Source organism: Leuciscus leuciscus (genome assembly GCF_965113295.1).
Source record: "Leuciscus leuciscus genome assembly, chromosome: 5".
NCBI classification, from domain to species: Eukaryota; Metazoa; Chordata; class Actinopteri; order Cypriniformes; family Leuciscidae; genus Leuciscus; species Leuciscus leuciscus.
The window spans coordinates 44,382,933-44,491,735 of NC_138729.1; the positions used below are offsets into that span (position 1 = coordinate 44,382,933).

At 37.9% G+C, this 108,803-nt stretch overlaps 3 protein-coding genes across 7 annotated transcripts; all 3 read left to right on the plus strand.

The window, feature by feature from the left end:
- The first annotated feature begins 2,942 nt into the window (after window positions 1–2,942).
- On the plus strand, window positions 2,943–8,995 carry LOC309499209 (uncharacterized protein). The gene is made up of 6 exons (XM_082170379.1): window positions 2,943–3,073; window positions 3,174–3,244; window positions 3,332–3,869; window positions 5,342–5,488; window positions 5,573–5,626; window positions 7,992–8,995. The coding sequence occupies exons 3-6, from the start codon at window positions 3,434–3,436 to the stop codon at window positions 8,243–8,245; spliced, it is 891 nt and encodes a 296-aa protein (XP_082026505.1). The 5' UTR covers window positions 2,943–3,073; window positions 3,174–3,244; window positions 3,332–3,433; the 3' UTR covers window positions 8,246–8,995.
- Window positions 8,996–23,261: 14,266 nt separating this feature from the next.
- On the plus strand, window positions 23,262–82,109 carry sema4c (sema domain, immunoglobulin domain (Ig), transmembrane domain (TM) and short cytoplasmic domain, (semaphorin) 4C). Its single transcript, XM_082170234.1, has 16 exons — window positions 23,262–23,749; window positions 53,598–53,812; window positions 64,590–64,744; window positions 65,011–65,073; window positions 65,209–65,307; window positions 66,724–66,820; window positions 67,059–67,178; window positions 69,691–69,842; window positions 72,456–72,631; window positions 72,929–73,073; window positions 74,605–74,818; window positions 76,550–76,665; window positions 76,848–77,005; window positions 77,282–77,373; window positions 78,450–80,405; window positions 81,076–82,109. The coding sequence occupies exons 2-15, from the start codon at window positions 53,710–53,712 to the stop codon at window positions 79,349–79,351; spliced, it is 2,592 nt and encodes an 863-aa protein (XP_082026360.1). The 5' UTR covers window positions 23,262–23,749; window positions 53,598–53,709; the 3' UTR covers window positions 79,352–80,405; window positions 81,076–82,109.
- Window positions 82,110–93,080: 10,971 nt separating this feature from the next.
- Window positions 93,081–105,753, plus strand: cdca2 (cell division cycle associated 2). 5 transcript variants are annotated; one of them, XM_082171659.1, is made up of 13 exons: window positions 93,081–93,291; window positions 93,822–94,010; window positions 94,642–94,772; window positions 95,675–95,819; window positions 97,710–97,864; window positions 98,082–98,193; window positions 101,268–101,575; window positions 101,736–101,796; window positions 101,874–102,032; window positions 102,425–102,528; window positions 103,054–103,128; window positions 103,385–103,547; window positions 104,578–105,753. In XM_082171659.1, exons 2-13 carry the CDS (start codon window positions 93,851–93,853, stop codon window positions 105,507–105,509), a joined length of 2,505 nt encoding a protein of 834 aa, XP_082027785.1. In that variant the 5' UTR covers window positions 93,081–93,291; window positions 93,822–93,850; the 3' UTR covers window positions 105,510–105,753. The 5 variants fall into 5 exon arrangements, with proteins under 5 accessions (XP_082027785.1, XP_082027788.1, XP_082027787.1 ...); XM_082171662.1 differs by having other exon boundaries at window positions 103,388–103,547; XM_082171661.1 differs by having other exon boundaries at window positions 102,428–102,528.
- The last annotated feature ends 3,050 nt before the right edge of the window (window positions 105,754–108,803 follow it).

The window sequence follows — 108,803 nt, forward strand, 5'->3', positions numbered from 1 at the left end:
TAATGGAAAGGCACCCATTCAACAGCACTGACGAAAATTCATGACAAGATGTCATTTAAAAGAATCATAGCAAATCTAAGAACTATAAAAGGACTAACACCTCACTCCATGTAAAAGCTTAGTCAATTATTCTAGAAGTGCAATCATTCTACGAAGTTGGCTGACAATAGATAAACAACAAAGTAATCAAATGCTGTATTCATCAGTGTAGTTTTCATAGTCTACAGACTGTAGTCATGTGGCCTGTTCAGTGACTAAAGAACCGTTTCAGAGACTACATGTTTTCCACAAAACACTCACTGAAATACAGCCATGATATCTTTTCACTGAATGCTACACAGGGAACATCTTGTCTTCAAGATATTTATTATAATTGATCTTTTTTTGTTGTTTATTCTTTTTTACAGGGCCTTGATGATGAAATGTCTCCAAAGATGTGTTGTACCACAAATCCCCCTTCCACAACTGATGATACTGAAGAGGTATGTCCTCACAAAAGATAGATTTTTATTAATGTCTTGCACTTGATTGTTAATATCAAAGAAGTTGTCAGTGAGTTTTAAAGCAAGGTTTTCCTGTGTCTTTCTGTCAACACTAGAATGGTTTATTTTTTTTTATTCAGATGTCAAATGTCCTCTCTAGTGTCACGCTCCCAGGACTTTCTCTTTATTGTCCTTTGTCTCTGTTTGATCTTCTACAGCTGACCACTGAGAGCAAGTGCATCCATACAGCCGTCAGCCACCCGAATCAGACTAGTCCAGAGCTCAGCCCACTCACCAAGGTTGGAGAGGTAAATTAAATCTCATGTACAACTTATTTGTGGCAAAATGTTAAATCTGCCAACCTATTTCAATATATATGTGTATGTGTGTGTGTGTGTGTAGTCACCTGAGTAGAACATGCTTTATGTGGACAATGGAATGGAAGGACATTGTCTAAACATGCTTTTTCAAGCTTCAGTCAGTATAATATCTGAGTGTGTGTATCTAACACTGAACCCCACCCAAACATGACTTGGGAGGTCCATACAGTTTAGAGGGTCCCGTCCCCAGAGGCGTCACTTTGGTTTTTAAGACTGCCTGCATTGGATCTGTATGTTGGTTTAATGTGAATGCTAAGTTGTTTGGTTACATGTAATGGATAGGCACCCTATTAGTTATACTGGGCTACATGAAGTCAGCTCCAGGCACTGAGGCTAACCACAAATTCTCCATCTACAATTTAAAAATATGAAGAAGGTATATCTTCATATAGGATATGCTTTAAATAAGCTGCATTCAAACATTCAAAGGAAAAAACTAAAACTCAGATAATATCTACAAGGGCTAATTTCTGTACAAACCTTCAATTTCAATCTCATCCAGTGACTTCCCCTGCATGCTGGAAAGGTTTCCTTTCTCCATTGACAAAAGGAGTTTGGAAATCTTAGCCAGTTGTGTTGTGGGAACTGGTAATCTGTAGAAGTCGCGGTGAACACAAATGTGTTCATCAGTGTAGTTTTCATAGTCCACGGTCTACAATATTTTTTGTTTGTTTTTTCCTTTTTACAGGGCCTTGATGATGAAATGTCTCCAAAGATGTGTTGTACCACAAATCCCCCTTCCACAACTGATGATACTGAAGAGGTATGTCCTCACAAAAGATAGATTTTTATTAATATCTTGCACTTGATTGTTAATATCAGAAAAGTTGTCAGTGAGTTTTAAAGCAAGGTTTTCCTCTGTCTTTCTGTCAACACTAGAATGGTTTCTTTTTTTATTCAGATGTCAAATGTCCTCTCTAGTATCACGCTCCCAGGACTTTCTCTTTATTGTCCTTTGTCTCTGTTTGATCTTCTACAGCTGACCACTGAGAGCAAGTGCACCCATACAGCCGTCAGCCACCCGAATCAGACTAGTCCAGAGCTCGGCCCACTCACCAAGGTTGGAGAGGTAAATTAAATTTGATGTACAACTTATTTGTGGCAAAATGTTAAATCTGTCAACCTATTTCAATATATGTGTGTGTGTGTGTGTGTAGTCACCTGAGTAGAACATGCTTTATGTGGACAGTCGCCTGAGTAGAACATGCTTTATGTGGACAATGGAATGGAAGGACAGTCAGTATAATATCTGAGTGTATGTGTGTGTGTGTGTAGTCACCTGAGTAGAACATGCTTTATGTGGACAGTCGCCTGAGTAGAACATGCTTTATGTGGACAATGGAATGGAAGGACAGTCAGTATAATATCTGAGTGTGTGTGTGTGTGTGTAGTCACCTGAGTAGAACATGCTTTATGTGGACAGTCGCCTGAGTAGAACATGCTTTATGTGGACAATGGAATGGAAGGACAGTCAGTATAATATCTGAGTGTATGTGTGTGTGTGTGTGTAGTCACCTGAGTAGAACATGCTTTATGTGGACAATGGAATGGAAGGACAGTCAGTATAATATCTGAGTGTATGTGTATCTAACACTGAACCCCACCCAAATATGACTTGGGAGGTCCATACAGTTTAGAGGGTCCCGTCCCCAGAGGCGTCACTTTGGTTTTTAAGAACACTTGGACTGCCTGCATTGGATCTGTATGTTGGTTAAATGTGAATTCTAAGATGTTTGGTTACATGTAATGGATAGGCACCCTATTAGTTATACTGGGCTACAAGAAGTCAGCTCCTGGCACTGAGGCTAACTACATATTCCCCATCTACAATTTAAAAATATGAAGAAGGTATATCTTCATATAGGATATGCTTTAAATAAGCTGCATATAAATAAGATACGCTATAAATAACAAAATGCAATAAAAGGGTAATCATATGTATGAGGTAAATTAAATGTCACATTGGTATTGGATTTAAAATGATTGGATATCGACATGTAAATATGAAATATCTTTCTGTCCAAACTATGTGGCGTAAATATAAAATATCTTTGTCCAAACTATGTGGCATAAATAAATACTACAATTAAATTTTTCGCCAACAGTGTCAAAAACACCGCCTTGTGTGCGCAACAGTATCCTCCTTGGACAAGTGTGTTCGTTGTGTGGGACCCGTATCTTCCTTCAAGTGGCTTGGCTATCGATGCACAGGTTAGATATTTAGTGAATTAGTATAGAGTGTAATGTGTTGTGCTCTAACCACTTAAATAGACCTGCAGTGTTAACATTATTTTACTCAAATGTGTTCCAGTTTGTTCAGGGGTCTGGCATAAATCCTGCCTCAAGCAAATTAAAAGAGATGACTTTAACAGCACAGCACAGGTGAGTATCTACTAAGTGAGTGTTGAACTTGAACTGGCTATAAGATTCAATCACCATGTCAAATAATTTGCTTTCTCACCAATTCAGGCGCAGCAGTCTCCTAAGGCTTCTGAGGATGAACTGCTGTCAGATCAGGACAAAATTCCACATCCAGAATTGGACCAAATATCATCTGATGATGCTGAGGACATGTCTGACAAGGAATACATACCTGATTCAGAGTCAGAATATGCTTTGTCACTACTTGCCAGTAGAAGAACTGAATGTGGCATTTGTGCCATAAATGTCTTCCTGTTTGCAAGACCAACGTCAATGAGCCACTACAGAGGACATGATTGTTTGCATGTTCATGCAAGCCAGTGTGGAGCAAAGCACCCTGAGTACCTTAGGTCAACGCAACTCAGGAAACATGTTGCCACACTCTCACAAGTCCTTAATTTAAAACACAATGAACTTGATCAGGTTGCAGATTTCCTGGGTCACGACATCCGTGTTCACCGCGACTTCTACAGATTACCAGTTCCCACAACACAACTGGCTAAGATTTCCAAACTCCTTTTGTCAATGGAGAAAGGAAACCTTTCCAGCATGCAGGGGAAGTCACTGGATGAGATTGAAATTGAAGGTTTGTACAGAAATTAGCCCTTGTAGATATTATCTGAGTTTTTGTTTTTTCCTTTGAATGTTAATTTATAATCATCTAGACTTGGCGTAGTCAGCATCCCTTTCCAAGAAAAAAAAAATCACCTTTCATGTCCAAGTATGAGTCGAGGACTACTATTCAGAAATATAAACTTAAGTCTACAGTATGGCTGGACAGTAATTCAAAATTATGTTTGTGTAGGTGCAGTCGAATTACTTTAAATATGAACCTAATATCAGATTGTGTAATCATTTATCTTATGTGCTCATGGACCACATTAAACATAAACGCAGGTATAATAGCTCAAAACTACTCAAGTAAAAATAGTTACTTTGCAAAAAGTGGCAAGTACAAAACCAAGTACTATCTTTTCCTTATTTGATGTGGCTATTTCAACCACAGATTTTTATGTCCAGCTATTTATGAGAGTTTTACCAGAGCTGTAAACTATTTGAGTAAATGTAATTAGTAACAGTACAACTACAAAGTAGCCAAAAAGTTATGCAATTACAAATTACATTTTGCATGGCACCTAACTTTTTCTGCAGCAGTTTGTTTTTGCTATAAAGAAGTGATATTTCCATCTAAGTGGCATTGACTGAACTATATCTTGTGCGTTTTGCCCTTACTCACCCAAACTTGTCAACAAGTCTACTTTACATGAATGCGAGTGCATTAGTAGGTGCTAAATCGCAGACGTTTGATTTAGATGAAGTCAGGACTGCAGCCAGTGATGAGTCCAAAACCAGCACATCCAGTGCAAGTAGACTTTGACTATTTAATTTGACTTAACATAAATTTTTTTTATCCACCATATTGACAAGGCCTTTTTGAAGGATATTGGTTTACGTGTGGCCTTTTTGTGCACTTGAGCTTAACTGAGACTTGAGAGTTTGTAGACGTTTAAATAGATAGTTCACCCAAAAATGAAAATTGTCATAATTACTCACCCTCAGGTTGTTCCAAACTTGTCTTTGTTCTGCTGTACTAGTCAATGGCTGGCAAGATCTGCTTGGTTAAAAATATATAAAATATCTATCTATGTGTACAGCAGAACAAAGAAATACAGGTTTGGAACAACTTGAGGTTGACTACATGAAGACAGAATTTTCATTTTTGGGTGAACAATCCCTTTAAGAGGCTGTTGTGTCGACCCTGATTTATTAGACTATTGAGGTGTTCAGTTTTATTTAGATTTTAGAAAATAAACATGACTTCTCATTTTACAAATCAATTGTTTCTTATTTTCACCTGCCTGTCTCAGGTGTCAAGGACTAGTGCATCTTTGAGCCTAGATTTAGTAGAAGTAAAATACTAAAGTATTGTTAATCACTTTTACTCGTATTGGTAACTTGTAATAGAGTAATTTATGCTGCAAGGTATCTGTCTTTTTACTCAAGTATGGTTTTCAAGTACTCTTTACACCTCTGAGTTTTACTAATGCCATTTTCCAGATGAGATTGCGTTAAGTGATGCTGAAGACAGTGGGAGCGAATCTGATGACAGCAACACAGATCTCACCGCATCAGAGCTTGGAACTGTGGAGCCTATGGTTTCTGACTCTACAACCACAGAGCAAGACCATGACATGGGAGACTTTGGTATGTTAACTCAATTCATAGTCACTGCTGATAAAATGTATATTTTCCTGTGACAAAAGTAACTTGTTAAATTGTTTTCAACAGGATCAGTGTCATTTGTGTCGTCCACAGTAAGTGAGAGTGTACCTCCCTCTGAAGGTAAGATTCAGATTCAAGACGTTTATTGTCTATGCACAGAAGAAACACAGTGGTTTATACCCTACAATGAGATTCTTATTTTGCCCAACTCCCTTAAAGGGATACTTCACCATTTTTTCATATTAAACTGTTATTCCCTTAACTAAGATGAGTTGATGCATACCTCTCTCATCTCAGTGCGTGCACTCAATCGCTCTGGCGCGCGGCGACAGTTTGATAGCACTTAGCTTAGCCCAGATCATTCATTAGGGACCAAACAGAAATGAAGCTAGAAGCGACCAAACACCTCCACGTTTTCCCTATTTAAATACAGTTACACGACCAAGTATGGTGACACAAAATAAAACGTGGCGCTTTTCTAAGCGGGTAAAAAGGATAACTGTAGTGTATGGCGGAATAGCACTGGGAGCACTTCGACTAGGTGTAAAAAGCAGAGCCGGACAGTAACGGAGTACATTTACTTGAGTACAGTACTTAAGTACAATTTTGAGGGATCTGTACTTTACTCGAGTATCATTTTTGGGGAGTACTCATGACTTTACTCAAGTACATTTGAGAGGCAAATATTGTACTCTTTACTCCACTACATTTCTATCCATAACCGTGAGTACCCGTTACTTCTAAAAAAGAAAAAGAAAAATCTCGGAAACCCTCAATTTGTTGTTTCCCTCTCAAACGTGATTGGATTGTGCAGGCGCCACTGATTGGGACAGCCTATCAGCAATCACCTTCAGCTTTCCGCCAAAGGTCAACTCCATGGTCAGATTTAGATAAGAGACGAAACCATGGATGAAACAATGGATGAAGACGCAGCAGGTCCGTCCCGGGAATGTGCCAACCCGTGGCCCCACCTCGCCAGACTATTTCAATTTTTTGAACAAGTTAATGATAGTTTTCGCTTCAAGTGTTTGCTGTGTTTACCAATGTAAGCACTGTGGCAGTAGTAATGCAATATTTAGAAAATGTACTCTTGATACTCAAGTACTTTTAAAAACAAGTACTTCAGTACTTTTACTTAAGTAGACATCTGACTGTAGTACTTTTACTTGTACTTGAGTAAAATTTAGCAAGGTGTATCTGTACTTTTACTCAAGTAATGAAGCTGTGTACTCTGTCTGCCTCTGGTAAAAAGTCACGTTGGTTCTAATGACAGAAGTGAGAGGGAGAGGATTTTTCAAGCGTGACTTTTTACTGCGCCAAGTCGAAGTGCTCTTGAGTCCCAAGTGCTATTCCGCCATACATTATAGTTATCCTTTTTACCCGCTTAGAAAAGTGCCATGTTTTATTTTGTCACCATACTTGGTCATGTAACTACTTGTGTAACTGTATTTAAATAGGGAAAACGTGGAGGTGTTTGGTCGCTTCTAGCTTCATTTCTGTTTGGTCCCTAATGAATGAACTGGGCTAAGCTAAGTGCTATAAGTGTCGCCGCGCGCCAGAGCGATTAAGTGCACGTACTGAGACGAGAGAGGTATGCATCAACTCGTCTTAGTTAAGGGAATAACATAGTTTAATATGAAAAAACGGTGAAGTATCCCTTTAACATTATTATGCACGTCTTTGTGATGTATTCAACTATCAAAATGCAAGAGTAATCTTAAAGAAAGAGATATAAATGAATAGCCCTAAATTTAACTCTACTGCATTTGTACAAAACATCTTGTCTGCAAGGGAGCATATACACTTACTTTATTATCAGGAAATGTATACTGAATTTGAGGTAAAAGTAAAGTTACCTCCTCCTCTTCACATGTTCTCTTGATTGCCCATGAGTATGTTCTATTAATTCTCTTTTTAGCAAGTTGGTTAAAAGACTAAAAATGAATTGGTCTTGATGACTGAGTCACAACATGCCACAAAATCTGGAAGATTAAGAGGTTAAAAGTAGTATTAAGCTGATTGTTACGTACAGTTTCAATATCAAGACTAAACTTTCAGACCAAGTTCCAACACTATTTAGTTAACCTTATGAAATCAGATTTAAACTGAGAATCAGACCTTAAACCCCATAGTCTTGGTTTCAATTAAAATACGGTGTGTTAAAGTACAATGCCAAAATTACTTAAGACACGTTACTAATTATAGTATTACTTACTGCAATTAATTCAAATAGCAAAAGGTTTGGCCACATAAATAGATGAACAGCAGACATTCTAATAATACTCCATATTGTCCGCACTCTAATGTGGGCTAGTAAAGTTGGTGAAATCACATCGAGTGAGACACCAACTGATACCCAAAGTGAATTAAGAAAAGTAAACTGCAATTTCTTGTCAACTGTGGCATTAACTGACCTCATGTTTTGATGGCTTAAACTGGACAACACATTTAGTGATCTATTCATTTTTGTTTGCCTATCTTCCAGGGAAGTATGCTGATGAGGAACATGGATCCAGAAGAGTGGCAAAGAAAGTGTGGTCTAAGGCTGAGGTCGCTGCAGTAATGCGACACTTCAAAGGTCATATAAGCAGGGGAAAACTGGCCACCAAAACTGAATGCAGTCACTGCAAACTGGTGGAAGACCCCGTGTTGGCACAAAGAACAGTGCAAAATATAAGGGACTTTGTTCGAAATAGAGGAATAGCTGCAAAGAGGCAGTCAGAAAAAGAAAAGATTTAAATACACTAACAATTGTGGTGGTGTTTCTATGTTTGTGTTAAAGGAACACGCCGACCTTTTGGGACTTTAGCTTATTCGCCGTATCCCCCAGAGTTAGACAAGTCCACACACACCCTTCTCATCTCTGTGCATGCCGTAACTCTGTCTGACGCACCCACCGCTAGCCTAGCTTAGCACAAACACTGGAGGTAAACGGCTCCAGCTAGCATACTGCTCCCAATAAGTGACAGAATAACGCCAACATTCTCCTATTTACATTTTGTGATGTGTATAGTCACAGTGTGTATGAATAACAAGGTCACATGATACACAGCCATCTTCTAACCGTATACATACTGGGAACTATATTCTCATAGAATTAACTATATAGAAGACGAAGCACTGCTGGCTGGAGTGATTAGCACAACCCTCTGAGCGAACTCTCTGCTCCTCACCACGGGCTTCTCAGGTCCTGCGAGCAAATCCTTCCGCAGTAGCAGTGCTTCGCCTTCTGAGAATATAGTTCCCCGTATGTATACGGTTAGAAGATGCTGTGTCTCATGTGACCTTGTTATTTGTACACGCTGTGACTATACACATCACAACATGTAAATAGGAGAATGTTGGCGTTATTGTGTCACTTATTGGGAGCAGTATGCTAGCTGTAGCCGTTTACCTCCAGTCTTTGTGCTAAGCTAGGCTAGCGGTGGGTGCGTCAGACAGAGTTACGGCACGCACGGAGATGAGAAGGGGGTGTGTGGACTCATCTAACTCTGGGGGATACGACGAATAAGCTAAAGTCCAAAGTTCCTTTAATGTTTTAAATAGAGGCCGTCACAAAAGCAAACTGTAAAACAGCTTTTATTTTATTTTATATATTTTTTTATTTTTTGTTATGAGCAACCATGGGTCTTTTGAAGTTGGGTAAGAATGACTTATTTTACCTTTTTTGCTCCATTCTCATTGTCATGGCACTGGTGTTGTGTGACAATCTATTGTTTAGCTCTTACAGGCTGTTATCTGGCTGTTAGTCAGTGTCACCAACTAACAATGGTGATGTTAGAGTTGTGCAATAAAATAATAATTCAAGTCCCATTAATGCTTGGTGGTGTCAGGTTAATGTGTATTTATGATAATGTGTATTTATGTTAATGAGCAAGTGACGTCATTGTCCCTTTAAAGTCCCAATAATGTTTGTTTTGGTCCTTATAAGTCACATATTCTTCAAAAAGAGAACTGTCTCTATAAACCACAATAGTTTTAGGGTGGTGTGTATCACGCTCTGAAGGGTGTATCTGAAGTCTAAAGTGTCCTGAATTTTTTCCAAATTTTTTTGAGTGTTTTAATCTAACTCTCATAGCTCTAGGACCTCAGGAAAGGGTAGTCCATCTAAACCACCACCGGGCCTGTTTGGAGAAAAAGTCTGGCTAATCCACATAAACCAGTATGTGTGTGTGTGTGTGTGTGTGTGTGTGTGTGTGTGTGTGTGTGTGTGTGTGTGTGTGTGTGTGTGTGTGTGTGTGTGTGTGTGTGTGTGTGTGTGTGTGTGTGTGTGTGTGTGTGTGTGTGTGTGTGTGTGTGTGTGTGTGTGTGTGTGTGTGTGTGTGTGTTTTCAGTCAGCAGAACGGTATATGTGAATATATGAGTGGGGGGTCTTTTATGACCTGCTGGTGTTTGAATAACTTATTCACAGTTGATCTGGAGTTTCTGTTCGGATTTTTCAACAAATAATAAAAAATAATGTGGTTTAGCCAAGTAGGTCATGTTCATGGACCAACATCCGCATGGATCAACCAATCAGCTTTTAGGGTTAGGTTGGTACTTGGACAATCTGTTATTTTCTTCTAATTTTAATGGTGATTTATTTAATTTTTTTATGCAATTGATATTTTATTGAATAAATGTATTGGTTTGTTTTATTTGAATATATTGATATAATACGTTTAATATAATGATTTTATTTTAGTGCCTTAATTCATTGTACTTGATCATAATAAAATAATGAGATATTATAAATAACTGTATTTATTTATTTTCTTGGGTAAACCAATCAGATTTTAGGCTGCACATTTAACAACAGTTGTGTGAATTTATTATTATAGGCATAGTTATTGGTTATTTTATTTTATTTTGTACTAATAATATTTCATTTAATATTTTGTGCTAAATATAATACTTATAATTTATAATAATAATAATATAATTCTAATATAATCATTTTATTTTATATTTATTAATATGTTATTTTTTTATATTACATGTTTGCTCCTTTTTGGAGCCATCGGTTTAACGTGTTAATTTATTGTGATTGATCACAAGATAAAAATAATTATATTATTATACATTTTTATGGATTTTAGATTTTAGCATCAAGGTTAGGTTAAGTGCTTGAGCAACATTTGTATCATCCTATTGTTTCAACAATAGGTTTTCATGGGCTAATGTGAATAAATCTAGGCTTAAATTCAAAGAGACACGATAGTCTATGCATGACCTGATGTTTTATTCTTATTCAAAACGAGGCCATGGCGCTAAACACTCTCATGTAATGTATGTTCAGTTTCATTCATACTCGAAGCCGGAGGGAAAATCCAAGAAATCCCTTATATGGACAAAAGCATCCAGCTATAGTTGAAGCTGAATAAAAAGCAGAAAACTTTTGACTGATGAAACATGAAGTCAATAAACTCATGATTGCTACAATATAAGATTTTTTTTTTCAAGCCATCTCTGGTTATTTTTAACAATAAAGTTAATGAATAATGCAATTCTAATTGACAGCCTTAATTACAGTAATGAGGCTATTAAAAATATATTTATTTTTTTTACATAAAAATCCATGATGCACACATGTTTGCAGTACATAAACCTAATCATAAAATTGTCATTATGACAGTATAGGGAAAAAATATATAAAAACCTGTCAGTTAGACAAAGGAAAAAAAAAAACTGGTATTACACTTGACATTTCTGTCCCCCTCACTTCTGAAATCATGGCTACGCCTCTGACAATAAATAATAACTTCTTAGTATTGGTTTGCTAGGAATGTTGTTCCAGAAGAACCGAAAAAAAAATGTTGAGCCAGGATCATGTCTGGCTAAATACATCATTCAAGCACTCAAAATGCTCCAAGAGCAGCCAGGTTCTAATCCATCTAGTTAACCAGTGAGGTTTATTGCAAATAGCCTGGCTGATTTTGAAGATGGAGGTCCATTCCGCCATATGAATATCAATATCGCTTTTAATTCCAACAGGTCAGCAGAGATTCCTTTGACCTGCCGAGGTGGATATTTAAAGACCACACAAATCTGAAGCTAAAACACACACCGGGGAGGATTAATAAAATGAAAATGAATCTTTAAGAAGAACACCACATGATGAAATTAAAATAAATGTTTGCCTCCTTTCTCAGATGAAATGAAAGGCCCGCTGCAAAACCATTACCTCTCTGAGTGACGTTTGGAGGCCAGAAATGACACTCAGGCCAATGGGTATTTAGCAGACATAGATGAATTCTGGCTGAACTTTCCAGAAATTAATAATTTGCCCTTTAGGACTATGTGCATGCCAATGGATTCCAGTGGACCCTGAATGTGTGGTATTAATATGAAAGTGCAGTGATGGGCATTGACAATCCTGGACAGGGCTATGCCAACAACAAAAAATGCTCTTTCAAGAAGTGGCATGTCTGTTTTTGAACAACTGGTGCCATATGAACGCCTGGCATCTGCTGGCATCCTTTAAGCACATTTGCTTGCATATTGTGTTTGCTCTGAGCACATGATATCAGTTGCCTTAAAAGCCACAAGTGTGTCTGGGGCAACAGATATGAGGCGGGTAATTGATTAAATCACATTAAAGCAGATGCATTATGGGAATGAACATTAGATTAGCTGATTCTGAACACTGGGTGGGGTGGCAGTTTATTATGGTGCTTGTTGCAAGGTGATCACAGATGTCACAGGGCAATTGTGCAAAAACAGCCTAGTGAAATATATAATCCTCAAATGTACTTTAACTAAAGAAATTCTAGGATATAGAAAGCCCATTTCTAAATTTGCACCTAAAGAAATTCTAGGATATATAAAGCCCATTTCTAAATTTGCACCTCTGTTTCTGCAGATCAAGAGTGTTTGTTTTATCATCTCTAAAAATGTTCTGGAAAATGTCAGTTGCTTGGGCTTTTGCACCTACACAATATTTGCGTTTCTCAAATCTAACTTTAGAGATGAGAGTAATTGGTTCATATCAGCCTGGTTACTAAGCAATGTGCAATGAAGCCAGACCTCTGTACATTTCACAGTGGGGACCAGAGGCATAATATCAGCTTCAGAATAATTTGGATGTCTGACCAGGCCAGCGTTTGATCAGCTTAAGTAAAAAAACACACAAAAAAAAACACATGTACTGTTTAAGATTAGTTTACCCAAAAATGTAAACTTTGTCATCCCCCTTATGTTATATTCAAAACATGTGTGACTTTCTTTCTGAATTGAGCACAAATGCAGAAATGTTCAATAATATACTAGTCGCTCATTTCAATGGAATTATAATGAATGGTGCCTGGAGATTTCAAGCTAAAAAAAAATAAATAAAATAAAAGGTATCATAGAATCAGTCCAAATAACTTGTGCACTATATTCCAAGTCTGAAGATATAAAATAGCTTTGTATTATCAACAAACTGAAATTTAACATGCTATTGTTAATCTATCCATCCAGTGAGCTTTCGGATCATTGAATTAGTGAGTCCATTTTGATTCATGAATGAATCATTCAGACCAGTTTGATTCACTGAAAAGTTCTGACTCCAAAGAACAATTTGTTCGGTTTCACTTTATTTTGATGATCCCTTTAACACATTCTGTTGACTATAAGTAGCATTGAGTGTTAGTAGAGTATTAGATTGGTAGGTTATAGGGTTAGAATAAGTTGACGTACTTTCAGAGTTACTTATAGTCAGTGGAATGTCTGTTGAAGGAGCATCACAATAAAATGTTTGCAGATATTAAGTCTACTAATACTCTAATGAGAGTTATTTGACATATATAGCAAATTTACTTATAATCAGCAGAATGTTCAAAAGAGGCCATCAAAATAAAGTGTTATAATTTGTTCTCATTGAATCAGTGAGCTGAACTAGAGATCCAAAACATGTTGATTTATGAATGAATCATTCAGACCAGTTTAGTGAACTGGATAAATTGATTTATTTAAAAGATCTGACTCTAAAGAGCAATTCGTTCTCTCTGCTAAGGAAAACTAAGAACGATTTTTTTAATGAATATGTCAAAATAATTTCAGTCTGTTGTATGGTTTCAGAAGACTTAGAATATAATACACAACTCACATGGACTGCTTTTTCAGAACTCGACAGCCCCAGTCCTCATTTATGTGCATTTATATTGAAACAACTGACTGGGATATTGTTTAGAAAAATGTCCTTTTATATTCCAGGGTAAAGAGTAAATGATGAGTGAATTAGCATTTTCATTTCCTTTAACATTACCACCCAGGTTCGCAGGTGAAATTTCATCTGGCCTGACATCAATGGTCCCCTCTATCACGGGGAGAGTTCTGGAATTAGAACATTTTCTCTTTGAACTACCATTGAAGTTCTAATAGAACTTGTGGGCTTAGCTGAATTTTAATGGATTGTGCTATCATCAGAGTGCTCTGTGATGTGAAGCAACTGTTCGTGTGTGTGTGTGTGTGTGTGTCTGCTCATTAAAGTGAGCAGACAGCCAGAGACAGGCTGGCTAGGGAGGAACAGAGAGCCGGTATAGTCCCCTGAGTCTACCCTACATGCCTCCCTCAGCACTTTTCACTGTGCTGCACAATGGAGCAGCCAAAGGGGATTCAACCCTGTTAGTCTCGAACACAGTCCAAATGTGCTCGCAACTTTTCTAGTTACGTCCCACAAGACATTTGCATAGCACAACGTGGTACCATGACTTTAGCTGAGCATTGGCCTTGGTTGTAGTCAAAAACACGAATCCTCAGTTGCGAATCTGTGATACGTCTCATCATCTTCTGTGATGAGCGAATAATCCATCCCAGGCGACTCCATCCGAGCTGCTCCGAAGAATGAGAAATGGCACATGGTGCGGATTTATGTTTTTATCTGTGAATGACTGACTGCACCCTCGCACAATATTTAACTGCGTCTCTGCATATTCAAATCTAATTAAACATTATCAGATGGAATTAACATGCTGTCATCAATTTGTAATTGTGCAAATGAATTCTAAACACAATCTTCCCCTTTGAGCCTCATAATTCTAGGCTTACTTCTCAGAATCATCCCGGAGCGGCCACCCAGCTGAGTGTTTGTACGTTTATTTAAAAATTCTGCTGCGAAAATGGCTTTAAAGTTAAATGTGCCTTTAAAAAAATGGATGTGCCACTCACGAGAAATCGTGTAGCATGGGCATGTAATTTCCTGCTGGAGCCACAGAGAAGCGTGTAACTCATCTCCTTCCGACGTCTTTTAATGCCTTTCTCAGATGTTAATGAGTTTCGGTACTTTCTGCCAATATTGAAAAATACCACCCACATCTCAAATACATCAGGCCTCTTCCTGCGTACCCGCATGAAAAAATCACTATACACTTCAACCGGTTATGTAATGCCGAGTGACAGCTCGTCATTTTAGGAGACCTGGGTTCCTGTCAGACAGCCAATGTAGCGATAAAAACTCGCAGACGATCGGGGAGATGTATCTGTACACAGCTTCAAACTTCACAATTCCATTCCACTGCGCATAACTTCTTATATGGTTCATCGACGACGCTATAACTGTTAATTGTATAGTCGAAACTTACTGTAGATGGAACATTTCTCTTGTGTTTTATTAATTGCGAGCGCTGATGGAGTGCGAGTCTGGTGTTTTGGTGCATGAATGAGTGATGAACTAATCCAAAATGACACTTCAAAATGCTGCTGCAAAAACAGAGAGTAAATTGGGCACCTGTGAAACGCTACAGAGCCATTCATCAAGATGTCTCGCAGGGTTAATGAGAGAGGGCAGGAAGGAACAAAATAAATAAATAAACCGTTTATTTATCTCCTTGTTACATCTCTTCAAAGATTCGCCTCGTGTGGCAGATGACCTATTCACAGGTGCTGTATGTCAAGATGACAGGAGAGAGTTTCGGTCTGTTAGATCGGCTACACAAAACCATCACAAAGTCGGATGCGGTTCAATATTTCCCTAAAGACTTAAATAACCCTAAAACCTATGGGTGCCATGTGTGACCGACCTGACTAATTTTGTGGACTGACATGAATTGTGGTGTTTATTGACAGAATGCTGTTTTATTGCAGTTTGTACACAGAAAAACAAAAGCCAATTGGATATGTCAACGGAAATGTAATGTCAGCACTATGATTTCCAAAGAATGTGTATTTGGTAAAAGAAATGCGTATACATAAAATGAAGTGCTGACCGTACATTTTTGTTAACAAAATGCTACTGGCTTTTCTTTCTTTTTAATAATAATAAAATAAATTGAAATTATAACTGCATTTTGTTTTGAAATTATGCGTTTTGCACAATGTCGTTACAAAGTTTGGGATCATTTATTAATACTTTTATTCATCAAGGATACATTAAATTGATCAAAAGGGACATTAAAGTCATTTATATTGTTAAACAAAACATTTCTATTTCAAATAAATGCTGTTCTTTTGAACGTTCTATTCATCAAAGAATTCTTAAAAAATGTATCATGGTTTTCACAAAAATAATTAAGCAGCACAAATATTTTTAGCATTGATTATAATAAGGTTTTTTTCTTGAGCAGAAAATCAGCATATTAGAATGATTTCTGAAGTATCATGTAGTATGACTGGAGTAATGATGTCTTGCATCACAGGAATCAATTATTTTTTGAAAATAAATTCAAATACAAAACCATTATTTAAAATTGCAATAATATGATCAGATAAATGCAGCCTTGGTGAGTATAAGATACTTTTTTTCTGAAACAAAACCCAATGTTTTTTAATGGTAATGCATGTTTTGGGGTTTTTCTTTTTTATTTAGATTGGACTGTTCAAGAAGAGACAAGAAAATATTGAAGAGGAGAGAGGGCAATGGGATCAGGACAGAACCAGGAGATGGGATGCTGTTACATCATTTTGCTCAAGAATATGGCTCAGACTGGCCCTCAAAATGTGTAAGATCAAGCAAGTACCAAATACATAGTCTATATTGCTGTCTGATCGACTTAAAAGTTGATGTGTGCTTTTGGATGTTAAAATACTTTGTCCAGGAAACCTGTGTGAAAATAGTCACTATTTCTGCAATTCACTTTGCTGATGCGTATGCCAAAAAATGAGTCGTTTCACCTTTAAGAGCTAAGATTGAGTAGTTCGCCCTTACTTGATCCAAGGACCTCATTAAAGGGTTTCATTGCTCTGACATGATTAGATGCTGTTGGCCGGCGTCTCGCAACTGTAGATGCTTTGCAATCCATCATGTCATTTTTCTGCACTTCTAACATCACAGTGCACAAATACCAACTCACAGGGAAAGATAAAGAGAGGAAGAGAAGCAAGGAAAACCACATATCGGATGTTTTGACATGGCATCATGGGACATTGGTCCTTAGTTTCAGCTTTCACTGGAAAGGGCATCTGTTTCTTTTCAGGTGTTTATAAGGTGTTAACTCAAATGAGAACAAGCTGTTGTTGTGAAAGAGAATCCATCCTCTCACTTCTGTTGTCAATGTTTGAGGTTATTTGAACTCTCTGTTCTGTGAACGCTACAACGCCTTTAGCAAAGATGCTATCATGCTTAATTTTAAATTACCCTTCTGGTTGGCCGTATCTTTAGATGGGATGTGGAGGGAACAGATTTCACTTTCTTGGAAAGCCCTCACAGCACTCTCCGTTCCGAGATTATGGACGACATGGTGCCAGTGCAACTTTGTGCATGAATCTTCAAAAAGTTGGGCAGGGCTCCATATGTGATCTGAAAGATCTGAGCTAGTTTTTGGTGCAGGATGAAAAGTTGCCAGAACATCTCAGGCGGTTCTTTCATATCTGAACTTATTCAAGCATTCAATGAATTCATCACCGCTTTGGCAGCAAGTGCAGTGCCAGACAGAAGGAATTACCACAGCTGTCCAAAGTATCCGTATCCTGTGAAACCTCCCAGCTTTCAGATGATGCATTAGTGATAGCGAAATTCTCTTTGCAACACACTCTTTCTTGCATGCGAAATTAGTGGCTTGGTGATTTCAGCATCGGCCAAAGAGTTGTGTGAATAAGCAAGGCTTAATTAGGCCTGTACATGCTGTGCCAGATACTCGCTGTTTACCTAAACCCGATGACTAAAACAAGTTCTCATCAGCATTCATTCCGTTTGAAAGTGTGTCTCTGCATCAGTATGATGCCAAAAAATCTGCAGCAACCATTCAACATATTAAAGCCACGATAGGATTTTTTAGCTTCCTTATATCCTGCAGTGGTATGCAGTTCTTGATCTTCTTGTTTTCTTCCCAATTTCCATCTAATTCTGCAGCATCCCCCCACCCCAAAACCATATATTCAAGCTTTCTTGCGCTATTTTCTTGTTTTCATTTAATTGCTCTAGATTAGCTTATAGCAACGCTTGCAATAGCTCTGCTATCATCTTCCTGCTGTGCTCTAGTGCAAGTCAATTCCAGGCCTGTCATCCAGAACTGAGCGTGTTGGCTCTCTCCATGAACTGTAGCTGAACCTGGCAGCGTTTCTCTTTCGGCTGCAGGTAAATAGAGTTAGACTACAGACACGGCTAGCCTATCCACATCACTCCTGGGAGTCAGGCTGCAGTGGAAATGCTCTAGTCGCTCTAGATTTATTTAGCTGTTGGGACAAAGTTAAGACTTGAAGTTAAATCTACGCTTTTAAGATCATGTGCGCCCATGATAAATGAAGCATTTGATGAAATGCATGCATTTATGATGAATGCAGCCATATGGGATTTTGGTAGATGCCAATAGATGATAATTAATTGATTTTAGTGTTATGGTCGGGGGAAAAAAAACTATATGAGGTTTATATTATAAATTTAAATAGATTATATATATATATATATATATATATATATATATATATATATATATATATATATATATATATATATATATATATAAGCCTTTATATCGTCAAGAATCTGGAGTGTAATTTAAGTTTTTAGAGGGCAATTGTACACAATTTTGCCGCTTCTTATCTTTCTAGTATGCTGACATTTTATAATCCATCTAGATCTTTGAGATCCGAAAATCAAAATCTTCTCTGTGTTGTCAGAACAAAATACAAACATAAGGGTGACAGAGCGTTTTCCCGTGTCGGACCCAAACTTTGGAATTATCTCCCTCTTTCTGTAAGGTTAGTAAAGTCACTATACCGAAATTTAAGGCCATGTTAAAAGCAAATTTTTTAAAGACTTCCTGGGCATCTTCATGATTGGTGTTTGATCATTACCTTTTCTATATTTTATGCATTTGGGTTTTTTCTTTCTTTCTTTCTTTCTTTCTCTGTACTTCTCTTATTTTTAGTGATTGTGAAGGACTTTGGGCAACAGTTGTAGCATGAAATGTGCTATATAAATAAAAATAAAATGAAATGTACCAGTTTTTTTTTTTTTTTTTTTTTTTTTTTTATCTGAAAAAAAAAAAAAAAATTCTGTTTGTGTGAAGAACATTTTAATCATCTAAATAACCTTTTTTTTCACTTTAAAGAACTTGGAGAACACTATAAAGAACACTGTAAAGTTCAATAGAAAGGTTCCATGGAAGTTAAAGGTTCTTTATAGAACCATTGATGCCAATATAGAACCTTTATTTTTAAAAGTGTAATAATAATAATAATTTTAAGTGGGATGACATTATTTGAAAACATATTTTTACTAAATTATATTGATCAGCTGATGCATTAAACCCTTGATTAGATATATTGAATACTGTTCATTACAAAATTTTATTTAAGTTTAAATTAGGTTTAAATTGTTCTATTGTAATACAGTTTTTTTTTTTTTTTTTTTTTTTTTGATACAGTTACCCCCAACATGATAGCAAGATACAATTTGATCTGATTTGACCTAAAAAGAAAGAAATGTGTACAGAAATGCTTTTAAATGTATCTACAAATCTTTTTTATTTAACAATTTTAGAAAAAAAGCTGCTTTTCCACCGATGGGCCAAACGGTTTCTAACAACGGTGAGGAACGGGTCCAGTTGTCCACTTGAACCTGGTTTTGGCACGGCACGTTTATAAACCATTCTCGGCCCAGAATGCGTGTAGTGACGTCACAACTCTGTCACTTGTCTGTTGCCTGGCTACCAGTTTCTCTGTAGTTGGGAGCTCTGTAATCGAATGCTTATCAGTATATTAGATCTGTGCTTTTGTGTCTTAAAGTGACAACAGCCTAATAAACCTGATGCTGTCTAATAACATTTAATGTTAATCAAGCAACAAAATAAAAAGAGAGAATCGTTTACTGCTCTTCACTGAATAACTTTAGTAACTTAAAGAATCAATGTAATATATAATTTATTTAATTCATACAGTGAAGACTATACACAGTTTTATTTTTATTCAATTTCTGTATTTTATCTTTTTTTCTATTGTATTTATCCCATTGTTTGTCATTTTATTTTTTATGGTATTACTGACTATTTTAACTCACTGTTGGTTGACAATGAAACTGCTCTGAAAGAACATATTAAGGGGTTCAGGTCATTTTAGGGTTTTTATGAATGCATTGACAGGAGCCCCCTTACAAAGTTTTGCTTAGAGCCCCCAGGACCAGCACTGGGCCCGACGGTAGAAAAGCGGCTAAAGAAGCGATCATAATCTTTTTTTCTCTTTCTCTCTCTAAAGCAGAGAGAGAACTTTAATGTAGTGAGCATCACTCTATCTTATTTGTGATTAAAGACATTTAGTGCATTACTATTGCCCAAATGTCAACAATATACAGTATTGTGCATCGCAAGGTTCTTCACTGATTCACAGTTCTGAGTACTGTCTTCTCATATGTACATTTCTCTGCGTTCACCTAAAGAATGAGTAAATCTAACCTTGTTAGTGAAGTTGTGTGGTCATATACTGTATTTTCACTATCATGACTGTGCATGCTTTCAGCACTGTAGTTTGGGCTTAAATTAGAACATATGAGCAGTAGTAAGATATATATATATAGTTGTAGCTTTGGGGATGGGACCTCTGCACCCCGTCCTAATGAGTGTACACCTTACCTCTTTGTCCTGGCCTAGTTTCCACATTTGTCTGCTTCCTGTGCTATATTCCAAGCTGTGCTTGTTCCACATGACTAATACAACCTTGCTGAAGCAAGAACTGTGAATAGATACAAAGTCGGCTCTCACTCAAAAAGTGATTCTGCATTTCAGTAGAGTGCTGAAAGGTTTTTTTTTTTTTTTACTCAAAAGGCAGCATCTCCTCAAGATTCAGCTTGTATCAATAAGACTCACCCTTGTCCATATCTTGATCTGAATTGAGAATAACCCCTGATAATCCTTCCATCAAGGGCAGAACCTTCACAAAAATAAAGCCAGGTATAAGGTTTGCATGTAAATCCTTTGCAGTGATGCAAGCGACAGGGTTGTTTCACTATGTATTGATTAATGCTATTTATTTAATGATATTCCATAAGAAGCATTTAACATTGCAGCACTAAGAAGGCAAAGGGTAATTGCAATCAAACATCTGCGTTTTGCATTCAGTTTATTTACAATATCTAAGAAATGGCATTAATTGTGGTCAGAGGAACAACTTTATGGTCATAGCAGCAGTGTTTGTTACTGGTACGCCGTGTCTTATCAACATAAATATTCCCAGCAGATAATCTATTGAAACATCTCACGATGCAGAAATACAAATCAAAACCTTTTTCTCATATAAAATTAACCTTTATAGGTTCTCCACATACCGTGGCAATTGTACATTTCACCATGTGACTTGGCATTGATAGAGATTGTTTTTGTTATAATATGAAGGGTTTTTTCTGTGTGGTCTCCTGGGTCCCGCTGTGCCGGTGTCCATTATCCATTAGATTCGCCTCCCAGAGTAAATCCTCATCCAAACAGATTCTAAATGATATCTATGCCTCCTCCGTTCCCAGCACCTGCACTCAAGGCTTTTATTCGTGAATCTGAGGGGCCTCTGGGGCAGGACGCTTTTATTTAAGTAGACTCAGAACTCAGAAATATAATGAAGATTTCCATTATGATTACACTAGAGGAAGCACTGCCCATAATTGAGTGTCTCAACTGCAGTTATACACATTTAGTTTGTGAGGTATAAAAGGCTTCGTCTACTCATGTGAAGTCAGTCCAAATGTTCTAGAAAGACCCCTCCTCATTCAGATCTGCTGCAGTCCCTTGACTATCATGCAGGGTCCACTAGTACAGTTTTGGTTATGTGCTTTTCTAAAGAAATATAGAAAAGAGACACACAAGGCTGAGAGACATTTGAAACCGCTTTTCTTTCAGTGCGATGTCTAGATTCACATAATTTAGGTTAATCTTTTGGAGATATTTTCTTTGGCTTTGGCAAAGGCAAGATGCTTATCTCTAAGTATAGTGTATATTACGTGGGAGATTTATTAAAGTGTTAAAATGCAGGCCATAATCCATTGAATCTACTAAAATGAGAATATACTGGATTATCCTAGGGCTGTTGTTTTGCTTCCTGTTGCTGCATCTCTAATGTTTTAAACATAACCCCAGACATGCATATCTATCTATCTATCTATCTATCTATCTATCTATCTATCTATCTATCTATCTATCTATCTATCTATCTATCTATCTATCTATCTATCTATCTATCTATCTGTCTGTCTGTCTGTCTGTCTGTCTGTCTGTCTGTCTGTCTGTCTGTCTGTCGGTCTGTCTGTCTGTCTATCTATATCTGTCTGTCTATCTGTCTGTCTGTCTGTCTGTCTGTCTATCTATATCTGTCTGTCTGTCTGTCTATCTGTCTGTCTGTCTGTCTATCTATATCTGTCTGTCTGTCTGTCTATCTGTCTGTCTGTCTATCTATATCTGTCTATCTATCTGTCTGTCTATCTGTCTGTCTGTCTGTCTGTCTGTCTATCTATATCTGTCTATCTATCTGTCTGTCTGTCTGTCTGTCTATCTGTCTGTCTATCTATCTATATCTGTCTATCTATCTGTCTGTCTGTCTGTCTGTCTGTCTATCTATATCTGTCTATCTATCTGTCTGTCTGTCTGTCTGTCTGTCTATATCTGTCTGTCTGTCTGTCTGTCTGTCTATCTATCTACCTATCTATCTATCTATCTATCTATCTATCTATCTATCTATCTATCTATCTATCTATATGTCTGCCTGTCTATCTATCTATCTATCTATCTATCTATCTATCCGTCCATCCGTCCATATTTTAATTCATAACTGTATTTACATCAAACTATATATTGAACCATATAATTTAAACTGATATAAAAAAGAATAGCAAATTTAATATTATTATTATAGAATATTACCATTATGTGAAGCACAATTACATTTATGTAAATTTTTCCATAACTTTAAACATTGTATTGTAAGATTTCATGTTTTATCATGTTAAATCGAATATTTTCACTGTAATGGTAAGGTAACTTAAGTCAAGATTTTGCTGTAGCATTTAGAAATATATATTTATTTATTTAAAAAAAAAATTGTTAACATTTATAGCAGTTTTACTGTGCATCTCTGTTTCTGGTTAAAAGGAGTTTGTATTACAGTACTCATGTTACAATATAAATAAGTACTTATGTATAGGCCTACTTAATTCGTATTTTTTACATTTACTATATAACAGCTTGTATGATAGGTAACTGTAATGTGCTAGAAAAAGTCATTAAAATAATGTAGTAGGCAACAGCACAGAAGCCCATTAGAGAATGACAAATACTTCACTTCGCCTGATTATGATGATATTCCGGGCCCGTTCCCGTACAGGACAGGGCGATTGGGGCGGAGACCTGTTTGTACTGCTTTTGTGAGCCACCGGTCCGCCTCATCGCTTTCCCGATACCCATCAGGAGGCAGTATATCCTCCAGTGCAGTGTGCGTGTGTGTGTGTGTGTGAGTGTGTGTGTGGCGTATTGGAGCTGCGCTTCCCATCCGCTACCTTTGTCTCTCTCACAGAGCTTCACTTTAGCAGGGCGCGGGGTTTAAGTTGCTGAGACGGAGGGGAACCGCTTTGAAGAAGTGGATCTGGACGGGTTTAATACACCCTCCCTCTCTAGAACTACTACAAAGGGAGTGAACGGAGAGAGTTGCGCTGCGTAAACCGACACCGACCATCGCGCCGCTCGCTCGCTCCTCTAGACGTCAAGAAAGCAAGCATGCGGGAAAACACAAGGAGCTGAGTCTTTCTTTGGGAAATGTGGATTTTGTTGGGCTCGTTTTGAAATGCTGGTTCTCTGAGACCAAGCGCTGTGTGCGTTTTCATGCGTTTTTGGACGCGTTGACAGTCCGTGAGCGTTACGCACTGACTCGCCAGAGGTAAGTTTGACGCCTCCAATACAAATACAACTGGATTATTGCAGTGTTCTATTATTGCAGCGATCCGTTCTGTTATAAATTGACGTCACAACGTCACGTAATTAGTGCTTTTTGTAAATGTCGTTTATTGTTAAAAGTGATGGGGGTGGAAAGGATATTTGATACCGTCATTAAGTCAGCCAGTCGTTCAGTCGGCGGAGCTCCAACTGTTGCCATATTGTTTAGATAAGTTTTAAATCCTAACTAAAGATGATTGTAATACATGTAGATGTCAGTTTGTGTCACTTTGGCGAAAACGCAGTGCGGTTTTGATTGGACACGCATTTCAACGTAAAAACAACTAAGATACTAACATCTTTATGTGCCAGATTTAAGTGAGTGAACAAACGCTGATTGTTTTTTGCATATGTGATGGGATTGTATATATTTAAAGCCCAAAATCAGCACTTTTTTCTTAATGCAATTACAATGTTCCTGCCACGTTCACAGCACAATAAAACGCTTCTTTCTGAGGTTGATCATTATTTAGTGACAGGTTTAAGCGATGATGGTATTTTCTGGAAATTATATATAGCCTAAAAGTGTTGTTGGATATTGACCACCACCAGCTGTGACACATCTTACAAAGTGCGTTTTCCTTCATTTCAAATACTGGTCGTCTATAATGAAATAAGTGCGCGCTGCATACTGGAGATTACAGTAATTACATCATGAAGTGGACACTGGTGTTTTCATATGGCTGGGTGCTCATTCAGGCAAAGAAATGGTCAAAGAGTTAAACAAAAAATAAGAAATACTGTCATTATTTACTCATTTATGTCGCTCCAAGAACTTATGACTTTCTTTCCACTATGGAACACAAAGGAGACATTTTGGTGAAACACTGGTTTTCCATGCATTGGCAAATTTGGCAATAAAACGTGACTGAAGATGTCAAGTCTAAAATAAGATGTAAAATCGCCATAAAAGTTGTGCACATCCCAAGTCTTCCGAAGATTTACAGTAGCAGTCGTGTGAGTTGACGCAGAAATGTAAGTCATTATTCAGTGATCTTCCCCTCTATTGAGCTGTTAACAGCAAGTTGATCACTTGAACTCCAGAATCAGATCCGTCTGATTTGTAAACAAATCATTTAGATCAACTTTGTAAATGGAATTAAACATTTTTTCTGACTACAATAAATTATTTATTCATGAATCTGACATAGGTAGTTCCCTTGTGTACTCTTGATGGTGAGTTAATGATTACAGAATATTCTTTTTGTTTTTGGGTGAACAATACCTTTTCAATTATTTTTCAGGGAGAAGTGTGTTTGTGTGTGCGCAAATTTTGTGAGGGGTCCTCTTATGAGGTTCAAATGATCATGTCTTAAAGGAATAGTTCACCCAAAAATGTACTCACCCTCATGTTGTTCCAAACCAAACCTGTATGACATTTGTACCTGCAAAACACAAACAAAGATATTTTGAAGAATGTTGGTAACAAAACCGTTTTGACCAAAAAGTCATACAGGTTTGGAATGACATGAGGGTGAGTAAATGATAGAATTTTCATTTTTGGGTGGACCCCCCCCCCCCAAAAGATTTCAATGACAAAAGGTGTCTACAGGTTGAGAGCAATGGATGTCAATGGGATTTTATAGATTGTGGTTTTGTATATGTGAAATAGTGAGGTCAGTGTGTATCATCACATCCAAGAACAATTGATTGTTTATTATAATGATTCATACAGTGCAAGCAGAGGATACTGGAAGCCTCGAACAAAGCTCTTTATTATTGTGACGTAGGGCTGTCATACGCTCTCGTCATTGTCTGTTAATGAACAGTGGAAGCAGAGGAGAGCAGTAACTGTATAAATGTGCTCCATTCATGTTTGTTTCCAGCCTGTCCTGGACAGTGTTCCGGCATTAAATGCAACTGGCAGGGAATAGCTTGCTGGGGGCCCATACACTGTCACCCCTTCAGCCCAGATGTTCCTCAAATCCATTGAGAGTCAAATTGGGCTCCTGGAGGGAAGATCTTCTCATTGTTGTGCCACAATAGACTCGCATCCTTCCTTAGTCAATAGTACCTAAAACTGAATCACACACACACACACACACACACACACACACACACACACACACACACACACACACATTGACATGAGGGATTCACAAGGACAGGAAAAGCTATAGTATTCTGATCATCCAGTTTGGAATCTGGAATGTTGAATTCCAACTCCTAAAATTCAGACTTTGATCTCCGACTCTTTAAAGAAAGGTCAGTTAATGTAAAAATGTTCTTCATGGAGTAACATCTAAATTAACCGGTTTGATCCAGTTCAAAGAAATTATTTATAATGACTGAATAATAGCGGTTACTCAAATGTAAGAATTTTAAAGGCTCAGATCAGGTAGAAATAGTCTTATTTTTTTTTAGCTGCATGTTCACGTTTACAGTGTATTTAAAAAAAGAAAAAAGAAAGAAAAAAGTGCTATCCTTGAGCTTAAAAAGCTGTTTGACTAGATCCAAACCACAATTTGACCTTTTATGCAACTGTAAAGATGCATTCATGGTAAAATGCCAGGAATAAACCATCCATATTAATTGGATCATCACAAACGCGGTCACAACTCTCAGTTGAAGTGCATCAAAAACGCATTATAATGTCAACAACATGCAGATTGCACAGAGCCATCACAAGTACCTGTATGGAATTCAAAAGCCTCCTTTCTAAGTCGTCCTGTGTGCTTGCTATCTGCCCCTGCAGGAACTCATATCACATGAATGAATTATTGGATTACATCCCTGACATCATGAAACAAATGTTCTGGCCTTGGGTCTTGTTATAATAGTGTGGTTTTGCGGACACTGTTGTTCAATTAGCGCATGCAGCGCACCGTCATAACCAACGTGACTGTGTCCCTAAACCACCTCTACGCCGAATGAATAGAAATCAATTGGCAAGCACGAAACCTCGCCTTGCGTGACACCTTCCGTCCTCTGGCTTATTGTGAAGTGTGTTCCCTATATAAGCCCGTACAAGGGTCATTTGTCCCCCTCTCTCTGCTGGGAGTTCATGTGTGGTGGTCGTGCGTATTGACGGCGACCCCTTCGACTAGAACCCTCATTATTCTCAATCAGTGTGCGCTCCTATATGCCATTTCCTCTCTGCCTCTAGTTAGTCTCTCTGTTTTCTGGCCTTCACCTGTATTTGTAATGAGTGCAATGGTACTCTTGGAGTCTCAGGAGTGATGTGTAAAAGTGGAGAGAGGTCATGCATTCAAGGCGAGTCCGTGATCCTGAGTGGACGCAGGCGGATGGTGAGACGGGAGAGTGAAAACAGCAGGGGCTGGGGATGGACATGTGTGATGTTTAGATAAGAGGATGGGGAAGAGTGTTTTAAGAGCAGCACTGCAAATATAGAAGAAATTGCGTGTGTTTGGATGGAAGGGCCGCTTGTGTGCATTTGTGTTAAGGGTAGTGCATTTGTCCACCATCCCCCAGTGTGTTTACACATTGGAATGATGGTTGTGTGTGTGTGTGTGTGTGTGTGTGTGTGTGTGTGTGTGTGTGTGTGTGTGTGTGTGTGTGTGTGTGTGTGTGTGTGTGTGTGTGTGTGTGTGTGTGTGTGTGTGTGTGTGTGTGTGTGTGTGTGTGTGTGTGTGTGTGTGTGTGTGTGCGCAGCTGTGGGCCAGAGGTGGAGATACACATCCGCACAGAGCTGTGAAAGTGATTGACTGTTTTAGAAAAGTCAAGTTTCGATAGACAAACATTTGAACATTTGTCATCATTTACTCTCTTGTGTCATTCTATACCGCTGTAACTTTCTTTCTTCTGCAAGCCAGTGTTATTTTAGTATTATACCTCACCGGCCCGTGAATTCCGTTTTCGGTAGCGTTCCTTCACCTCGTTTTTCCTTCTTCCACCCATGGGCTCGTTTTCCTGGTGCTGAGATGGATCCATCAGGCCAGTTGTGCGTGTCTTTTATGAGCTGCATATGGAGGCCGCGCAGAGGGGAAAGGTGGAGAGCGTAGGCCCTCTCGTTTGCTAGCAAATGACCAGTATCGACCATCTGCTATTTTAGTGTCCTTCCCCACAGGCTCTTCTAGTGATTTTTTCAAGCTGTGCATTTGTTGTATATGCATGAGAGTGACTGTATGCGTTTGTGTTTGCAGGGCTTTTCTTCCAATCCATCCTAAAATTAGGGTCGTATTTTAGTTTTTCGCCATTCAAAGCCTGGCAGCCACAGGTAGGAGCTGAACTGCATTAAAACAACCGGTCAATGGTTTCCTTTAGTGTGAGCCAGTTCCAAATGTCCTTTTGGAAATTGTGTTTATAGAAATGTAATTTAGAGGCGCAATCACATGTCTGTGCTTTTGCTTTGAGCAAGTGCAGCTTTTCTCCTCCCTCGCTGCTCTTTTCTGTCTCTCGCTCTCTTCTACTCGTGCGTTCCTAACAGATGTTTGCCCTAATGCATCTAGGGCTCAGGTTGTTTACTGAGCTTACATCTGGTTTGGGTGCTTCATATCCCCCTTTGCCTGGAATTAATGGGTGTTTTTTCTCCCCAAAAGCCAAATGTATTTGCTTAAGTGTATTTTTGCACACAATGGAGTTGGAACGGTGAAATCTCTGGTCTCAGAGAGTATTTGGTACTCAGTTCAGTTCAGGTTGTAATGTGAAAATTGCAGTATTTTAAACACATCTGAACAAATAAGCAGTTGGAGGCTGTTCAGCCTTTACAGTTCATATTATTAGTGGTGCTAGAATTCAGACAACCCTTAAGCCTAGGCATTAAACTGAAGTACATGACGCGTCCCACACCATTTGTGTTTAGGGCTGCACGATTAATGATAATAAATCAGAAATTGCGCTATGACTTAGTGCGATTATCAAATTGCGAAGACTGATTTAATTACATAAATAAATGCACTTCGTGTTTCAGAGTGAAGCTTATTACCCGCCGGTGTTTGCAGCGTCTCAGAGCGGATCAGTTCACAGTAAATACTGCTGGACAAGAAGCTCTGCGTTTGCTCAGAAGCTAGTTATTTTAGTTTATAAAGCTTTAAATATGGATATTTTTCTTACAAAAACCCATTGCTTTGCTTCAGAAGGCCTTTATTAACCCCTTGAAGTCTACTTGGAGATAACTTTTATGATGGATGGATGCACTTTTGTGGACTTCAAAATCAGGAGTGCCATTCACTACCATTATAAAGCTTGGAAGAGCAACGATATTTTTTAATATAACTCTGATTGTGTTTGTCTGAAAGAAGATAGTCATATACTCATAGGATGGCTTGAGGGTGAGTGAATCATGGGATAATTTTCATTTTTGGGTGAACCATTCCTTTAAGGGCTCCCAGCAAGTTTTATGGTTTAACGTTTGAAAATTAAGACATTTGAAACAGCCTTAAATATTGATATATTATTATTATTATATTTTTATTATTATTATGTATTTTTTTTACAGTGAAATATATCTATGGTAATATTTATTTTGTTTTTATTTAGTAATAATGATATTGGTAATAATAATGCTAACATTAGTATTAGTATTATTTTATAGCCATATTGATATGTAAATTGTAATTATTATAAAACATTTAAAATAAATGATACAATTATAGACGTATTGTGCAGCCCTACAAACAAGCACAACAAAACTGGATTTTTTTTTATCGCATTTAAATCGCAATCACAATTTTTATCAGAAAAATCACAGTTTTATTTTTTTCTCTGAATTGTGCAGCCCTAACAGACATGAATGATGTGTCTTGTTGAGATGTGCAGTACTTTTTATTTAACCTTGTGTCATTCTGTTACATATCAGTGCTTTTTGTCCATAAAGTGAGTGGGATCCAATGTTGTTTCCAATGTTGTTTCGTTTTAAGTAGTTAGATTCTACATTGTTTTTTTGTTTGTTTTTTTGTTAGAAACCACTTAGCAACACCCTAGCAATCTTTGCAATTGCATAGCAATGCCCTTTCAACCATGCACAACAGTGCAGGCGTGTTGCAGTGTAACAACATGTTCCGATGTTCTTCAGAAAATGTAGCAATCTAACTCATTTTGGGTTTGTTTTGCCCTTTAACATAATTCTTTCCCGTGTGACTTGAAGATTGAACTGTTAGCAGCAGGAAACACCAGAGGAACAAACAGTCAAGCACACCAGCATTCACACACAATAAAAGTGGCTGTGTGTTGCCATTGGGGCAGAAACAGCTCCACAGCTGGGCTCGGCCCCCTTTCCTTAACCCTCCCCCCTTCCCTCGGGAAATACGTCCACAAAAATCTCCCCGCACAGGCCCGGACCACCCCAACACCTCTGCCTCCTGGTGTAAGGCGGGTTCCTCTTGCCCGTTTCTACAGCTTGATCCCCAAAGCAGATCTCCCCCCAGATGTGCAAGACCCACAGGATGGAGTAACAATAGCGAGGCTGTTGGACCATTAGACCCTGGTGAGGCAGTGTGTGCGAGCGCTTAGCCCTTCACCCTCCCCCATCTTCTGCAGGACGACCTTTAACCCTGGTTCGCTACATGCTGCACACCTCCTGCTGCGCCTCTCACACGCAGTCACACTAGCTCTGTCACTCAGAGAGAGAGACTAATGCAGATAGAGACAGCGTGCTGATATAAAATAGCAAGAAAGAGAGAGATCAAATGCAAATGCTACTGGGGGAGGATAGATAAGCATCTGCAATATTCATATTTGAGCTGCACACCCTCAGAAACCACTGTGATCATCATATTCAATGTTGTCTGTGCAATAGAGTATTCTTAAAGCAATAGTTCAGCCAGAAATTAACAAAATCTGTCATTATTTATTCACCCTCATGTTGTTCCAAACCTGTATGACTTTATTTCTTCCATGGAACGGGATACTTTTATGGTGCTTTTTGTCATTTCGATGTTTGACAGCCCCAGTCCTTATTCATAAAGTCATGTGTTTTGTTTGGAATGACATGAGGATGAGTAAATAATGACAGAATAAAAAATTTGGGATGAACTCTATTCCTTTATTCTTGTAATGTTCATTCTGTCTTTGTTCGATGCTTTTTTATTTTTATTTTTTTGTTTTATTTAAATTATATTTAAATTATATTTTATTTTTGTACTTTAAATGGAAACTGAGAAAGAGAGAGAATTTCTTTCCAGAAGAGGCGAAAGAGAGAGGAAGATAGAGGAGCAAAGCATGGGAGCGCCCATAAACTCAGGACCTGAGAAACAGAGATAACGGCAAACCAGCAGACAGCAAATACAGCATCAATCTCCTCAGTCACTCCTTCTCTTTCTGCTCCTCTCTCCATCTCTTTTCCCTCCAGTGAGTCTTTTTTCCCTTGGATCCTCATGCCGAGTGCTCCTGTGTGTTTGTAATAGACCCTTTCCACGTGCTGCCTGCTCCTTCTCTCTTTTCCTTTGCCTCTCTCTCTCTCTCTCTCTCTCTCTCACCTCTCCAGCACACATGGAACAGTTTATCTAGGAGCTTATTTTTTGCGCCTATTAAGCAAAGTTCCTTCTCAGACACACACAAAAAAGGCAGCCATAGAGAGAAAAACTTTTTGTATTATGATTGTATAGCAGCACTTCGAGAAAGGCGGAGAAAGAGAGAGAGAGAGAGAGAGAGAAAACACCCCCTGGTAAGCCATGGCTCTACCACGCATGAGAAAATCAATAAAGCATCTCTTAAAAAGAGGTTGACGGATAATGGAGAAAGACGGGTGGGAGAAACAGACCAGGTCCCCTGGATACCTTTCTGCCCTTTCTCTTTTCTCTTCATCCCACAAATACACCATCCACGCTGTGAAAGAGCAACACAGTTGTATCGCTGCCATAATTTTTTCACAAATGCGTGTTTGTGGCGTAGGCTGTCTTGTCAATTGCAATGGGACCAATATAGTTGTCGTGTCACATCATTACAAGCAGTGTCAAGAACATCTGTAATTTCTGGAGATAGCAGTCCGATAGCATTCCTATTCTTCTCAATGGCAGTTGCTCAGCTGGTATGTAGCCAAAGTCGTAAACTTGGCATATACATGCAGGATGTCTATATGATGCTGTCTACCAGATTTTGTTAGAATTGAACAGAGGGTGGTGCTCTAATGTGCAAATGTACATTTATTTGTATATGTTTCTGGAACTTATGGACCAGAATGTAGATCTTTCATCAGAATTCGTGAGCGTGTCTACATCTAGATTCAGTTTCACACTCCTTCTTGGCCATTTGACTGATTTTGACACTTGAAATTTGGTATAGAATCAGAATCAGAAAGAGCTTTATTGCCAAGTATGCTTGCGCATACGAGGAATTTGTCTTGGTGACAGTAGCTTCCAGTACACATACAATATGTGGCTACTGTCGGTAAACGAGGTAAACGAGGCTACGTCGACTACAAGCAGACCTGGTAAAATATGTATCAAAAGAATTTTGATTTGTTAAATCATTTCTATGAACCAGTACGTTTTTGGGGCATGACTATTTGACCAGGGCTGCATTTCCAAGAAGCATCGCAAACCTATTCTTAAGACTGTATCTGATTTTTTTGAGCATTCATTATTGCATTATTTAAGGTAGAGTAGGCAATTTTCGGTGCGGCTAGGAATAACAAGCTAGCTTTGAAAGCATGAGATCCTCCCTCCCTTCAGAGCGTCTCCAAAGCCACGCCTCCTTCAAAACACATGAACGCACACAGCAGAGTTTGCAAAGCGTCACTAGACGAGAGACGGCGTTAAACTACCGCATGTCTCAAAGCACATAACATCACAATAATGATGAACATAAACAACTTAAAGAGCACTTACCTGTATCACCTGACTGCTGCAGATTAGGCGTTGATAGTGTTGCCATTGAAACGCATAAAATTGAGTCACAAACCGAGTATATAGCGTCAAAGGTTTCCATCTATTTCAGATTGCATTTGGACCAAATGCAATGAGTGGACATTTTATGGTCCTATGCCTTCCACAGACAGTATATACTGTGTACAGTATACATATAAATACATGTAGCAATTGCTATCAGGATGTGAAGAGACTTTCACCCAGCATATAACAAAAAATGTTTCTGGAACAAATCCCCTAACTTGCTTTTAAGTATGCATGCTAATTTTCTCTATCTTTACATTTAGATACTTTTTCCGTCATCTAACATTATTGTTACATGTTGTCGAAATTTCCTTGTGGCATTTAAAAGGATTGATTTTAGTTTTTAGTGCTTTATTTTTTATTTCAACCAACCCTTGCTTGCTATATAGTCTACTTTGTTGATTATAAAAGGTGCGGTCTAGTTTTGTTGGATTGCACTGCTTGCTTGCAGTATGGACTGCATTGTTGATTATAATGCAATGTAGTTTAAACCACTCATTATGATTTGACTAATGTGATCAAGTTCTGTTGCATCGCATCGTGCGACAAGCTGAAAGAGAGCGCTACGGCAACACAGCGTGACATTACCACTCTCTCTCTCTCGCTCTCTCTCTCTCTCTCTCTCTACCCATCCAGCCTTCTGATGCTGTTATTGAATGTGTGTTGATTAAATTCACACAATCCACACACCCCCTCCTCTCCCTCAGGGAGCTTTTATTTAATTAATAACGCAGGCTTACCATTAAAACACTTGCTGTGTGTGTAGGTGTGTGTCTGACAGAGCGAGTCTCATGGCTGTTGTGCTTGTGATCGCCGTGTGACGCTGTGTGTGCACTTGTATTGTTGTGGTGGTGGGGTTCCCCACCCGGCGTTAACAAAGCAGTATTGTGTGTGTGGTTATTGTCGTGGGTTAAGCTGTGCTTAGGGCTGTCATGGGTAATCTGAAGCTCTTCACTCCATTAGTATGTACCTGGAGATGCAGGTATGACTTACATATTAGTGCTGGATTGTATATCACAGATATGATGTGCATTGACTGAATGCATCATGTGTCCTGGAGTATTGATGGAATGGAAGTGCCGGTGTTTTTGTAGGGGTGCTGCTATTTTTAGGAATGCACAATAAATTGGTTAACCTATTGATGTTGATAGATAGATCTGTCTGTCTGTCTGTCTATCTGTCTGTCTGTCTGTCTGTCTGTCTGTCTGTCTAGAGAGTGAGAGATACACTGCCTTTCACAACGTTGGGGTCAATTTTTGTTTTTGAAAGTATCCTATGCTCAACAAGGCTGCATTTATTTGATTACAAATATTGTAAAAACAGTTATATTGTGAAATATTATTTAAATTTAAAAAACATTTTTCTATTTTAATATATTTTAAAATTAAATGTATTGCTGTGATGGCAAAAGCTGAATTCTCAGCATCATTACTCCAGTCTTCAGTGTCACATGATCCTTCAGAAATCATTCTAATATGCTGATTTAGGGCTTAAGAAACATTTATTATTCGTATCAATGTTGAAAACAGTTGCTGCTTAATATTTTTGAAACCATGAAACATTTTTTCAGGATTGTTTGATTAATTGACAGTACAAAAGAGCAGCATTTGTTTCAAATAGAAATCTTTTGATTTTAATGCATCCTTTCTCAATGAAAGCAGTCATTTATTTAAAAATGTTCTATTACATTGCATCCTTAAGTGTTATGTCCTGTGTCATGCTGTCTAAAGGAGTTAATTTTGTGAATCCAGAATGATAATTGTAATAATATACATAAACATTCATAATACATATCAGTATCTCATTTGTATTGCTTCACCTGTTGCAAAGCTCACAGATTTTGTTTGGAGAATGACTTATTTGGATTTTTATCTCTATATTGGTTTGACTCCGTGTGTGTGTGTGTGTGTGTGTCTGGCTTCACGTTTTACAAGTGTAATCAAGGATGCTGCACAGGTGGCCTGCATCCTCTCAGGAGGAGACCTGAAGTGCTCTCCTCTTCTCTGCTGGTTTTTCACATTCTTTTGTTTTTCACTTCATGCCACTGACCCCAGGCCAGCCCGGTGGCGTACTTCTCCCCATCTTTCCCTTCTCTCTCATCTCGCTTTGTGTGTCTTCGTGCCTCTCTGAAATGTTATTTTCATTGCTCCCCTTAACGGAAAATATATTCTCATTTGTAAGTGCCGATTCGCCTGTAACCAAATCACTTTGCACCCTGAACGTATCAATTTAAAGATGCGTGCGAAGCGCGATGTGAGCTAGCTGCACTGAAAGATTTCACAGTCGTTGATTGCCTCTGGGTCCGTTGCGGATTTTAATAGCAGCTTTTAAACTTAGCAACATTTACCAGCAGTTTATTAGCTAGCCGTTGACCGAAAGTGGTTCTAAATGAATTTAGACCGAGGCCAGAGAGGGTTTGAGAGTGTCTGCACGGGTTCCGCTGAGTAGAACAGAAAAGGGGCCTTCGCTTCCTCTTCCTTAGCTCTTTACCTATTACAGATCCATTACCAGAAAGAAGTCAGGACTAGCAACCCTATAGAACATAGAGATAGAATTTCAATCCTTGTCTGCTAAGAGTCTCCTGAAAATAAAAAGAGTGAGAGAGTGATACACAGCCTTTAGTAGTAGGTTAGATTGATTTAGCGGTCATTCTGATGGCTTTGAGTAGCTAGACTTCATATGAACTTGCTGGAAATCTGATGTACTATTGGTTGTCATGATACCAAAATTTCAGTTATCAATACCAGGGGAAGAACACTTTGCATGGGCTGTTGAGTCTGAACCAGTGGTGGCATCGATGTGTGTTTTGCGTTCTCGTGGACTTCACAGACATCCTTCAGCAAAGGCCCCAAAAGTGCAAGTCAACAGCAAGGGCACCATAGTGGATAGTGCAATTAGCAAGCATTTTTAGAGCTATAATGTAAAAGCTATAATTGTAAGGCCATTTAGAAATTAATTGATAATAAAATAAAATAATTGAATAAAAAATAATAATAACTGGCAAAACATCTGCTATAATATAATTAAATATGTGTGTTTGATTTGTAGCTTGATTTTAAATGTGTGTGTGTGTGTATATTTTTTTTTTAAGTACATTTTGTAATATATATTTTGGTATATCTGCTGAATAAATATCTGCTGGTATTTGGTATATCTGCTGAAGTTCAAACTGAACATCAGAATGGGAAAGAAAGGTGATTTGAGAGACTTTGGCAAGGTTTGTGGGTTGATGCCAGATGGACTGGTCTAAGTATTTCAGAAACTGCTGATCTATTGGGATTTTTTCAGCACAACCATCTCTTGGGTTTACAGAGAATGGTCCTAAAAAGAAAGAATATCCAGTGAGCGGCAGTTCTGTGGGCGAAAATGCCTTGTTAGTGCCAGAGGTCCGAGGAGACTGGTTTGAGCTGATAGAAAGGCAACAGTAACTCAAATAACCACTTGTTACAACCGAGGTTTGCAGAAGAGCATCTCTGAACGCACAACACATCGAACCTTGAAGCAGAAGAGCAGCAGAAGATACACCAGTGACACTCCTGTCAGCGAAGAACAGCAAACTGACGTTATAATTCGCACAGGCTCACCAAAATTGGACAATAGAAGAAATGTTGCCTGGTCTGATGAATCTCGATTATATATTTTTTTATATATATATATATATATACATATACATATATATACATATTTAATGAGTTCACATGCAAGTGACTGTTTGAAGTCGTTATGTGGTACAACAGATACAGTAGAAAGACTAGTGTCTTGTTTTATTTTTGTGTCGACGTGGTACAGAAGTTACGTTACTTTTGACATTCCTAATCACAGCGGTAAAATGTGCAGTTGGCAGTAAGTCAGCAGTATATGAGTTACTCTCTCTCTCTCTCTCTCTCTGTCTCTCTCTCTCTGTTTCTGTTAGCTTTTGACAGATGTGCCTCTAATCCATCCAAGCTCCCAACCACCACCATGGCCCTGTGTAACCTCTATTTTTCTGACTCTCTTGGTCTTTCTTTCTTTCTCTTCTCTATGCAGTGTTCTCTGACAGATCTGCTCTGCTGAGATATATCAGGGGCAACGTGTCCTACTAAACAAACTTCTACACACACATACACAGGGGAACACAGGCACACACACATGCTTACATGTGCATATTGTCCCATTAAAATGATCTTTGTCTGTGCACACTCTGTGCCTGTTTGTATTAGTACGGGTGTTATTAATAAATATGACCTCATCTGTGTCCGCAGAGAACTTCCTCTCCCTTCCCAGCTCTCCCTCTATGGACTTCATTTGCTTTTCCCTTCTTTCTTCGCACTGGTCTCAACCCCCTTTCTATCTGTCTCTTGGTCTCTTTAAATGCAATACGTCTTTCTGCGTCTCCACTATGTCTTGCCCTCTGTCTCTCACCTTTTCTCTGTTCTTGTTCTGTTTCATCGGCTGTTTTTTTGTTTTTCAGTGTCATCCATCTGCCCACCCTCTGTCTCTATTTACTCTAGTAGTCTGTTTCTGCCCTTCATGTCTGCTCCTTGTCACTCTCTGGCTCTCACATGCTCAGCTGTACTCTCATATTCTGTGTGTGTGTGTATGAGAACACAGAGAGGCCACTTCTATTTACCAGGGTGAAGCCAACAAAAGTTTCACCCTAAAATCAAAAGAGAAAATACATATTTAAACTTTTATAAGGTAATTTTAATGACAATTCAGCACCCTTCCTCACTATGTTTTCATTATTTTAATCCATCTATATATTAGATTATAAATATAATAAATATGTAATATTTAATAAATATGTAATATATTTTAGCAATAGAAATGAGGTATATGTTCTATATTCTAATTATTTTATTCTGAATGAGTGTTGTGCTATTTGGTTAAATGCATAATTTACTGTAATGCATTGATTTAAATGTGTATATATTTATATTTATCAAAAAAAAAAAATTTGCATTGCAGTAATGATGTTACATTTAAGATTGTACCTGATAAAAATATTCCTTATCATCTTTCTGCGCACTTTGTGTGCAAGTAGTATCACATTGCAAAGCAATGAAAAAAAAATCTTTATGGACATATAGTTTATTATTTATTCCTTTTGATTTTGCCGTGAAATATGACATGGACATGTTCTTGACGTGTTTCATGAGATTCACTAATGCACATGAATGATTCACTCTGGTTGTTGTTCTGTTTTTTGAGAATTCCAGCTGCAAATCTGCATGAATGTTTCGGTTCAAGATGTATCATAATTAACCTTAAGATAGCGTGTAGCTCAATTATTTTTAACGATAAACAACTGCCAGCTGGTTTCCTTTAATTGAACAATCACAGAATGCATTAGCTAATTTACAGTGACAGACTGCCATCAAACTATTTACCTGATGTTTAAACAGAAACATTGATTCATTTTAGAGCACCGGCCATATGTGTGAATTATTGCAATTAGAACCAGCATGTGAGGCTTATCCCAAAGGCTTGATGTCATCACGTCGTAATTAGGGACAATGATGTTTCTTTTATGATGTGATGTTTTATACAGGGTGAAAAGATGTATTAGGATGCATCAGAGACTGCAGTAATCATCTGGATACCATAGTATTTCCTCATTAAAGCGTGTAGCAGCTCTACTATTTCCTTTGGGATGGAGTCTGAGGTAAACATATGAGCTCACCTCAACCTTACCTCACCTCTGTGTGTCTATGTGCTCAAAGGTGAGCCATCAAATTTTTAACGGTCAATAAAGCATGTCAGTATGCACTTATTTGAAATGGATATGTGCATTTTTCTATTATTCATATCTCATGAATAAAACTCTCCTAAAATATTCCGTTTTCTCCAGTCTCATCGAACACAGCTTGAGATATCAGTAACCTTTGGAAAACTGACCCACAAGCTCTCCTTTCTCACCCTGCGTGGACCTCTGTAGACCTCCGTAGGGCTCACAAACACTTGCTGTTGAAAACGGAAACGTCATTAAGAAAATATTATGTATTCAACTGTCAAAAACAGATAAATGAGAGAGCAGATTGTTTTATAGCGGAGCTGAACTAATGCGGAAAGCAAGACAAACTGATTTTTAAACAATTGAAAGTAAACCAAATTACTTAATGTTGTTTTTCATGCACCATACAAAGTCACCATCTGTCGCTTTCGCGCAATCTCTTTGCAGTATACAGCAAAATATAATTTCGGCCATTGTGAGAATGGTCCTTGAGAATAAGGTGGTAATTCTGGGTCATAAAGTTTACCCATATGAAATGTCATCTAACAAGACAACTAGTTTTGTATTGTAATAATGCAAGATTTTCTCTATCCTTAGCGCCCTCACAGCAGGACAATATAAACAGGAACACTTAATTATGTACCCATAAGAGAAAGAAAGTTTGTTTGGTGGGGCCAGGTTTGAATCCAGTGCTTCAGATCGGCTGTTTATATCAGTGGGCGTCTCCTAACATGGGATTTGTTTGGTTTGTACTTTTTTTATGAGAAAATTTTCAGATAAATCTGACATAGCCCTGGGGTTTGTTGTGAAAAGGCTTGAAATGAAGCCAGAGCATTACTTTGTGATCCTCCCACTTATATAAACACAAAACACTCACACACTGAGCAAAGGCACCCAAAATCTCTCTACCCACTCTCATTTAGCATACAGATCCTCTCACATACTTTATAATGAATATAAGCATGACTTAGAAAAACTCTCATCAGTGTGTATAAAACACACACCCAATATGGCAAAAATACATTTTCAGATATATTTTAATATATTTCAAAATATATGTCAAACAATACATTGCTAATATATTTACATTTTACACAATGATATTTTAAATTTCCTCATATATTTTTAAACACACACACACACATGTGGCATTTTGACATTATTTTGTGTGTATTGTTTCAGCTGTTTAAGGGCAATAAGCAGCAAAAAAAAAACCCCTCAATTTATTACTGAGCGGCGGCTTTATAATCTGCGGGAATGAGTAAAATGATGTACAATACTCGCAATCCCACGGCAAATTTCAAGCCCATTAACACCAACAATATTCATCCGGAGTAAATGAAACGAATAAGTGAGGGGAGGTGAGGGGAAAAACATTTTTAGCATTTGAACTATATTTTGGCCACAAAACAAAAAATGTTTTGCCAAATGGGAAACACACGTGCAGTTCAAAGCTCAAATAAAACACATTTGCACCAAACACTATGTGCTACAGTGAACTTTTTAAACATCACGATTTCTGGACAGAAGAGTTGCACAAGTTCTTTCAAGGTCACGGACCTCTTAAAAGGTGCCGTATGAGTGAAACTATTTTAGCACAGAAGATTCTCTAGACTGTTTCTCAACCGTCTCCGAAAGGCCGTCCTCCCACACACTGTCTAGTCATAGAGTGTGTGTGTGTGTGTGTGTGTGTGTGTGTGTGTGTGTGTGTGTGTGTGTGTGTGTGTGTGTGTGTGTGTGTGTGTGTGTGTGTGTGTGTGTGTGTGTGTGTGTGTGTGTGTGTCCATTAGGGATGGGCGATATCTTATCGTTTGCGATATACCGCTGAAAATTCTCCCCACGATAAAAATTTGTCTCCTCGCGATAATAACGATAAGTCTAGTTGATGACGTAGTTTTGTGCGTGCCCGATTCACTGTTCACGTGCGGAGTGAAGCATGGCGGAAGGCGGACGTGAGGCTGAGGAGAAGCTTGTTGTTAAGCAAGGAGCTACCTCCACAATTTGGAACTGGTTTGGTTACAGAAAATCAGAAAGCGGGAAGCGGCATATGAGGTGCCGGACTGGACAAAAGCGAAATGAACTGCGCGAGCGAGCGACAGTGCGCGAGAGAGACCGAGTGTGTCTGCACGCGCGAGCGACAGTGCGCGAGAGAGACCGAGTGTGTCTGCGCGCGCGAGCGAAAGTGCGCGAGAGAGACCGAGTGTGTCTGCGCGCGAGAGAGACCGAGTGTGTCTGCTCACCTCACGCGAGCAGGGCTTATATGCTCCGAGAACGGACACTGCACGGACACTGCACTAGTGATATAAAACACACACACACACACACACACACACACACACACACACACACACACACACACACACACACACACAGGTCTGTTAACTTAAGCAATACTTTTAAAAAGGTAGTCTAATATTTTTCTGACTAACAAATTACTGACACAGTAAAGGGTAGATTTAAATAAATAAAAACTAAATTTAAATAAATAAAAACTAAATTTAAAAAAATAAAAAAAAATAAATTTAAATAAATAAAAACGAAATTTAAATAAAGAAATTGAAAAAAATAAAGAGAAAAAAAATGTAATTAAACAAAACACAACTTAAACATAACAATCTGATATTTTACAGAAGAAAATAATTTATCGTCATGTGTATCGTTACCGCAATAAATACCTGAAATTATCGTGATAAATTTTTTAGGCCATATCGCCCATCCCTAGTGTCCATGCTAGCCTTGTTGGCGGGTTGCTAATTTCTTGCCAGGCCCAGCAGCAGGTGGAGGGTATTACATGGTTCTTTCCCCACACATTGGCATAGTTAAAGAAATAACAAAAGCAACCCACGGCATTTTCTCAGACAAGCTTTTATCGGCTCAAACACACCACAGCCAAAGCCCACTCTAATGAATGCGGCTCTAGCTGTGTGACTGTGCTAAATAGTCATATTTGTCACAACAACAATCATTGCTTCTTTCCTTCTTTTTATTCTCTTCTTTCTTTCTATTTTTAGTGGATGGAGGGTGAAGGTCAGCGTGACAACAGCTAATTTAAAGCAAGGGTTGGCCATCATGACCCTATGAATAATTGGCTTCTAGGGGTCGAAGGTCAATGCAAAAGTGCAGTCACTCAACAAAGGGGGCACACACACGGGCCGACACTTCTGCTTCACTGACCCACACTGGCCCTTTTATGTGTGGACAGACTTTTATGGCCTTACGAATGACCTTGCAAATGGCCACTGGTAGAATTAAAGGACACTTTGATCAATACTAGTGCTTACCAGCATGCTAATTTCCACATATGCTTTTACATACTAAGCTCGTTTAACTTCTTTTCACATACCATCAAGTATGCACTACTGTTGCATTTCCAAATTCATTACTACATTTTTTTTTTGCATTGCATCATTCTCAGTTTTGACTGTAGAGTGTCTCAGTTGTCATTTCATAATTATAAATGGTGCTTGTGAGCGCCCCCTTTGTAGTTGATATGCAATGCACACTTTGCTGAGCATTTGTGGGATCTCCTTTTCTATTCTGCAAAGGATTTTGGGTAATTTTATCAAACCATGCACAAATCAAAAATTACACCCTTCAGGCAAACAATTTTCAACTTGCTAGGATTTGGAATATGCTAATTAGGATGGGTAGTATGCAAATTGGGATACAGAGCAAGACTTTTTACACTTTGAAAAGTTCCAATGAAGTCGAAGCCAAAACCACAGTTGAACGAATGACGTCCGATATGAAACTCATGCAGTAAGCGCTACGCCAATCCTCTCATAATTATCACTGCTAGCACCAGCGTCTTCACCATACTCAAGCCAGAGCAGGCCTCAGATAAGCATCAGAGAGCATATGACTCAGCAGTGTCTCCCAAACGTTCTGCACGGCTGTGATTAGCGTTAGCGATGTCAGCTAATGAATCATCCGTATTATGCCGCTGTCACGCTTGATTTCAAGGTTTAATAAAGGGATGTTTTAATTTAGCTCTGACTTCTCTGTGCTCTTCTCCATAGGTGAAAAGGTGGTCAGATTGGTTTGAATTTATTCATGGCCGATGCTTTTATAACAGTACTGTTTCCGAAACTCATTACAGTTTCCCTTGGTCGATTTGCTATTAAACGAGAGGTTTTAAACAGCATGCATGGGCTACACATGTCTAATTCATGAGGCCGTTGAAAGGGTTTCTGAGTGAGACAGAAAGTTTGCTGAAACTTGTTACTACAAGTTATCTGAATTTGACTAACAGAGTATTTTTCAAGGGAAAAACTGGTTCATAAATAAACAGTGTTTTTTGGATTCAGTAAATTAAGATTTAGTAGATTACTGAGAAGCTTAAAATTCAGTTCAACTTTTAGTGCAATAGTTTTTTTTTTTTACTGTTTATTATAAATACTTTGATTGTCACATTTCAGTTGTAGATAAATTAGAGAAATGTTAGCTAGATTATGTTCACAACCTGAGCGATGTATGTTTATGCTCAAATATGATTATCAGTCATGATGTGCATTGTGCATTGATCATGATCACACAATTTATGTTTCATGCTTCAGAATTTATTTCAAGGCAACATAGTGAGCAACGATGGTCCCTGGTTTTCATGGTGCATTATGGGACTTTTTAGGGAGCAACTTTTCTATGCACAGTGATTTTGCGATTATGACAGTCCTTAAAATGGCCTATTCCCTGACTATTGAACTAGCGGGCTGATTAAGATGTACCCTAAGATTAGAATAAATAAGTAAAGTTTAGTTTCTAGTTATTACCTTTGTATCAAGCTAGCATTCAGTTACAGTATGTAAATATTTGTGTTTTGAGAAGCTAAATACTCAGATGATCAACTTTTAGTGCAATAGTTAATTAAATTCAGTAAGGTTAGTTTTAAGTAGTTATAATTAACTTTGAAAAGCTAGCATTTAGATAGCTACGGTATGCCAAAGATTATCCGTGTTCTGAGATGCAGGAGACACAGGAGTTCAACTTTATTATGTGCAGGTGTTTTTCAGATTCTACATTCTCCACCAGAAAAACATCCAGCCCCACCACTGGATCGGTTTGGAGTGTGTGTGTGTGTGTGTGTGTGTGTGTGTGTGTGTGTGTGTGTGTGTGTGTGTGTGTGTGTGTGTGTGTGTGTGTGTGTGTGTGTGTGTGTGTGTGTGTGTGTGTGTGTGTGTGTGTGTGTGTTGTAGCTCTTTCCACACAGGTGAAGATGCAATGGAAATGAGATTTTCTGATGGCCTGTTTCATTTTGGAAAATCAACACTGAGCACAGTAGCAAAACGTGCTGGCAGACATTTAAGTGTGTTTTTATGTGTGCCTCTGTGTATTTTCCATTAGTTACCATTAGTTAAGTTACATTTCCTTGCCTTAAGTAGTGTTCATTCATTTCCAATGCATCCTAGATTTTGCCAAACAGATTATAAAGCCATAGGGATTTTTTTTTTTTTTTTTTTTTTTTTGTGTGAATAGTTCGGAAGGTTCAACTCCAAGCAGAGGGACTCTCTGTTAGGGGTTAAACGTTTTAACAGCAGAAACACACACACAATAGTTCTCCCAGATGGGTTGTGCTTCTTATTATGGCCCAAATTGAGTTTGCAGGTCATCTGATTAAAGTAATCTGATATGAGATATTCGCAGAACTTAATTTTATGTGCGTGGGTGTGCAACTTTAACATAATCAAAGGGACAGCGTCCCTTTTTTCTTAGTGATTCAATGTGACTGTGCTTTATTATAGCATGTGTAACAATATCTTCTAATCGATCACAAGGTGAAAGGATGAACTCTTCAGAAACCTAATCTGTTTAAAAGTCCCCTCCTGTCTTATTCGTTACTCTCTCTTCTTTTTTTGTGCTATATTCTTGATATACAATGGATTCTTTCATCTATTATATGCATGTGTGTGACAGCTGACAGTCTGTTATATGAGGGAGTATTTCAGACACCCTGGCTTCATCTCTCCGTCCCCTTTCATGTGGATGCGTTTCTATCTCAGAGAGAATGAGAGAGAGAGAGAGATCACTCTCTAGAGAAGGACATTAACCTGATTGAAAGCGCCCACCCCTCACCCCCCGAGCTAGCGTGACCTTCAGTCACTTGTCTGTGTGTGTATCTTACACTCCCACAGGAACTTGAGTAAAAAAAAAAAGGTCCTCTGGTACTTTTAGAGTTAGAAGCAGAAGAAAGACTCAAGATAAGAAAGACCCAGAGAGAAGATGGCTGTATGTTTTGAGGCCAGTAGTTTCACAGACGGGCGCTTCATACAGCTTTGTTGATTATAAAGGGAGTGGTTTGGATTTTGATGCGTCTAGTCTTTTATGCATTTGGCAGATGCTTTTATCCAAAGTGTCTGGCACTGCATTTAAGGTATATATTTTTCATCAGCTCATGCACTGAACCCAGGATTTTGCTGTTGCTAGCATCATGCTCTACTGTTTGAGCTACAGGAATGCTAGCTTAATCGCTCACATCCAGTGTAGAGATGTGTTTATGATGCAGTGTCAACTTAGTGCATTAATATACCAACAGTCTTCACAAAATCTTATTTTGTGTTCCGCAGAAGAAAGTCATACAGGTTTAGAGCAACATGAGAGTAGGTAAATTATGCTAGAAATGTCATTTTTGATTAAAAACCCTTTAATATCAATAAACAACACCTAATATTTGTGTGTGCTGTGCATTTTTGTACTTATTAGAGTACACTCAAAAAAATGCTGTGATTTAAAAAAAATTGTAAACCAACGATTGGGTTTGTCCATATTTGACCATATCAACCCAGCATTTTTTAGAGTGTAGCGTCTCGTTAGCTTAGCAAACTGCTTACATCATAATCCATTGAAATCAATAGTCTCCTGTGCATTTCACAAGTCTGTTGAGCTGCTGCCTATGAAGAGCGTTACAAATCAGTCACTTTTGAGGATTCTTAGAGGCACTATTGTGTAGCTCACTAGGTCACCAAAGCAGCTCACTAGGAATACAATTTAAGCAATCTTCCATCCATGTTCTTGAAATCAAATCAGCTTAACTTGTTTTTATTTTTATTTTTTTTAAATGCAATTGGTTATAATGAACTGCATTATGTAGTTTTCTGAAATAAGAATCAAGAAAATAAAGATTTTATTCTGTCTAGAAATGTAGTTTTAGATACTTCTTGAGTAAAAAAAAGGATCTGAGCTAAACAGGGAGGGAGATGAAATGAGATGAAAATTACAGGTATTTGAGAAACTAGTCAAAGAGAAAAAGTGATTTATTCCACAGATAGCTTTCTCTCCCCTGACCGCAGCACGGCGGTGAAACAAATAGGTCCTAGGGCAAGGAACAAAACAGAGAGATAGAGATGGTGAACGAGAGATGGAGGGATGATTTGGGTTAGATTGGGGTAGTGGGGCGTGCGGGAGAAATCAGAGACAAATTATTGTTGTGTGAGGCAATTGTTGCGATAGAATAAGCAGCATTCAGTTAAATTGAAGACCTCAGACTTTTGCAAATTGCCTGAGATAACAGTGTGGCGAAAACAAGGCAAGTCGTTTGTATTCCCGCCGTCGCCGAATCTGCACACAAAAGAGGGACTCTCACTCAATCAAGAGAAAGAGTAAAAATAACCCACAGCGATCCCTTCTTCCAATCCCTCTATTTCTGCTTATCTCGCTTTATCTCTGAAGCTCTTATTTGCGTAGAGGAAGTGAATGGATTGAATCTGGCCATTGGTTGATGATCATAAATAGCTTTACGCCGCCTAAATCCCCCTCTCGCATTCTGGGAAGGAGGAGGCCGGGGGAAGGAAGATGATAAAAGCAGGGTGCGGGGAGGAGAGAAGAAAGGAAACAGGAAGATAAAGAGGGAAGTCTGAGGTGAAGTGTGCTGGGAGGGATTTGAAAAGAAGCAAAACTACATATCATGACAGTTAAAATGTACATTTCGAACACACAAACACTAAAGATATCCGGAGATGAGTGCAGGGACCGATGGATTCGTGTTTCGGAATAGACACCGCAGTGCCTTCTCAGCAAAAGAAAAGAAAAACAACACCAGCGATACGAAAAGCCAAATTTGTCCCAACATGACATGCGAGTGCATCGCAGATACTTGAGAATCAGCATAAATACAACCCAGTGTTCCTACAGATGTGCGCTGGATGTTGATTAAACTCGATCTGTCCTCCTTCCGTCACTGAGATCCTTCCTGTTTACATCCCACCAGATTTCATCATTGATCTCTCATCTTATCGTCTGCTAAAATGCTCTTCCTCTTTTGCTCTCTCTCTCTCTCTCCGTATTGAACTGTGGGATGTGAGTCGTGTGGAATGAAGGTGTCAGTTTCGTATCGTACAGCATCGCTAGACAATTGCAGAGCAGCACCGCATGACTCCCCATTAACTCCACTAACAGGAAACACTGGAGAGGTGCAGAGGTGCATCGTGGCCTTTTCTGCACCCCTTCTCTCTCTACTTTCACTTATTTCAGCGGGATGACATAGATGTCAATGAGAGAGGACACAAATAGCCTCTCCACCTCTGCCCACCTCTGGCCCCAGTACCTCCGGCTGTCAGGAACTGCAGGGCGGAGGGAGAACGATGAGGAAAAAAGTACAGCCTACAGGACAATTAACCCCCGAGGGAGCACAGTGGGCGTCCTGCACTTCCAGCCTATTAACATACAAAAGTACTCAACCTGAGTAAGACACAGCTATACAGATGGCCTAAGGGGGGTTTTACACACACACACACACGCACACACACACACGCACAGAAAGAGAGAGAGAGAGAGATGTACAGTCTATCTATCTATCTGTCTGTCTGTCTATCTATCTGTCTGTCTGTCTATCTATCTATCTATCTATCTATGTCTGTCTGTCTGTCTGTCTGTCTATGTCTGTCTGTCTGTCTATCTGTCTGTCTATCTGTCTGTCTGTCTATCTGTCTGTCTATCTATCTATGTCTGTCTGTCTGTCAATCTATCTATCTATCTATCTATCTATGTCTGTCTGTCTATCTGTCTGTCTGTCTATCTATCTATGTCTGTCTGTCTGTCTGTCTATCTATCTATCTGTCTGTCTGTCTGTCTATCTATCTATCTATCTATCTATGTCTGTCTGTCTGTCAATCTATCTATCTATCTATCTATCTATGTCTGTCTATCTATCTATCTGTCTGTCTGTCTATCTGTCTGTCTATCTATCTGTCTGTCTGTCTGTCTGTCTGTCTGTCTGTCTGTCTGTCTATCTGTCTGTCTGTCTATCTATCTATGTCTGTCTGTCTGTCTATCTGTCTGTCTGTCTGTCTATCTATCTGTCTGTCTGTCTGTCTGTCTGTCTATCTGTCTGTCTATCTATCTATCTATGTCTGTCTGTCTATCTATCTGTCTGTCTATCTGTCTGTCTATCTGTCTGTCTGTCTGTCTGTCTGTCTGTCTGTCTGTCTGTCTATCTGTCTGTCTGTCTATCTATCTATGTCTGTCTGTCTGTCTGTCTGTCTGTCTATCTGTTTATCTGATCTATCTATCTATATATCTATCTATCTGTCCATCTGTCTATCTGCTTGCTTATGTACCTATACCATAAAAAAAAAAAAGGAAAATATTTGTAGTAAAGTAAATTTGTATTTGGTATCTCTCAACATGCTCACTATTTGCTTTGAGTCATGTTTTGGTGGTTGTGTTGCAATGAATGTAGTGGCGTAGGATTTGTACGTATTTCAATATGTATAATATTATACCCCTGCACAATAACAGGAACTAATGCAACCGTGTCCCTGTAAGATATTGTACATAAAATACTGAATTTTGCTGCCAGGCTCCTAACCAGCTCTCCAAACATGCTACAGTTCTCTGCTGAAATGATTATGCGCTCCAGCAGTCATTGCTGAAATCATAAAAGTAGAACATAACCGTAATCGTTATTGCATTATGTTAAAGCCAATCCTGTCGCATAGCTATTTCCTTCGCTGATCGCTGGTGTCTTTAACAGAAACACAGCAGCCTATATGTCTCTCTTCTAAAGGCCCCTGTGGGACCGAATGCACACAATGTGGTTACCGTTGCATTGTCTGCTAAATGCTGTTGTTCTGTTGATCTGCTACCGTGCGCTAACTCAGCATTGATGTGAGGTCGGGAATCAACCTATGGATGTGCCACACGTGTGAAAGCAGCTGGGTAATGAGGTTGTCGCTGTTGTCGCAGTTGTCGTTAATGAAGCTGATTGAATTGGCAACACATGCAGGAATAATGACAGGTCACAGAGGGTATCCCAGCATCCCCTGCTCCTGAGGGCATGGGGCATAGCAGGGGAGGCATGGAAACACGTGAGAGTCTCTCTCATACACATGACCAACCAAACACACACTCACTCATCAGTTTTTGCTTAAAACTCATCATTAGAGTAACTGACAGAGCAAGGTCAGAGAGAGATGGATTATATTCAGAGAGAAAGGTTTATAGAGAGACGATGAAAGAGAGAGGGGGGGGGGGGAGAGATGTGGTTTTACCAACCATAGGCTCATTGGAAAAACTTGCCTGTGGCGACTTTTCTGCAAAATGACATTACATTGCATCTTGCACCGCACATTTCGCAAGACTTTCAAAGTGAAATGTCCAGTGAGTGGCATTAAAAGGTATATGCTCTATCTATTGAAAATAACACACCACCTACATCTGGTTTGGTAGGAAATTAATGTTTCTGCCACTATAGGCACTTTTGTCACTGCTGACTTTTCGATAGACACTCTCTTAAACACTTTTACACTTTAATTATTTAATTTAATATTTTTACTAACAATGTCCTAGGAAGTATACACATACATAAGAATTATGCCATTTTTATAAAAAAAAAAAAATCATTCTCATTTCCACCACAGATTATTTATTGTGTTTATTAGCATTATGTTCTGGAAATAGTGGTTATGGAAATAATATTTCACTTTATTATTATAACTGTGATCTTACTGTCATAACATGTGTGAAAAAAATTACATAAATAATTTTCACAGTAAATATTGAAGTCATTTTTTTTATTTCACTCTTTATTTAAACTTTTATGATGTAATTTAAGATTGAAAGCCTGGGTTTGGGACGAGGGTTAAACAGTATAGTTTTAGACATATAGTTTTATAGCTTTCTGAGATTGCTTTAAGACTTTTATATAACAAAAGTTATATGAAAAATTCATGAAAATGAACCCATGGGACATAAAAGTTAAAGTAGCACCCATCAATGAAAACAAGAGGTTAGATCTACATAATAGTAGACACAAAGTGAGAAAAAAGAGGGAACAGATGATCCCATCGTGGAGCTATTGCTCTATGGGCCGAGGGCCACTGGGAGGGGGGATCCCGGTGACAGGAAGGTTTTCCTGTGGAATAGGAAGTGGGACGCGCCTGCAGCTGATCAAACTCCATTTGATTATTAAGACTTTCATCTATTCTCATTCACTGATGAAACATCACACTGCCTGTTGATGTCATAGAACAGACACACACACAATCATTCAACACACACACAAGCTGTCAGCCTCCCACTCTTTCACACACTCCCACTTCTAACATCATCAGTCACACTTACAGCACACATGCAGTCCGACCACAACAACATTCACACTTTCTTCTACAAAAAAAAAACATACATAATACATGCATGCCAGCTGCAGGCGCAATCACAAAGGCATAAACAAAGAGCAAACAGCATTAAACCTTCAGCTCAACACTTTCATCAGCACAAGACTGCAGGCTTCACAGTCACTCTGAAGTCCTGAGACTCTTTCTGAAACTCTGAGGGCTGAGTTCACTAAACCATCACGCCACTTTTGTCTGTAGTATTTCAGTGCAAAATGCCTAATTTATTTCACAAACGCAATACGGTTTAACCAGGTGGAATGCAGCTGCTGTGCCGTGTTATTCAAATTAAATCATTGTCATTCTTTTCAGTGCTAAACACACCTCCTTTCTATGTAAATCAGGCTTATTATAGATTGTGCACAAATCTCTTTGCTTGGCGCAATTAACATTGTGCTATTATCACCTGCGGAAAGCAGGCGGTAAATGGAAGTTCATTTAATAGAGGTGTTTGTTTCAGGGTTGTGTGCCATTCAGAATTGAATGGAGAATGCATTTAAATTTGAATTCGAATGTAAGGAAATAAAATTTTAATAAATTAGTGTGTTCATAATTTTAACTAAAAAGCAAAGTTTGTCAAGACCAACTTTATATATTGCCTTGATAAAGAGCCTTCAAGGTTTATAGACTTAGATAGATAAGATCCATGGATTGATTGATTGATTGATTGATTGATGATTGATTGATTGATTGATTGATTATTTGATTGATTGATTGATTGATTGATTGGTTGATTTTTTATTTATTGATGGATGGATGGATGGATGGATGGATGGATGGATGGGTGGATGGATGGGTGGATGGATGGGTGGGTGGGTGGATGGATGGATGGATGGATGGGTGGGTGGGTGGGTGGATGGATGGATGGATGGATGGATGGATGGGTGGATGGATGGATGGGTGGGTGGGTGGATGGATGGATGGATGGATGGATGGGTGGGTGGGTGGATGGATGGATGGATGGATGGATGGATGGATGGATGGATGGATGGATGGATGGATGGATGGATGGGTGGATGGATGGATGGATTGATGGGTGGATGGATGGATGTTTTTTAATTTGGTATTTTTTTGAGTGAAAATTGAATCAAATTAAATCTTACCCCTTTTTTTTTCAATGCAGTAAAATGCCTTTTAAAGTAAATTGATTTCATCTGAATGATTTTAAATCTGAAAGTCGACATCTTAAGACTAAAATATTAACTTAGGTGCGTTGTTGTTTTGTCTGCTTCTTGTATATGACCAACTACCTTTACTTGAGTCGGATAAATATAAACTACTACTACTTACTGACACTTACTGCTGGTTCACCTGATATTTCCACTTCATGGTTGCCTGTCGTTTTGGAAAATAATCCAATGGAAAATATATAGAGTAAACAGCTCTCAGTGGCATTAAGATGTACATGTCTGCGGTGGTTCACGCCAGACTGAATGCGTCAAGCATAAACAAGACTTAAGGGCCAGTACAGAGACCTTGAGAGGGCTGGTGGCTCCTCTAACCACCTACTGCCCTGCATCTGTGGCTATAAAAGAACCCTGCCTGTTACTCTAGGGGATGAAAGCATGCCGTCCTGTTTTGATTAGTGCCATCTGATCTTATACTGAAATAAATAGATCATATGCTGAAGGCAGATTTCTTTTATTCTGATCATTCTGTTTATGCAGTGTACATTTCAAGAGAGTTTGGGTTTGACGTAGGTTCTTTTTTGAGGATTTGTTGAGCAGCTGGTGTTGAGTGGTCAGTTTCTGCAATCGTTGACATGGTGTAGAGATAGTGGCAGGATGTTGGGAAATTACCGGCCACTGACATGCGAAGGGGTTTGTTTAAGTTGCATTAAAGGAGGGATGATTGGGGAACGAGAGATGGAAGGAAGGAGGAAAGCTCTTGAGTGAGACACTGGAAAGATGTGTTTATGTTGAGGGGTGGAGTTGTTTCCTCTTGTGCATCCGTATGGTCACAGTCCACCATCATGCTGCTGCCTTGACATCTGCTGTCTCTTGGGGGTCAGTAGGTCATAGTTCAAAGGGTCTTATTTTAGTTTAGATGATGAACATGGGGATTGGCTGTTGGTTCTAGAGAAGAGCTTATTATTGACAGGAAGACAAGAGCAGATTGGAAGGAGATGGGAAACGCTCTAGACTCACAAAGCTGGTCATCACTCAACCTTCGACCTTTTTCCGGACGTGCATGAAAAAACGGCGGACATTTGTTTTCTTTAGGGAGGAGTTCATTTCAAAACACACTCTTTGAATATACGTCCATCTTCACACAGATCACGTCCTTTGGCAGAAGGACAATGTTTATCACATGACGGGTTTTTTTTTTATATAATATTTAATTATTCATTTATTCTTTTGGAATTTGTGTAACTGTAAACTGTAATTGTTTTGAAATTCCTTGTTCTTGCAATAAAAAAATATGCTGTAAATATGTATAATAATCTTTACAGAATTAATTAATATTAAAACATACCTAACAAATATCTTTACATTTTATATATTATATAGGTATATAACACATTTTAAAAATGAATAGTCATTTTAAAAACATATAGAGTTTATAAATCTTATATGATTTTTTTACATTTATTATATATGCAGGGAGAGAGCAACATAGCATATTTAGTTTGGAACTGCCGTTCAAGAAAAAGTGCAGAGAGAGCACAATCACCTGTTTTTAAAAGTCCAGTAGACAGCACCTGTCACAACAGTCAGTCCAGATATAACACAGATATAAGCAATGGCGCATCGATCCAATAAAAAAATGGCGTGCAAGTGGAGATGTGAGTCATCGAATTGCTATATTGCAACCCCTCTATAACGGACAACTCATTTGGAGTGAATCGCCACCATCTCTGACTTCTCTTATCTGACTCTCTCTCTCTTTCATGCTAATGAAAAAAGAAAAACAGAAATCAATGGCCGTGAGATTGCTACCGCACAGGTCCACGTCTCGATCCAATGATGGCAAGAGGCCACCCCTCCACACTTTCTTATCGTTGCGAACATTTAAATTCACACAACCTTTTCAGACTGAATAATAAAACACAGTGCAGGCAGAGAGAGAGAGAGCTTTACATTGTTATCTTCACCGCTAAACAGTATTTGACATTTGACGCACATTTAAAAGTCAATGGGTTTGCTCTCAAATCAGCAAATATTATCAAGGCCCTAATTTCCCTTTTTAATGGAGAGAAACAGGTGTGAGTTGATGATTAGAGCAAACGTGTGAAAACGGCTATTGCTGAACAGACTGAACCACTCAGGCCTTTTTTTCCCACTCTTTCCCTTGAAACCTTGCTTCGGGCATCATCATAATGCATTCAGGAGAACGCTGACTCCAATTATAATTACAAGCGCACGTCTCGTTTGTCCGTGACTGTCAAAAACAGGCCTTCTTAAATGTGCGACATGTTCTATTGGACACGATTGTGAGTTGTGTTGATGCAGCCTTGCTCTGACAAGCATCCTCAATTTGGCTGGTGGTCTGCCAAGATGCATTTATCGTTGTACCTTCTGAAAGAGTGTAAAATATGTCATTAAAATTGTCCTGACTGTGTTTTCTCACTCCATAAACAGTTCCTGCTCAATTGGGATAGCGACAAGAAGGCTCTAGGGATGTTGGCGTTCGTCTTGTAATCACTTTTGTTTATGTTTTTTTTGTTTTCTTTATCTCCCCTGACAGGAGCCGTTGTGCGCATCTGGAGCCTCCACATCTCGTCATCCAATCAGAGCCCTCGCTTCAGAATCTGAATCTGCATTCCGTGGAGCAGAATAAAAGGAGTGGGAGCGGAGAAATGGGGTGTGCGAAAGTTCTTCTCGTGATGTTCGTGATCGGGTTTGAAAAGGGGATTTGCGTCAACTGGAACCCCGTCCCACGCAAGACAGTTAAATATAATGGTGAGTATCTAATGACCAAACAAAACTGTGAGCAATTCCTCCCAGCGGTGACTGTGCAGCAAATGAGCCCACTGTCCTGTTCCCGTTTCTTTTCTCACAGTATTTTTATGGCACTTTCTTTATTTGTCCGTCTCTTTCTTCTTTTCTTCAGTCCACCCCTCCCTTCATTCTCTATGCAGATTTGAGATAAAAGGCGTGATTTCTGCTTTGAATTTACTGAGATATCACATTACTGCATGGTTTGTTAGGCTTTTATTGTAAAGAGCTTACATCCCTATTCATTTGCTCTCACTTCATTTGTGCCTGTTCTCCCTTTCTTACAGTTTTCTATTTCACCGCTCTCTACTTCTCTTTTTCTCGTACGCTTCCTCTGGAGGGAATTCAATGAGAATGAGTTGTGCCTGGTGAGAGTGCTGTTTAGAAAAAAAAAATAGTTTTCTTTATCAGTATTTTTGTCTATTCCTGGAAAAACTTCTAAGCATCCTTAAGACATCTAAGCATCCATAAAAATGCGTTTACTTGAGAAGCAAAATTGCATATTTTTTTCACTATTTGTTTTCAGATAATATCATTTGAATTATGTGTATTTTTCTTATCTCATTGGCAAAATATTTTTCTTTCATTTTTTTAAGCATACATCTGACAACATTTAATGAGGTCTATGCTTAAAGTAGGAGAAAAACTATTTGCCAGTGAGATTATAAAAATAATTTTGCCGGTCAGACTGAAAACACTCTGAAAGCTTATTTCCACAATTTTGTTTCTCAAGTTCCGTCCTGTTTTAGTCATTTGTAGATGTTTTTACAGCAATATGGAATAAAAACCTGACTAAGAGATTGATTATTGTGTTGTATTTGCGATAAAATCAGGTTAACGGCACAGACGCACCCTCAAAATTAGCACTGATTTCAATTTGTACGCTTTTTGCATGCCAGTCCTGAATAAAAGGTTGTGGAGGATGCAACAGACTAGCGTAATGTGGCATACTATGCTGAGACTGTAAAACTTCACTTCATTACTGCAGTCCAGACACCTGAATCGGCTCTTTAAAATGCAGAAAGTGCACTAGTCTACACCACGTGTCTGGATGCATGCCCTGTCATAATGCTCTTCTCCATCATTTGATGAATTACTTCTATAAAGATCAATAGAAAATGTACAAAAAAAAAATAAAACATAACAATTTAGCACAATATCACAGTCAGTTGTGCCAGGTAGCTCTGAAGTCAATTTTTATGGTCGGACGATTTTTAAAAATTATTTTGAAAGAAGTGTCCTATGCTCAGCAATGCTATATTTATTTGATTATTTTTGTAAAAAATTTTTTGATTATTATAATTTTTTTTTACAATTTAACTCTTTCCCCTCCATTGACAGAATTTTCCGGCTAACCGTGTTTTCACTGTTATATGGTAGGGGGCGCTATTACGCATCTTCTGAAGGAGTACAGAATATCCTGATCAAAACACAGACAAAAAAAAAAGCAGAAAAAAGCGATAGCATATGTAAGCAGGTGCATATGTAAAATAATGCGATCATCAACATAAAATAGCATATAAATCGAAACTGCCTTTTGTTACCGAATGAAATGTCGACCCAGGACGAGTTATAGGACTGTGAAGCTTTGGGGGTGTTGATGGACTCGATCTACTCCATCTGTGTTTTGTTCATTGTTCATGAATACGATCTGGATGTAGTTTTTGTCAAAAACGCCATTTTCTCCGCTTTTTGCTCAAAATGTTGCCTTTTTTATGAAACCCATATTCAAGTGTTGATAAAAAAGAATGCATGAAGCTAGAATAAAACTTTTTTGTAAACTTTTGTTTAAAAGCAGAGGGTCTTTCTGTTGATATATTGTATGTTCAGAGATATTCATACAACAAAATATTCTGGTGGCCATGAAAGTTTTGTGAAAATGATCAAAAATGCTGGCTGGCAAAAACAATGTCTGGGAATGGGCTAAAAAACTGTTTTTTATTTAAACGTATTCAAAATGTTCTGTGATGTCAAGGATTAATCAGGATTCTTTAACGAATAGAAAGTTCAAAAGAACAGCATTTATTTTAAATGAAAATATTTTGTAACATTACAAATGTTTTACAGTCACTTTTGAGAAAAAAAAAAAAAAAAAAAATACCGTAGTATACTTAGAAGGAGGCGTGTAACATGAATGATTTGGCTTAAATGAAATACTCTTGGCACCACAATATTATAGCTTAGAAACTTTCAACTAGATTGCTGAAATGCTGCGTGCAAAAGGGGCACAGCCTTTAGTTAATTTGCCCCTCAATCTTTTCCTGTTTTAATCTAAAACAGCTACAATAAACATTAAGCAGTACTCATGATTTTATGTACACCCATAAATTGATAGCATCTCCTTTTAAGCCCTCGGTAGAGATCGTAGCGGCTGGGAACGCAGCCTTAAATGGACAGGAAATGGATTTAGTTGAGCTACAGCAAGTGAGAGGGACGTCAAAGAAAGTCCAGAAAGAACAGAAAAGTACACAGTGTGTCTACAGTGTGTTTAACTACTGTTTCAGGTCATGTGTGACTTCGTTTGGGCCCTAAACCACATAAACAGTAGGCCTGCACAGCACACATGCGCTTTTCGGGGAGGATGAAAGCCAGAAAAACAGGCATAGCATCGAAGTGCACTTTAATGTTTGTGTGTGTGAGCGCGCAGAGTGCTTAGACTGGCAGTCTGAGGGATTTAGAGCTGCAGTAGTGTGTGTGTGTGTGTGTGTGTGTGTGTGTGGTTGGAGGTGGAGAGCTGGATCGCTGCAGAGATAATATTTACCCAGTACTTTCCACACCCACACCCCCTAAAGACCCCTCCTCCACAATTATCCCCGTCTTAAAGACAGAGAGGAGTCACAATCATTGCAAACACTTGTCTTTAGGCTGCAACTAAACGTCTTTTCATTCCCATTTTCCCCCTTTGTTCATTATCAAAGCACTGTACGTGTCTCTGTGTGAATGTCTGATGAGGTTTCATCAACTACACATAATCAAGCATCTGTGAGACTCGTGGAGTTTTCAGCATTTGCCGTCTCACTATATGAGGATGTGAAAACATGAACTTTGTCTCCAGAGCTGCTCTGATGCTGCGTTCACACCATGTCCAAATTACCGTAGTTTCATAGGGCCCTATTTTAACGATCTAAGCGCATGGTCTGAAGCGCACGGCGCAAGTGCACTTAGGGCGTGTCCGAATCCACTTTTGCTAGTTTAACGACGGGAGAAATGGTAGGCGCACCCAGCGCATGGTCTAAAGGGGTTGTCCCTATTCTCTAAATGAGTAATGGGTGTGTTTTGGGCGTAACGTGCAATAAACCAATCAGAGTCTCATCTTCCATTCCCTTTAAAAGCCAGATGCGCTTGCACCATGTTCGATTGCTATTTATTCATTTGCAAGCAGAAAAACTGAACGCTTCTCCATAGAGCAAACGGATCTGCTCGTGCTCGAGGTTAAAGCACGCTAGCAGACCATCTATGGGACAAGCTGGATTCCACCATATATTTATGTACACAATAAAAAATGTTTACATTGTAATCCTTTTATTTTTCATATTTGGCATGTTTGTGTGCTGCTGCGCGTCCCTGTGTGTGTAATAAACAGAGTGTATGTGCGTTGTGGACCCGCCTATAGGCGCACATTACTAATGCGCCCTTTAAATAACAAAACAAATCTTTTTTCGCCATTGACTTTAGACCAGGTTTTTGTAGGTCAATGGCGAAGCCTATTTCAGCTGCCTCAAAATAGCAACATGCCAACAATGCGCCTGAACACACCTCGTTTTCAGACCAGCACGCCCAATGGCGAACAGATGGGCGCATATGCATTTGCTATTTAAACAACATGGCACAGGACGCAAAAATGACAACTGCGTCGGGCTGAAACTAGCAAAAGACACTTGCGTCGTGTCTGGCGCTGCATTGCGCCAGGTGTATGATAGGGCCCAAAATGACAACACGAGACGTTCTATTCGGAGCTGTTCACATCCTCGGACTGGGAATGATGCATTTCTGTGGCATCACTATCAAAGCCTAAATTAATCTGCAGCGGTCAGGTGGTACAAGTAATTCTTACAAGCTGTAATTACATGCTCTACGAGGACGTGAATGCTTTTTACAAGTTGAAATCTCGTAATTACGGTAATTTAAACCTGGCGTGAACGTACCTTGAGAGTTCACTTCACCAGAAGTCTTCACAACAAACTGTCAAAATCAAGGTTCTATTTAACTTAAAGAAATTGTGAAAGAAGTATGTTATTATTGTGCAGCAGAATGTACTTCTCAAAGTAATAAAAAAAATTCCTCCATGTTTCCATTTTAACAGTAAACATCTGTTGTGCAGGACTTTGTTTGCCAAAAAATAAAAGGAATTGTTACATTTTCATTCAGTTACATAAAAAATAAATAAAAAAAATCATAAATTATAAATCCAGAAAAATAAAAAAAGACAACACAGAATTTCTGAAAAAGATAAAACATTTAATAGGGACCAATTATTGTAAAAAAAAAAAAAAAATTCATAAAAAAATGTATGAATTCTATAGATTTTAGACATGCATTTTGATTATTCAAATTGAATGACCACTAAATTGAATGTCCACTTAATGGAATCCAGAAATATTAAAATGGAAAAATAAATGAAATTTGAGAAATAAATAAATAAAACAGATTTCAATGGGCCCTAATTTTATTTAATACATTTTGTATAAGTTTCATTATTTAAAATAATTAGAAATTTGATTACTAAAATGTATTTAACCATTAAATGGGATCCATACATTTATATTTTTGGGCTTTTTGCCTTTATTTAGATAGTAGGAGGACAGACAGGAAATCACAGGAGAGGAGAAAGTGGAATTGGACTGGGAAAGGACCTTAAGCCGGGACTCGAACTCGGGTCGCCCGGAGTGCAAACACAACATACATCGGAGCACTTGCCCACTGGCTCCAATGGAATCCAGAAAAATGTTAACTAAAAAAACTAGGAATTCGGGAACAAACAAAAAACACAATATGAGAAAAAATAAAACTGATTTCATAGGGCCTTGCTTATTTTGCCAGCCGTTAAACTGTGGTCTTCATGCTGAAAAACAGCTCTGAGAGTTCAAAGGGGAGTCAGATGCTCCGCCCACCTCCACGCCCCACCCATAACTTTCCACAGCAGAGCTCCACAACTGCCGTCCTGGCACAACAGAGACCGAGAGCAGGTCAAACAGAAAATTAAAGACGAATTTCAATGGTGGCCAAAGGAAACTCCCGCTGACTTATAGAGGAATAGTATGAACGTCCAACGTGCTGAGGATGGCAAAGCTACAGAGAGAGAGAGAAAGGGACTGCCTGCCTAGCACATCTCTCTACCCTCCAATTACCATAATGACGGCCTCGGCTGAAGCGGACAGGCCCTCTGCGAGTGTATGTGTGCGTGTTTCCGTCTATCTGTGCCGAACTCCTCCCCACACACAGATATACAGAGACGTCTGTGATTTATCCTCTCCTGCACTTCTACTTCTCACTGTCTGTAAAAGTGTTTCTTTTTTCATTCAATAAATCTGTCTCCCATACCCTTTGTAGAACTGTTCACGCCAGAGTCTGTTTGTTAAAAGGGACAGAAAAAAAGAAAGTCTTTCTATTTTTTTGTGCGCTTGCCACTTTCATGAAAAGGTCAAACTTGGTACAAGCTGTGAGCTCAATTCTCGACTGCAATCCCCCCCCCCTGGTCTGTCAAACGACGGCCTATATTTCAACAACCTTTCACACATCTCTCCCTTTTACCGTCATCCAGTCTCTTCCACTCACTCTTTCATTTTCTTTCAGTCTTGCATTTCCTCCCCCCCCCATTTCTACCTTGCTCTTTTACTCCCATACTGTAATTTTTCAGCGCCCACACCTTTTTTGCTCTCTCTGCCATTCCTGCATGTTGGGCCCTGAGGACAGTTTCATTGCTCTGATGTTGCGTTTTCATAACTCAGGAGACTTAAAGTCACCATGAAATCAGAACTGCCCTTATTGACGTTCCTAATGCACGTTCCTGGATTTATTGTGCATGTTTTGGAAGTTTTGCCCAAAAAATCTTGCTCTGTCTATAAAATGACAGGCTTTGGTAACTTGTGATATTGTTGAGATCTCTTATGAAACTTTCCTGGTGTTTTGGAACATTGAAACTGGTTTCTGGCTGATCTAAGATAGTCATTAGTTAGTCCAAGATGGCCATTAGCTGGTGCAAGTGTTGGTTTAGCATTATTTAGACACTATAATAGTATTGATTCAGTATTTTTGTTTTCATTCATTTTGTTTGTTTTAGTCATTTTGTTATGTGCTTTTGTCATTTTTTTAATATATATATTTTTATATTTAGCTCGGTTTTATTCAACTTAAAAGTTTTACATCAAATTTTTATATTTTATTTCAGTTTTATTTTAACAACACTGTCAAACTGCTAAAATATTTTTAAACAGCTACAAGTTGATCTTTCCGACTTAAAGTAAGGTTAAGCTGGCTAACCAGCTAGTGCCATTATGACCAGCTGTTAACTAACAACTTTCCAAAACCCAGCAACTAGCATGAGATTTTACAGAGAATACTAAGGTTTTTTTCTCAGAAGAATAAAGTGACTCAAAAGTGCTGTAAGTAATTTCAGCTATAGCTATTTTGCTAACTCCCACCATTTTTCTAAATTCAACCACAAGTCCTCCTTTCAAATCCCATCTAAAACATGTTAGCAAACCAGATGTCAGCAATCATGAACATGCAAAATGGTTCACATGTAGAGAGCGTTTCTGATAGGCTAGTCTTCAGGCGTGGGCCGCTCCCCTGTCGCTCTTTTTGCTGTTTACACTCTAGCGCTGTCACTGAGACAAATATTCCAGTGACATCTGTCAGGAAGTTGGGATGTCTGTCACCATGATATCAAAAATTGACTTCTTTTTTTTTTTGGGAATACTGCAGTATTATAAATTATTTATCTGTGCACATCATATTTTTTTAATTCATATGCCCTTATAATCTTTAATCCAAAAAACTTCCCCTCCCTCTTGCAGTGACATCTCTTCACTGATGATGCACTGTATAAACACATTATTTTTCATATATTTTACATTATTGCTGCGCTTCTCTTCCCAGTCTGTCAGTAGCGCTCTGTTTAGTTCCGGTCTCTATGAAGCCCCTCCTTTGGAAAATCATAATGTGCTCTGATTGGTCGGCTGGATCAGTGTGTTGTGATTGGTCAATTGCTTCATGCGTGTTTCGGAAATGTCACGTCCCTTACAATAACCGCGAGTTTCAATGCACTACCAACCCAACTCAATCAGGTCTCTTCCTTATTTTTTGCGTATGCCTGGATGGGAATTATTTAAATGAGGGATATTGTGACGAGTACGTTCCCGGAAGAAAACGTAAGACTACAATCGAGGTGTTTCAGGGAGTTCAGAGTGACTCTGTGCTTTGTAACTTTGCAGACTTTTTTTAACGCTCAAACAGCATCATTACACAGTAAAGAAAGTTAAAAATGTAAAAACAAATCATAATAAATCTCTGTATGCTAAGCATTTCATTGCTAACCAGGAAAACCAGCTATTCTAAAGATATTTTTTCTTTCCTATGGAGATAGAAATATATGTATTCCCATATACTGTTTGTGTCGTTTTCTCCACAGCTCTTTCTGTCGACGTTCCCTCGCTCGCTCTCTGCTCTTTAGTGGCGTTTGTGAGTTTTTCAGGCTATTGTTGTGGTAATCCGTTCTGACCATTTCCTGTTGCTGAGTTGTGTTCTCCCTTTCTTCCCTTCCCAAAGCAACGACTGCCCCACCACTCCTTCATCTAATCTACTGCAATTACAGCACTTCCCCTCGTCCCCCCAAACGCCCACTCTCTCACGCTCTTAAGCGCACCGTTTGTGGTTGCGTGTCAGCGTAAACACGCCACCTGTGTCTTTCTTAATGTGTTTCTGTTCCCTTTCTTCTCTTTTTAATTGTACTGTTATGTGTCCGCATCAGACGGTGGCTCCTCTCGTCTTTGTCCTAGAGAACGTGGGTGTGTTTTTATAGCCTGTATATGAGTGTATACGCTTTTCTCTTCCTAATTAGTGTGTGTGTGTCCATTTTCTGTGTTTCCAAGTCATTTTTTGTATCCATGTCAAAGCTTCAAAGGCCTTAAAATAGGTCTTTAATAGCAGAGTGTGTGTTTGGAGTGCTGCGGTTATGAGCTATAAGCAGGGCAGGACTGTATTTATAGCAAAGCTGCTTTGTAAGGAGCCGTGGAGGAACATCAGAAGAAAACTGTAGCCTTCAACTTGACTCGCTTCAGTTCTGCGGCTCGGTTCCCTCAACCAGAGCTCACTGCTCTCTCATTCGGCCCAGCTCACAACTTATGAAGGACAAAGACACGCACACACAGAGTTCACCTCTGTTCCCTTTATGTTGCTCACATCTGGATTCCATTCAAAGTGGCATCTATTTTTAGATTGTTCCTTTTTTAGTCTGTTCACTTGTAGATAGAGAGACTCACTCCTTTCCCATTAGATATGCTGCTGTTGGCTTTGGTCAACTTGTTCTTTGTGTATTCCATGTTTTACATCAGCTTGGTCAGTTTGATTGGTTTGGCTTTTTTAATTAAACACTGCTAACCATATAAAACCAAGTTTAGCATCAGCAATCAGCCCCTAGTGGCGGATGCTATAACTGCACCATGTGGCATCTTTCTCCTTTGACGGTCATTCAAAAGTATACATCCACTTGTAATATATACACACACACACACATACAGACACACACAAATCAAAGCAAAATTATAATACATTATAGTACATGTTTTTCCAGTGCCCGATTTGTTTTTGGAGGGATCCTATTAATATTTTCCATGGTATGCACAATATTTATTTCATGAAGTCTTGTATAAGTTGGTATACATTTTTCAAAAAACTAATTTAATGACATTGTTAATTGTAAAATATCATAAATTTACATTATAATGTTGTGATGCCTTTTCCATGGGATGCACAATATTGTATATTGTATGCTTATTATGAATATAATATAAGACTTAAGTTTTGTATACATTTGTAAATTATTTTATTTGTTTTTAAATATCTATTTAGCTTTAATTTTTTTTATTTCAGTATTAGTTTTAGTAATTTTAGTACTTTGTCTTATGTAATATTTAAATGAAGCATACAAAATGATTGCTTTTATTTTTCATTAACTTAACACAATATTTTCAGACATAACATGTGATTAATTATCAGCATATCATATTGTCCTGAATTTTAACATTGACGCACCCCTAATTTTCCCTCTCAGCTGTCGTTCACATCACAACTCAGGATAGTTACTAGTGAATGGTTTGCCACTATGTATTTTTTTTGTGATACCATCAGCCAGAACACCTCCTTGTCGAAATCAGACAAAGAACCCCCTCAGTGGACAGTTTGCTCAACGTTGCCACTTTCTGGTTGGGATCTGTAAGTGCGTCCTCTCCCACTGTGTATAATTGCCATCTTCTCTGAATGATAATTAGAAATGACACTCTCTGCTCGCCTCAGCACAAAGCTCAAAAAACTTGTTCTGTGACTGGCTAAGAGGCATTTGAGTAATTATGCAGGTATTTAGAAGTGTGAGCATGTGTGTGTGTGCACGCGCTCTGTCACATCTCCCAGGCTGTTTGCATCCTAGCAGATGTTCTCCGTCCTCCCTGGGGGAAGTCTGTTTCTCCTCTTCTCTTGGATCATCCAGCCCTCTTATATGTTAACAAGCTGCCGCTCTCTCCAACTAATAACCACACACTCTCCTGACTTCCATCCTGGCAGAATCTTCATCACCACTTATGGTGTCTTTTCTCCCCTCCTAGAGCACTTGCTCATCATAACCCTCTCTCCACTCTGCACCCATCTGCCATGGTAACGGTAAATCTGATGAGGCACAATGATCTTGTGTGTTCAAGGGTGCATGGAGTACTGGTGTCCCCTCGTGGCTTCTTCACTGGCTTAAGCCGAGAAGGAAGATATCACCTTCTGTTTTAATTCTGCGACAAATAGCCACAGATCAAAGCTAACTTGCAGCTTATGCCATTTAGTAATGACTAATAGTGTCAGGAAGTTGAAGATGCTATCTATCTCTCAGAATAGTTTTAGCATGTTATTGAATATGTCAATGTTAATGTATTTGGTCTTGGCAGAGATCTGCTATGTAAGCATGTAAGATTATGCTGCTTCATAAATAGATATACATAAATCCCATAGAGGTGGAGGATGTCAGAGGACTAGCTTACAGCAAACAATGTCAGAACCAAAATATTTAAATGTTGAGCATGCAATCTCATTGGCTGCAGGATCAGCAGAAGCCAATCAGCTTGTGCCATGTGGTAATGATGTGATTGCTTGCAGATTTCATGTAAATGATAATTTATTGATAATTTTATAAATGATCATTTCATTTATTTTATTTATTGTTAATTAGTTTTTTCATCTTTATGCTAATTTATACAACTTGAAATGTTAAGACCACCATCAAACCTTCGCTAACCAACATGGATCATACTAGAAATTCATTTTAGCCCAAATTAATCTGTTTAACACATTGCCAGTTTAAGCAAAGGTTACGAGTATCCATGGAAATTCATGCTTGCCTAAGTTGGCATTTTCAGCTGGGCTGGAACGTTGGTGAAAATGATAAATGTGAGAGTTTTTTTTTTAAGCCCAAGAGTCATATTGGATCAGTGACATTTGGATCACATCTAATACCTCTAAAAAACCTTTTTTCCTCTCTTTTCAGATGTGCACGACAGTATGGCGAGGTTTCGCGCTGTTGGGGTGTGGAACTACACCATGTTGACCCTGGCAGAACATGAGAGGGTTTTGTACGTGGGCGCCAGAGAGCACATCTTCGCCCTGGATCCCAATGACATCAGCAGACAACTCCGACCACAGGTATTTTCTGCAAAGAAAAGGCTTTTTTTCAATTTCTTTCATTCAAAAAACTCCAAATGCACCCAATAAATACTAATCCACAAGTCATCAAGCAAAAAGGGCATTAGCATTTTATCATTCAAAAATATCAGCATTTAAAAATGACTCACTCTTTCAATGCCACTGCCATTTGTAGTAAATTGCCAGTTGCGGCTGTCAATAGCGAGTGCACATTTTAAATGCAGAGTGCTATTTGCTTGTAAAAGTCATGTCTCTTTCTCTCTTAGATTGAATGGTCGGCCCCTGTGGAAAAGAAAAGAGAGTGCGCAGCGAAGGGGAAGAATAACCAGGTACTGGCTAATGTTGCATCCTTTATGTTTTAACAGCTTTACTTTGTCTGGCCCCGCTGAAATACATTTACTCTCCCTCTCTCTCGCTTATTTTCTCTTTGTGTCTTTTTCTCTCTTTCTTCGCTGTCTTTTCAGACTGAGTGCTTCAACTACATTCGTTTCCTGCAGAGCTACAACCACACACACCTGTACACATGCGGGACATACGCCTTCCAGCCCAAATGCACCTATATTGTAAGTGTGCGCTTTTATCTTTGCCTGAGAAATCTGTCCGACCCACATGATCCAGTGGTGCGGGCTGCAATATGATGGAGAAACTGTGTGTGTGTGTGTGTGTGTGTGTGTGTGTGTGTGTGTGTGTGTGTGTGTGTGTGTGTGTGTGTGTGTGTGTGTGTGTGTGTGTGTGTGTGTGTGTGTGTCTCAGCGAGTGGCTTCTAGTGTGTCAAAGTGAAATATATCAAATGTAAATGAGGTTGTGTTCTCACGCTGTGCAGACGATGTGATAAGACAGGGTGACGTGGCTTGTGTATTGTTGTGTGTGTATGAATTTATTTATTTATTATTCATTTATAATTGATATTCTGTATATATAGGGTTATGTAATTTTTAACTATTTACATTTTTTACAGCATTTAAAAACATACTCTACTAGGTTCTTGGTAACACTTTATAGCAGCCTTTATATATAATGCATTATAGGTATTTTTAATGTATTAAATGCATTGTATGATTTCATGAATAATTGTAACCACATTTACAATACATTATAATATTATAATCTATTAATTGTAATATAATCTATTCATACTATAATCTATTCATACACCTTTAGAAAGTATAATGCATTAAAACACAGCTGCAAATATTACTATGCATTTTAAATTTGGTTACAGTTATTTATGAAAAGATATCATGCATTATAATGTACAAAATGAATACCTGAAAATGAATAAACCAAGTTTTTATGAAGCCTCTTATGCTCACCAAGGCTGCATTTATTTGATCAAAATACAGAAAATACAGATAAAACAGAAAAATTGTGAAATATTATTATAATTTAAAATAACTGTTTTCCATTTTAATTCATAATTGAATGAATTTCTTTTTAAATATTAATTATTCATATTAAATATTATTATTATATATTTTGAAATGTGATTTGTTCCTGTGATGCAAAGCTGAATTTTCAGCATCATTACTCCAGTCTTCAGTGTCACATGATCCTTCAGAAATCATTCTAATATGCTGATTTGGTGCTCAATTATGAATAATGGTTCTTATTATTATCAATATTGAAAACCGTTTTTGCTGCTTAATATATTTGTAGAAAATGATGACAAGACGACATGATGTGGCTTGTGTATTGTCATTGTGTGTGTGTGTGTGTGTGTGTGTGTGTGTGTGTGTGTGTGTGTGTGTGTGTGTGTGTGTGTGTGTGTGTGTGTGTGTGTGTGTGTGTGTGTGTGTGTGTGTGTGTGTGTGTGTGTGTGTGTGTGTGTGCTCTTATTTGTGTGTGGGCAGGAGGACGATGCAAGAGGGCTCAGCTGCTGCTTAAACTTCAGTTGGCAAACAGCCGGTGGCTCAGTGTGTGTGTCTGGTCATGTGTGTTTGCTTGATCCATATGTAACTGTTTCTGTCTTTCTCTAATAGAATGCAGATCATTTCACTCTGGATAGCGCTGCCCCGGAGGACGGTAAGGGAAAGTGCCCCTACGACCCCGCCAAGGGTCACACAGGCCTCATAGTGGGTGAGTCATCTGTATGCACACGTTTCTGACATGTAAAAACCTGCATTATTATTCTTGTATCTTGTGCGTGGGTGTCTGTTTGTGCTCGGCGCCGCCCGTGGATGCGTTTATGCCTCCTCTCTTCCCACACTTGGGAGAGAACGGAGTCCCTCTTTAATATCTCATAACTGTGAGGCTGTAGACAGGAGTGTGTGCATATGTGCCTTTTCCCGCTCTAAGCGTTCTTCTCCTTTCCTAGACAAAGAGTTGTACTCCGCCACCCTCAATAACTTCCTGGGCACAGAGCCCGTAATCCTGAGGAACCTGGGACAACAACATTACAGCATGAAGAGTGAATACCTACCGGCTTGGCTCAACGGTAAATCTGAAAACAAACATAACATATATTTCGTTCTCCTGCTGAAAAGACTATATTATGTTATACTGGTGCCCATGGTTGACCAGCTTTACCAGCATCAGGACAGAGAGTAAACCAGGCTGCTCCTTCGGACATGGATTACTGAGTTCTGGATTCAGTTGTTGGCACTTGGCAACTTGACACGATCCTGTAATTCTTATATTATACATATTACACGTAGTTATGTATTTAACGCTTCTTGGCTTTTATGAGTAGTAAATGTCCGGTTGCATTTAGGTATTTATAATTATATAAAAAAGAAATATATTTTTATATATAAAGCGAATACGATTTTTAATTGAATTAATTACATGACATGGCGATTAATTCATCGAATTAATCTGGCAAATTTGGCAATTATGTCATTATTGTGTAAAATGAGGAAAGCATCAAATAGACATTTAAAAAAAAATGTTTTGATTCAACATTGAATTTATTACATATAAACTTTTAGGCTTCAACAGCCATGAGGGTGACTAAATGATGACAGAATTTTCCTTTTTGGGTGATTTTTTTATTTATTAATATGGAAATATGGATAATATTTGTAATGAAATGATAGTGTAAATAAGAAACTAAAACTGCCAGTGGTTGGCGGTAAATATATATAATTTAATAATTACAATTTTTTACAGAATTTATTAGCGAACCATGTTGCTTCTTTGGACGTGGATTACTGAGTTATCTGGATTCAGTTGTAGCCGACTTGACACAATCCTGTATTGTTTCATTCTCCAAAGCTCATCTCTGAGTCGTTGTCATAGCAACAGGTCCATAAGCTCAAACCTTTTTTGTTTAACGTAAACAGGATTAGATTTCGGATGTTGAAGTCTGTCCCAGCCTCTGCACCATTCTTGTGAACGCACCCAGGGGATGTAAGAATTAAGTATTATTATAATTATTTTAATAATAGCCTAATTTAAAAGAACATAATCATTTTGTAGATGATAATAGGCACAGACGTTTTACTCACTGTGATGAACTGCTTTAGGTGTGAGGGGATCATTTACCTCACATTTGCTGTACAGTTTGTCTGGTCTGTGCATTAACTGCAATGCAGACATTGTACATTGGCCTTTGGCTCTTTGTGTTTTCTACAGCTCAGGAGATGCTGTCTGTCGTTCCATTAGAGAAGTGTACCTGGCCCTCCTACGTAATAAGAAAACATCTATGATTTTTGTTGTTTCCCGGTCACATAAGAACGCAGGCTTTTACAGAGAGCTTTTATGCCATTATGCAGTGGCGTTGCAGGGCCTGTCAAATTAAATGTTAAGTTCATCTGAATACATTAACATCTGACACATGAAACCTGTAGAAATGCAAGGGAAATGAAAATGTAAATATAATGTAACAGTTAAATATTTACACGTTTAATTCATCCCCAGCTTTCAGCCAGCTTTCTCCTTGTAGTTGCCTTGGCAGTGTTTCGTTGCTCTTTTAAGGTCCAGAGATTTCTGGTAGACTTACTTCTTGTTTGGCTTGTGAATTTTTTTTTCTTAAGAAAGATGTTTATAATATAATATAATATAATATAATATAATATAATTCATTAAAAAAATTGGAAAGAAATGAATGCTTCTATCTGGCATGAACATTTTTTTTTCTTAAGAAAGATGTTTATAATATAATATAATATAATATAATATAATTAATTTAAAAAATTGGAAAGAAATGAATGCTTCTATCCGGCATGAAAGTAAAAGTGGCATAACACGGCATAAAAGTGACGGTTAAGACTTTTACATTGTTACAAATGATTTCTATTTCAAATAAATGCTGTTCTTTTGATCTTTAAAGAATCCTGAAAAATTATCAAAGTTTCCGTAAAAAAAATTATGCAGCAACTGTTTTCAACATTTATAATAATAAGAAATGTTTCTTGAGCATATTAGCATATTATAATGATTTTTGAAGGATCTTGTGACACTGAAGACTGGAGTAATGATGCTGAAAATTCAGCTTTGCCATCACAGGAATAAATTAGAATACAGTTATTTTAAATACAGTTTTTTTAACTATATTTTTGTATCAATTAAATTCAACCTTGATGAGAAAGAGAAAAAAACACAGTCTTTCTTAAATAAGTGCATGTACTCATGTGTTCTATAAGCACTGATTCATATCAAATTGTAATAGTTTACATAATATTCCTATTTTTAAGAGTATACGATCTCAAAAACTCATTCCACTCATGCTAATCAAATCCAACCATGTGCTTGATAAACTGAATCAGCCAGAAAAGATCTGGTCTTACAGCATTTGATATATTATCTCAGTATTAAGCGATGTACAGGGAACAGGGCCCTGATCTTTCCAGCAGGGTTAATCCGAAATCAGCTCAATAAACAATGTCCCAAGGTGGATATTTAAGATCTTTTATCTGTTTCATCAAGTAACCACCACCAGCCCCTTATCTATTAAGTGCTGTGTCTCCAACACGTTCTTCCATATCTTTCCCTTTTGTCTGGTACAGAGCCAAACTTTGTGGGTTCGGCGCTGGTCCGGGAGAGCCGCAATAGTAAAGATGGAGACGACGATAAGATCTACTTCTTCTTCAGCGAGAGAGCGTTGGAGCTGGACTGCGACAGTGATCTGACCGTGGCACGGGTGGCGCGTGTGTGTAAGGTGAGAATGTAAACTCAGAACTCACATACACCAGAAGTATTCGACCAGAAGGTTGCTGAATGAGCAAGGCACTCAACATCGGGTTGCTCTAGGGCAGGGTTTCTCAAACGGGGGTTCATGAGGGAACTGCGAGTCAAATAAACAAATGGAGCTGCACAATTAATCAAAATAAAACGGAAATAGCAGTATATCTTATAAAATTGCGATTATCGAGTCAAAGGCTACGATTTAATTAAAGAAGTCTGTTGCGTTGCGTGTTTCAGAGTGAAGAGTGGCACTGAGGTGTAATACAGTGTTTCAGAGCAGCTCGTTTCATATTAAATATTCTGCTTCTCATTAACTCTCCGCAACCGTTTAATGTGCATTTGTGAACCAGCGTTATTTTAGAATCCTTGAGGTATATTATAGTTTTTATTAATAGTTTTAATTTGTTTTCATTCATATATTTTTTATTTAATTTTAGTCTTAATTTTAATTTAGGTTTTTAGTTTTTTTTTGTGTGTGTGTGTGTGTGTTTTTGTTATTTTTATCAGGTTTTTTTTAATATATATATATATGTCTATATAGTTACATTTTATTTCAGTTTTAGTTAGTTTTGTACATCAAGCTAAAATAAAAATGGGAAAATGTATTTCCTTGGCAGATAAAAAAAAAGATATATATAATCTATTTCAGTTTTTTATCTCTTTTTTATGATTTTACTTTTTTAGTTGGGAACGTAATGTGCACTAGGTTCACTTTATTTACATTCACATTTGCATAATTTTTAGCAATTATGTGTACAGAAGTTTACAGCATTTAACCAATATTATGTTGGTATATATATATATATATATATATATATATATATATATATACTGTATTGGCTATACAGTATGTACCGTACTGTACTATACTGTACATAACTCCAGTAAACTATGGAGTGCCGCAGGGATCTGTATTAGGCCCTCTGTTATTTTCAATATATATGATGCCACTTGGAAATATTATAAGGAAACATGGAATTAGTTTCCATTGTTATGCTGATGACACTCAAATATATATTTCATCACGGCCGGATGAAAACGCAAAATTTTCCAAATTGACAGAGTGTGTTAAAGATATAAAAGATTGGATGACCCGTAATTTTCTTTTATTAAATCCAGACAAGACAGAGGTAATACTTATCGGTTCAAAAAACCGCCCACAAAACCTCGCACAATACAACTTTAACATCATAGGATGTCCTGTTACTTTATCCTCTACAGTAAAAGACCTGGGTGTTATACTCGATTGCAACCTGTCTTTTGAAAATCATATTTCATATGTTACAAAAACAGCATTTTTCCACCTTAGAAACATTGCTAAGCTACGTAATATGCTATCAGTTTCTGATGCAGAAAAGTTAGTTCATGCATTCATGACCTCGAGACTGGATTACTGTAATGCTTTACTAGCTGGTTGTCCTGCATCCTCAATAAACAAGCTACAGTTAGTCCAAAATGCCGCCGCTAGAGTTCTTACTAGATCAAGAAAATATGATCATATAACACCGATTTTATCATCACTGCATTGGTTACCTATAAAGTTCCGTATTAATTACAAGGTATTGCTACTGACCTATAAAGCCCTAAACGGCTTAGCTCCAGTCTATTTAACGGATCTTTTATCACCCTATAATCCATCGCGCTCTTTAAGATCACTAAATTCAAGGCTTTTGGTCATACCTAGGATATCCAGAACCACCAAAGGAGGGAGAGCATTCTCACATTTGGCTCCAAAACTCTGGAATAGTCTTCCTGATACTGTTCGTTGCTCAGACTCGCTCTCCCAGTTTAAAACTAGATTAAAGTCGCATCTCTTCAGCCAGGCATTCATATAATCCTACAGTTCAAACTACAATCCGGCCTCTAGCTCATAAATGCCAGAGGAGAACTGGCCCCCGACTGAGCCTGGGTTCTCCCAAGGTTTTTTTTTCTCCATTAGGTCACCTGATGGAGTTTTAGGACACCATTAGGTCACTTGATGAAGTTTTTCGGTTCCTTGCCACTGTTGCCTTTGGCTTGCTCAGTTGGGGATATTTTGGGGATATTTAATTTAATTTTATCAATCAATAAATTCCTCTTGAAACAAACTTTGTTGTATTATTTTAATTTAATACTGTGAAGCTGCTTTGATACAATCTGTATTGTGAAAAGCGCTATACAAATAAACTTGACTTGACTTGACTTGACTGTATGTATATATACTGAGGGCACAGGCAATCTTCAAGCAATATATATATATATATATATATATATATATATATAATAAAAGCAATTGAAATAATTTACTTACTGAAAACATATGAATGTGTTTTTAAACGTCTAAGGGGTTCTGATTTTCCCCTCCCTGCTGAAAAATCCAGCATAAACCAGCAAGAATTCCATGTTGCTCCAGGCTGGTTTATGCTGGTTAAAGCTGGTTTATGTTGGTCTAGCTGGTGGACTAGCATAGTCATTCTGTTCTAAAGCATTCGGGTGAGCAGCAATGCTGTATTTTTCAGCAGGGCTGCTCTAGGGCAATTGTACCTGTATAAAGAAAATAGCTTTGAACAAAAACGTCTGTTAAATGGCTACTTGCTTCACTATTCAGGGAGACCTAGGTGGCACACGGACCCTGCAGAAGAAGTGGACCACCTTCCAGAAGGCCCGGCTGATGTGTTCTTTCCCCGAGCGCCACATCACCTTTAATAACCTGCGGGCTGTCTTCACCCTGCCTGGGGCGGACTGGAGGAGCACTAGTTTCTATGGCATCTTCCATGCGCAGTGGTGAGCGAACCCTCCTGCCATGCCAGTCCGTGTCATACTCATAAATATTTCCCTCTCTTCCTCTTCCTGGCGTAGTTGTGAAAGTCACTCTGTCCTCTGCTTATATGAAAGTGTCACCGTGCCAAACACCCAGCCGTGATCCTCAAGTGTAGAAAATGCTGCACTGTCATTATGATGACAGTAAGACTATTACTGTAATAAACCAGCCAATGTAGCGCAGTCATTTAGTTCAGACTGACTGACTACTTTTTTCTCCCTCTCTCTCCTTCTCTTTCTTTATCCTTTGTTCTCTCTCAGGGGGGATGTGGATGTGTCTGCTGTGTGTCAGTACCAGATCGGAGAGGTGAAAAATGTGTTCGACGGGCCGTATAAAGAGTACAGGGAGTCGTCTCAGCGATGGGTCCGATACACCGGCACTGTACCCAGTCCTCGACCTGGAGCGGTGAGCTGAGCAGCCGTTGAGATGAGAGGCCGAGAGGCCGTGACTAAGCACTCGGATAAAAATAGCACACCACTTTTGTACATACAGTGATGTTTCATCCCAAAATAAGAACTTAATAATATTCCTGTTGGATTATAACATTTTATAAACATCTTAACAAAGATTTTGAGTCAGATTATGTCAGAAAAAGTTTGCAGAAAACATTGTTTGGAAAACTTTTATTATGTAATTTCAAGTAATGTAAATATTTCGGGATGGAGAAGTGCAAAAGTATGCAGTGATGTTGACTGGGGGCCATTCAGAAGTAAATTGAAAAATACCATATACAGGATCATTCAAATGCTTAATGAAATTAATACTTGTATTCAACAAGGACGCATTAAATTGATCAAAAGTTATGTTGTTATGAAAAAAAAAAATCTATTTCAAATATTCTTATGAACTTTGTTCATCAAAGATCCTGAAAAAAAATTGTATCACGGTTCCCACAAAAATTAACTGTTTTGAACATTGATATTAATAAGAAAAGTTTCTTGAGCAGGAAATCAAAATATTAGAATGATTTCTGAAGGACCATGTGACACTGAATACAATGATGCTGAAAATTCAGCTTGTATATTAAATATTACTGTTTTTACTGTTTTCTTGATCAAATAAATGCACCCGAGAGACATCTTTCAAAACCATGAAAAAATCTTACCGACCACAAACTTTTTAATTGTAGTGTACATTAAAATAAAATTACATACCTGAATTTAAATGAAGGTTGCAAAGAGGTAGCAGATTTAAAATGAAATGAAACTGAAAGAGAGAAAGTTATATTGCTGTAATTTTTGTATTTTTAATTTATATATCTCATCACATTTATTAATTAACTTTTGTGAACCGGGGTAGAAGAATACTTCATTTCCCATAATTCTTTAAATTTACGGCTCATTCTTTTTCCTGTTATTCCAATTCAAGTTCCTGTGGGGGGTGTGGCTAGTTTGATTCAAAGTCCAGAGCTGTGTCCGAAATCGCATACTCTCTTGAGTAGGTACTTATTTGAATAAGTAATATAATAAGTAATTACTTTGCAAGTAATTACTTCTATATTGTATGACTGTGTGTAGTATGAATGTAATCTGGACGTAGTACATTCACCATGCTGTCATTATCATGTGACCTACCAGAGTCAGTTGCAGTTACTCCTCTCCCGTGGCCTTATGGGATAGTAAAGTGTCCAGTGTTCGCACACTTCAGAATTTTGATAGAAGTAGTAGGTCAACTGATGAATTCGGACATACTTCTTTTGTCACATACTGTTTTTCGGCCCTACTGTAGCAGGGAAGTACGCGATTTCGTATGTAACCCAACTCATGAACTGACAGGGAGCCAGTTTGAAGTTTTGTAAATGTCAAAGCGTTAAACAAACTGAGAATACTATACTGATTTTATTTTAAATTTGTATAATGTTGTTTAAAAAATACACATTTTATGACGTGTGCTATAAAGCCTAATCAAGTAAAAAGACTTTCGTTTCTTTCTACAGTGCATCACAAACTTTGACAGGGAAAACGGCTACAACAGTTCTCTTCAGCTGCCTGACGCTACGCTAAACTTTGCTAAGAAGCATCCGCTAATGGAGCTCCGGGCAGAAGCTCGCCCCCTGCTGCTTACTAAAGGGATCAACTTCACCCGAATAGCTGTGGACAGAGTGAGCTCACTGGACCAGAGATCCTACAACATGCTCTTCATAGGCACAGGTGTGTTATAGAGGGTCAGACGCATACATGGATCATTGTACGGAATGTTACACAGCTAATAAGAGCAGTGTTTCTTTGTCAAGAGCGTTTTTTGACAGTCTCCTGCATTGTCCTTCTTGTTCCTTTGTCCTTTTGTGTGTAAATATAAATAGAGCAGCCAAAGAAACCATTTTATTAGCCATAACGTTGTATCTAAGTGGAAATGTCACCTCTGCCAATTAATTCCTGTCATGCAGGAAGGTCAGTCCTTGAAACATAAATTGAAAAGATGTATTTGGCCTTGGCACTCTCATATAAACACACTCACAAGGCTCAAGGCTCAACCATCATTGGTATCCAATGAGTTCAGTATTTCACCAATCCCTCACAAAAGACGAATACATCTAGACAAACCTAGTTAAATATTTTCAGAAAGGTGACATCCTGTGGTGATATTTCCAACAATTTTGCCAGTTTCTTTTATTCAGTTTAAGCATATATATAGCATTATATTAAGCATCGTATTCATTGAAAGACTACATAAATCTTATTATAAAATATATTTTTATACTAAAATATATGCTTTAAAATAAAATGTATTTGTCAAAAAAAATACTAGTAAAATTACTTGTGAAGGCAAAAAGGGGTTTATGACATCATATTGATTTAGAGACTGCATGAGTATTATTTTAACATATATTTTTTTAATACAATATATATTCCTAAATGTTTTTTTATACTTTAAAAAAAAGTATTTGTCATACCACAGGACTATTTAAAATGACTAGTGCACAAAAAAGATTTTTATGGCAATCTATTTATTGAAAAATGACATGAATATTATTTTAAAAAATAGTTTTATAATAAAATATACATTTTTATATATTTAAAAAAAAATGCATTTGTCATACCGCAGGACTTTTTAAAATTAGTAGTGAAAGCATAAATAATTTTATGACATTATTTGAAAAACAAGTTTTAAATATATTTTCATATTTTTAAAAATGTATTTGTCATACCACAGGACATGATTTTAATTGTGAAACTACATGAATATTATTATAAAATATATTTTACAATAAAAGTGCGTGTGTGCACGTGCGCGTGTGTGTGTGTGTGTGTGTGTGTGTGTGTGTGTGTGTGTGTGTGTGTGTGTGTGTGTGTGTGTGTGTGTGTGTGTGTGTGTGTGTGTGTGTGTGTGTGTGTGTGTGTGTGTGTGTGTGTGTGTGTGTGTGTGTGTGTGTGTGTGTGTGTGTGAGTGAGTGAGTGTGAGTGTGTGTGTGTGTGTGGCAGAGAGAATCTTGGATTGAGGATTAAGAGTGAACAAAGATACTCTGACATGAGCAAAAGTGCCAGGGTGGATTTGTAAAACACACCCTGTAGCTCTTCAACTCTCCTCCGTTATCCCTTTTCCGCACGTTCCCTTTTTCTACCAGACTGAGTGAGAGGTCAGTGGCACATTATCTGTGACAAGCACTGTGTGAGAGGACGGGGATAAAGTACACACTCAGAGTTATGATAGGTCACGGCACCAGCTGGGGTGTATTCAATTTTCCTCCCGGTAATCTGCGTAACCTTGTTCCTAAAATCCAATGACGGAAAAATATGCCACGTGTTGATGATACATTAATGGACTATTTGTCTCTCCTTTCTCTCCTTTCCCCCACTCTGTCCCCATCACATTATTTCTCCCCCTCTGAATATAATCTATCCCCACCATCTTTCCTCCCGGCCTCTTTGTTTGTCGTTCAGCGGATGGATGGCTCCAGCGTGTCGTGATTTTGGGTTCAGAGGCCCATGTGATAGAAGAGATCCAGCTGTTTGATCGGCAGCAACCGGTGGACAGCCTCACCATCTCGCACAGCAAAGTAATTTCTGATCTGTTTTCTTGCTGAGACAATCTCTTTGATGTCAGCTCTCTAGCCTGACTAGCATTAATGGGTTTTGTTCAAACAGAGTAGGAAAACAGAATGCACCGATCACTGTAAATAATTTATTTGCTATTGTTTTCCTTCATTTAATTCCAAATTCTCCCATTCTTTCTCTATAGAAGTATTTGTACATTGGCTCACGCTCTGAGGTTCTTCAGCTGCCCTTGGCAAACTGCAGCCGGTACCATTCACAGCCAGACTGCCTGCTGTCCAGAGACCCGTACTGTGCCTGGGACAGCGAGGGACGCGCTTGTGTCCGCATCGACCTCCACCGCGGGTAAATTCATCAATCTTTTGGTTCTACTGCTTGCATCCTTGCACCATCCTCCATCTGCTCCTTTTCTGTCTTTTGCGCTCTCCTCTTTATTTTCTCTCTGATTCTACTCTTGCTCTCCTCCGCCGCTCGCTCCTCATCATTTTGCAAAGGCTTTCCCTTTCCACCCCCTCTGTTCTCCTCCACGGGTCCCTTTTTATACTTTTAAGCTGCATCCCCATAGCAGTGTGTCTAACAGCCTTCTGACACATCGTCAATATTTGTTCTCCCCCCCCACAGCTCCACATCCACACTCTCGCAGGACCTCATGCTGGAGAGGTTCAACCGAGGAAAAGCCAAGTTTGATAAGCCTTTCTCCATACCCAGCCCTGGTACGTCAGATTTACGCTGCCCCCTACAGGCCCCCCTGCAGTGAACGGTTTCCATTAGGGGACACGAACACTTTTAAAGGAAAAGTTCACCCAAAAATAAAAACTCACCCTCTTGTCGTTCCAAACCCGTAAGACGTTCATTCATCTTCGGAACACAAATGAAGATCTTTTTGATGAAATCTGAGAGCTTTCTGTCCCTCCACTTTGATGCTTCAAAAAGTTCATTAAGAGATCGTAAGACTAATCCATATAAATTGAGCGGTTTAGTCCAACATTTTCTGAAGAGACACAATCATTTTATATGATGAACAAATTGAATATAGCTATTTATTCACATATAAACATTCATCAACTCACACATCAGTTGTGGTAAACGGAAGCTCAAGCATGTTCACTTGACATGCGAGAACCAATCAGGTTCATTCTTGTGTGTTACGCAGCACGTTTGAGCTTCTGCAACTGAGCTTCTGTTTATGTTCGCTGATCAATGTTTAAATGTGAATAAAAGCCTAAATTCAATCTTTTCATCATATAAAGCAAATGACTCTTTTCAGAAAATTTTAAAACTAAACGGCTCAATTCATATGGATTAATTTTACAATCTCTTTATGAAGCTGTCAAAGGAGGGACAGCAGGCTCTCAGATTTCATCAAAAAGATCTTCATTGGTGTTCTGAAGATGAATAGAAGTCTTACGGGTCTGGAATGACAAGAGTGTGAGTAAATGATGAAAGAATTTTCATTTTTGGGAGATCTATCCCTTTAAAGCAGTGTATATCTGGTCAATGAAATTACTAACAAAAATAATAAATTAAATTAAATTAATTCAATATAACAAGAGAGAAATAATAATGTAAAATATTGACAATGTACTAACCATGTTTTCCGAAGAAGAGAAATCTAGACAGAATATGATTTGTTTCAAATAATCCATTCACATTCAATAATGTCAGGGAATTTACCTACATGAGAACAGACTAAAACAAAAAGTTATGTAAAACATTAACACTGTTTTAACTAATGTTATTTCAATTATTTTATTATTTCAAAAGTGAAATAAATCCATTATTTTCCCAGATCATTCTAGGTTGAGAAATGTGACTGTGGTCGTTGGATCGGATCTGGTATTGCCCTGCAATCTGGTTTCCAACTTGGCCCAGCCCTTCTGGGAGCTCAACGAACGTGAGCTGGCCCTTGTGGAGGGTGAGGCCATTGGGCCGCGATTCGACCGAGCCCTCCGCTCCCTCGTTATCCCCCAAGCCGGTTCCCTTCAAGTGGGCCGCTACGTCTGCTACTCGGAGGAGCAAGGCGTGAAGTTCCAGATGGAGAGATACCAGGTCGCAGTGGTAGCCAGCGCGCCCGTCTTCATGGAGGCCCGCGCTCCTGACGGCAGCATGGGTTTATTCTGGGTGCTGGTGATCACATTGGGTGCCGCTTGTCTGTTGCTGCTAATCGCGTCTTTGTACCTTCGTAGAAGACTGAAGTTGGCACTGGGAAAAGGGGCGGAAATGAAGCCGCTGGAGAGCACTTTAGTGTACCCCATTACTTTACCCAAAGAGCCTCCCAGCCGGCCATCGTTCGTGCCGAGCAAGATGGCGAACGACGAGGATCGCTTCTGGGAAACGGGAGCTAATTACTACTACTCGGACGGCTCCCTTAAAATTGTCCCCGGGCATGCAATGTGCTCCACCGGCAGCACGGCATCTCCGAGTGCTATTCCCGGTCAGCCCATTCACTCGCCGAGCAGGTTGAGCCTCACCAACATCCGAAACTCAGGCACCAATGGATACATCCGCCTGAATCTGAGCACGGCCGGAGAGGAGAGAGCGAGCACGGGATCGGGAATGGGCATGGGAAGCGGACTCGGACTGGGCAGCCGAGAGAACGACTACACCAGTCCATTCAAAGAGGAGCTCCGGAGAACTCTGCAGCAGAGGAGCGTGCTTCCCGATGCCAATCCCGAGGAGTCTTCTGTGTAGACCTCACAGGAACCACAGAAAACCTCACCTACCTCCCTCCTGCTTGGGGAACTCTCTTCATCTTACTCGCAACCTATTTCTTCTCTGTCAATCTCCCGTGCCATAAGGCCACCGACATTCCCTTGGATTATTCTGGTTCTCATACGTACTAACACCCAACCGAGACTGAACACATCTCGCAAAGCTTTTTGTAAATGTCTATATTTAATGGACCTGACCGACAGGGCCTCGTGTTGATCTTGGCTAACAGGCGAACACAGGTACATCTCTGAGAGGAACCCAACCAGCCAAATGTAGCCGTCAGTCTGATCTGCGTTAGGCAGATGTCTGGCAACCTAATCATTTGGCAAGATGGAGGATACAGAGCTTATTTTTGACGTCCAGAGGTTGCTTGCCCCCATGTTTTTTGCACCCTTTTTATGGGTAGAACACATGAGAGAGGAGGCGAAAAGGACATGCATTAACTTAAATCGCAAGATGACAATCACGCTCTTCTCTCAAGAGGAAAGCAGAGGAGAAATTGTTTAGGGAAAAAAAACTGAGTGAGCTGTAAAACCGAAGCAGGACTTGAAACATGAAGAAATGCTTTGCCTTTCTTTCTCTACAGCTCAAGAACTTTTTTAAAATTTTGTCTTTTTCTGAGAATGTGTACTGAGACTTGCAGCACTAATATATTGTGAGGTTTTTTTCCATGTCTGTTTATTGCAACTGTTAAAGAAGGTTTTCTTCTTTTCTTTCTTTTTTTTTTACGATTAATAGTTTCATCTGAAATGTGAAAGGATTACCAGTGGTAGTAGCATGAGGAAAGTGTGAACAGAATGTGTACTAAGACTGTGTTGGATGTGACAACAAGTGCATTATTGTATATATTTGGCTTGAACTGCCAAATTAAGTACAACCCCAGTGTTTGCCTACATGATGATGGAATGAAACTTTACTTCTGGAATGATATAGAAGACTCCGCCCATGTTCTAAAGCCGGATTGTTCTACATGAAAGGGATCCTTGATAAAGTCCAGGATGAGTAGTAGAGGCTACGGCTGATCAAAACACAGGTAAGACTACAGCTAATCATACTTTATCCCAAATTTTATTTGGGCTGCTTACTTTTTTACAAATTAAATGAAGATTTGAGACCTATTCATTACCATTCAAAAGTTTGGAGTCTAAGACTTTTTCATGTTTTTGAAAGAAGTCTCTTATACTCACCAAGGCTGCATTTATTTGATCAAAAATTACAGTGGAAATTATAATTTTATGAAATATTAATACAATTTAAAATAGCTTTTATTAGAAATCATTCTAATATGCTGATTTGACGCTCAATAAATATTTCTTATTATTATCACATTTTGAAAACAGTTGTGCTGCTTAATATTTTTGTAGAAGAATATTCATAAAAATACTAATTTTGTTAAGTATTCATAAAAATAAAACTTACCCCAAACTTTTGAACTGTAGTGTATATAAGATTCTTGGAAGGTTTATATATGAGACAGGCGAAAAGATTATGACAATAAAAATATATCCTGTGTGTAATAATCATTTATAATAATTTATATAAATGTTTTTAATGACTGATGAATGTTTATTTCGTTTTTTCATGTATTAAAGAATTCTATAAAAGACCACAAAAATTATGTTAAAGACCATATTTTGACTTGATTTTGTCGTAACATATAAAAACTATAAACTAACTGACTATATCTTTCTTATCTCTTTCAGTGTGGGCTTTGCAACTCTTAAACAGAGACTAAATACAAAAACAGGGTGAAAACTGAAAGCAGAGGACATTTCATTCCATTGACTTTGATTGTGAAGACAAATGAAGGAGATTTTGATTATTCGTGACCCTGTGGGTGGAGAGGCACTATGATGCTCATCACTGGTCCATACTTTGTTGCATGATGTTCTGCAAAATATATTATATAAGTTTCAACAATAAAACAATAGTCTCATATGTTTTAGAAAAAATATGAAAACACTTTTCGTACCTGTGCCTCTTCACCTTGGGTGAAGCCAAAGCAGACTGCAGACATGTTTTCCTTTTTTTTTTATTCTCTGCTTTATGTTCTGGAATTGGTCCATTGCACAGAACTCAAGTATTGTCTGAAATCTTAAGTAAGTTACTACTACTCTTGTTTTGGTGGAATGCTATTCTTTGTGGCATGAGAGCTTTACGATTTTGCAAGTGGCTTTCCATTCTGTCATTTGCTCTTTTCTAGTCTACACTTTGTACTAAAAAGTACGCTGAGAAATGTCAGATTAACAAAGGAGCGAATACTTTCTGCCAGGCCTTCTCAGGGCTCTCTTGAAATTGTGAAACTTCACTAATTGCTTTGATAAGCCTGTCTAATGACTTAAAGTCAGACTTTAGTCTGACATAATTTCACTGAGCGACCAGAAGTGTTGCATATGCTTGTTTGCATCATGCATGGCTTTTTTGTACTGACCAGTATTCCCTGCTTGATAAAAAAAAGAAAGAAAAGAAAGAAAAAATGCGGTCATCTCAGTTGATTCAGTTCATCTCCCATGGCTTTAAATCTGCTGTTTCTTTGTGAGTTTTTGTATTACAAAATTTCTCTTTTCTTGCATTTCAAGATATCTTAAAAAATGTTGGTTATTTTTTTTTTTTAGGTAATTATGTTAAGTAACTTATTTTGCTTGTACAAAAAGTTGATATTTATTACCATTGTACATATGCCCTTATTTTTTATATATGTATATACCTTCAGAAAATAAAAGTAGAGATCAGTTCACAGTGAGTAGGTTGTGTATGCTTATATGAGTAACTGTGTTTAATTGACTTAAAAGAGGACTTATTATGCTTTTTTACATTTTCAACTTTCTTTACTGTGTTATGTTGTTGTTTGAGTATGAAAAAATGTCTAGAAAGTTACAAAGCACAAAGTCACTCCAAAGGGAGTTATTCTCTATATCAGTAAGCACTGTTTCTGAACTCCCTGAAATGCCTCATTTGTAGTCTTGAGTTTTCTTCCGGGAACGTACACGTCACAATATTCTTAATTTAAATAATTCCTACTAAAGGCATATGCCAAATAAATGAGCGAGGCCTTTTTGAGTTGCGTTAGAAGTGTTGAAACTCGTAGTTTTGGTAAGAGGCTTGACATTTCCGAAGCACGCTGGAAGTGGTTGACCAATCGCAACACACTGGTCCAGCCGACCAATCAGAGCACATTGCGCTTTTCGGAAGGCGGGGCTTCATAGAGACCGGAACTAAACAGAGCGTTACTGACAGACTGGTAACAGAGGTGCCGCAATAATGTAAAATATGTGAAAAGTAATGTTTTTTTTAACATTCAAGCAAGAAAACCTATAGACCCCGAAAACAAAATCAAAACTAAAAGGGCATAATAGGTTCTCTTTAAAATGCCATTGAAATGTCATGTGCAACATTTGTTGGTAATGCAAAATGGCTATAGTGGTTTTTATATTGCCTCTGCTAAACATATGTCCAGACAGTCACAGTGACACTTACCTTAACGCTTAGACAACCGCTAGTGCAGTCTCTCCTGCTTAGTATTTATGCTTTTCTCTTTCATACTGTGCGTCTAAACACACTCTCACGTGTACAGCAGGGCAGCCACAGCTGTGTGTGACATCAGCAGTGCATCATCACTGCCGACACAGCTGGGCCTCTACTTCTGGAACAATCTCTATACCATTATAGGACACCAGTCACAGCTGACTATAAAATGAGGAGAGGAAGAGAGAAACCCTGAGATCACTGCATATTATTTAACCACCACTGACTTCTCGAATATCATATGAACATGGATTGAAAATGGATTGAGAATGGTGAAGGAAAAACAAGCAGTTATATAACCTTGTTCAATCTGTTTATATGTGAACAATGAACCCGTATTAATGTTAAATTCGGTAAATAAATGTTTATTTACTTTGCTTTTTTCACAGTTTTTCTCTAAACTTTTCCACAGGCCCTACACCACCTCGGAGGTCACCGGACCCCTCTTTAAAAAACCCTGCTATAACCAATTCCAATTGTTTGTGGGCAAATTCAGCCACAAATGTATAAAGCTAAAGACAAAAACTGCATTGGGTGACTGTGTAAAATCCTCTAACAACCTCTGCAGGAATGGTCTGGCCCTGTTACCTTCAGTCATTGATAGATTTCCAAGGTGTGTCTGCCGAAAGTTCAGTCAAGCACTTCTGGCTCCGGCTGACTGATCTCAAGCCAAGCCGGTTTGCCCAGATCTCTGCAGATGTCCATCGCTCTGTAATAGGAAAAATAGAAATATTACATTAATATATGTATAATTTTATCTGGAATATCAGGTTGACACTATATATTTTTTTCTACAGTACTGTTAGATTTTCGTTCAAAAGTTTTTAAAAATAAATTAATTAATACTTTTATTCAGCAAGGACACTTTAAATGCCTTTTGATGTTCAGTAAAGACAATTATAATGTTACAAATGATTTTGATTTCAAATAAATGCTGTTCTTTTGAATTTTCTATTCATCAAAGAATTCTGAAAAATAAAATAAATAAATAAATAAATAAGCAGCACAGCATTGATAATAATCAGAAATGTTTCTTGGGCACCAAATCAGCATATTAGAATGATTTCTGAAGGACAATCAACTGCCCATGACAACAATGTAAAATGTATATGCCTACATACTGACATTACAGCATCTTATTGATAACAATAATGATGATGATCTGCATTAGAGTTTGAGACCACTCCAGCCAGACCAACCTGTCATGTTTCAGATTCACCTGAACTACTTTTATTCTTAGTGGCCGCTGCTTGAAGCAGCAGATACAGCATCCAGCCACCTCCAAAACTTCTACTGCTTCAAGGACTGTCACAGCTAGCAAAGGCTTTCACGGATGAAATGCATGGCATTTTAAAAATAAACAGCGCTGCTACTGTCTCTGGGTTAACATTAATTGCATTAGCCTGCATAAACAATGCAGTGTCTCTTCAGGTATTTCTTTCTTTCATGCATCCAGTCAAAGGATCAATCACAGCGTGGAAACATTTGAAACATTTTAATGTGCATATGAAAAATAAATTACCTAAATTTTAAATCACTTGGAATGATTACAAAAACGCTCACATTTCCACTCTTTCTTTTTATACTCCAAGGCCTCCTGGATGTCAAGAGTTTAATGAAAATGACAAAAATGAAAATGCTGTCCCTCGTGTTTTCAAATCCCAAGACAAAATGAGGACACAATGCCAACACAGTCTCATGGCAAATTGTAACTATTTTATGTTTTGGCAAATTTTGGCCAAATTCAAAACATGAATTTGTATTTCATTTGTAAGTTTTGTATGATGTGCTTACGCCGCCCTGACGGTTAGGTTTAGTGGTTGGGGTTAGAGGCGGCCTTCATGCTTCCTTATTTTCTTAAAACTGTGCATTTTTGTGCAAATCACAAAAAATACTTTACAATGCATGCTACCACAGAAAAAGTCATAGGGCCCTATTTTAACGGTCTGAAACGCAAGTATCAAGCGCGAAACGCAAGTATCAAGCGTGAAACGCATAACTTTGTGGGCGGGTCTTGGGCGCTGTTGCTTCATTATTCATAGGTGTGGTTTGGGTATAACGTGAAATAAACCAATCAGAGCGTCATCTCACATTCCCTTTAAGAGCAGGCGCGCTTGTTCCATGGCGGATTGCTATTATAATGGCGGATTTGCCAGGCGCACGCCAGGAGCGGTTCACAGCCGAGGAGACCGACGTTCTCGTCAGGGCCGTAAAACACAGAGAAGTGACATTGGGGATGGAGAAACACACCCAAATTAACTTCGTTTAAACAGGCGTATGATAATTTGGGTAAATGTGTAAGCTAGATGTATGCTTTTATAATAAACTATCTATCTATCTATCTATCTATCTATCTATCGTAGCCTAATAATGTATGATTTGCAAAAATGAAAACTGCTGCTTCTGTGAAGATGAGAGAATCAAAGTGTATGCGCGTTGTGCACACGCTACATTGATTATGGCCAAGCATGCACCCTTAAAATAGCATCTGAATATCATGCACAACGCGGCACTGACTTTAAACTAGGTTTTTTCAGTCAGTGGCGGAATTGTTTTCTAAACCTGCAAAATAGCATGAAGGAACGTTTGCGCCGGAACACGCCTCCTCTTTGCGCTGAACCGCCCCCGGGAGCACAAGTGTATTTCTTAGTTAACCGACGTGCTTCTGTGGAGGGAAAAGTCCAGCCCGATCTCACGGGAAAACGTACAAATTCTACAAAGTGGCTTATTCGTACGAATTCATACGACCTGACTCGTACGAATTAGTACGATTTTTGCAAAATCGTACATATTTTACGAATTGGCCAATTCGTATGAATTCATACGAATGACCTACCCCTGACCCCGCCCCTAAACCTACCCATCACGTGGGTTTAGACAAATCGTACAAATTCGTACGAGTGAGGTCGTACGAATTAGTACGAATTAGCCAACTTTTTATCATTCGTACGAATTCGTACGAATTGGTCGTGAGATAGCGTTGAAAAGTCCGCTGTGCGCGGGTGCAAAATAGGAATGATACATGCGTCGGTGTACAAACTCAATTGCGCTGGGTGCAAGATAGGGCCCATAGAGTTTAAAGTCAGCATGAAATGGAAGTTGTGATAGTACACTCAAAAAATAAATTTTTGCCTCTTGTTAAATTTAATGAATTAAAATAAGCTAAAGTAACACAATTGTTTAATATTTTGTCACAACTTAATTTAATTGTGTTCAATCAACCTAATATATTTAAAACTGAAGTTTACTTAATTCATTTGTGTGAAAACTACATGAATCATTTTTGTTGACAACTAACTGGGCAGTGGATCTGTAGTTCCCAGCATGCTTTGCAAGGGACTGCATTAGGAGGGTAAATTTAGGGATTAAAGTGTTATTTTATGTGTTTTTCTGTAAATGGAAAGATGTTGTTAGTTAATGTTAGTGTTTAATATTCAGTTATGTTAGAAACTTAGAGGACTTTCTGTAATGTTTTAGAATTTTGTGGTTACCATTATGCAGAAGAGTGGCGACTGTGTTTAGTTTAGGCTGTGGGCACTCAGTACTCTATACATGCTTTAAACCTCTTTCGCAGACCTGCATAAGTAATATTCAATATTACTTATTACGTGTTTTTAATTTAATTGAACACTAGTAGCTTCTATCATTGGAAATAATTGTAGAGTCAAATTAGCTCAAATTTTAATGTTGGTGATTTTAGGCAGGGCAAAAATTAAATGTGGTCAACCTGACAAAACTTTATCTAGCAGGAATAACTAAATGAATTGAAGTTCATACAACAAGGTTACAATAAATAATTTCAAACAAATTAGATTTTGTTGGAAAAATGTAATTCATTTTCGTGGAAAAGTTTTCCTTAATTTAATCAAGTACGTTCAACAGCTTATTTTTTTTTTAGTGTATTTTCTTCCCTATTATGACGTATATCAGAGTGAAACAGCTTCTTGAACAAGATAAAAAAAAAAATTTGATGTTTTGAATTTTTTTTAAATAATTGTCCACGGGAAATTGATTGGATTGTGGGATGGCTGTGGTTTGCTATTGGTCGATCTCATTTGAGTGACAGGTTGCCTCGCCCTCATGTCAGTAAGAAGAGATGTCAGAGAAGAGATATCACAAGAGGAAGGGGAAGTTATTTTGATTAAAGATTACAAAGGCAAAAAAATTACGATGTGCCCGGATAATTATTTATAATTAACACTGCTCTATTCCATAAAAAGGAATAGAAGAAATTGTCCGTTTTTATTTCATGGTGACTTTAATGGTTGTTTATTTGATGTGTTTTCCAAAGGTGTCACTGTTTTGAATGTTAGGGCAATGACTCATGAATGAGTCCTTTGTTTTTGACCAGTTGCAGCTCTGTCTATTTTAGCACATCTCCTGCCATCATGTGGCAGAAAAAGAAAAAAAACGTTGTTGTACAGGTATGGCAACACATCCAGCATTTTTTGATATGCATTGTGCACCTGCCATAATTTCTCATCTGGCAGTAGAAGCCCTACCATAACTATGTCACTCATTGCTGAAAATGTCCTTAGTTGAAAGTACATTACCATTCATGCATTTGACAGATGCTTTTGTCCCAAGCTACTTGCAGTGCATTCAAGCTATACATGTTAATCAGTATGAAATTGTGACCTTGATGTTGTTAACTTAGCTGGAGTCTCTTTGCAATTTTTAAACATCCGAGCCTGCCTGCCTGCCTACCTGCAAAAAGTACTGTACACTAGTCAATTACCTTATTAAAATTTGTCAAAGGTATGGTAGCAGTCGTAGGCAGCAAATGTGCGTTCAAAGAAGACAGCAGACAGATTCTTCAGACATCCACACTTAGCTCAATCTCTCACAAAGAGGCACCTCCAGTCAAACAGAGCGAGATATTTCAAGATCACACGATTTATTTCCTTCGAGATGGAGGCTGTTTGCAGTGCCTGACTGAATATCTTAAGGAATAAATTATGACTGATCAGTTTCGTTTAAAGAAGCTTTTGATCTTTCACTCTGCAGCCTATAAACTGTGTCATTCTCTTTCACATAAACAGATACAAAATGCAAATTTAATGTTTGGTAGGTTTTTAGACCAACATGGAAAACTATAATTACAAACTGTCTAAATAACAGAAGGGGGATGTAATGTGATTATCAGCTAAGCTTTAAAACCCTAACAAGACGAAATATAGCTGTGTGTGTGACTGTGTGCGTGTGTGTGTGTGTGTGTGTGTGTGTGTGTTAAAGTTAGAGGCAAACTGCTAATAAGAAATCAAAGTGGTGTTCTGCAGCCCAGCTTAATGCTACCACAGGCATCAAAGAATTAAAGTGAAAAAAAAAAAAAAAACAGTTCAAGTTCTCAACAATATCTGACAGAATTGGGGTGCGCTGCAAGAACGCGTCAAAGAGAGTGACTCAGCCATAACTGTCACTGGATCCAAATTAGTGGATATCCGCTGTGCTTATGGTGAAAGTCAATGCTAAACCAATTCTCTTAACTTTACATGATGTGTGTCAAGCTCTCCTGCTCCACCCACTTTCACATCACTATCTCTTATCAATCATGTCAATTAGATGTTCTATTGGTACTCTTTTTTTAAATGATAAGCTGTCATTATTTTATCAACTTGGTTGACATATTTTCTATGTTGGAGTGCAACAAATACCAACAGACAATTAAATAAAGCTGTCAAATATCATTTTATTAATAAAAAAATACTTTTGTCAAATTAATTTGTGAACTGTGAAATGGCATTCACAAACGGTCAGTTTGTGAATGCCATTTCACAGTTCACAAATTAATTTGACAAAAGTATTTTTTAATTAATAAAATTATATTATTTAAATAATAATAAACTGTTTAAACTGCAATTTATTTAAGTGAAATTATTTACATCTCCATTTATTCATCTATTTGAAAACTATATATTTATTTATTTAAAATGCAATTTAATTACATAATTAAATGTATATATATTTGTTAAAACGTAATTTACTTATATTTTCATTTTTTAATGCAATTTAATTAAATATTATTTTGAATAGCCTATCTGATTATTTATCTATCTAAAAAGTAATTTATTATATATTCTTTTTTAAATGCAATTTAATTAAATACAAATATTGAAATGTATATTTATTTGTCCATTTGAAAAGTAATGTACTTATATTTTCATTTTTAATGCAATTTAATGAAATATTATTTTGAATATCTGATTATTTGTCTATTTTAAAAGGAATTTTATGACAATTTTCATTTCTGAATTAATAACTATAAATAAATTCAGATTTATTGATTTATAAATGAAAATATTTATTCTTCTAGAACTGGAAGAATAGGAGTGCCACTTAAAATTTCATTTATTTATAGTTATTCATTCAAAAAATAAAATCAGAAAGCCCAGTTTTACCTCTATGATGAACCTGTAACCTGACAAGAAAGTACTATTACCACATTCACATATTTACAGGCACTTTTAACAAAGCATTTCACATGGTATATATCTAAAAACCATGGTATTGCCCAAAGTATATGACCAAAAACATGGTATTACCACAGTACCACATCCAAAAAGTATAAATGAATATGGTAACAAAATAGTGCTCTTGATTTTGTCTATATGAACGTTTCATCTCTGCTCTACTACTTTTATGTCTCAGTTGACCTTTGAGTGTATTTGTTTACGGCACTTATTTTTAGCCTTAAATTAGCTTTGGTTAGATAATGAATGATGTTGGGGAATGCTGCTGTTTAAGTCAAAAAAAGGTCAAACGAATAAGAAACAAAAGTTATGTTCATTATTAATGCTATTATCATACAAAAACTCATCAGTATGAAATGTCAGTTTATGAGGAAGCATTGAACTGACAATTGGAGAGTGCCATAGCCTGAAGCAGCCTCATCTGTGTCTGTGAAACACCTGGGCTCCCCTGGCACGTACGTCTGGATCCTGTTGGTGGTTTTCAGCTCTCCATTCAACACAATCAGACCAGAGCATCTCCTCGCCAACCCGCTCGAGACAAACAGCAGATCAGGCTTTCCGATAAACAAAACAAAGTCTTTTTGACGCACGAACGTCTTCCTGTCAAACCTCATATCTGTGAGACTCCTGTCAGACCTCAGGGTTCTCTACTCCCTGATCACTAAATACTGCACATCTGGATAGACCCTCGGGCAACTGCTTATATATGCAGATCACATCACTCAAAGTGGCATCATCGCTATCAATGATGTATCCATCTACAAACGTCTGGTCTTATCATCTATACCGTTCAAAAGTCAGTAAATTTGTTTTAATGTTTTGAAATGAGTCTCTTATGCTTACCCAGGCTGCATACATAAAACAGCAAAGTTGTGATATATTACAATGTAAATTTATTCCTGTGATGCAAATCTGAATTTTCAGCAGCCGAGCCATTACTGAAGTCTTCAGTGTTGCAAGATCCTTCAGAAATCATTCTGAGAAATATTTATTATTATCATCGATGCTGAAAACATTTGTGCTGCTTAATATTTTTGTGGAAACTGATACATTTTTGCATGATTCATTGATGAATAGAAAGTTTAAAAGAGCAGCATTTATCATCATAAATGTCTTTACTGGCTTTACTTTTGATCAGTTTAATCCTTGCTTAATAAAAGCCTATTAAATAATAAAAAAGAAAAACAATCTTACTGACCCCAAAATATTTGAACAGTGGTGTACCTTCTTGATCATACGCCTTTTTTTTTTTTTTTTTTATAATGTTAGTCAAGTCAAGTCAAGTCAATTTATTTATAGAGCACAACATAAACACAACGTTTGTTGATCCACAGTGCTTTACAGACGGTCAAAAGGTTAAAAAAGAAAATTTGATATAAAAAAAAAAAAAGAAAAAAAAAAAAGAAAAGAACACACAGCATCACTCAAATGCAAGAGTATAAAAATGAGTCTTTAAGCTAGATTTAAAAACGTTGAGCGATGCAGAGGCCCTGATATTAAAGGGTAAGCTGTTCCAAAGTTTAGGGGCAGCAACCGCGAAAGCTCTGTCACCTTTGGATTTGCAACGTGAACGAGGGACAGATAAAAGAAGCTGGTTACAAGATCTTAATGACCTAGAAGTTGTATATGGCTGGATAAGGTCACAGATATAATCCGGGGCTGATTTTTGCAGTGCCTTATATACAAAAAGAAGGACCTTAAAATCAACTCTGAATTTAATAGGGAGCCAGTGCAATGAAGCAAGAACAGGAGTAATATGCTCCCGCTTTTTTGTTCCTGTCAGCAATCTGGCTGCCGCGTTTTGAACCATCTGAAGCCGAGATAGAGTGCTTTGAGGAAGGCCGACATACAGAGAATTACAATAGTCCAGTCTAGAAGAGATTAGTGCGTGGATGACAATTTCAAGATCCTTTTGAGAAAGAAAATGTTTTACCTTCGCAACAGATCTGAGGTGGAAGAAGCTACTCTTTACAACCATGTTTACCTGCTTGTCGAATTGTAGTAAATGATCAAAGTGGACCCCTAGATTTTTTACATAGGGTTGTACGCTATCACTAAGGGAGCCTAACCTACTTGTCAGAGTAGTATTGAGTGCAGCGGGGCCTAGCAGAAGCACCTCAGTTTTGTCAGTGTTTAGTTGCAGAAAATTGTTAGCCATCCAAATTTTCACTTCGTCAAGACATGAAAAAAGAAGTTGAATAGAAAAGTCATTTTCAAGTTTGATAGGAAGGTAAAGTTGTAGGTCATCGGCGTAGCAGTGATAGTTTATACTATATTTCTGGAGAATGGAGCCCAGGGGAAGCATGTAGAGTGAAAACAATAAAGGGCCAAGAATAGAACCCTGAGGAACACCATAAGGGACGGGTGCAGTAGGTGAGGTAAACGACCCAATATTTACTGAAAACGTCCTACCCTTTAAATAAGAGGTGAACCATTTTAATGCCGTGCCTTGAACCCCTACTGCATATTGAAGTCGTTTCAAGAGGATGTCATGGTCAATAGTGTCGAAGGCTGTACTCAGATCTAATAGTAACAGAATGACAGATGACCCTGAATCAGTAGACAACAAAAGATCATTCGTAACTTTAAGCAAGGCTGACTCTGTACTGTGAAGCGCTCTAAAACCAGATTGGAACTTATCCAAAATATTAAAGGCATCCAGGTAAGAAGTTAACTGTGAAAGCACTGCTTTCTCTAAAACCTTGGAAATAAATGGGAGTTTAGAAATTGGCCGGTAGTTACTAAGAACAGATGGATCAAGGTTAGGTCTTTTTAGCAGGCAATAAATGTAATACTTTCAGAATATCTGGCTACTTTTGAATGTCGAGCTATAGAGAAAACAGCATGCTTTTTGCCTGCATAGTGATGTAGGCCTATGGCATCTACCAGCAGGGGCTTAAAGAGATTCGGTCATTATTTACTTGTCCTTAAGTTGTTCCAAACCTTCTCCTGAACACAAAGGAAGATATTTTGAAGAATGTCAGTAACCAAACAGTTGTGGGGCACAATTCTTCATTCTTCAACATTCTTCAAAATATATATTTTGTGTGCTCAACAGAAGAAAGAAATTCATACAGGTTTTAAATAACGTAAGGGTGAGTAAACTATGACATAATGTTCATTTTTGGGTGAACTATCCCTTTAAGATCACCAGCCAAACCCTGCCCTGCAATGTGCCAGCAGAAACCCAACAGAAATGAGCCTGTTCCTCTTGCATTAGAGGAGGTTGAAAAGTGTTTTACAGTTGAAATTAAACGATGTTTAGTAGTTAACTGCACTATGACTCTAATGTCATTCTATAGCACAATAATAATAGCATGCAGAGAAAATTGATGTCACTTTAGAAATATTTCCTTATGAGATAGGCCTACTTCAGCTCCAAAAATAGCAAATGATGACAACATTTTAGGGTGAAATATGTATATTTTTTAAAATAGGCTACTTAATTTAGAATGTAGACAACCTACTGTATTGTATGTATTGTACAGTTTTAGGAAATGTATATTTATTTATTTTATTTTATATAATTTATATATATATATATATAGTAAGTCAATTTTAAACCATCTCCATTAGAACTACACCATTTTTTTCAGTCTACGAACTACACATAACGTGACAATAACAGGCACGTTGGGTACGCCTCAATGTGATTGGCCGTTTTGAAGCACATGACGCATTTTCTTAAACCTGATTGGCTGATTCATATGAACAGGACGTTGTTGCTAGATGGACAAGGACAACCAGATGCGTTAGAACTAGTACTCTCTCATGTCCAGAAAATACACATACAAATACACATTTAAAATTCAGTAATATTTATATACAGATGTATCGTTGATTAGTGGCTGTAAAAAGACGTTATTTTAAGGTCCATTCAGGTTCCTTCACAGCGGAAGAATATTTGCGTCGTTTTAACGTGCGGTAAGGAGCGAAGTTTGAACATTTCAATACAACAGAAACAAATATTTGTTTTTACATATTAGACAGATATAACATTTCTATATCTAAACTAGTTGTAGTTTTGTTGGTAGCTATACAGTAGGGTAAAACAATGCAAATATGTAATGTTTCTTATAGTGCCTGATGTTTTGAGATACGTGCATAAAGTAAATCTCTCCTGTCCTGCCAGTTCTATAAACATAAGTTAGCTGCTAAATGTAAACAATAAAATTCAACTTACCGCATAATTATGTGTGGTTAGGATAATTAAACTTAGATGCTGTGAGTTTGAAGTATTGTATATTATATTAATATCTGTTGTAAGAACTAGTCTGACCAACTAACGTTAGCAATTAGCGGGGGCTAATCAGTCTTACTTTTCAGAACAATCTATCTTTTATGTAACAGACTTAAAAAAGTTATGACTAATCTTAAAGAGTGGAAGATCTTGTGATCTTACTATGAAGATTCAGTATGACAGTCTCTTATCTTCAGTTCATTTATTTACTCAGATCTCATTTCTTATGTACTGGACTCAAGCATGGAGGATACTGAAGCCATGGACAGCAGACCACCACTGGCAGCCCTGTCTCCCTCTCGGCAGAACACTGAAGCTGCTGGAGATGTGGATTTCTCCAAACTCACTCCTTCACAGTTTGGCATATCAACAGACAGCTTCTTATCGTCATCCCAGATTAAAGGTTAGCAAAAATAAACTTGATTTAAATGGGTTAGTTCACCCAAAAATGAAAATTCTGTCATTAATTACTCACCCTCATGTTGTTCCAAACCTGTAAGACTTTCGTTCATCTTCTGAACACAAATGAATATCTTTTTAATGAAATCTGAGAGCTCTCTGTTCCTCCATTGACAGATACGCAACTACCACTTTGATGCTTCGAAAAGTTCACAGAGATCGCTTCAAGAGATTGATAGTTCATAAAACGGTTTGATTGAGCGGTTTAGTCCAAATTTTATTAAGAGACTCAATCACTTTATATGATGAACAGATTGAATTTAGGCTTTTATTAAAGAGCTTTTATAAAAAAAGTTCTTCATTTGTGTTCTGAAGATGGACGAAAGTCATACCAGTTTGGAACGACATGAGGGAGAGTAATTAATGACAGAATTTTCATTTTTGGGTGAACTATCCCTACCTTATGTATATGCCTTGTGAACTTTTTGTTCAGTTAATGCCTTTTATTATTTATGATCATTTTCTGTACAGTGTTATTTTATTTTGCACAATTTTACCCTATGCAGTTCTGTCTTGTCAGTGAAGCACACTAAATTAATTTGAAGCACACTTTTCATGCGGAGTTATCTCCTCAGATAAGTCCAGAGTGGCTCAACTGAAGGCTAGGAGGAGATCCACGATTGGGGTCCGGGGATCTCCAGAAATGAACTCTCTTATCTGCTTCAGAGCCAGACAAGCTGCAAAGACACCTCCTCGAACACCACAGGTAGATGCATGGTCTAATACAGCTTTTGCTTTAGGAACCAGATTTTACATTGATCATCAAGTGGTGACCTAACACAGTATCAAAGTGTTTATCAAACAAAAGTAAGCATAATTGATTTAATCATTTAAGGTGGGCATGAGTTGTTGTGATCGTATTTTCTTCCCTATTGTGACGTATATCCAAGTAAAATGGCTTCTCAAACAAAACAAAAAAATGTAGGGACTTGATTTTGTCCATCATGAATTGATTGGATGGTTGTGATTTCCTGTTGCTGTGATCTCATATGTGAGTAACAGGTTGTCCCGCCCTTGCACCAGTAAACACATCATCAGAGAAAAGATGTCATTGCTAGAGGGAGGGGAAGTTATTTTGATTAAAGATTATGAGGGCACATGAAAAAAATAAAAATAAAATCATTTATAATAAATACTGCAAATAAAAATAAGAATTGTCGATTTTGATTTCATTGAATTTTGTGAATGCAAAAGTGATTTTCCACCCTAACACATTGAATAAACACTGAGCAAGAACTGTACAAGTATAGTAAGCCAAATTATTAGTGACATAAATGTGTGACAGAATACCATATAGTTTGATTAGACACACAGCCCTTTACATCAACAACAAAAGATATGGGCCCATTTAATTTGCTATCCAAAATGCATAATTATATGATTATTTGATTAAGCATCACTTTATCCCTCAATGCCTACAAACCTATCAGGACAGACTTGCGATCCATTTATGGGACACGACCCACCAGTTAAGATCTTCTGGTGTAATACAACATGAATGTGTTTCAAAGAGTGAGCCACATTGTTTAACGTCATTATGATGATGATGATGAAGGTTGTTTGCATTTTTCTTTATCTGCGGTAACTTTGTGCCCTCTCCTCGTAAAGCTTTTGCAGGGGAGTCCGTTTCTTTTAGGCTGTGACTCTCTGAAGAAGAAGATGGCTGCTTTCCAGTGTCTGATGGAGGAGGAGGACGAAGAGGATGAACAGAAGAAAAATGTGAAAAGTACTTTGGCTAAATATTCTAGGAACGGTCAGTCTCTCCTCAAACAGTTAATTGCTGCCAACATAAAAACAGAATGTCTTTCAGATGCAGGCTTGTAGGACCAGATGAAATTTTGAAGTTATTAAGAGAATGTCATACTGTCATTGCTTGCCATTTCCAGCCAATAGAACTTATTCAGAAAAAGCAGGCACCATAATAAATTTGACGCAATTTGATTTCCTCCATTGATCCCAGTTAGAGCGCAGCAAGATGATGTGCAGAATGAATCAACTGAAGCTTATGAGCATTCAAATAAATGTGTTTACATTTCAGAGGGCTTTCAGTGTTCATAAAAAGATTGAATAAGCATATCCAGTCTTCCAGTTTGAATAATTTGTGATCATTTCAGGTTTTGACACTATTAATATGTACGTTTTATTCAAACGTTAACAAGGAATATAGGGCTGTGCGATAGAGTTAAAAAAATTATCACAATATAATGTTTCATATCATTCGGTATCGATATTATTTTTTAAGTTTGAATTTAAGCCTCTTTTATTATTATTATTATTATTAAGGCAAACAACAAATTAGGCTATATTAGTTTTAGCAGTCAAAAATAAATGTAAACAAAAATATCTTTATGTAAATATTAAGATAAAAAGTAAGTGTTAAATAAACTCTTGAACTTAAATAAAATGTTACAAAATGTGTGCAGTGGAAATGTGGAAAAATCAAGGCAAACTTTGAGGTAGATCAACATGTAATAAGGGTACGTGTAACCACTGATCTATATAATGACATGTCATTCTATATAGATCAGTGTGTGTAACGGTTCACAAAATTCACGTTTCGGTTAGATACGACACAGACAGTGGTGTCACGGTTAGGTACGTTTTCGATACAGCAAAAAGAAAGAAATGCCAGAGAAATTTCCTTGATTTAATTTTATTTTTATATTTATTAAAATATATTTTTTTTAAGTGTGGGTTTTCCTACATCTTGAAAGCAGCACTAAGATATCCAGTAAAGAAAGCATTTGAATTCGCCACTGAAGTAAAAACATCGCTGCGCGATCTAACGTTAGTGAGAAGCATTCAAATGTCTCCGTTAATAACGGATCAAACGGCGCTGACGTGTAAACCAGGAGAAACATTGTGCCATGAATGAACTAGTCATAGGCTTTAATTCCACGGATCAGCAACATTCACCATGGATTTTGATCAAGATCGGCTCGCGCTGCACTGACATTGATGGTCCAAACGGATAAACGGTCCATGAAGCAAATATGAGAAGCGCAGTTTCGTTCCGCTTTCTTTACGTTTGCCATTTGATGTTGGGAAACGTTGTGGTGGACGCGCGAGCTATGCGCGCGCATTTGAATGAAAATATCGAGCACTATATCGAACATTTTTTTAATATCGTTACCGACAGTGGTGTACCATTGATAAATACCGATACCGTTTTAACGCCCAGACCTAAAGGAATATCAGTACAGTTGTTTCAAAAGGCTACTATCTCATTTTTTAAATTCATAATGTCAACTTGGAAGGTTGAATGCTATTTAACGTTATAATAACACTAAAACCCCTCTGAAATATGAACATATTTATATTAAAGTTTATAAGCAGCTGTTTTTCTTTTGATTTATATGTCAGCGATAGGATTCTGTCTTACATGCTGTGCTTTAACTGGAATCAGCAATAGGATTCAAATCATTAGAAGCAGTTCTTAGTCCTACTGAGTTTTCTTTCTCTGTGTGGCTTCCATACATTTTTGGTCAGCTACTATTGAGATTAGCAATTGCTGATTCACTGCAATTTTAAAATGAGCATAGATTAATTATGTTCTTATGTAGCATGACCTGTTTTTGCTAAATGTCATCTTGGGCCATTATCTCGATGAGGACATCTCTTTCTGCTACTGTCTGTCCTGTAGGAAAGGAGAACACGCTGACTAAGCAAAGTCAATTCCCTTCGATGACGCCGCCTCCCTCTAAGAAACGCTGCTGGGCCCCACCAGTGGAGTGTGAGGACAAGATTACTGAGACGCCACTCCCCTACCCCACTTTCACAATACAACAGGAGCAAGGGGTAAACATATCAGCATTTAACGGCACCATGTTGGATATTCGATATACAGTTTATCATCTGTTAAATTGCCATTAGCAGATAAAGTGGCACAGGTAAAGTGCTTACAATGCAACCAATGGACGCTACACTAACTCGAACAGACTTTGCGGTTGCTATTATTAGTCTGGTGGTGTTCCTGTAGTCAGCGTTGTGTTCTTCTGTTTTTCTATGATTATAGGTGAAATGCTCTGAGTCTCAAAACCAGAGGTCTCTATCAGGTGTGGATTCAGATGCAAAGAATGAGCTTTTGTCTTCACCCATGCTGTCAAAACCAGATGTTAAGCCAGCAGGTAAGGGAACTTCACCATGGCAGCGTTTATTTGATCAAAAATACAGGAAAAACAGTAATATTGTGAAAAATAATTACAAATATTTTCTATTTGAATATATTTTAACTGTAATTTATTCCTGCGATGCAAAGCTGAATTTTCAGCATCATTACTCCAGTCTTCAGTGTCACATGATCATTTAGAAATAATTTTTATATGCTGATTTGGGATTCAAGAAACATTTTTTTTTCAAGATTCTTTGATAAATAGTTAAAAGGACAGCATTTATTTGACATTGTATTATATATACATTAGAGAGATGCGCATGTCAGCTCTAGTCACCCGAATCCGCTGTAAAAAATAAATTAATAATCCGCCCACACCCATGATATTCTTTGATATAGATATCTGCACCTGATTGTCACATTACAATTATTCAAATTCTCAGTGTTAACCTGGTGATATGGTAACATATTACTCTAAAGTAGGCTACTTTTATATGAACATTTATTTAAAACAAAAGTTCTTCTTTGGCGGAATTACATTTTTTTTTAATAGCCTGAACCAGGGGTCGGCAACCTATATGGCACACAGAGGGGTAAATGCTGGCACGTGAGTAAAAGCGAGAGATGTTGAGGCTATTTATTTAATTCAGAAAAAGGACATCGCACCTGCATACAGATCCACATTTTGAGGTAAACATTCATCATAGTAACACAGCTTGTTTCACTGTCAGCGAGTATTTTATTTTTCATTTTTTTAAAGGGGTGGTTGATTATGATTTCACTTTTCTAACTTTAGTTAGTGTGTAATGTTGCTGTTTGAGCATAAACAACATCTGCAAAGTTAGAACTCTCAAAGTTCAAAGCAAGGGTCTGGGAAGAGATTTGCTTTTAAAGAAATAGTTTTTTTAGGACTACAACAAATGGCTGGTAGGGACTACACAACATTCCTCCTGGGTTAGTGACATCACTAACCCTAAAATATATATAAACCCTGCCCCCGGGAACACGCAGTCCATGTTGAGAAGAGGAAGAGTTGTTGTAGCACAGCATATTTGTGAGTCTGCTCAAGCTCTCGCATCCGTCTTTTCACATGCAATACAGTACATAACACAAATGCAATAGCATGTCACTCTGTAGGCATCTTACAACAGTTCCCACACAAGCGACTTTATAGATTATCATGACAGAAAATGCTAATTGAAGATAGCTAACTCCACATCACCAACATAAATTCGTCAACTAACCATTCAGAAACGTCCTGTTGCATCCTACATGTTGTCTCTCCATCATTGTCCGACTCCAGTTTAGACATAAAAGGCATTTTAGTGTGTGTCTTTGTGAGGTAATCGGAGCTACTAACACACACACACACAAGCTCTTGAAGCTCCGCCCTCTTTGCAGAGCAGCAGCTCATTTGCATTTAAAGGGACACACGCGAAACGACACGTTTTTCCTGACCCTTAAAGGTGCATTAAGCAACTTTTTCATGTTAAAAATACCCGTTTTCTAACCCATACATGCTTAAACAATTGCCTGATGGGCTGAATGAGCCCTTCTCTGATCACTGAGATTGTCTCTATAATCCTGTAAAGTAAAATAAATAAGAGGGATTCGGGCTGGAATTTTAGACTGGGCGTGACGTCATGCGCGTTCACGGCACGCTCACCTGGCTGTCTGGCAGGTTTGTGTATTCGCCGCCATTCTCCGTAGAAGATGGATTGTAAGAGACCGGCTTGTAGTTCATTTCAAACACCAACGCAAACTCCACGCAAGATAAAAAAAAGAAAACTTTTGTCCGTGAGCGTGCACACTTCTGGCTGCAGTTTCGCTTGCCGCCAGAGGGGGCATAGTTCTGCAAAAACTCAGAGACTTGCGCAATGCACCTTTAAAAAGGGACCATTTTAATATGCTGTAAAAAATTATCTGTTGGGTATTTGAGCTAAAACTTCAAATACACACTCTGGGGACAACAGAGACTTATTTTACATATTGTAAAAGGGGGCATTATACCACCCCTTTAAGTTGCCAGCCACCGCCAGCGTTTCTGTTTTTGATCATTTTCGCCAAATTTTCATGGCCCCCAGAATATTTTGTTGTATGAATATGCAATATATCAAAAGAAAGAACAGGTGCTCTGCTTTTAAACGAACCAAAAAAACAACAACGCTTTATTCTAGCTTCATACATTCTGTTTTTATCAACACTTGAATGTGGGTAAATTTGCATGAATTTGAACAAATTAAAACGCATTTTATGGAAAACACTCATATCAGAATAATTTCTCTTAAGTGTGTGTATATTTTTAGTTAAAGCTGTCAAGTTAAGAAATGTCTCATGTAGGTGCCTTTGTGTTTTATATAATGACCACTAGGAGGTTCTCTAAGCCAGTGGTTCCCAACCTTTTTTCCAGGAGACCCCTATTTTAACATTCAAAATCGTTAACAACCTGCAGCAGCTGCAGAAGGATTTTTGATTTACAACATGTCTACTAACATGTATTACATATTGAGATAAAGTATTGACCAAAATGTTTTATTAAATGATAAACCTAATCATTTCCAGCTTGAAACCATTTTTAAGAAACAGGATGAGTCAAAATGATTATTTTATCCGCTCAATAAAAAATTCTAGATGCCTTATCCGAATTGCGTACGTTTTTAAAATGCACATTAGCTTATTTTCCATTAACTAAATTTACAATAGTACATTAAAATGTACATTACAAACAAAAACCGCAGACAGACTGAGAGAAAATGTAAATCCCCTCTCTGTCAGTATATAGTATATCGCTTATAGAGACACTGCATTTAGGCCACGCCCACACCAGGAAACAATCCAACCGTCTCCATTGACTCGTGCTCTGCACTGCTGCTTGAACTGAGGATCTACGGCGGTTTATCATATTTAAAAGCGTCAAAACGAGAATGTCATGTTTTCATAGTCCATTGATCTCTTTATTTAAAAGATCAATGAATATTTGGTGATAAAAATCTATTATATGAGCCTTTAATCCATTTCTTTATTTTATGGTTCAGGTTCATTTTGTTTTAAATGCTAAACTCATGAAATCTTTTATTTTTATTTTTATAGATGATAACATGGGATCCTCTATGCGCAAGAAGAAGCGCGTTCGTTTTGGGGCACCGCTCTCTCCAGAGTTCTTTGACAAAACCCTCCCTCCCAGTACCCCACTGCAAAAAGGAGGCACCCCAATGTGTCCTCCATCATCTACGGGACTTAAACGCTCTCTGCTGAAGACCCCTCAACGATCTGAAGCCCCTCTTCCACAACCTGACTTCAACAGTCCCCAGTTCAATGGAGCCTCTCCTGTCCTTGTTATTGACAGACGCTGTGCTGGACTGTTGTACAGTGATGAAGTATTTGAAGAGATCGAAAAGGTTTGACACTTGCCAGCTACTCCAAACTAATTTATCTGATAGTAGATTAATCATGTCAGTGGCTTGTGAGTTTATTCTGTCATTGCACAGAGGTTCCTTCCTCTATAAAATTATGTATTTATGGTGAGTTTTTTTGCCTTTCTCCAATCCATCTTCTCAGATAAGTTTTCCCAGTATGGAGGAAGAGTCTCCCTCATACAAGCATTCAGAGAACTACAAAGGTGAGTTATGAAACAATTTTGAACAGAAGGAAAGTTTCTCTTCACTCTGTATTCTAATCATGTATGTAAAACTGTAGATGTACTCTCTGCTGAGGATCCACGGCAGCCTCAGGCTGAAGACTCTGAAGTTATGAACGCTGCTTTTCAAGAGGAGGACGATAAACCATCAAATTCACAGACAGAGGAAATACTGCCATGTCCCACTAGTGATCAGCCACTGGCTCTCTCCGTCTCCAGTGAGTTAAACTTTCTTCCACTTTTTTTTTATCATGCTCTTTCACTGGTAAATTCATACCAGTTTTTATTTCTCTTTGCTAAAAAAAAAAGAAAGCAAAATAGGATAAAGATTATGAGAGCTCAGTGCAGTTCTTCTAATACATTTACAACACATCTGTTTTTATGTTTGTCTATTTTTCTCCCGTTTTTGTGTTAGCTTTAATATTCAATCATTATACATTTCTTACAGATTCTGCAAGGAGAATGTCAAATTATGAGCAGAAATGCATTGTTTAAATACTTCTTAACTTTAGCTGTTAGACTCTTATGTACTAATTAAATGTATTTCAGAAAAGTGCATCAATATGTATTTAGTCAGTCTATAACATTTGACACTCATGTTTCTTGTCAGCAGTAGAGGTTGACCAGGAGTCAGAGTCTTCTGCCATCTCTGAAAAGACATGTTCCTCTAACTCCAGCACTAAACCAACTCGCTCTCGCAGTAGAAAAAGAAAGGTGAGGACTCGTATCTACAAATCACTTCTTTCAAACTGTCCATTTTGATGGATCAGTTCAAAGAACAGATTAAGCTCTTTATCACTCAGAAGAGTTTGTAATAGACACTTTGTGACCAAATGTACTTTTTAATATCTATATATTTGTATATTGGTAGAATTTTTCTTCCTTGTCTGTACTTTATTTTGATTTAGAGGTTTTTTTTTACTGTGAGAGAGTTCTTTGAAACAGGCTTTTATTTATTTATTCAGTCAGAGAAACCATAATTTGAAACAGCCACTGTTGCCATTTCAATGTTGCATTTTTCTAAAAAAAAAAATTCTTCCCAAATGGTATTATCAGTACAAAATTTGATCTTTTTGACTTTAATATTCTTTTTCATTTTAAACTCATCATGAAACTTTATTTCTAAGTTAGAAAATCCCAGATTTTCAATGTGCTTTTAGGCTTTATATTGAAGAACATCAGAAGGCTGAAAAATATATAATTTCACTCATCCAGCTCTGTTCTGTTCCTTTATTTCAGCAACCAGGGGAGATTGAGACTGAGAAGAGGAGAAGCTCGCGTACTGCAGCAGCTTCTGCTTCAGGAAAGATGAAGGTATGAAGCTTAAAAAGTGGATTTATAAGCTGACATGTGATGAGTCTTGGTGAACGGGGGCTTTTTAAGCTCTGATTATTAACACTGGCATCAAACTGACATTGAGCCTGAAATAATAACACTAATGTGACTTGGACTTAGCATTTGGTATATAAATAGCATGATGTGTGATTTCATACGTCTAGAGCCTTTGAGCACATTTGTGTGAACTGTCCATGTTCCTCACTACAGCTTTTTTTTTCTTTTCTTTTTTCAGAAGACGTCAGGAGTAAATAAACGATTTGGCAATAAGGTGAATCGTTCTCTGTACGGGAAAAGAGACTATGCTTCAAAAAACCCTCTGCTCAGCCCCATATTTGAGACAATGTCTACCAGTCTCAGCAACACACCAACACAAACCCAGTCAGGAAAACTAACAGGTACTCTTGTCCAAGTGTTTCATTTATGATTCAGCCAATTTTTTCATCCATGCTTAGTCTGAATGGACTGATTAATCTAAATTAGATTCATCTTCTGCGGATTAAGACTGATGAGTACATTGCACAAAAATATGTTCTGTTATCTATTCACCTTCATGTGAATGACTTTTTTCCATGTGGAAAAAAAGTTTGTGGTCAGTAAGATTTTTTTTATTATTGTATAGAATTATACTTTTATTCAGCAAGGATGCGTTAAATTGCAATTCTTTCTTTTGGGAGACAATAACTTTGTTTATCATGCACTTTCAACTTTACAACTTTGTAGAACGTTTACATTCACAAACAGCTATATTGTACACTACATGAAAGGGAATATTTAAAAAAACATAATAGGGGCATTTTAAAATTTGTTGGATGAACTATCCATTTAAGCCCTCTCAAACAGATATTCTGAATTAAAGCAACACTAAGTAAAATTGTTTACCTTAAAATAATGTTTCCAAAATGGTTTCAGGGGTTCATCAAGTCGTAACAGGGTGAAAGGCACTTCTGGATTCGCTTTGCAGCCCTATATCTGCTATAACCACACTATGCAAGTTTGCCAAACCGGGTCGCGTTTCTGTAGTTTTAATGAGACATAAGAAAACTACAAATTTTACTTGCTTTACGTCAAGCGTTACAATAGTCATTATTTAGTTTTTCTTCATTTCTGATGTCGCAATACATCATACTTTCATGAAATCATGCAACATACTCTACCTTGTCTGTGGACATCGTTCATTCCAAAGCCGGTGCTAGATAAACAGCGAGTGTGCGTGCGACAGTAGGCTGCGGGCAGCGAAATTATTTACGACAGCGGTAATGGACAATTCCGCTTCCAACCTGTAGGTCGACCGAAGAGGAAAAGTTCCATAGTGTTGCTTTAACTTTACAATCCAGAGTAAGAGAACGCAGCTTTGTTAACACAGAGCTATGTTATGTTGGCATTTTGAACAACTAATGTTAAAGGTTTTACTCTCTTCCCACACAGATGGAGAGCAAGACTGCATTCAGACACCCAACCTTCCCCATAGCAAGACAGTTTGCCCCATGGTAATTCTGGGTACTCTCAGTACACAGACCAATGAGAACGAGCAAACGTTGAGCTCCTCTCTGATAGACACCACTGACAACCAACCAGATTTGAACACGGCTTATTTGGAACCCTCAGTCGGCACTCAGAGTCCCACAAGAAGAGTAAACTCAGGGTCAAAGACTTCCAAGGCCAAACGCGATTCAGGGAGGCCTGAGCGCAAACGTCGTAGCTCGGGCGCAGCCAAGAGAAAGGAGCTCGGCAATACAGCTATTAACTCCACTACTGAATCAGATTATGAAACTGGGAAACAAGATGCTGAGAGCCAAAAGCCAAATGAATCTGCAGGTTTGACCCTAATGTACCAAGACAGTTCTGATAGGCCAGTGCGTCATGAAGCTGAGGGTTCTGAGAACGAGGAAATTGAGGCTTTGAACATCTATGTGGTACCAAATGAAGACTCCATAACCACTGAGAGGTTAGAGCAAAAAACACCGCGTAATAAAAGACGTGGACGTGTCCAAACAGTGCTGAAAAGTCCTTGTGTAAAGGTCGATGTCGATGAGAGTGGTCAATCAGAGCGAATTACTGTTGGCATGTCAGAGAGCAACGCTGCACCTAAAGAGCCTAGTTTGGCCCCCTGGCAGCAGGATGACTTCAACATCGACGACATCTTGAAACCTGTGGCGAAGAGTCGAGGTTCAGTGCGACGCAGCCTGAGGAACCGGAGGAGCGTGGACCTGCAGGCTGTGGGCCTGGCCTGGGTGGACCACACGTCCCCGGAGCCGAGTAAAGCGGGACGGAGAAGGACGCGTGGAAGACTCAGCGGAGTGACGGGACCAGTCTTCTTTCAGGCCTCTGAGGAACCAACACCAAACTTGGGAGAATAACTGACATCAATCGTTTGTGTCAGTAGCGGTTTACTGTCGAATAAACTTTTAATGAAAATTGTACTCTTTTCTCTTATATGTATTGTTTTAAATGAATTTTTATGGATGAAAATTGCCTCTTATTAAGAAGATTGTATAATTGTTAATTACTTCTGCTCATTAAATCTTCATTTAGATGAAGGATCCTGTTTGAATGGGATTTTCCCGATCATTTTGTTTTACATAAATGGCTATCCCAGGACAACGTTTTTTGTTTTCTTTTACTGTATATTTGCCTGCTTCACAATTCAGTAGTACAAAACAATATTTGCATCCGAACCTTCTTTTCCATTGGAACTAATCGTCATTAGCATCACTTTTGAAACAAGTTAAGGGGCCTGCTTTAAATTTTACATGGATAAATGTTATGAAAACATGTCTGGATCATATTTCAACCCAAAATCAAGAGAGAATTTTTGTTTGTGTGTTTTGTGACATTTATTTTCATAACAGTTAAGCACATTTCTCATTACCGTAATGCATTTCGTTATTCTAATTACTAATATACAGTAGTTAGTTATACAGAAATTAATACAAAAACCATTTTAAAAAGCCTTTGCAGTACAGTTCAAATGCATAACTTTACATAACAATAGGGTCTAGAGTCCATACATGTTCTTGACATTTGATTTAATGTATGAAGCACATACTCTAAAACTGCAATTTCTAAAAACAATTTGGAAAAAGAGTAACACAATCTTTTGAAGCGCAACATGTCTGATTCCCTAAGTGGGATTTAAACTGGCACTCTTTAAATGTACTACACCTGTAATTGAGTTCGTGCTGCAAAAAGAGCCAACTGTGTTTAAAGCTAATGGACAATTCAGTGGGGAACTTATGAGTGAATAGAGCACAATAGGGCTTCAATTGAATTATTTATTTACAAGTTATATTTACGTTTTCAGTTTACCACAAAACTCAGTACAACATGGAAATAATTACGCTAGCCATTGATTCATAGCCTTGATTCAGCTGTGTTTGTTTACCAAGACTCACATTATGTTTTATGTGAATCAATCCTCAGCAGTGCTGCTGTTGTCGAAATAGCACTGCAACAGCCTTTAAATATTTATGTCCTGTAGTCAGTCTCCAGTTTCAGAGATCCAGTGGCATTATTTGAACATGGACTTACACCTTTGCTGTACGTGATCAATAGCTTATCACACATCGTTCTTCCAATGCAGCTTAAGAATTTTTTTTAACTTTTAGTTTAAGGTCTTAAAATGGCAATTCATATTGGGTCTGGCCAGGCAGTTTTCTTGTAGTAATAGAACACTGCCATCTAGTGTAGGCAATAAGTAAGGCTGTCACATGCTCGCACAGGCCATTCACAGAAATTGTATTCGACTACACAGGATAAAAACGTTCTTTTTTTTGAGAATGCATGTTTTGATCGCAGAGTATTACTTTTCCCGAATTTTTTAACAACTACAATCACTTTACATGAGTTTACAATGTCCATCCATGAGTTTGATTTATTATTTCCTCGTAACCTGCCTTGCGACTGCAACAAATCAGTTAATTGATAGTGATTAGACATTTCGGCCTGGTTTCACAGACTGGGTTTAGATTAAACCAGGATTAGGCCTTAGTTTAATTAGGACATTCGGGTTATTGTATTTATTATGTGCTCTTTTTGACCTTCAGGGTTAACATGTTCCCTTGAACGTCTGACGTTAAGCACTCGTGGTAGTGGTGTGTGGGTGTGTGCTAATGTTGGGGTTAAAATGATTGTGCTAAGTGTTTTTTTTTCTGTGGCGTGTGAAGGAGGGAAACCCCTCTCCCCCATCCCGCAGGCCCAGTGAAGGCAGCTTAGCACCAGAACAATGGGGTCCTTTGACCAAATTGAGGCCCTTTAAGACATGTGGCCTCTTGTCACCGTGGCAACCCCCCGAGACAACGTACTAGCCGACAGCTGGAGAGAGAGACTAGAGAGAGTTCATCTCATTGAGCTTCAGAACTCTCCACTTTGTTCTGCCCCATTATTTTCTCGCCTCCGCCCGCGCTAAGCGTTGAGCGCCTGTCTTCCTTTATTTGTTAATAATGCATACATTTCAGATCCCTTATCGCCTATCATCTATTCCATCCAGAGTGATGCTTTAACTAGATCCTTAACAGAAAGACTCATGCAAAATTGATTATGAGTGTCTCATACCACGAATTAGATTAAAGTGGTCTGAGGTTAAACGTTTGAGCTGGTGGGCTGAGTGTTTACGTTTTCCAAGTGTCATCTGCTGCGTCGCTGAATTATTCACAACGTGTAAAGTCAGATTCTAGTCTGTTCCATTGCACATAACCGTCACTTTCCATCTATGCTTTTCATTCAGCATTCATGTTGCTCAGTGTCGTCACACGGGGCGCTATAGAGGGATTAGCGTATGTTTTACAATTTTCTCTTTCAGTTCTGCTGTCGTGGTTGAGCAGCTTTAACACTTTAAAAACACAGTAACAAATGAGTAGCACACTAACTAACATTATAGTAACTACTATTAACTAACAAGAAACTCTCTGATTAACGAATTAGTGTTGAAAGTTGAATGCAGTAGTTCACTAACACATCCCAGATGATTAGTAGTTCCTTCTGAAGGATGTAGTAACACTTGAGTCATTATACTATCAATACTTTACAAAAACCTAAAATGTTTACAATGACATAGGTCATTACTAGGAAGTTATCGTGTTTTTTACTTTAGAATACTGATTCAAATAATTAGTAATTCCTTCTGAAGGATTTTGTAATACTTGAGTCATCACTAGGTTACCGTGATGACCTTCACTCTATAACTAATTATACATTATGCATTATTGATGTTAATTATGAACCTGTATATTGTAGTTCTTAGTAGTTCAGGAGGTATGAAAAAGATAGTATTGATTAGCAGTGAACTACCACATTTGACTAAGCACTACTTACTAATTCATTAGAGTTTTTTTGTTGTTGTTAGTTAATAGTAGTTACTACTATTGAGTGTTAATATCGCGTTACTTATTTGTTCCTGTGTAGTTATTCATTAATGACGGAACAGTATTCTAAAGTGTTCCCAGCAACAGTTGTTAAGCAAGTTAAAGTTAGTTAAACTGTCAGAATGTTTATAGCTACTTAAATTATAACTAGGCATCCATATCAGTTTAATTTTTTCAGTATTTTATTGTTGGCAGCATCAGTCGACATTGGATATTAAATTATGCACCTGTTTTTACATTTAGATTAACTTTGCCATCTTCCAGTGCTCACAAGTTAAATAAAAATGTACT

Excerpts from the sequence above, each read along its gene's own strand:
- cdca2 (XM_082171659.1), top strand. The coding sequence starts at position 93,851 with ATGGAGGATACTGAAGCCATGGACAGCAGACCACCACTGGCAGCCCTG. Across the intron at positions 94,773-95,674 it reads CACCTCCTCGAACACCACAG|CTTTTGCAGGGGAGTCCGTT; the intron begins GTAGATGCATGG and ends CTCCTCGTAAAG. Across the intron at positions 103,548-104,577 it reads CCAGTCAGGAAAACTAACAG|ATGGAGAGCAAGACTGCATT; the intron begins GTACTCTTGTCC and ends CTTCCCACACAG.
- LOC309499209 (XM_082170379.1), top strand. The coding sequence starts at position 3,434 with ATGTCTGACAAGGAATACATACCTGATTCAGAGTCAGAATATGCTTTG. Across the intron at positions 5,489-5,572 it reads CCATGACATGGGAGACTTTG|GATCAGTGTCATTTGTGTCG; the intron begins GTATGTTAACTC and ends TGTTTTCAACAG. Across the intron at positions 5,627-7,991 it reads GAGTGTACCTCCCTCTGAAG|GGAAGTATGCTGATGAGGAA; the intron begins GTAAGATTCAGA and ends CCTATCTTCCAG.
- sema4c (XM_082170234.1), top strand. The coding sequence starts at position 53,710 with ATGGGGTGTGCGAAAGTTCTTCTCGTGATGTTCGTGATCGGGTTTGAA. Across the intron at positions 72,632-72,928 it reads GGCATCTTCCATGCGCAGTG|GGGGGATGTGGATGTGTCTG; the intron begins GTGAGCGAACCC and ends GTTCTCTCTCAG. Across the intron at positions 77,006-77,281 it reads CGCATCGACCTCCACCGCGG|CTCCACATCCACACTCTCGC; the intron begins GTAAATTCATCA and ends CCCCCCCCACAG.